Consider the following 144,179-nt stretch of genomic DNA (forward strand, 5'->3'; position numbering starts at 1 on the left):
ACACACACACACACACACACACACACACACACACACACACACACACACACACACACACACACACACACACACACACACACACACACACACACACACACACACACACACACACACACACACACACACACACACACACACACACACACACAAAAAGGTGCCGGGAGGAATGCGCGTGCCGGCGCTGCAGGTGGTCGGACGGTAGACGTCGAAATATGAAACGGTTTCACGCGCGGATATAAAAAGAACAGTGGGGCGATGGCTAATACTCGGGCATATTCTTCTCTCACTTTACGCATGCTTTCCGCTGTGCGAAACTGCGCGCTGTGGATGGGAGCATCGTCGTTGTGCTGCTGAAATGGTGGTTGTCGAGTCTCACACTTTCGTAAATGTCTGCGTGTCCTGGTCGACATATCAAAGTTCATGAGCACCATCGGAAAGTCCACACATCAAGCACCACGTAAATGTTGCTCTTGCAGACATCGACTCCAGGATCCCATCGTTTTTGACAGCAGCGCCGCCGCTCGTTTGCCGCGCATTGGGCCAGCATTGACTTGTCAGACTGGCTTATTTTCATTCGTTCTGCTTCGAGGTGTTCGCCGTCTGCCACCGATACTGATTTTGGCGGGAAGAGTGACGCCGAAGCGCTGTGTTCGTCGCCCATGTCTAGTGATTTGGAAAGACCGAAAGAGTTATTCAAGCCAGCGGGCAGCATCGGCAGGAAGATCTGATAAATGCTTTGCTGGATGGCGATTTAGGGATGGTGCAGAAAACGTGCGCTTCGAGGTAAGTTGCCCGTTTTCATCTTCACTGCTTGGAATGCAAAGACCGGAGTATTGCAAAAGTAATTATTTATTGCCATTGTTTACAGATTGTGGCCGAGTGTTTCCTGATCCTGACAAGAAGTAAATGCCGTTGAAATAATGCCACCTCTGTTGAAGCGAAATTGAACAGAGTAAGCTGTAGTGCCATTTGCTACAAACATTAAGCTCAACGAAAACGACATGTTTTGAGAGGACAGTAGCACATGTTCTGTTGTCGCCTTTCTTTGTCCTGTGAACATGCTGTTTTTGTTGAGCATAAACTCCGCTGAAAGTAAAACGAACCTAACACAGTAAAAACTATGCCTCGTGCGAAGGAAGCAATGTGTCCTTTTTTTTATTTTTTGGAATAAGGTTTGCACAAGTCTAACTAAATCATGTTTTTTCGCACGTGATTACATCGCAGTTCTATCGTGTTTTTGTAGTAATTTGTAGGTTTGTAGTAAACCCAAACCTTGTGGACATTTTTGTTATTTTTTGGCACCCGCAGTCCTAGAATTTTTTGTAGCAAACTGTAGGTTTGTAGTAAATTCAAACTTTTGCTGACATTTTTGTTATTTGTCGGGAACATATAACTTGGTCACAAACTTACTTCAAGACCGTATAAACTGACTTTTTCTGCTTTGTTTTGCATACAATTATTGGATCCTAGTGCATCTGCTCGAACTACGCGGGTCTTTAGAAATATGTTTCTGTAATCTGTACGCAGTCCAAAAAATTCCTACAGCCTTGTCACAAACTGGAAATGATTTAGTCAAGTGAAACCAATTGCTGGGCTAGTTGGTGCATTTCACAGAAAAGGAAAGATTCACAGCGCTAGCAAGTACGCACTCATAGACACACATAGAATAGACGCCGACTCCAACTTTCTTTTTTTTTTTTTTTCAAAACTACAGCAAAATGAAACGTATGTATTTTTGTTTTGTTTTTTTTAAGAAGTTTGGAGTCAGCGCCTGTCCTGTGTGTGTCTATTTGTGAGTATGTATTTTTTAGCGCTGTGAACCTTCCCTTTTCTGGAAATGATTGCATAAAATATCCATCCCAAAATTTATATCTGTGTGTTTATATCTATCTTTTTGGGAGAAGCTTCGTTTTGGCGAAAGGCACTTACTAGCTTAGCATCTGGTGTTACTTGACTAAATAATTTCCAGTTTGCGACAAGGTTGTAGGAAGTTTTTGAACTGCATACAGATCTTTTCTTTTTTTTAAGAAGTTTCATTTTGGTGTCCTTTCGAAACAGAAGATGGAGTCAGCGCCTTTCTTGTGTGTGTGTATTTGTGAGTGTCTATTTGTTAGCGCTGTGAATCTCTCCTTCTCTGGAAATTATTCTATAAAATATCCATCCCAAAATGTATATCTGCGAATCTATATTTATTTTCTAAAATTTCATTTTGTGAAATGAACCAACTAGCCTAGCAATTGTTTTTACATGACTAAATCATTTCCAGTTCACGACAAGGTGTAGCAATTTTTTGAACAACATATAGAATGCTTTTTTTTTTTTAAGAAATTTCATTGTGGTGTTTCGAAAAAAAAAAAAGATATTCAGTGCCTGTCCTATGTGTGTGTATTTGTCAGCGCTGAAAATCTGTTCTTTTCTGGAAATGATTGTATAAAATACCCATCCCAAAAATTTTTATCTGTGTGTGGTATCATAATTCTATGAATGTTGTTTTGTGTTTAGCAAAAACAAAACAGCCTGTAAATCTGAAAGAACAGGAATATATGAAATAAAGGTAATAATTTTCAGTGGAATTTAGGCGTGTTCAATAAACTGCGGACTTCATTATTTGAAAGAAAAAAAAATCAATTTCATAAGTTCTAAGTCTTTATTGCTCCCTTTTATTGTCATTGAAGAAGTGATTTTAATATATGTGAATTCTGTAATACTTGCAGATCACTTTGCTACTGAATGGTGGAAGTTTTGCCTCTGCATGGTTGTGAAAGAATTGAAAGCCACATTTCCGGTGAGGCCAGTAAGTATAAATTTGTTATAAATTCATTTATGAAGTTCTAATTTCATTACTTTCAATGTTCCATTTTAGGACATCTACCCAGCATTGGAGCGCGTACGGATGAACCCTGATGACGCTGACGCAATATATGCTGGGTTTGAAGATATCAAGGTCGAATGCTGGACGTCATCGTGGGACTCAGGCATGCCATTGAGAGCTACCGGATATTTAATGTTAGGCATTCAACGCGCTACGAAAACGTTTGCGCAGTGCTAGAGCATTTATGCAGCCTAAGAAGCTCATCGCCACTATGCCCATTAGCTCTCAGGGCGATTTCTGCCATTAAAAAGGGCATAGCCACACTGTCTTTAAATACGAATAAAGTGAGTATTTGTCCGGAAATTTTGTCGTCATCATTGCTTGAAGATTGGTGCGAACAAGGTAAAATTAGTTAGCATCTTGTTTGTAGATCAGCTCAATGTTGCACCGAACTTGAAGCCGATCACAATTTAACCACATATTACGAATAATACAATTATTTTTATTTCCCAAATCTTTATAAGGTATTCAATATGTCCAGAAATAATTTACCTATCGATGCATATATTGGCTCCATACAGGTATCAACTGATACCAGGTTTCTGCCGCAGTAAGCACTAGTACCTATGTAGTGAGAACCTCTAGGCCAGGTAGTATTTTATACTAAAGAAAAGGTTGCACATTATACTACCTTTTCAATGGTAACCCATAATAAGAACTAGGTATATGTTGTAATAAGCACTACGTCCTATGTAGTACGAATCTCTAGGTGCGGTAGTAGTGCGTACTACCTAGAAGGTAGTATATTCCACTACCCATCAATGGCAAACTATAATGCACGAAGGTGTTGGTCTTCACTAACCTACTACTAACTGGCGCTAGTACTGTTCACTAACTTCCCGGGGTAGTAAATTTCAGTAGCTGTATTTTTACTACCTCGAGTTACTAAGAAGGTAGTGATCTATGGGACAAGTAAAAGGTTAGTAGTAACTTAGTGAATTCACCAACCTTTTTTTTAAGAGTGCAGACTGACCTTTTTACAAATGTCAGTTTGCATTTCGACCTCCCGCTCCATTTGTCCTAAGACAAGAATGAGGCAAGCTGTCTGGCTAGTTGGTGCTAATCCATTGTAGTCGATAGCCTTTATGCAAACCGACGGAGCACAGAAACATAAAACGCTACAGAGGCACTCAATTTCAAATTTATCACACAAACCGCCAAACCACTGCTTAAATAGCCAAGGCAGTCGCTAGCAGAATAAATTTTGAACGCTTGTGGCGAAAGTAGAGTGACATGACAAATCCACTTAGCCGAGAGATTATTATCGACGCCGATGACACAGTGTTTTTTTTTTTTTGGGGGGGGGGGGGGGTCAGGGGGGTGGCTCTTTCACTCCGGGTTTATAAATGTTTGCACAAATTATTATGTTCGCTGAATACAAACATACAATCTAGCTACATCTATATGTTAGTAAAACAAACTACGCGATTTTTAAACCTAGAAATAAACCTGATTATACATTAATTAATCTTAAATTTAATGACGCTATATTAGATATGTTGTTCATTTAATTTATAGGACTTACACATCGAGGAGTATTTGAGCTGCATGTCTCATATGAACAAGATACAAGCGGACACATCTAGATCCGCTGGCGTGCTGCACATAATATAGGCGCGCAATCCTTGTATGGTAAACACGAGAGTTGTACGTCACCCTTATCAAGTCTCACCTTAACTACTGCTGACTAGTGTGTTACTCCAACACTTAGACCAACGCTGACAGACCTTGTCGTTCTCCAGAAATGAGCTATTGAGTGCATTGGAAACCTTGGGTGCCTGAAACACACGGCTACAGACAGTGTTTCAATGGCACAAAGCGCTTAAGGTTCGCCAGTTGTACCAACTTAAACTTGCCAAACATGTTAAATATCAAACTCTACCAAATCCAGGTAGCATATCCGTATTTCGCGAGCCAACTAAATCCTTCAATATGACAGACAGCTTCTACAACTACCCGCTGTGAGAACAAATTGTGGTACCCGAACTCTGATGTACCCAATTCCTAAGTTCCTGAACACCCATCCTTCCTTCCTAAATATTATGTAGCAATTTAGATCGCCTAGCTGCTTTAATGAAGTCGTCACAACTTACACGTCATCCTATTGAATGTCATGCGTATTTTCTTTCTTATTTCGTATCAAAAGTGTATACATGTGTGCTTTCAAAGCTGCTTATTTAGCTTAGCATGCGTATTTGTATAAAGTTTCAATCCATCAGTTGCATCTACCAAAATATGTATGGGTGACAGGGTGCTCGTTGGCAGATAGTATATGCCTTTAGCTCCTTATCCGAGACCAACTGTGTCTGAATGAATTTTCAAAAAAACAAAAATAACGGGTAAAATAACAAAATATGCTATAGCGAGAGCGTGAAAACTAGAACAAAATGAAAAAGAAACAAACAAGGAAACGTGTACTTAAAACAACCAACACATCCACAATGATAAGTATTGACCAAAGCGTTTCTCAAAAACCGGTACGATAAGATGAAAGAGCAGCAAAAAAGCAGCAAGAAAAAAGAAAACGCTATGGCAAGAACAAGACGCAATGACAAGAAAAGGTGCAGAGGTTGTAACCGAAAAGAAAGACAACACGCAAGAGCAAGAACAATGAATCCAAAAGATTGGCAGGAGTTAATGCAGAACATGAACTGCAGTAAAAACTAGGGCGAAAAAGGCAGAAAAGACAAGTGACCAACAAAGGTGATGCTGACAGTTAACATGGCTGAAAGCAGATCAGGTGGAGCTCTCTGTTAATGCTAGGATTATACCGTTTGCTTGCCATGTACATACCTAAATAATACACCCTATGGAACACTTATTCAGTGACATACTGGTTCATGAGAGTGACAGGAGACCACCGAAGAAATCTGCAAGATCTCGTAACCTTACATCTCATCAATAACAATGGGGAATAACGCGTTCTGCCCACAGGTTTATAGGCTGCCGACTTCAGTTTGTCACATGAAGATAGAAATCTATATAGGGAAAAATTTAATGTACTTTTCCGGATAATCTAACCGCAAACGGGAATAGAAAGGAAGTCATATGCCGAACTCCTTCTAGCGTGGATCCATTGTTGGAAATTGGTTTGACTGCCTCCTCTTGCGGCGCATGAGGAAGACAGGAATACTAAGTGTCAAAGTAACCGAAAGCTCATTCGGCATCATGAAAGGTTTGTCATTCCTTAGAATGTTCGGTTGCTTAATCAGAGGCTGTCACGCCTGTATGAATTTCCAGCGGCAGACGTTCGCTTTGGTGGTTGAATTTTCAGCCCCTAGTGTGCCGCAAAGTTCGGCACTTTGCATTATTCTACTCTCTTTCCGGCCATCGTCAATGCCCACCTTCCTCCTTTCCGCTGGTTGATAAAAGAACGGTTTGAGCTTCCGAGCTCTTTGGAGTTTACAGCTTCGCTCACCAGGATTTCTCTATGCGGTGTACTGAAACGTGTTCCCATGCGTAAGTAGTGTGACGAGCGTCCATTGTCATTTATCATCGCCCCAGCTTCCTATGCTTACGAGAATGCACATATTTCATGAGTGAAGCCGCTGTCGCGACGAAGCAGTATTCTCATTTCAAGAAGGTGGGCGTCCGTGTTAAACTTCGAATACGTAAACATGGCTTTAACTCATGCATGGTGGCTGCTTCGCGCAAATGTCGTTTTTCTCCAGACCATAAGACATTTGTATCGGCATAGAAATATAGCGCGACACTACGTAGGCGCGCAGCCTAGTTACTTCTATGGGAGAGGCTTGGTGCACGCCCCAGTTATAAGCGCATATAATAGGCTGTAATAAAGCTATGTATGTAACCTATTAAAAAAAATCTTTAAACTGAACACTTTTAGTTATAAATAGAAGACGCACGAAGCTATTGATCGTACACTAGCCTTGCTTTGTGGTTGCAGACAAGGAGTTTGTGATATTTCTTGCCTTTCAGAGTGTCGCTTACTTTCTTCCTGCTTTTTTCTTGCAGCACTGATTGCAGATATTCAAATAATTGGTGCTATTTCAGCGTTTCTTAATACTACTTCAAAAATTACTTTGTTGCATCACTTATAAGGATCAGCGGAAATTGGCGCACGCAAAAATCGATTTGGGGCCACAGTGCGCTGCTGCCTGTGTCTTCAAGAAAGTTCCGTTGACAGTGTGCGCAGGTACCGCATGGAAGCTGAAAAACCTCAAGGTCTGCTTTGTGGACGTCTCGTCTATCGCTTGGTGATGTGCAAGCGGACTAACGTAGCAAACAGAGGAATGCATTCACGTGAGACAAAATAATAGCACCCGGTGCGTTAATTTCTTTGCTTGCCAGTGCAATTCACACCAGCACGATTTTCTTTCAGACTCAAATAAATTGCGTATTCAAAAGCAGAGTGATTTCTAATTCTAGGTTCTGCTTATAAAACGCTTTACTTTCAGTGCTTTACAAATTACGAAGGGCATAAGCAAGAAACAAAAAATATTGTTCCGGCTTGAGGTGCATATCGCAGGGCATGGCTGTAAGAAAATATTTGTCCACAATTTTTTCTTTATGACTCCAATTTTTTGTCTATAAAACTTTAAATACAGAATAAACGCCATAAATCATTACACTTCCTTGGTGTATGTGAAACGCGATTGTACACCGCAGCTACGCGCGCGTATGTCGAAACTGGCGTGCTCGTGCGCACGGCATAGGGCTCAGGTGAATGCGAGGACAGCGCCAAAATATGTAACACTCTTGCCAAAATTGTCCAGGAAACGAAGTTTTCTTATCAACTGTAGATTTGAGATTTTAAGGAACTCCTAATGGGTAAAATGTCTTAAAGGGACACTGCAGCACATTTAGCAAAAATTTAGCTTTCAGAGGATACCCACAGTTTTTCATGCTACGAACTCGAATATCAGAATAAATTATGCAGCAAAAGAAGAAATAGCCCTTTTTTCAGAAGAAATGCGCAGTCCGTGCGACGGGACTCCCCGTGGGTCGCGCTGCCGCCTCTAATTGGCCAAAACATCGCGTGACGACATTTTGATGACCGGGGAAGCAGCCTATGCGGCTATTTTGCTGCGCTGGCAGACCCTATTCCGGGACGCCATTAGCCGCCGCCGCTGCCCGAGTTCTCTGCACCAGAACACGCTGGGACTCCAAATCCGAGGTAGACAGGTCCGCCTCCCAGCCCTCCCTAGTTGCCTGTTTTATAGCTTTTATTGTGCAAAATCACAAGGCCATATATGAACTTCAATGATTGCTTGCTTGGACGCATCCATGGAAACCTCGCTCTGTGCGCTTCATGCCTGAATGCGCCCATAGTCATCTGAGCGGTACATGCCTTATCTTCTAATAACTCTCCCCTAAGGGTTCCACGAATATATCAAGCACGCGCCGTGCTGGAAAGGTTCTATCAAAGCCGTGACAACCGAGCTGCGATACAATTGTGGGCTCTGCTTAATCCCCTGCTCGTTCACAAACATCATCAGCGCGTGCTGCTGATGTGTTGTCCGACGTTTAACACTGACGCCGGTGCGCGGAGCTTAGCGAAAAAAAAAAAAGGAGACATGCGAATACAACCATGCATGTGTGCCGATGCTTCCTGCCCGTCCCACTGAGGGATTTCTCAGAGTGAACAGATCGAAATCAACGCTAAACGCAACTGTTCACATACAAATGAAACCTTGAATAGTCGGAAAGTAATGGAAATACGAAGTACAAGCCTTACCTCTCTTTTGTTCATTTATAAACGCGGTTCTGAAAAATGGTGGTGGTTTGTGGGGTTTAACGTCCCAAAGCGACTGATGCTATGAGAGACGCCGTAGTGGAGTAAAAAAAAATGGTGCTAGGCACGACTCTTTTGTGCGAAGAAATAGAATGAAGGGCGTCATGGTTCAGCCATACACTTTTGACAAAGCCCTATAGAAATGGCATTAGGAACAACATGTATGTAGTCATAATCATGAAAATACTTGGATTAGAAATACTAGGATAAGCTCCTGCCGCTTTTCTGAATCTTCTCGTTGAGGCTACACCCTTCCTCAGTCTTGCTTCGTGCAGCCTTCTTCAGACTATTGGATCTGACAATGTACTTCAGATCATTAGCCGCCTCTGCCTTTTCAGCATACGTATCTGCTAAAAGCCTGGAGGGCAGCTATTGCTGCCTCGAGTTTCTTTTTCTTTTTTTTTTTTTTCATCGCGTTAATCTCTTTGTCGATGCAGCGCCTCTTTGATTCCCTGACATCATCACAATGCTTCTTTTCACTGCCTCCTGGTTTGCAGCATACTGCTGCCGGGCAGATGATACAGCAGTCCTTAGATCTTTCGTAATAGGGACGTTAGGAACGCCTTCTGCATTGTCCGGAGCATCGCATACAATATGTTGCATAATACACGAGCGGTCCTTCGGGTTTCCTGGCAACCTGACGGTTCACACTAAACCTTCGCTCCACAGTGGCCGGCTGTGGCTGAGCATAAGCAAAAGCTTGACAACTTTTCAGTTTCGCATATGATGATATAAACTTCATCAGCTCACCCAAGAACTCGTCTAACCAGTTTACATTCTTCTCAAACATTCGCAGGTTATGCATTTCTTACTGCAGGTACTCAGTGTGCTCCCCATTACAGTATATCTTCAGTGCTCAGACATTCTACCTGCTGTAATTAGGGCATCCAACACAGCCAGGCACTCATCTGGTTTAGTACACATTTGTCATGGGTCCAGAGAGGATGAACTCCTAATGATTGAGAACCTCAGTGAGCTTCTCTCAAGCACTTTCTTTGTCCCACTGATCAAGAAGCGTTTGCATTCCATGCGGAACTGGAACAAATCCTTCTGGCTTGCTTTAGTTTTCCTGACAGTCTGTTCAGTGGCATGGCCTACATCCATCTTTTCAAGCGGAGTGTGGTTCTCGGTGCTTTCGATGTCCACCGATAGCAAACCAGCGACTCCTTTGGCTGAAGACAAGACCAAGTCCTTCAGAAACTTAGACAGTAGCTTGCTGACTACTAACAACACCATGGGCTGATCCGTTTGGTACTCAGTGAGGAATGGCTTGAGGGTCAAGACCACTGGCAAACATCACTGGCAAACTCGCACAAGTTGTAAAATGATCCACTTTTTCGGAGGCTTACTTCCTTCTTTGTAGCTGCAATAAACTTCTTAATATCACACCACAATAGTAAGGCTCTCATTATTGTAGGGACATTCTCCAACCACCGGTGAGCAACGAACTTCAGAGGAAATACCTCCTGACCAGTAACTGCTGAGAAGTCTCCCCTTTTTGCAGGAGAAGAATGGAAATGCGCGCTCAGACTAGAGAGCAGACTGTCAACTCCCAACTTGCTGTAACAGCTGCCCTGTAGGCATTGTGCATGGTGTGGAGGGCACAGGTCGCAATGTCCAGACATTGAACTTGGTATGCGTGTTGCAGGTGGTCTTGAAAATTTTTGAGTATCTTAAGGTTAACATTAGGGCCATCCATTGAAAACTGAAGAATTTTTTCTAGAGAGAAAGGCTCGAGCGCACTCAGCAGCTTTCCTTGGATGTCCTCGCATTTCTAGTGCCCCATAAACACCGAGGTACAGCATTTCATTGCCACCTTGTCAGACGAATTCCAAAACCGGAGGTGAGCATCCATTTGTTTACGCTGGATATAGTGATTCGTGGACTCGTCGAGTAGTATCACGTAGTAATCACAATCTTTTATCGCCCGCGGCAAAGCAGATACAAAGAAGGGCCTCAGACCTTGGCACGTCACGTAGTCACATTTTTTCCCTCCGCAAGAAAATTCTTTGGTCACGTCACTGTCCGGGAACATTCGTTGGAATAGCTGGTCTGCTTCCGATGATGACCGATAAAAGAAATGCGATGTAACAACCTTCAAAGTCTACAAAATCACTGCGTTCTTCTCCAACTCGTGTGTCTGGCAAGCATCGTCTAGCTTTCCCATTTTACGAAGGAGGCGGGATGGCTGGCAGTTGGCAGTGCTTGGAACTAAATACATTTGCACAGAGCTGTTGGCTGCAATTTTCATGACACCAGCATGCTTCATCATCATCATCATCATCATCAGCCTGACTATAACCACTGCAGGGCGAAGGCCTCTCCCATACTTCTCGAATTAAACCGGTACTGTGCTGGCTGCATTCACTTGACCGCTGCGAATTTCTTAACCTCATCCGCACACCTAACTTTCTGCCGCTCCCTGCTAAGCTTTTCTTTCCTTAAAATCCAGTTTGTTACCCTAAGCGACCGTCGGTTATTCTCTCTTTGCACTGCATGTCCTGCCCATGCCCATTTCTTCTTGATTTCCACTAGAATATCGGTAATCTAAGTTATTTCTCTGACCCCATCTGCACGCTTCTTATCTCTTAATGTTACCCCTACCATTTTTCGTGTCATAGCCCTCTGCGTTGTCCTCCACTTAGGTAGAACCCTCTTGGTTAGCCTCCACGTTTCAGCCCCACAGGTGAGTAAAGGTAAGATGCAACTGTTGTATACTTTCCTCTTGAGCGTTACCGGTAAGCTCCTAGTCATAATCTGAGAGTGCTTGCCAAATGCGCTCGATCCCAATCATATCCTTCTTGTTATTTCTTTTTCATGATCCAGATCTGCGGTTACTACCTGTCCTAAGTAGACATATTCGCCTACTACTGCCAGTGCTTCGCTACCTAACGTAAACTGCTGTTCCTTACCGAGACTGTTGAACATTACCTTAGTCTTTTGCATATTGATTTTCAAGCCTACCTTTCTACTTTGCCTGTCTAGGTCATCAATCACTATTTGCAGTTCATCCTCCGAGTTACTTAGCAAGGCAATGTCATCAGCAAATCGCAGATTACTGAGGTATTCTCCAGCATGCTTAGCACTCTTCATATGGCCCTTTAACGCCGACTCGCACATTGGGGTGATATCGAACGTCTTACTGCAAGGCCTGCATCTTGCGTGGTGCTCGCTCGTCGTATCTGGTGCAATCCAGTCAGTAAGCGTCGTTGTGAAGCCAGGCGCCTTGAAATTTCAATTTCCCAGGCATTTGCTTTGCAGTCGGATGTTTCAGACGAAACAGTCGGGTGCAGAACCGACGTAAAAATGCAATGCCGTTAGCTACCGTAACAAAGATAACAAAGCACGAAAATCATATTGTATTGAATCGGCTCAAGTTGGCTTCACAGCCGAGTGGCTTCAATGTGGCTAATCGTCGCACAACGTTGGCTATATTGGCACAAACTGATTTTTACGCCTGAAACGGAGATACTGAAACAAGATATTGAAAATGCAAATATTTTAATCGCGTTTTTTTCTGATTATTAACCATTTGGATGTAGTATGCTATGAATTCAAGTAATTTTAAGGAGCAGCAAAAATGCCAGGATTTTTAAGGGCCTCGAAAACGAAATTTTCAAATTCAAGTGTTTCCAAAGTTTTCTGATGGTTGCACAGGCATATGTACCTACAATTAGTCATGATGACGAGGACTACTTCTACGAAGATGTAGAAGTTTTAATGCGGAAAGGACAGAAGCAGTATACTGTACTAATGGGCGACTTCAGTGCCAAGGTATGGAAAACGTAGGCAGGAGACCAGGCAGTGGGTGACTACGGCATTTGTTCTAGAAATAGCAAGTGGATACTGGTTGAGTTTGCAGAGCGCAATAACGTGAGCATCATGAACACCTTCTTCACCAAATGAGAGGACAGGAAGTGGAGGTGGAAACTCGAAATGGGGAGACTAAAGAAGGAGTTACATTCATAATGTGTTCTAACCCCGCCACTATGTAGTGTTTAGAGGTAATCAGGAAAGTGCGATGTAATGACCACAAGATGGTAAGGTCTCAAATCAGTCTAAATCTGAAGAGGGAACGGAAAAGATTAGTTAGAAAAGAATCCATCAACGAATAAGTAGGGAGGGGAGGGCACAAGAGTTCAGGAACTCGCTGCAGAATTGATATTTAGCTCTAACCGAGAAGGACGACATTCTCCTAGAAGCAATGAAAAATAATTTCAGAGATCTCATTACTGACTGCGCTTTAGAAGTAGGCGGTAGGGTGGTAAGAGAGGATACCGGTAATGCCAACGTATGAGAGCTTCAAATCCAGCAGATCCGATAGAATCGGTTGAGATATCAAATCTAATCAATGAGCGCAAATTGGTCAATATAAAGAAGTATAACATAGAGAAATTTGAGCATGCTGTAAAGAACGTGTGAAGCCTAAAAGCGATGAATAAGAAATTGGCCATACGCAAAAGGGAGATGTATGCGCTAGAGCATAAGGCGGGCAATATCATCAGGAATATGAACAACATAGTCAAAGTAGCCGAGGAGGTTTATAGCCATCTCTACAGTAGCCGAAAAAGTCAGGATAATAATGAGATTGGCAGTAGAGAAGCAGTTACACCTTGCGCCAGTGACGAAGGACGGAGTTAAGAAAGCTTTAGAAGCTATATGAAAAGCGGAAAGCCACTCGGAGGTTCAGGTTACTGCAGAATTGTTGAATAACGGGGCGAGATCGGGCTGCAAAAACTGGCCACCCTGTATACGCAATGCCTGGTGTTATCTTTAATAACACAACTGAGGGTTTTTCAGACTCTTCGGTAAATATGCACCAGCGTCTAGAAAACACGAGGAAGAGAATCTGATAAACAGTCATCACCTTAAGAAATCACAGAGGAAAACTTAGGTCATCCAATTCCAGATAAAAACTGCAATTCGTTATCTATAAAGGCTATGGAGGGGTTACTGACACAACGCTCCTTATGATGCGCGATGCTTGCGGCTTCAATAATCTATATTGTGGTTTTTTCATCTCACCTGCGCAGCACGCTCGTGTTACTCAACTCAGGAATGCATTTACAATCTCGGCAGTGAATGCCCAGATTACGTTACGTTCTATTTGTGCTAAGTTTTTGACGGTACGGGAACCATCGAAGTACGCAAACATCAACTTAATTCACAAGAAAGGGAACGCTTAAGTACTTCAGAAATTACAGACCAATCAGCTTAATATATGTTACTTATATGCTGTTTACTATGGTAATCGCTAATGGAATCAGGACCACTTAAGACTTCAATCAAGCAAAAGATCAAGCAGGGTTTCGAAAACGGTACTCTGCTATCGATTATAACCATACCGTTATCCAGGTGACAGTAAAATGCTCGGAATATAACCAGCCCTTATACATAGCATTCATTTATTACGAAAAAGCACTTTACTAAGTAGAAACTTCGTCTTTCAAGCAGGCATTGCGAAATCAGGTTGTAGACGTGCCGTATGTGAAAGTAGTGGGAGATATACAAGTATTGGCTGCACAGCAGCCATTGTTCTGCACAAAGAAGGTAACAAAATCCCTATAAAGAAAGATTTTAGGCAAGGAGATATGATTGCCCCAGTACTATTTACAGCTTGGTTAGAGGAAGTATTAAGAGATTTTAATGGGAAATGGGAGAAGTTAGGCTTAAGGGTAGATGGAGAATACATCAGTAATCTGCGATTTGCTGACGACATTCTATATATATATATATATATATATATATATATATATATATATATATATATATATATATATATATGTATATATATATATATATATATATATATATATATATAGTTGGTTCACAGGCAGGGAAAGGCGCAGTATCTGTCACACTTTTTTCTGTCGACACCTGAACCGCGCCGTAGGGGAAGGGAGCAAGGTGGGAGTGAAAGTGGTAAGAGAGAAAGAGGAGCCGTAGTGGGGGGCTGCAGAGTAATTTCGACCACCTGGGGATCTTTAACGTGCGCTGACATCGCACAGCACACAGACGCCTCTTCGTTTCGTCTCCATCGAAACGCAGCCGCCGAGGTCGGGTTCGAACCCAGTAGTCGGGCGTCTTACCACTGTACCACCCCGGCAGGGCAAAATGATGACATTGCCTTGATAAGCAACTCATGGGTTGAACTGCAAAGAATGATTGATGACCTAGACAGGAAAAGCTGGAAGGTAGGATTTAAAATCAATATGCTGAAGACTAAGGTAGTGTTCAACAGCCTCGGGAACGAACAGCAGTTTAAATTAGTTAGCGAAGCACGCGAGATGCTAGGCGAATATGTCTGCATAGGACAGAGTATCCGCAGATACAGGCCATTAAAGAGAAATAACAAGGCGAGCAAGATCAGGATGGAGCGTATTTGGTAAGTACTCGCTAATTATGACTAGCAGCTTACTAGTATCGCTGAAGCGGAAAGTGTACAACAGTTGAATCTTACTTGTACTCACCTATGGGGCTGAAATGTGGAGGCTAACGAAAAGGGTTTTACTTAAGTAGGGGACAACGCAGATGGCTATTAAACGAAAAATGGTAAATGTATTTTTAAGAGATAGAAAGCGCACAGAGCTGGTAAGAGGAATAACTCTAGTTAATGACATTCTATTGGCTATCAAGAAGAAATGGGCGTGGGAAGGGCACCTAGTGAGCAGAGAGGATAACCCATGGATTCCAAGGGAAGGAAAGCGTAGCGGGGTAAGGGTAGAAAGTTATGTGGGTGGATGAGTTTACGAAGTGCGCCGGGGTCACTTGGATACAGCTAACACAGTACCTGGTTAATTGGAGGAATATGGTAGGGGCCTTCGCCCTGTAGTGGGTGTAGTCCAGCTGATGAGGGTGATGCTTCATACCGGAACACAGGACCCAGGTCTCACTTTATAAATGTACGTACGATGCCAGAAAGCCAAGTCAACGTGCTTTCGGCTGCCCACTTGTGACGTTCGATTTTTCTAGTCACATTGCCGATGAAGAAGATTCAGAAAGGGGCTCACCTTTGATGTTAATGGGGTCTCACTTCGCAAATATGTATTGGCCGCAAAGCAAAAAATGAAAGGAACAAAAAAAGATTACAATCAATGACAGTAAAATAAAAAGTGACGAGAAGTAAATCCTTCACTCAGCTCTGTAATCATTTTTTCTGCCTTGCTACACAACCCGCCAGCACACACCGCACTGGGCTGTCTCTCAATGTTTTTTAAATATATATTAAAAAAAAATATTTTGATATATATTTACCAATCATGTTCCTGATAGAGGTGTGCATTACTTCGCGTAGTTTTGTTTATCCTTCCTCTTCCTGCCATGACAATGATGGCACGGCACTTCGAAAATAAAATATTTGTGTTAATTTTGTTTGTGTGCCTAGATTCGAAGCGCTCTTTTTATGGACACAGGCAATCGGGCTCAGTGCGATGAGCGGCTGCACATGAACCGTGTTGAGCCATTTATCGTTGAAGACAATTCCTCCGAATTTTCCACTCGATTCTGCTGTTTTATTATCACCCTGCCTCTTCTTCTTTACTGTGCCTGTGCCGTTTTCTTTCACCTCTCTATCCCTTTCATTTCCTCTTACCGCAGCTGAGGTGCTACAGGTTACATTTGTAAATGCCGCGGCCCACAGCGCATCTTCATATCTTTTTTTAAAATTAACTTCTCAGAAGCAGAAGAAGCCTTTTGTTGTCTAAAAAAAAAAATTCAAGATAGAGTTTTGAGTCTGCTCAGAACTAGTACATAACGTCGACTCGATTTTCAACAATGGAAGCGTAGTGCCGGGACACGCTTACGTTGAAATGTGCGTTGTTTCTTCAGCCATCTTTCCCTGGATTGTTATTTCCTCGATGTTTTCGAAATATTGAGATCGGAAGCCGCAAATTGTTATTGTTTATGTTTTCCTGTGGTAGATATACAGCGAGAACATGGGGGCAAGAAATAAACCCCTAATTCTAATGTAACAAAGTTATGATTCCGACGGCCTGATCCTATTAAGAACTTTCTCTATATCTTCATTATTATGAATTTTCTAGGCAAGTAGGGTCATTGTAAATACGAGGCCCTCTGTCTTGGTAACATCGCTGAGCAAACAAGGCTTGCGGCCACACTTCAGGCGCTGGGCATTTTGCGCGTGAAGTCCATGTCTATAACGCCATGCGTGTATAATGCGATGGGGCTTTTTTTATCAATACAGGAGCGGAAGGGAAGGGATAATATTTCTTTCGAATCCTATTTCTTTTGGAGTGTGGAGGCACTTAAATTTTCTCGTGTCATTTTTGTCCGTGGAATCAGATTGCGTTCACCTGCTATGGACCAACTAACAGCAGGAATGCGCGTTTCTTTACCCGTTGATGAGAATGGTCTTAAAAAACGATGTGCCGTTTCTCTTCTTTTGAGAGCGCGCAGAATTAGAAACATATAATCATTTTGAATGCCGCCAGTGGTAACAAAGTGTCAAAATTTAGAAAATCAGACCAGACGGATTTTAGTCCCTTTGCAGTAGGGCTTTCAGCCTGACGATAAGCTGTTGCTGTTTTTCGCAAGCCAGATGAAGAACCGCGTCAAACTTCATCGATCCTGAGTTCTGAACCCTTGGCGGCGCGAGCAGATCAGTTATTCGGGACACTTCTCGAAAGGAGCACTATATACTTATATATATATATATATATATATATATATATATATATATATATATATATATATATATATATATATATATGCTATGAGCGCGTTTTTTAAGCATAACAAATATATATTTATTACAAGGAAAGAATGTCATATGCAAAAAGACTAGAGCAAACTATTAGGAAAACATTGTCAAATCAACACAATTCGCAACCGGAGACACCTGCGCAACTCTGTTGAAGAAGCAATGCAGGGCACATCAACGACCGTAACAGCCACTCGGGTTCGAACTCTCTCTGGCCTACACTCCACTCAAACTAACCATCATTGTACTAAGTGGTGCATTGCAAATAATATAAATTCACAGTGTCGGTCCATAATGAGCAGTTTCGGAACGCTGCGTAATCCAATCACAAAGCGCTCATCAATAAATAGCAGCGCAGTCAGATATCTTAGAAAATGAAGTGTCTAATTAAGGCTCTTTTTCAAAGTTCGTTGAATAATACCCAAGAACACTACTGCACCTTTGCCAAATGTGAAAAAATACTGAGTGATTTCTGAAGCATCATAAAGGCAGCAATTTTGTGTAGGTATAAAAATTCCCTTTTCTATAGCTACGTGTCAGCAGGAATTTCTTTGCGTGTAGCTTATAACAAAAAACCTTTTAACATGGCGAGAGCGCCATTTTGCGCCCTCTTAACTGCACGTCATGCCCCGGTAAACTGTAATATGCGGAGCACAGAAATTGTATATTTATACAACCGCTTCCTCGAAATTGAAAACAAGGACCTTGTAGAGAAAACAGCAAGAAGGAAACAAACAACCAAATATTAAACTTACACTTCTTACACTTCTTGAACACAGGGAGCCAGAAATCAAAGGCACAGTGAGGTTTGGCAAAACGTGCACTAAATTGAAAAAATGCGTGTACACTATTGGGTTTGAACTATCATGAATAAATGTGGAACTCTCTGTCGGACATAGACGTGAATTAAACCAAATCTGCAATACCCACAGACAGGGAAGAGATCAATTTTCACAGATTCAAATGACTAATCTCACACAAAAGGAACGTAAGGCCTGTGCAGGTGTTTTAGATAAAATAATGCGCAGTGCAGAATTTGGAGTAAATCATAATAATTAGTGACAGCAAACATATTACAGGCCATCGCACTTACAAAAATTTCTACGAGCCTAAATTGGCCTGATTGGACACATAAACCCCTGCCCAAAGGCATACTTTACAATGAGAATCGGTGTAGTATATTGGCCCGTACTCAGTACGTAACGGGGGGTGTTTATTTGTTGTCTAAGTGGTGCGAGTTCGCAAGGCACCCTCACACCGGCTTCTGCTTCGTCTCCCCAGCCTCTTCTTCTTCCTTCTCCTGACGATCCTAGGCGGGTGCCACTTCCCCCCTCGCAGACGAAGCCCCCTGGCCAAGCAGTCCAAGTAAAGTGCCGAGGATGAAACCTTTTTAACCGAGCGACATGCACTATCTGTGTCCTGCGTGAGCATCGGCCACTCAGTGCGGCGTGAAATCACATAGTTCATGGCACTCAGGCGCTCCACAACAACAAAAGGGCCGCTATAGTGAAACAGGAGCTTCTGGGCTAAGCCGCGCTTGAGCAGCGGCGTCCACAGCAACACTAAATCACCGGAGACGTACCAAACACGTGAGTGTCGGTTGTTATAACGCCCCTTCGAACATTCCTGTGAGTCCAGTATGCGTAGGCGGGCAATGCGACGTGATTCATCCGCTTGACATAGAGTGGCAGCGATAGAAGGTTCTTTCTGGAGGGAGAAAGGAAAATGTTTTCTAGACAGCTTCGGGGAAATCGAGCTAAAAGAAGGTAAAACGGCCTGTAGCCAGTCGTCTCATGCTGAGTAGTATTATACGCGTATGGTATGAAAGGCAGGATGTCATCCCAGTTCTTGTGATCAGAATCCATGTACATCGCCAACATACTAGTCAGAGTGCGGTTAATGCGTTCAACAAGCCCATTCTCTTGATGGTGATATGGCGTTGAAGACGGTAATCGCAAGCACACAGACGAAGGAGTTCTTCAAAAACTTCAGCCGTAAATTGGCGCCCATGATCACTGATCAGAACTGGAAGAGGGCCATATCGCAGGACGGCAATTCGCAGAAGAAATAGGGATACTTCGTAAGCGGTGGCTGAGGGTATGGCAGCTGCTTCTGAATATCGAGTGAGATGCTCAACACATACGATCTACTGGTTACCGTTCGAAGTCCGCGGAAAAGGACCCAAGAGGTCGATATCCACCTGCTCAAATGGTGTGGTTGGAGGCGCAATAGAGTGCAGCGGTCGTGGTGGACGTGAAGTAGGGAGCTTGTACTGCTGACACTTGACACAATTGGCTGCATATAACTGGCCAGTAAAATTGTTCTTGTGTGCGATGAAGGGCCCGAGCGACACCCAAGTCGTCCCACGTGGTATCGTCGTGCATTATTTCCAGAACCGGAACCCGGAGATTTTTCGGCACGACGAGAAGAAAGCGTGCACCTCCGGGGTTGAAATTCTTCTTGTAAAGCAGGCCCAACGCAGAAACGCGCGTCTCTTCAAGCATGAGCGGCAGAGAAGAGCGGTGCCAAAGTCTGATCGTTGCGTTGTCCTATCTGAAACAGTTGAGGTTCAGGAACCGTTGGCGAGATAGGCGCCAGATAGTCATTAATGTTGTCGCCATCACTACCAGTTGAGGAAAGCGGCAGGCGTGACAGACAGCGTCAGCATGTTGATGGTAGTTTTTGTATGCCACAATGAAGTTAAGCTCTTGCAACCGCAATACCCATCGGGCAAGCCGGCCGCAAAGGTCACGGAGACTTACGAGAAAACAGAGCGAAATGGTGGTCGGTGAGGATGGTAAACACAATGCCATATAGTTAAGGAACAAAATCATTGCACCGCGAAAACCACTGCGAGGTACTCTTGTTCAGTAACGGTGTTGTTACGCTCCGGCTTGTTCAATGAACGACTAGCATAAGCTATCACGTGCTGGTCGCTGTCACGTCACTGAACGAGCACAGCTCCAACACCCACGCCGTTAGCATCAGTGTGAACTTCGATAGGGGCAGAAGTGGCGTAGTATAGGTCCCAATATCAAAAGGAAATTGAGTGGCGAAAGGCACAATCGCAGTCCGCAGTTCAATTGAACGGTGCATCTTTGAGCAAAAGGCACATGAGCGGACATGCAATCTCGACAAATCTGGGCACGAAACGCAGAAAATAGGAACACAGTCCCAAAAAGCTCCGAAGCTCCTTCAGTGATTTCGGCAGTGTAGAGCTGGATGCAGCCTCAATCTTCGAAGGATCCGGTTGAACACCATCCTTTTCGACCAAGTGACCAAGGACAATTGTCTCGCGTTCGCCAAAGTGGCTTTTCTTAGACTTGAGGACGAGGCCTGCTCTCTCAATGCAGTTAATAACGATGGCGAAACGGCTATTGTGCTCTTGAAAGGTCTTGCCGAAGATCACAACGTCGTCCAAATAGCAGAAACACGTTTCGCACTTGAGTCCGCGCAGAAGGGGGGGGGGGTGTATATGAATCGTTCAAACGTGGCAGGTGCGTTGCACAATCCAAAGGTAATTACGTTGAACTTGTAGAGACTATCGGGTGTCGCAGATGCCGTCTTTTCTTTGTCGCTCGGGTTCATTTGTATCTGCCAGTAACCCGATCTCAATCTGCCAAGGAGAAGTATGACGCCGGGTGAATGCAGTCGAATGCATCGTGAATACAGGGAAACGGATACACATCTTTTTTGGTTACGGCATTAAGTCGACGATAGTCCACACAGAAACGCCATGTGTTGTCTTTCTTTGAACGACTATAACTGGAGCCGTCCGAGGACTTAAAGATTCCTGGATAACGCCACGCTGGAGCATGTCGTGAACTTGTTCGTCAATAAGCTGAAGTTCGCAGGGCGACACACGGTAGGGCTTCCGGGTAATCGGGCGAGAGGTTTCAGTATCAATCGAATGATTAATGCGAGAATTTGGAATCGGTGGCGCATGTTCTCTGGCGAAGTCGAAAACCAAAACATGCTTGGAAGACAGGCTAGTCAAAATACGGCGCTCCTGTGTTCCCAAAGATGTGTATATCATTGCCTGGATTCGACACTCTGCCAAGCTGGTGTTTTCTCTTCAAGAGCACCACCTCTTAGTGCCGCCACGGAATTCGACATAACTTCCTCGAAAAAAGCGAGTTTCTTGCCACGAGGTAACACGGCTGGCTGGTCTGAATAGTTCGCAGTCCACAACAAACTATACCCTCTGGTAACTGAAACTTTACAAAGAGGCACCAAGACACTCTTCTTTGCACAGGTAAGTGTTGTCGGTTCCACTACGGCTTCCAAATTCTGTCACACATTTGTAGACAAAATAACTTGGATAAATTCTCCGGACATCGCAGGTACAACTTCATCTTCAGATACAGAAAAAGCTCTCAAATCTGACGAAGAGCCTTCTACAAGACCTGACATCAACGTATTATTCAGTGTGATCTAGCTACTCCGGAAGTCTGACGTTGCACCACACTGTTTCAAAACGTTTATACCTATATTACCTCATGTGTAGAACGAGGCAACACTGAATTTGATTCGAAACGCTTGGCCGGCATTCACAATATTCGCGCAGCCCACACTCAGATGCACCAATGATTCACCACCAACACCACATAATACCACAGCTTGACTGACGCTAAACATAACTTTAAGTCCCAAACGATTCTTGAGCCCTAAACTCATGACAGAGACTGACCATATATATCACCCAGGAAGTGACCTTGCACGCTTTTGTTCTGCGCTTTCCCGGAGGAACTAATTTGTTGGTAGTTCAACGACCGCATTTAGTTAGCAATAACCACACTCGCTCACTTACCGCGTGTGCACGCTGACGTTAGCGGTGTGACAAAATTAAAAGCAGGGTTAATAATGCAGTTTAATCAAGTGCCCAGACGCGCCAAATTCAGCACCATGCTGCTGGCATTATTACATTTTCTCGTAGTATTGAACAGCGCCTAGTACAGTTTACCTGTAGAGCATACCTAAATCGAAAATTTTAAGACCTAATTTAAACACGAACAAATTTAGAAGTCAGGATTTTTGCGGGGCTTCGCACAAGCCGGCAACTGCGACAGACGAAACATCCTAGCTGAAAACAGCTTTCCCTTTTTTGATTTTGGTTCACTTTTGCTGAAACACCGTTATAACCTGAAGGCTCCGCCTTCTAGAATACGGGTCCCGTAGAAATACTCTCGCCAGATTAGTCACAAATGCCCAGTTTTTATAAAAAAAAATTGTTTTTACGGGTCAACAAAAACACTTTGGAACGATAAAGCATCGGAAGCCGCCTTAAAGCGAGGCATGTATTCGAATCTGGGGGCAGCGCTATGCTATGATTACACTAGAACAGGAATGCATTCTACACGGCGCGGTAAGGCAAAAAAAAACTAGGACGCGAATAGGGGGATGCGGCACGCCGACATGTCTCTTAGCTGTATGAAAGACATTGGTTCCCGTGTGGCAACAACTTGAGCAAAGATCCTAACCCTTCTCAGGAGGCAACGCTTCCGTCATTATTCTGGTAAGTCTCCGCTCCGCCTTCCGTGTTCACCCAGGATCCATCGTGGTCCTCTCCGACAGCGTGACCGCGTCGCAGCCCCACTCTCACGGAATACCCCGTTATTGGCATTTCATTGTCCTTATCGAAGCTCACTCTCATGCAGGGCATATTGTTGTGGGACGCTGTGCCCGCCTAGAGATAGACACAGAAGAACGGAGGACGCCAGGCAAACACCACCTGCCCCGGCGCTCTTCTTTTGTTCTCTAACCTTCGCGCGGGCGCCGCGTGCTCGTCTCGCGCTCGTCCCGCGCCTCTTCTTTTTCTGGCGCAGCGCGAGGAAGACAGTGTCGGTGAGTTGCTGCAGGCACTGCACTTATGGGGCGGCATTTCGTGGGGACGGCAAATGAGGCAGCAGGCGACGACAGTAGTGGTGATGACCCGGTATCTATGTCGGAGTCAATGCTGGCGCCCTTGACATATCGCTTCATGTTTGGCACATGCTCCGGGAAAATGTGGTGCACACCGCATAGTCGATGCGGTATGTCACGGGGCCGAGCCGTTCAACGACACGGTAAGGGCCGCGGTATCGGGGCATGAGCTTCGTGGCACGGCCAGTCGCGCAGATGGTGCGGAGAACGAGGACCAAGTCACCGGACCGGAAGGAGGGAAGTGGTGGTGCTGCCGCATTGGCCACTTGCACAAGCGCATGAGCCGTGAGAAGGTTGCGCTGAGCGTCGAGGCGGGCGTAACGAAGTCGTGGGGTGGAGTCAGTTGGTGACGCAGTCTGATGGGGAAGGCCCAACTGTGCGTCGAGAGGGATGGAGGGTGTTCTGCCATAGACGACTGAGAACGGCGTGACATACGTTGTTTCTTGCCTCGCAGTGTTGAGCGCAAAAGCTGCCGCAAAAACAAATCGATCCCAGTTTCTGTGGGACGGAGCCACGTAGGAGGCGAGTGTATTCGTGAGGGTGCGGTTAACACGCTCCACGAGGCCATTGCACTGGGGATGATTGACGGATGTAGTGGCATGCGCAATGCCGAAGGAGCGGAGGGCTCGCTCAAATTCATGGGACATAAAGCGGCTCCCACGGTCAATGATGAGGCGTCGGGGCACACCATGCCGAAGAACGAGATGCTGTTCCACTAACAAAACGGCATAAGCGGAAGAGGTGTCTGGAACGGGCAGTGCTTCGACCCACTTGGAAAAGTAGTCGATCGCAACCAGAATATACCTGTTTCCGGCGGGCGTCTTCGGGAATGGGCCCAAATGGTCCCGTCCGACAAGTTCTAAAGGTGAACTCGGCGGCGAAAAAGCCTGCGGGGGTGGCTCGGTTATTCGTGTGGACGATTTCCGGTATTGGCACGTCTGGCAGCACGCAACGTGTTCCTTGACGTCTCTGGACATTCAGAAGTGCAAGATATCGGGCTAGTTGGTACTGCATAATGAAATAAAACAGCGCAACGAACGGGACGAAACACGAAGAAAGGGAGCGCCTGTGTCCTTGTCTCCCTTTCTTCGTGTTTCGTCCCGTTCGTTGCGCTGTTTTATTTCGTCTCTGGAGATATTAGACCACCAAAAGCGCTCCGACACTCGTGCGTAGGTCTTGCCACGACCGAGGTGACGAGCTGTGGGAGCGTTGTGTAGGCCGCGCAAAACTTGCGGCCGCAGTGTTACTGACACCACTGGTAACCACATGGGTGGTCGACCACGGAGCCGCCTCACAGAACACAAGAGATTATTTTAATTCGATAGACCCGGCGCAGTTTGCGGAGACCTGCGCCAAGAGATTGGACTATGGCCGCAATGTCGGGATCTTGCGTTTATGCAGTCCTGAAATTCGTCAAAGCCGTCAAGGGACAAGGGTGGCGAGAAAGAAAATCAGCATCTTGTTGGGCAGAACCGCGCCGATGCACTATGGTGAAATTGTACTCTTGAAGTTGCAGTGACCGGCGTGCAATCTTGGCATTTAAATGTTTGGCAGACTGTAGCCAAGTGAGAGCGCTATTGTCCGTGACTATGGTAAAGTGACGGCCGTACAGGTAGGGACGGAACTTCTCGACGGCCCAGACAACGGCGAAGAACCCGAGTTCCGAAGAGTGGCTGCGGCGCTCTACGTCGGAAAGCTGGCGGCTGGCATAAGCTAGAACTTTGTGGTCACCACACTCGTCTTCCTGCAGAAGGACAGTGCCGAGCCCATCTTGGCTGGCATCTGTGTAGAGGACGACGGGGTCGATTCGTCGTAGTGGGCCAATGTGGAAGGCTTGAGGAGGGCGTGCTTGGTGTCAAAGAACGCGAGCTGTTGGACCGGCGTCCAACTCCACGCTGCATTCTTCTTCAGCAGGGCGGTCAACAGAGCGCTTCGCTTGGCAAAGTCCGGAATGAAACGACGGAAATACGAAGCAAATCCAAGGAAACCTTTGAGCTCCTTCGCGGTGGTGGGAGCTTTGTAAGACGTAAGCGCTTCTAGTTTTTCAGGGTCGGGACGGATGCCATGCCGGCTCACAACGTGACCCAAGTACGTCACCTCTGCGAAACCGAAGAAACATTTCTTTGGTTTTAAGCGAAGCCCAGCAGAGGTAAGGGCTTCGAGGACGAGTTTGAGTCGCGTGTGGGGTTCTTCAAACGTAGCCGCGTAGACAATTACGTTGTCCAGGTAGACCAACGCCATAGTCCATTTCATATTGCCTAAGACGCAGTCCATGAGGTGCTGAAAGGTGGCTGGAGCATTCGAGAGACCGAAGGGCATACGGTTGAACTGGTAAAGGCCGTCGGGAGTCACGAAAGCCGTCTTTTCCGCATCATCGGGGTGAACTGCCAGTAGCCCGAGAGCAGATCTAGGGTGGAAAAATAACGGGCCCCCTTCAGACGATCAAGTGCATCGTCGAGGCGGGGAAGAGGGTACAATCGAGGTAATAGCATTTAACTTGCGATACTCACCGCAGAAGAATGCTCCATCCTTCTTGCGCACAAAGACTAGAGGGGAGGACCAAGGGCTACAAGACGGGGCAATGATTCCCTGGTCAAGCATGTCGCATACGTGCTGCTGGATGACTCTCCGTTCGGCTGGGGTTACACCGAGAGGTTGGTGATGAATGGGCCCGGGGTTTTCGGTGTTGATCTGGTGTTAGGCCCAGGTAGTGCACCCGAGTTCACCGGCGCTTAGAGCAAAGCAACTGTGATGTTCGAGAAGCAAGGCCTTGAGAGAGGCAAGCTCCGCGTCGGTGAGGGTGGGGCCAAAGTTAGATGTTCCCCATGATAGGACCGCCGGCGCTGGAGGGTGCTGAGGCGGTGCTTCAGGTTGCAGAGACGCAACCAGTGATCCGGAGTTCAGGATTCAGGCTGTACCCAATTGAGTGACAGGAGTGAGCACGAGAGGTGCGCGGCTGATGTTAAGCATAGATACGTAGGCCTCTCCTTTGAGCACAGGCGGAAGGCTTCGAGGGGAGGTCATCTCACTGGCTGGAGCTGAACACCGGATGGGTTCGAAAAGCACGTCCGCTGTGATCGGACTGTCAAGCTTGGCATACACCCACATTGCCGCACCCGGTGGCAGAGTCACGGCGGACGCTACAGTCACGGTAGTGACGTCGATCGGCTTGACTCGACGTGGCCACTTTGTAGCGAGGTAACGCACAGATTCTGAGGCACGCTTGGTCGCCGACACAAGGGACTGCCACAAGGCGACACGGAGACTGGAAATCCGGCTAAGCCAACCCGGCCCACGCAGAGTTCGGCTCGCCCGTGGTTCTGTTGTGGTAAAATTAAGGACGGCTCAGGCTTGCTGGCACCGCCCGCACACGAGGAGCACTGGACAAATAGGGCTGTCTGCTACAACAAACTCGGTAGAGAGAGTCTTTCCGAGCGCTGTCAGATGGACGATGACACGTCCGACGTGCTCCGCTGGGGCGCCGTTAAATGCTACGAGCCGGGTTTTGGCGGCTGGAAGAAGCCGGTGGGGCTCGTTAACAATAAACGATTTGTCCAGCACATTGACAGCCGCACCGGTGTCGACCAAGGCCTCTACGTGACGCTCAAGCAGAGCGACGTCGAAGAGAACGTAGGGAGCTTCAGTTGTTAACGAAGCCGACGAAAGAAGGGGACAAGGAGAACGAAGGAGTGTGGGGACGGCGGAACGGTGCCCCCTGAGTCCCGCCAAATCGTTTTCCGATGTCGGAAGGCTAGGACAGTCCAGCGCGTAGTGTCCCCTCAGGCCACAGCGGAAGCAGGTCGTTCGGGTGTCGTTACGCCAGCGTCGGTTAGAGGCCACTGTAGGGACTGCCAGTCGAGGAGTCTGCACCGAGACGGTGCGCGAGGCAGACGATGGTGATCTCCGCGCGGCCAACAAAGTCAATTCCGCCTCGATGGCGAGCGCCATGGCGGCGCGGACGGACTCAGGACGCCCACAACGAACCAAGCGCTGCACCTCAGGGAGTCGGCTGGCGTCGACAAACGCCTCGGTGCCGACCAGGGCCACGACGGTCTGAGGTGCCCCCTACAGCGACTGTAGAACCAGGCGCTCAATGGCGGCGGCGGGGTCCTGGTATGTCTCCCCGGGCTCTTGACGGCGGGCTCGCAGGCGGTGGTACTGCGCAAGGGGTTGCACTGCAGCACTGTAGTGGTCGGACAGGAGGCCCACCAGGACGGTGTAAGAGCCCAGCTGGTCGGGCGGCACGTTCTGCAGCAGCTCAGTTGCGCGGCCTCTCAGTTTGGAGACGAGCATCCATACCTTCGTTTGCTCGTCACGGCCTCTCGCCGTCGCAATACCTTCCAGTTGGATGCAGTAAGCATACAACGAGATAGTGCCGTCAAACGTGGGTAATTTCACCATGTCCTGTGATGTACCCGCGCGAAGCACGTTATTGGCGGCTACGAAAGCAGGCCCAGCGACGGCAGTGCTGGAGGCAGCAGTGGCGGTGACCCCTAAAGACACATGACCTGTGTTCGGCTCGGCTGGCACAAGGCGACGGAAGTCGCGCCGGAGAGCTTCCATCTCCACAGCCAGGACAGTCAGACGGGCCTCCCATGCGTCCATCCGCTGAGTAACTATATCCAGGAGGCGCTCAATACCGCAATTCAGCTGCTGCGAAGGACCGATTCCCTCCGAGCGTCTAGGTCTAGCTGCGCCAACCGCTGCGTCGTCGGCGCCATCGCCTGGTGGCAGAGTCCTGTCGTCTGACACGTCGGGTCCTTGACTTTTGAGCGGGTGAGCGGCATTATCCCACTTGTGACACCAAAATGTTGTGGGACGCTGTGCCCACCTAGAGATAGACACAGAAGAACGGAGGACACCAGGCAAACACCACTTGCCCCGGCGCTCTTCTTTTGTTCTCTAACCCTCATGCTGGCGCCGCGCGCTCGTCCCGCGCCTCTTCTTTTTCTGCCGCCGCGCTCCTCGGCGCGCGCCGTAACAATATGTAACGCACCGCGATACAGTATTCACATGCGCAGTTGCGCTACCTCCACAGCACACCAATGCGGAGTGGAAGGAGCGCGCGTATTTCAAAAGACCGAGAGAGGCGCAGGAGTTCAACACTCCCCCTTCACAAGACCGGATACCTCCCGAAGCATAAAATAAAGGAATAATGCGGAAAAAAGACGGAAATGCTACTGCTGCTGGTGGGGTGCATGCTTGAAGAAATTCGCCGAGCTTGGGGAGCCGTAGTAACTGGTAGGTCGAGTGGTGCTCTGTGTTTTATGGACGCCGATAGAACGCCCGGAGATCGGCCTCGTTGACTGGTCCAGTTTCTAGACCACCCTGAACATGACGAATTAAGTGCGAAAGCCGAGGCACGCGCATTCTTATCACGTAATGGTCAGTCCATTGTAGAGCTAGAGAAGCAGCAAACCAATTCGCTGCATCACATAGTGGATGCGTGCAGCGAATGTCTTTGTCGCCGATTGTGAACGCCAAGGGTCGCACTCCCTTGTTGTACTGGTTGCAGTTTTCCAGGCGGACGAGGTCCAACTTCCCCCTAACCTGCTTCCGTGTTTCGGTCAAGCAACTTGTGCGGTTCCATGAATGCCACGGTCATAGTCTTGGTATTTCAATTCACTTGCTCTGCATTGTTATCTTGAGGGGGGGAAACGTCATCTTTTTGTGCTGCACCCCAAGAGTTTTGTAATTTTCACTAAATATCCTACCCATGAATTGCGTGGCATTGTCATAAATAAGTTGAGTGGGGAAACCAAACCGGGTGAATGTTTCTAGAAGCTTATCCTAGATTTTCTTAAAGTGTAGTTTACACATTGGTTACAATCCCACCCATTTCGAGAAATGATCAGTGGTTACTAACAAGTAGCGATTCCCTTTCACTGATCTGGGATAAGAACCCATTACGTCGCAAGCAATGATTTCCCATGCCTATCAGCTCTTTTCCGGCTGCATGAAGCCCGGTGGTTTCCCCCCCCCCTTCGGCTTCGCGGCAAGTATGAAAAGTACGGACGTGAGTCAGAACCTCATTCCTCATGCGGGGCCATATCTCGACGCGACACAATTTGTCATATTTCTTGCCATTGTTGTAGCCTGCAGGGCGTGTGTCGTGAAAGCACTCTAGAAAATGCTTGCATAGGCTCTTAGGAGCGACCACACGAAATACGGACTCACCACGGTCAGTGTCGGCAGCAGGTATGTAGAGCAGAAACATGCCATCTTCTGCTTCCACGTAACAGTCGTACTTTCTGTTAGGCGCCCGGCTCCCTGCAGGATAGCCGCTGTTCAGGCTTTGGCGTATCTGGTTGCACTGGTTGTCTGAGAGCTGAGTATTAAACTATCGATAAAATACGATAAAACATCGGAAGCCACTGTAAAGCGAAGCCTGTATTCGAGGCAGGCGGCAGCGCTATGCCGTTATTACACAAAAAAGGGGGCGGTATACTTCTACACGACTTCGGCAAGGCAAAACAGACTATGGCGTGAATAGGGGGTTGCAGCACAGAAAAATGGCTCCTAACGGTACGAGATACATTGATTTCCGCGTGGCAAGAACTTACGCAAACATCCTAACCCTTCTCAGGAGGCAACGCTTCCATCTTTATCCTGGTAAGCCTCCGCTCCGCCGTCCGTGTTCACCCATGACTCATCGTAGTCCTCGCCGACAGCATCACCGCGTCCCAGCCCCGCTCTCACGGAATACCCAGTTATTGGCATTTCATTGTCCTCATCAAGGTACACTCTCCAGCAGAGCGCATGTCACGCCCAGCGATAAGGTATGTACGCCTTTGTGAAAATTGTAGAGCACCGGGGGTCGGCTTCTCAGCTGTGCAGTGAAGCTGATTTAGCATTAATGGAGGTTCTTCCCATTGGAAAGGGTAGGACGAAAATTTTTCTCACCATCAAGAAATTCGGGACCCTGGAAATGCATCACAAGCCCCACGAAGTGGCTCAAAAGCAGACCCCCTGCGCTGTATACTTTTGGCAAAGACTGTACCTGCGCAGTTGCGCTACCTCCGCGCGCACCTAAACGGAGTGGAAGGAGCGCGCGTATTTCAAAAAGCCAAGAGGGGCGCGTGAGCCCCAAAAACCGTAAATATGTTGGTTATTTATCCCAACCGCTTTTATTCGCAATATAATTCTCTTTCTATAAGCTCCAAATTTCTGCCGACCGCGGCTGGGCCGGATATATAAAGCCATTGCTGCGGACACATACTCTTTTTTTTTCATTCAGGTTAGACCATTACTTTATAATAAATCATTACTGCGACGATTATCTTCGCCGTCGTCGGAAGCGTCCGGCGAGCCTACATCATCGGCGGGGTTCAGCGCCGGATCCTTAAAAGGCTTACACTAAATCGTCGAAGTCACTGCTCAAGCTCGGGGTTCATGATATTCCACTAATATACGCCGCAGCGACTGAAAGAGGTTTCAGCAAATTAATAGAAATTCAGAGTCGTGGTTGCAGAGCACTTTGTTTCGGGCGTTGCGGAGGAAAGCTTTCTCGTGCACCTCGTTTGACTCTTGGAGCCTTCATGCTTAGGCTCCTGTTCAGTTTGATGGCATTCGATGCTCCTGCGTGAGAGGTAACGATACTAAGAAAAAAAAAGTAAAATGTGGGAAGAGACGGCAACTGCGTAGTTGTGCGCAGTGGTGTAGATTTTCAGGCTGTGGTTTTGAATCAGTTCAGTTGCAAGCAAAGCGAATATATTAGCTGACAGCGGGAAAGCGGAGAACGTGCGTGGTGACAGGAAGTTAACAAACTGTTTGGCGCCCGATTATGCTCGAAGCATGAGTCCCACCCTGCAGCTTTTTGTTTCCTTTTTCATGTCGTGATGTGCTTGTACATAGCCCATCCTGGGTTATCGCTTAATGGAGCCACGTCCAGGGTCACCGACCGAGGAGGCCAGGAAAGACACACATCCTAACAGAGGTGAGCGGTTGATAAAAGAAGAAGGAAGCGGAAGAAAGGAGGAACACTGCCAGAGAAAGATGAAAAAAAGAAAAAAGTGTCATGGGACTTTACCCTTTATCACCGTCGGTCTCGGCGTTGCACGGAGGGGATCAGGGGTGATAAATTATCACTTGCGTGTACTCGCTTAATTTTTACAATGTTTGACTCTTAATCCCTGCATTGTCGAAACGATCCACTGCCGATTGGAAGTGTTGGGTGAGAGGACGCTTACCCAGCTAGATTTGTCCTGCGGGCAAGGGGGATAAGTCGAAAAACCAGCGTGTGTGGATGCAGTAGTGCAACGAGTGACACAGTTCGGCGTAGCGTTAGAGGTGGCTCGCAAATGCGCATTTATTTTTGTCCCTAGCTTTTTCAGGAATAGCAGGAGCAGAAGATGAGTCAGCTGGATGGACTTAAATTGAACCTCGCAGGAGATGGGTGCAAATTCGGCTCTCCCGGCTTTAGACCAACACCGCGTTTACAAACAAAGGGGGCGCTCGCGGCGCCGCAGCCGACTGGGGGTGAAAAGTAGGTTTAGCACCCATATGAATGCATGAAACAGAAAGATTTCAAACCAGTTTTCTCAGTTCACAGGGCACCTATGATGTCGTTATTCGGCACAGAGTAACCATGAACACACTAAAACGGATCGTTAAATTATGAAATCTCATTACCGAGGGAAAGTATTTTTAAAACACCGCGAAACTAATGGGGGTGCGAATTGGGATTTAATTTTTTTTTGTTCCAAGCTTATGTGTCAGCACGTGAAATGAAGTATTTTATGCTGTTGGACAAAACATTCAGGCACTGGAAGTCTTATTAGCATTTACAAGTCGCAGAGGCTGAACTGGTTTGCTCATTGTGTTATAAAAACACCTGAAAATTAAAAAAGGATCCTTGTTAAGGACCATCGCATTGAATGAAGGCAACAGTGTCTGCGTCGTGGCACTTTTCTAGTGTCCTGGCGCAACTTTCAGCTGCACAATTAGATCCTGTATTATGTTGGTAAGTTAATTACCAATCATCTGTGTCTCATATGGTTATTCCCTTTTAGATGAAAATGAGCCTGCAAGTGCCGGAATGACATGGTGCCCAGAGAGACTCATGATGATGAAAGCAATCATGACAACTCCCGGAATAGTAAGCGACAACACTTCTTATATTACTTTCTTCAATGTTCTTGTCGAACATGTTACAGCTATTTACAAAGCACTGCAATGTTCAGTCTTGATTCTCTTACTGCAGGGTACAAAGTGTAGCCAGAGTGCTAAAGTAAGCTCGTGCATGTTGTTATGCACCGGAAAACAGCCCAAAATCTCATTGCTGCAGAAATAATTATTTCTTTCATTTGTTTGCTTGCTTCCATGGCACAGCCACAAGTCTGCACAGTGTGGAGCCGCTGCCGTCAACACCAAGCCTGCAGTCAGTGCTCTTGAGGGGTGAGGACATATTTACGTTATTTTGAGCAGCACCAATTTGTAAAACATTTTATTTATCTCAATGCCTTAACAACTTACTATAGTTTAAAACTCAAGACTGCTTAGTACAACTGCACTAGAACCTAGTTGTTAGCTTTTGCATCCATGCCAAAACTATGCAAGGACCAGCAGCAGCAACAGTGCATTATACAAAATGCAATGGCCTATGAAAGCAGCGATAAATGAAATAAGTGAGTAGGAAAACAAATTATTCACAAAATTTCATGTTCATGGTGCACACTTTCGAAACCATCGCAATGTTTGTGTATTGTTATGCTTGTCTCAGACTGTTTTGAACCTACACTCCATTTGGTGGCATGACTGAGTCTTCGGTTTGAGAGAAGAATGACGTTTCGAAGATGAGAGAACAAAAACAATGAAATTTGATTGCACTTCTGCAGAGTTATGTACATACTTCAAAGGTCTTAACAGCAAAAGGTCAAAAGCAAGTTCATAGCAATGATAGACTATTGAGCCTCTTGCCCAGGGCCAGTATTGTTTTTTTTACTCCACAAGAAACCTTTAAACAATCAATCCAGCCCTCTCACAGAACTTTGGCCAATAAAACACGGCACATCTCTTCGGGTCAATCAGCCAGTCAATCAAACAGTATTGGTAAGCAATGTTCCTGCAGTCATACCTTGGGAACAGGCGAGGAGACATAGAAACTTTTTTCACTTCGATAGCATTGCAATAGTCGAACAAGGAGTCTGTCTGACAGAAAAACACAGGGCATGTCTGATGTCACATACAGCGGATCAAAACAGCATCTGTAGAACTCAACTCCTAATGGATCAGTGTAATGGTTTTATGGCCATGTCCCTTCTCCCAAACAGCCACCGTATCTTCCTGTGCGGTGTGGCCTCAGGCACCCCTCTCCAGAATGTATTCATCATCGGGCAAAGCGTGGGAAGTTCCCACATGCTTTTTCTTTTTGCGGCTTCACACTTTTGTGTGATGTTTGCCTGGACGCGTGATGCATTTCCAGCTCTTAGGTCATTGCAGCATGCTGCTGTGCATGTGCATAATCAATGCAAAAGCTCAGAAGCAATATTTTATAGAGACATTTCTACCGCAATTACCCATTTGGTGAATTTTATTTATCCTCAAGAAAAGGATGGCAAAATTATATTATTGTTTACTCCACCCTCCACTGTGGTCTTAATGCATTGGTTGATGTGAAAAAAAATGATTCAATTTGTTTTCAATGTGCATCAGAGGAGCGTTCACTGACATAAAATAACATCAAATACCATGGAAAATCTTTTTGCATATGCCAGCAACAGGCAAGTCCCAGTATAGATTGCTGTTGAACGTGACACTTAGTATTCTCTGCGAGCCTACAATTGTAATGTTCCGGCTCTCATTGCTGACAGCATGATTAATTTTTTTTTTCTGGGAAAATAATCAGCGTTGTCTTTGAACAATTTATATTAAGTTTGTTTGATTGAAACCACAACAATAATGTTAACAGGAAGGCTTTGCTTTGCTTTGTCAACGTGTCTGCATCTGTGCCCGTCATAATAGAACAGTCATCTGCATGTGGTGGTGGCAAAACTAATAAATATCCAACAGGTGCAAGATAGTTGTCAACTTATCCGCAAAGATGACGGCCTGGAGTCCTTGGACATGGGCGACGTCAGCTAGTCGGATTAGACCTAGCAGAGTTTCAGGGCGTGAGCTTGACAGTAGTTTCCCAAAATTATTTTTTGTCTCTCGATTTATATTTTAGATTTCTGGACACGCCCATATCATATGTACCAGATCCACCCTATATATATATATATACGACAAATTTAATGGATATGTCGATGTGGGCAATGTCTTTGATGAACACTTTCAACAACAGTGGCCAAAGCAGGCTTCCTTGTGAAACACTGTTAGTGACTGTTAGATTGTTCAAATGGTGATTACTCAGGCATGCTATTTGTGTTTATTCTCCTCTTCTTCGGGGCAAGTGCCAAGGGATATACCCTACAACCTGTGTGCAATTCTGTTCACAACTATATAATCACACCAGGTAGATTGCTACAATGAGAATTCACTGCCTTTTCTTTTCGTTTCTTTTTTTCATGAAATTCTAGTTTAAGATTCGTAATTATCAAAATACCCAATTGCTTGTCCATGAACCTTTTGTACTTGCTATATACCATGGCCTATTCCCCGCCGTGGGTATGTGCCATTACCACTAAAGACAGTCATCAATGGGTCTGATACATAAGTGAGGGGTGGAAGCAGGCTCAAGCATTTTGGAGCAGCTTTGAGAGCAGCGAGACAAGAGTTTTGGAGCAGCTTTGGAGCAATGAGACAAGAGTTTTGGAGCATTTGAATTATGTTTTGGAGCAGGTTCCTAAGGTCAAATGCCTCTGATAATTATAGTAATTGTTTTTCTCTTTCTGACAGAAAAAGATGAGCTCTTCCTTTTTATGCAAGTTCAATGCCTCTCCAACTTCGCACTCATTTCTGACAAGACAACGGCCAACAACTTGGAACAGACTAGCAGCAAAACAAAATGCTTGCTGGTGTGCTTTATAACTGAACACCTAGTGTGACCTTGTGACCTAACGCATTTGCCTATTCTGACTTGAGATTCAAATGTCAAGTTTACCACTTCAATGCACTCAAGCAATGCCACTAATTTGGAGCTCAGATTAATGGACATGACATTTCTGCTCTCTATCTTGTGCATATCCCTTTTTGATCCTATGCCTGTGCTGATAAATTCCTGAGCAGTGGTCAGTAGTGCCTGCAGGAAATGTAGATGGCACTGAAGGGCAGCCTTTTCATCCTTCAGCATTTTTACTTCACTACCTCCTTCCAATAGTTTTATCATTCTTTGCTTGAGCAATGCTGGGGCTCATTTTTTAAATCTTGGCAATAGGCCCTGTATGGCTTTCCAACACTCTTGAGACGCTTCCTAGTGAGTGACATCTTTGGAGTACCAACCCATAACGATTCAAGTATGATTTTGTCTGCCGTAGGCCCGACAAGCTTGTTACTGAAAAAGAGGCTCGATAGGTGCCTGCTTGTTATTAGACCACAACCATTAGAATAACTCATGTGGTTTTTCCAGTCGGACAAGTTTCCTTCCGAACGACTCACGGTAGTTTGCGCATATCTGCTTCGCTTGCTGCTCTTGCTTCTCCCTCCACCGGCGATTCAAAAGGCTGAGAGGAGGTGCAACGTCACGTGCACAGTGCATTTTTTTTGCAATTATCTCCACTCGCCAGTGACTCATATTAAATTTACTTGCAAATATTTATTATGCCACATGCTTCCTTCCCTTACAAAAATTTCATTTGTATTAAGCCCAGTGCTAGATGCGTTATATCTTTGCCACTGGTGCAAAGACATTGTTTGCGTGTTGCACTAAATTTGATGGTAGTACATTAAAACAGCCAATTTGGAGCAGTTTTGGAGCAATATTGCATTTTGGAGCAGGATAGAGCAGGAAAAGCAGTTTGGGAGCAGACTGGAGCAAATGGAGTGGCAATTCCACCCTCGATAGGTGCATTCACAAGAGGAGACTGCTGCACTTCTGTGCCATGATATAGGGGTATGCCATATGCCCAGACATTTCATCAATAATCATGTGCGTATTTATTCACTGCAATACCAGCTGGAGAGCAATATTAAACAACCTCCAGCTTTCTCATAACAGCTTTAATTTTACAGTAATTTCTGTGAACACTGCACCTTTTCATTCCAGGAAGGTAGAAGAATACAACACGGATGTTTTATGCAGCACATGGTGACGAACACTGCCCCGTGTGAAGATGGACATGTGATCAGCTGGTGAAATCTTGGCAATCAGTTGACAAGATGCTGATTGCGCTGATGAAAGAATGAAAGTTATTTATGTTGGCACTATATCACATTGCAGATAGCACCAGTTTATTTTCTCCAAAACTCTCTCGACCATGTTCACTTTGCCAAATAAATCCCAAATACATTTTTGCAACACAAATGCTGTCGGTGTGTTTCTGTTCTTGCATTTTATGGTGCATAAGTAGCTAAGGCTACAGTTTTGCAAATACAGGTCCAAAATTATCTGCAAAGGGCATTACACTAATTTTAAATTGCATATTTTAAGAAATACTTGCATTGTGAGAATTGTAAACATATGCAATGACTCGAAAAAAAATATGTGCACAACCTCTCTCAAGTGAGCCTCAGCTACAACGTTGAAAACACTGTTAGTGGCCTGTGGTCACCACTTCACCAAAAGAAATTCAAAATGTCCAGTCACATGGTGGTAATTGCTAAAAACATATCATAGGTCAGTGTTTCTCAAATAAGGGCTCACGAAGTGATTTTCAGGGTCCACGAAACCCACAGCTGCAAAAAAAAGAAAGATATGCGTGATAGCTTTGGCCTGACTAGACACAGTTTTGCAGAGTTAAAATCTAGGAGATTCAAAGGCGACTGTAGTTTATGAAAAGAAAGAGTGTGGAAACAGAGGGAGAGGGCATCTGCGGCATTCGTTGATGCCAACGTTGGTAAAACTCGAGCTCTGGCTGCACTACTGGATGGGGCTACAATGCAAAGCGTCTCGGGCATGATGACAACATGACAGCTCAATGAGAGTACAATTAATTCAGTAGTGTACAGAAAACTCTGAATAATGACTCTAGCAGTACATGCGATCAATAATTATATGAGCTGTGAATTAGCGGCATGAAGTGAAAAACCATAAAATGGCATCATCACTTTTTGCATCTGGTAGCACAGGTTCTCACTGAAGCCGTCAGACAGCCTGACAAAGACAAGCTGTGGTGGTTCGCCGCCTCGTTCGCCAAATCAGGTGGCACTTCACACATACAGACACTTTTATAACTCAGATGCCACCTTTCCTTAATCTAGACAATACACAAATGCACACACAACCGTTCGGGTGAAACACTAGAGACGGCCCACGCAGCACAACTCAAGTACAGCGTTCAGACTGGAGGTCTAGTGCATATGTGCGGTCACAAGCATCTCGTGCCGCTAACAGTTCGAAGTCAGTGTTGGGAACAAGTGAAGCCGTTGGTCCGGAGCACAGCTGTCAGGTGACCACCGGTAGACGGTCACGCAGTCAAAGGAGCATGGGAGACAATGCTGAACCAAAGTCATCGCGTCCTTTCAGTTCGCCAAGTAGCGAGATGGCAAACTGAAGCTGTCATATCGCTGCACACAACACTCGGGCAAAAACCCCTGCATTTGAACATGAACACTATCACACGCCATCCTAAATGCCACCACGCACACACCATGTCATGTTGAACACTGTGAGACGAGAACAACGAGAAAGTAGTCATGCACTGCTGCAATCAATCGAGATAAATATTGCTGCATCTCGCATAAAAAAAAATTTCATAAAGCTGCATCTCGGCATAACAGCGTCAACAAATGAACAGCATAAATCTTTGGGTAGCATTGTTGCGTGCACTGATGCTCATCTTGGAAATGGAATAACTGTTCTAGAAAACACAGACAACATAAACAGAAGTGGACATGGACGTACACAGGCTCACAACTGTATTTTACTAACCGAAAGAGGACATATATACAGCAAGCAAAAGTATAGCGTTGAGCATGCGGTTTTTTGCACTTTATATATGTCATCTTTACTTAGTAAAATCCAGTTGTGAGTCTGCAAGCCTCCTGTCCACTTGTTTGTTTGTTTGTTTGTGGGGTTTAACGTCCCAAAGCGACTCAGGCTATGAGAGACGCCGTAGTGGAGGACTCCGGAAATTTCGACCACCTGGGGTTCTTTAACGTGCGCTGACATCGCACAGCACACGGGCGCCTTGCTTTTCGCCTCCATGGAAAAGCGGCCGCCGAGGCCGGGATTCGATCCCGCGTCCTTGGGAACAGTAGTCGAGCGCCGTAACCACTGCGCCACCCCGGCGGGGTTGTCCAATTGTTTCTGATGTCCAAGTTTCCTAGTGCACTTACCCTATTTACAAGATATGCACCACAGCATGCTGCAATTATTGCTGTAAAGAATACAGAGATGAATTCTGCGACTGTTGACAAATGCCTCAACTATGAAGGTCACTGCTTGCCACGTTTGTCCATATTTTACTGAGAAAGGCAGCCTAAAAAAAAAAATGTTTCAAATTTTTTGACCGCAGGACGTAGGCCGACACTTATGTCTGAAAAGGCACAAGGTATTGACCAACTGAGGCAGACACAAGACAAAGTAGATAGACACATGACAGCTGTACAAAGATGTTCGGCAGTTCATTGCGCAACTTTATACATGCGCCCTACCTGTTACCATCTCAAAGTTTGCTTCTTGAAATAGTCAATAAAAGCAAAATCCCATGCTACGCAGCCAAACCCCCCTCTACAGCTTTCCTAACACTGCTAATTGCCTTGTTGAAGGCAACATGATGAGGTTGCAGTACGGCACCTCCAAACAGCTTGTAGAGTAGAGGCCATCGGGGGTAGGCTGCATCACTGTTTTTCATGAGGTGGGTCATTGAGTACCCTTTCCCAAAAACCAACTCAAAAAATATAAAAGTACTTGTGGAATTTTCGCAGCAGAGATGTTAGGCTTTAATTTGGAAATGCACTCCCCTGAATATGAAAAACATATTACAGCTAGTTACTGCAATGAAGACATGACTGAACAGGCTTACCTGCATCGTGACGTCTGCCTTTAAATGGCCCACTGGCAGACTATGGCATTGGTACACATTAGTGCCTGATATTTCTGCACAGGCTCCATTTGTGCCCAGAGAAGTCCTCTTTCTGGGCCACAGACGGTCGACAAGTTTTCCTTGCCGTGCCATGATGAAACCCCAGCAGTTGAGCACGGGGGCCTTCCTTTGCATGCACCGCCTGAGGAGGAAAAATTGGAGCGGCTGCAAGCAACGATCGCTTATAGAGTCCCTATAAAGTGGTCATGAGAAAATAATCTTTCAGTGTGCACCTTTTTTACTGTGCCGTAGCATAATACTTATTGCATTGCTTTTGGAAGAGTTCACTAGCGTTACCTCGTACAGGCCCATCAATTTTAAGGTGAAAATCTTTAATGGCTCATACTGTCGGCATTCGTCTGTTTGGTCACACTATAGCTGTCAATCAAATGACGTCATGATGATGCCATCAGAAAAAATTAAAATCCTGTTTCCGCTGGGAGCCGAACCTCTATAACTCGCATCCCCATCCGAGCGCTTTAGCCAACTGTGCAACGTTCGGGATCTTGAAACACACATCAAAATTCTCCTTGTCTACTGTAAGGATGATAGTAGCGATGACAATGAAGTTGGAATTAGCAGTGATGACATTAGCAATGATAATGACGGTGCATTTAATTCATAATGATGACAGCAAACGTGATGCACTGTGTGCACCAGCAACGCTTAGATTTTCACATTTCTGCAGTGTAGATTCCGCAGTGCTCCCGAATTTTTTCAACACTATCATCGACACTTGAATTTTTTTTTCAAAGCAAGCGAAATTCAGAAACCTACACTAGGTTATTATTTTTTTTTTTTGTAATTGAAAGATCATATATACATCTCACTTTTGCAAATGGTTTGAGACAGTAAGGATGTAGATAAAGACCAGGAATTTCACAGAAATCATGTGCCAAATCAAAAATGAGCCAGATTCTGCTGATGTGCAGATGGAAATGAGCCAAATCTATTTTATTCTTGACAGCTTTCTCAGCTTTAGCATGATAGGGTGGACTACTGCGAGTGTAAATTCAATTATTGCTTCTCCATAGCTACTTCCTTATCACTGTCTAGGATACAAAGAGATCACAGGAAAATCTGAAGCCAGAAGATAAAAACACTGGGAACATAGGTCTGCAGCAGACGAAGCAGTTTGTGCATAAAGCTAGCAAAATAACTTATAAAAGACTACATTCAGTTTAGCCTGTTGGCAGCGGCTTTCTGCATTTAGCAACATAAGCAAATAGCCGAAACTGGCAAGAAACAACAATATTTGTCGCTGTCTTGTCGCTTTGCATCCTATGTGCATCTACCATTCCCCGGCAATACAATGGTGCAATGAATTAAAATAGCTCTTCATTAAACACATTCCAACTAATTTCTACCAACAGAAAATAGCCTCACATCTTTGCTTGAAGCAGAAGCCCACTAAGCATTTATTTGCTCACTTTAGAGCAAATCAGTGCTGCTGATTGTGTGACAATGAATATTACAACACTTCATCAGCTGTATTCACAGTATGATCATTTACAGGTATTATTTTCACAAAGAGACTAGAAACGACTCTGAAAAACATTTCCTTCAGTCAAAGTAGGGTCAAATATAGATTTTCATATCGATAAGGGCCAAATCCAAAATTGCTTACACTGTTTAAATTATTGCATAAAATTTTATGAAAATTCTGTGTTGAGTATTTCTAATACATGAAGCAAATTAAAAAATAGCTTGTGCTGATAACAACCTTTTGCGTATTTCTCAGTTTGTGTTTTCGTGGACTTCCCTAATTTAATAAAAAAAATATTAACTTGTAAGTGTGCTAGTGTTTATGTTGATGACCTTATGCTGTGCTAGTAGGCAAGATCGAAAAGCAGCATAGCACTGGTTGCATTCGGGACGTTAAACAGTTTCACTAAATTCGATGTCGACAAGAGAGCACCTTCCCAAAGCTCTACAACCGAGTTGGAGAGCAGGGGTCACAAGTGTGCCTAAGTTAATTGACGTAAAAAAAAAAAAAAATCAATGATTACAGCAGACGTTCGGTGACTGGGCACGAGTCAACTGCAATCGTTAATGTATATTATGTTTTACAGTAGCCAAAACTGGTCGCCTGCTAGAAACGACACAACGTCGTTACGCGCCAGAGAGCATTGGCCCCATGCCATCATCCCTAGGAGCATGAGCGCTGGTGCCTTTCGACTACAAAATGGTAGGGTTTTGACGTAGTTATATCGTGTAGAAGGCTCGGTAGCGTTTATGCGCACATGGAAGCTGATGGGGATGATGTGCAATGAGTAGCGCGAGAGTGCGTAGCAGTGTGCACGCGGGATGATACGACATCCCGCCCCGCTTCTCACAAGGAATTTATCGCTTTAAATCCGCTCCGGCCTTTTTTTTTTTTTTTTTTAAATTTGAAAGCGCTATAAGCGGTCACACAAGTGTTAGACTGTTTTGATAAGCTCTGAACCTCAGGATTAGCGCTAATTCGCATTCAAAGATGACTACTGAAACGCCACAGCCAGTAAGCTTTGCTTTACATGTTTCGGCGGGCATATTTATTTGACACAAAAAGCACTGCTATCAATAATTTGGCTTGTAACCGTCAAGCCACCACAGCCACCACACCATGCGCTACTTACCTCGGAGAATTGCTGAAGAGCTTGCAGATCAAGCCACTTGTCATATCGTAGAGTAGATGAGCGAAGTAAAAATCGAGCTGTGCCAAGGGGCCTCGGAGCCGGAGACCCTGACCCGCTGCGCACTGATGACCTCATTTGGAATTACGAGGGCTAACTGCAGCTTTCCGAAATCCTCTTTCTAGAATCTAAAAATCCTGTTGAACACTATGTTGTTGTTGGCGCCGATGTTGAAGGGTACCACGCTCACGTAAGTTCCTTCGAGGCTTTGGAATATCGCGCTCCCGTTGAAATCAATGCATGTCTTCAAATTCATCCCATGATAGGGTGCTCAAAAAAGCTGCCTGTCGTGAAGGGTGAAGGATGCTGTCGGCATGATGTAACGTAACGTGGGCAGGTTGCACCGATAGCACGAGCAAATTCTAGCACACGACCGAACACCAGCAAACACGAGCAGTTGTTTCCTTCCTCCATGCGAGCACCAAAACAAACGGATTTAATGCAACTAGGCTTGGATTGTTCAGGCTTGCTGCAGGTGGCAAAGTGGTTAAAAGTGAGCTCAAATTAATAATTATTCGAAATACAGCTAACACGTCAACATGATGACTTCGGGGGATCTGCATGTGACATTTTTGTTACATTTTTTGAAGCATTTATTACAAATAGCTTCTATCTTCTTTTACTGGATAGCATCATCATCATCTGCATGTACGTCTAGGCGTCTAGCGATACGTCTTACGTATGGGCGATACGTACAGCTAAAACGTGTTTTGCCCGGTGTCAGCCGAATACGTCTACATCAATTTTCACGCATGCGCAGTAGGCGTCCGATACGTCTACGTCTGTACGTCTCCGGGAGACGTAATACGTCTCCGGTAAGCTAAATCTCTCTAGTATCGCACGTTCTACTGTGTTGCTGTTGACGCATGTGCTGACGGAAGCGTGACGGAAGCACCACGAATTGAAAACCTTTTGCCGAAATTCGTTTCAATTCGCACCCGGTTTGGCTTTCCGATTACACGTCAAGATCATCCCTGTCAAAAGATATAAACAATTTCTTGCTTGAAATCTGTGATGAACACAAGGCATTTGTGTACCGTGTTAAAGTAGAGCGGAATTGCAGGATCAGTGCATGGCATAGCTCTCTGGCAACAACCAGCGATAACATGGGTCAGTAATGTTGGCGGGGTGCAATGTGAGAACATTGTACAGAGAAGTTGTTGGCTTCTTAATTTGATGTAAATGTCCACAGATGAAAGAATATTTAATGTGGTTGAAATCTCTTAGTAACATTTTATTATTCATGTATGACCTATGAATAGACTGTGGGGTCGGGAGAGGTGTGAGGTTAATCTGCCCAGGTAGTACCAACCACTACCTAGTATTGGCACTATGTTGGTCGTGCATTGGGCCTGTGGTGGGCCAGCTCTGCCAACATAATACCAAGATTGGGCCAATTGTTTATTCTGCCTGAAGAAGAGGGAAGTGGCTTTTACTTACAGCTTTTATTATTATGCGGCAGTCTTGTGGTGTACGGAACTAGCAAACATATTAACAATTGTTTCTGCATCATTGCAGCCATGAAAGATTCGTCGTAAAAAGAGGCCACAGCATCTTTCTACAAAAAGAGAACACTTGTTGCATTTCAAATCTTTTAAAATCTTAGCATGTTTCATTACCCCTATCTAGGCACAGTAGGCTAAGTGAGCATAGGAAAGGTTGTTGCAAAACTTTGCTTAGACCATTCATTAGAATAATTGTCTTTAGAGAATATGAAATAAAGTGCTCTCCGCCGCAATAATTACTGCCCTGACTGCTTACCCTGTTTTCGAAAACTTTGCTACAAAATTTTTTTCTAGTAAAACAAATTGCTATTGAATATTTTTTTTTATTTTTAATACATTGTTAAGGTAATTTCCAACCTCTTATTCATTAATGCGGGAAGTCACTGCTTTCGATTTAATTTCGTTCAAAGAAAAGAACTTCGGCTCTATACAAACGCAAGTGTTTTTTCATATATTGTTTGCTTTTAACTTAGTCGATTTATGATCATTTACACAAAACGTTTGTCCTTCCTTGTGCTTGGTTATAAAAGTGAGTATTGTGCTCTCGTTTTAGTGACCCAAATAACAAATGCAATAATTTACAGCAGATTAAGAAAAATTATAGGGACACTTAAGCTCTGCCTTTAAGAGTATGCCGCAATAGAATATGTGCAGTAGTGTAGCGACATATAAAGCCCTGCTTTTACGAAACTGAATGAACCTGCCTGCGTGGTGAAGGTGTAGCGTGTACGGAACATACGGAATACCATATTTAAATCTGGAGAAAGCAGAAGGGGAAAACCTCAACGCTGTCGTCCTTAAAGCCATCGAAATCGCCATCGGTATATCCAAACGTGCATCTACGCAACGCCTCCTCCACCTCGGCCTTCATAACACGTGGGAGGAGTTTGCCGAGGCCCACAATGTAAACCAATCGGAGCGCTTAAAACTAACAGAAACTGGACATGCAACCCTCAAGAAAATGGGATACAGAGAAGGCTTAGAACAAAAAAAAAACATCAAGAGCGCATCCCGGGCGAAATCTGCAAATACATTACCGTAGCCCCCATCCCACGAAATATGCATCCTACATAGAACGAAGACCGGCGCCAGGCAGGAGTTAGGGCTCTGAGCAAAGCGCATCGAACAAATCCGTAAACGAGAGACAATGATGCAGCAAAATACCCGGGAAGACAAGCCCACTCCATTAGCGTAATGGATTCCACATTTACAGGAAAGACCTCTGCAACTATTCCAACAAATGACACTGACGCAGTCGAAGAGGCCGCAATTGCCTTGGCGGTCACGACGAACAAAGAACACGTCGTCATTCTTGATAAACGAAAATATTCATTGACAGAAGAAAATATTCCCCACCCCACAAGAAACTAACCAGACAAGAAGCAGTCACCATCCGAAAAATCTAAACCATCAGCCACGTCCACGGCATCTTAGTACACAGAATCTCGCCCACCGCCTACAGATATGAATGCGCATTTTGTAACGTACCAAACACCCTACAACATATGGTGTGGGGGCGCAAGGGACCAAATGGCACTATAACCAACATGGCTTTAACCGAAGACCAGTGGGAGACTCAGCTGTGAAGCCCAGCCTGGAGGATCAGCGTAGTCTGGTCAAATGGACTCGAGGAGATGGCTCGGGTCTATGGATTCCTGGACTGAGGAGGCTGCCCACCTAGGGCTGAATATTTCACGCCTGCTCCGAATAAATGTTTCTCTCTCTCTCTCTCTATGATAGTTTAAGCTCTTTCTTGCTGACATGTTCCGAAATAGGAGTTAGGACTCCCTCTCTATTTCTGCACACTTTTGTTCCCGGCAAGTTTGCCTTTTCATTAAAATTATCTCTTCTATGTATTATTATGTCGATTTTGTTTTTTGTTCATTACCTTGCCTTTAAGAAGGTTTTTACACTGCTCTGTATATTTATGGTTTTCGGTTTGCTTAAGCTCTTGGTATTAAATAATTTGTGCATCCTTTTCCTAACTATTTTATTCCCTTCTTAATGGTGAATGGCTTGGCGTTAAATTTGCTGCTTGCTGGGCGGTTTGTACCATTTGTAGCATTGCTGATGGAAGTTTCGTCCTGGATTGCTACTCAGCCTTCTGCATTGTCAAATGTTAATCCAGGAAATGAAAATTTTATTGTGGGATGGCACGCCGATGAAAACAAAATATTTATAGAGAATGGTAACATGGTTTAATAATGACCTCTGCAGAGCCAGACTCAGAAAAAGCCGGCCTATGTGCATCAGGAACAGCTGCAGATGACTGATGTAGACATACAGTGCCGAAGCTCCAAGGGCGGGATGAGGAGGGATGAAGCAAACACAGCACCTCCTTAAATATAATGGGTGGCAAAAGCCACGAAGAGAGAATATGAGCGATTGCGAGTAGATGGTTTAATAATGAGGGCTGGTCTACCGAAAGCACTATTTCCCACGTCAATGCGCACTTCCTCCTTGCCGCTTACAAGGCATATCATCTTGTTTGTTGGTTGTATCTAAGCAGGCTTACTGTACCTTGTTCGCTTGATGGTCGTTCCGAAGGTCCTTCGGATCAAGAACGTTTTTTTTTTTGTGTGTGCAAATGTTTACCTTTCGAAACAAAGGTTTCACTTTCAGGTAGTTTTGCATAAATATTTCATCTGCTCAGTTTGTGAATAAATTTGTGTATTTCCCCTAATGAGTGGTTATTTATTCGTTTGGTATAATATAAGAGCTATTTTTTCTGTAATGTTAGCTGGGCGTAAAAACTTTATTTTTTTTTTACCAGAGTAGTGAAGCCTACAGATTTTGACTTTTTATTCCATGAAAAGAAACCTTTAAAGTACTTCTTTTCTTCTGCCTATATTCACTCCGATTGTTTGCGAGATTTTTACTTTATCTTCCACATATATTAGGTGGAGTAAGAGTCAGAATTTCATGTCAAATATATCTTAAAATAGGTTTTTTGGAGGTGTTTGAGATATGTTACTTATTGTGATTTTTCGCGATGTTCGGGCATGATATTGCGTATTGCATACTTGTCACCTGTTGCGAATTTCCGCAAATGGTATAAAATTACACTCGTGTTATTATTTCGAAGTCGTGCCCTATATTTTACGAGTGTAGATATGAATTTCTTGCCAATGCAACAAGAATCATCCGTGGAAACTGTACTAGGAGCCGGAGATCTCTGGTGATTCGTATACACTATCCAGCACGTTAATACACAAATCCATAACCAAAAGTTTGTAGCCTGCTTAGAAAACATGTTTCATTGTTTGTATATATGCATTACTGTAACGATTTCTAGACTTTGCTTGCGGGTTGGGCTTCAGTATTGGCCTTGCTTCTTTTGTTTTATCACTAGCTACAGCGTCCGACATGATGCAAATCAGGTTTACAGCCATGTCTGCTTTGCAGTAGAATGGGGTTATTTATATTGAAATCGCACAAATTTTCATTCGTACCCTCAAAGAAAGTAGTGGAGTTTCACTTTTTCACTACGTTTATCTGTGGTGTAAATATTTAACAGTGTTGCAGGGATCCAAATCAAGACATGTTGTTTAAAAACCGCCAGGGACTTGAAACTTATAGGTTAAAACGAAAACTGCTTACCGGGAACACAAGGCGAGGATTTTCCTAATTTAAATGCCTTCAGGTTGGCAACTATACTGTTACATTTGACTTTTGAAAGGCTGTATTAGGGTAGTGTATTTTTGCTCCTAACTATAATAACTGGTCATGCCACGGTAATCCTATATACTGCAGTTTTTTAGTTTGGTAGACAATACTGAACCATATTATCCTAGTTTTGAAATTTGAGTGCCCTAGACGGATTCCTCCTTTCGAAATAAGAGGCTGAATTTGACGCCACGAAACTCCTCCCACCAACAGCGATCGCCATGTTGAAATGCTTGTCGACGACACAGAGCGACACCTGCTACCGCGTCGTCTGCTGCTGGGCCGGCGCCGAAATACTGCCGATACACTGCACTGTGTTCGCGCTTGCTAAAAGACCGGCATGACTCCCAATAAGTGTACGCATCACGTTTCTGAGAAAAGAAAACAGACTGTAGTGAAGAGCGATTTATTTGGCCAGGCATCCATCTTCTGTGCAACCGCCGCCATCATTCGATGGAAGCACTGCCCCCACTGGCGTAAATACCGCCACGCCGGGCTCGCCGGCCGTGCCTTCCGTAAAAACCGCTCCCACCGGCGATACGTGGGATCCCTTGAGCCATTGTGAGGAAAGCATGCTAAAATTTGTTCTTCTCGTAATAGGACCTCCAAATAGGACCTTCAAGAAAGAATTTCGAAAAATGAATGCTTCCTGTGAAATGCCGACCCATACGCTGGGAGTTTTTGTTGATAGCCGATGCGGTTCCCGTGTTCTCGCTAGCTCCGCTGCTAAGGCGTTGCCAAAAATAATCATTTCCATTATTACAAAACCGGGGGGTTCAGAGTAGAGAAGTTTGATGATCAATTGGCCATTTACTAAAATGTTTTGCTGACCTATTACGAAGTGCCGTACACTGTGGATTCAATGGTAACTAATTTAGGCCTAGCGATGATTAGGGAGACGTTGATGAGTGCCGTCGTCCTTCACGCTCGTTGGCGGACCCGTTGCTGTGTGCTTGCGGCAGTCGTTGATGTAAGCGTCATGATGTGGCTAGGGCCATACTTGGGCCTGAAAACGAGCAGCTTAAACGATGCTGCTGAGGTACGGGGCGATTGGGGCATGGGTGCCTCGATGTAGTTTGGCGCGCCCTATACACTACGCTGCTGCGCTGTCAGGCAGTACCCGAAGATTGTACAAAGGCGCCATTGGACGGCGCTATATATATTGCGCCATTTATGAGTAGCTTTTCAAATGTGTTTCAGTGTACAATGCGTACGCTGTTGGAGCGAGCCTGCTCATGCGCCAAATTTCGTACTCGGCCACCGACGTGCACCTGAATCCCGTCAACAGATGCCGCTATTCCCTACGCTAAAAACGCTAACAGAGATCGAAGAAAAGCTCAGTTTGCTGTAACCTAGCTCGGCAAGCGGCATGACTTCTGTTTGACCAGCAATATTCCAGCTTCGTGTAACCGCGGTTGATGTCAGCCTATATCGTCGCCGGTTGCGACGGTTCCCAGATCCGCAAGCTGTTGACGAAGAAACGAATATACTATATACTGGTTTTAAATATATGGTAGCTCCAATGCAGCTGAAGCTTTGAGGTTTAGTGGCTTGGTACTTTAGTAATAGGATGCAATAAGGAGTTTTAATCCAAAATTGGTGTCATAATCCCTTTAAGATTATGCTTATAAGGTATTCTATCTTCTTACACTTCTCTCTTCATAGTGCTACCATTAACAGTTTAATTCTTGCGAATGACTTGCTCTGACGTCAGGTTATCTTGAGTATATTTGATTCGGCTGCGAACTTCGGCCAAAGATCATGGTTTGTGCTTTTTCTCTGGGTTACCGGTCAACTGCTGTTTACAACTAATTTACGTATGTCTAATACATTGGAATATTTGTTATCCCTGTAGAGAACGTATCTTTCACGGTTCGTGTCTATTGTCGCAACTTGTAATGACAGATTTTCTTCTCGTAACATCAAATATCTCACTGCCTATCGCAAAACTATGGTGCCTTCCTTCCCTTCTAAATATTGTTCCCGCAGGGGTCGCTCATCGAAACGAAGTGGCGCAGCCGCAGTGGCATTCGGAGGCTGTGCGCCGCGTCGCCTGCTGGGACATTCAAGATTAGCATTTGCTGCCCCACGTCCCACTGCGCTACAGCACATCGATGCGCGGCCATGACGGCTGTACAGTTGCTCCACAGAGCTCGACCATGCTGCACTGCGTCAACTCCGAGTGGACAACTCTGTAAAATGGTCGTTTACGCTAAAGTAAAAAGAAGCAAGGCAGAAATCAAATGTCCTCCAAGCGTTTGAGACGCGTATTGTGATATAGTAGAAAACGCTCACCAGCAAAGAAGGCACATATCTATACTGCACCACTCTACTGGTTAGGGCGCTCTACTACTACGCCCAAAAATGCGGGATCAAATCTCGGCCTCGGCAACAGCGTTTCCATGGAGACGGAAAGCAAGGCGCCCGTGTGCTGTACAATGTCAGTGCACGTTAAAGAGCCAAAGTGTTAAAAATTTCCGGCGCCCTCCACTACGGCGTCCGCCATAGCCAAAGCCGCTATAGGAAGTTAAACCCCACAAACCAAATCAAACCAAGTGTTTGATCATAGCTGTATAGCTTTCCGTTGTAGCCGTAGGGCTGCGCTCAGGTGGATGGCAATGAGTAATTAGTCCCTTATTATTAGTCTTTGAGCATGTATTTGCCGAACCTTGAAAGAGGTTTTATAATCTAAACATTTATTTTCTGATAACAAACGTGAAATTATACGTAGTTATTCAACCGTTTCGCAACTGGTCATTATTGGCTTTTATTTTATTTCGCAGTGAAAGACAACCAACGGACACTATTTTAGAGCTCGCCATAGCCTTTGAGAAGGTTCCGCACAGGGATGTTAAAACGTTTTGTGATGTTAGCATCAGTGAAGTGACATTAAAACGTTCTGTGTCTAATACGTAGCTACCTAATTTATTAAAGTAAATACTCATGATTATATTTATCCTGCTTAGTGTGCAAATTTTAAGCACAGAAAAATGCTACAAGAACTTCAAGCGTGCACAATCTTTGTCAGAACGAACTGTCGAGATGTGTTGTGAACAGCACGAAAATACAAATTTTTGTTGATTATTTGAGAGCCTTTATTGTGTGCAACTGTGGTTTCGTTTCTGGGTCGTGTGTCTGCTCTTATACATGAAGTGTGTATATTCTGCTGATCCTTTTTTATTTGTAGTTTTGCTCCTACCCCCCTTTTTGAAGTCACATGATTCCTCTGTGTCAGTAAATAAATAAACAACATAGAATAAATTATTCCGTACATGATATCATTTCAAATTTCTCTGCACTTCTTCTTCCTTCTTTCTGAGCAAACTGGTTCCTGGTGTTATTTGCTGATACTTGCCGCCCTATGTATATATATATATATATATATATATATATATATATATATATATATATATATATATATATATATATATATATATATATATGTGTGTGTGTGTGTGTGTGTGTGTGTGTGTGTGTGTGTGTGTGTGTGTGTCACCTACTTCAAGTTTATGACCTACCGGACCCATTCGAGCTTCAACCCCCCTCCGTATATATATATATATATATATATATATATATTGAAAGGGGGTTTTTACTGTGTTTTAACAGAGATAATAGACCTCTCGAAATTGCACGGCAAACCACACAAGAACACAGCCAGTCTAGGTCTCCACAAGCGAGCTCGAGCAGCGCAGCGGCACTTCGTCGTCCTTCTCCTCGTCTTCGTGATATTCTCGCCTACTTCATCCTCGTCTTCGTATGTCCTCGTGTAGTTCACTACAATTTCCCCCGGAGCGAGGAGGAGCCATCCTGGCGACCTATGGTGCGAGCAAGAGGAGCGGATCGTAGTACGTTTTGAGGCGGCTCACGTGCACAGTTTCGCGGCCACGATGACGCATGTCCGAAAAGGTAGTGAGTGGCTCCACGATGTAATTCACAGGGGAGGTTTGACGGATAATGCAGTAGGGGCCGTGATACTCGGTTCGAAATTTTGATGACAATCCCGGTTGGGTGCCGGGAACCCAAAGCCAAACAAGGGATCCTGCAGGAAAAACGTGTGGCGTCTGATCTTTGTCGTGGTGATGCTTTTGGCAGCCTTGAGAGTCCGATGTAAAACACCACGCCAACTGGCGACATTCCTCCGCATGTTTGGCAACGTCTGAAAGTAGAGTACACTCGGAGAAGTCGGGACGATATGGTAAAATAGTGTCCATCGTGGACGACGCCTTACGCCCATAAAGGAGGAAGAAAGGGCTAAATCCAGTAGTTGACAGCGTGGCGGTGTTGTAAGCGTATGTCAGTTATTCTGATCGGCGGCAACGTACATCGTCAGCACATTTCCGAGAGTACGATTGAAGCGCTCAGTCAACCCGTTAGTTTGAGGGTGGTAGGCTGTTGTGGTCCGATGTATGATGCGACATTCGGCCAGGAGAGCTTCAACGACGTTAGAAAGGAAGACGCGTCCTCGGTCACTCAGCAGCTCTCGCGGCGCGCCGTGGCGAAGAACAAAATGATGTAGCAAGAACAAGGCAACTTCGCGGGCAGTAGCGGCGGGTAAAGCTGCGGTCTCGGCATACTGGGTCAGGTGGTCGATGCCGACGATAATCCACCGGTTCCCAGAAACCGTGCAGGGAAGTGGCCCGTAAAGGTCAACGCCAATGCGGTCAAAAGGGCGATCGGGCATGGAAGTGGTTGTAAGGGGCCAGAAGCACGAGGTGTGGATGACTTCCGGCGCTGACAGGCGATGCAGGAGCGGACGTATTTGCGAATATAACCATACATGCCGCGCCAATAGTAGCGTTGAGAGATTCTTTGAAACGTCTTGACTACACCAGGATAGGCACACTGAGGGTCGGTATGGAAAGAGGCGCAAATTTCATGTCGTAAATGGCGGGGAATGACGAGAAGCCACCGTAGACCATCAGTCATATAATTGCGGCGGTAGAGAAGTCCGTCTCGTAGGGCAAAGTGTGGTGCTTGACGGCATAAAGCCCGAGAAGGCGCAGCAGCGTTAGGAGAAGTGGACACGATGTCGATAAGAGATGCGAGCCACGGGTCTTTGCGCTGCTCCGCAGGCATGTCAGCGATGGTTAGAGAGGAGAGGACGGGATCAGCCGCCGTGGAGCAAGCAGGTTCGTTGCAGAGGGGAGAACGAGACAGTGCGTCGGCGTCCATGTGTTTACGGCCAGAGCGATATATAACGCGGATGTCAAATTCCTGTAGGTGGAGAGCCCATCGTGCGAGGCGGCCTGACGGGTCTTTAAGAGAGGACAGTCAACATAACGCGTGGTGGTCCGTGACGACGTCAAACTGGCGACCCTAAAGGTAGGGTCGGAATTTCTTGATGCCCACACAATTGCCAAACACTCCTTTTCCGTAACTGAGTAGTTGCATTCATCTTTAGAGAGGACACGACTCGCGCACGCGACGACGTATTCGTGAAAACCGTTTTTCCGTTGTGCCAAGACAGCTCCGAGGCCAACGCCACTCGCATTAGTATGGACCTCGGTGGGTGCTGTCGGGTCGTAGTGGCGAAGGATTGGTGGCGAAGTCAAAAGACTGCGCAATGCGTTGAACGCTTCGTCGCACTCGACCGACCACGCAGTTACGTCACTGTTTCCTCCGAGTAGTTTCGTCAGGGGTGCAATTATCGAAGCAAATTTCTGCATGAAGCGCCGAAAATAGGAGCATAGACCTATGAAGCTTCGAAGTTGCTTGAGCGAAACCCGCTTAGGAAACTCCGCCACTGCGCGCAGCTTGGCCGGATCAGGACGAACACCTTCCTTGGAGACGATGTGCCCCAAAATAGTCAACTCCCTGGCACCGAAGTGACACTTCTTGAGATTCAGTTGCAGGCCGGCGTCAGTAAGGCAAACCAAAACTTGCCGCAAGCGCTCTAGGATTGTAGCGAAGTCGGTGGAAAAGACAACAATGTCGTTCAAGTAGCAGACGCAGATGTGCCACTTGAACTTCCGCAAGATGTTATCCATCATCCTCTCGAATGTGGCGGGCGCATTGCACAGACCGAAGGGCATCACATTAAATTCATATAGGCCATCCGGCGTCACAAATGCGGTCTTCTCTCTGTGACAGGCGGCCATTGGTACTTGCCAGTAACCTGAACGTAAATCAAGAGATGAAAAGTACTCGACACCTTGGAGGCAATCAAGAGCGTCGTCTATACGCGGAACGGGGTAATTACCTCGTTACCTCATCGAAGGTATTTTGTACAGTGTCGAGTTCATCGTTTTGTCATCTTGTTCCCACGACGTGATCCTCGGATGGGACTTCTTGTCTAAAAATAACGCCGTGATTGATTGCGCCCGAGCTGAAGTAGAATGTTCTGCACTTTGCGACGCATTGCCCGGCGACAACCATTCAGTGTGTCCTCAAAAGCTCACCATCGCTGAAGATGTGGACGTAGCACCGGAGGCTTGTGCCCTTTGCCTCTTTCGTGTCCTGCCGCGTCAGACGTTAGTGTTTTATTTACGCCATCTGCATCCTTCATCCACCGCAAGCACCTGCCGCTGTCATCTGCTGTTCTCGATGTTCACGGTGGCTTCACGAAGCTACTCATCTACAATCCGTCTCCGCGCCCGATTACTCTGCTACGTGGTCCGGTTCTATTCAACCAGCCCACCTTCTCTCGGACCTGGACGCCTCCGAGACCTACCGCAGTAACTACATTGATGCTCTGCAGTCCGATCCGACGCCTGATTTGTTGCCAGACGACTTCTTTCGAACCGCCATCGATGACGCTCTTCCTTCCACCTACCGGACTCAGCTCGTGGCCCTTTTACAGACATTTCGCTTCGCCTTCGACGCCGCCCACACACCTCTCGGCCGCACTTCCACAGTCGCGCATTACATTCAGACCGGCTCTAACTCGCCTTTTCGACAGCGCCCCTATCGTGTGTCAGCAGCAGAGCGTCGCGTGATCAATGAGCAAGTTGAGGACATGCTACAACGTGGTGTAATCCGTCCATCACAAAGCCCCTGGTCTTCACCAGTGGTGCAAGTGAAAAAGAAAGATGGCTCGTTTCGCTTTTGTATCGATTACCAGCGCCTCAACAAAATTACCCACAAGGACGATTACCCCGCACCTCCATCAAGTGAAAGGGGGTTTTTACTGTGTTTGAACCAAGATAATAGCCCTCTTGAAGTTGCACGGCGAACCACACAAGAACACAGCCAGTCTAGGTCTCCACAAGTGAGCTCGAGCAGCGCAGCGGCACTTCGTCGTCCTTCTCCTCGTCTTCGTGATATTCTCGCCTACTTCATCCTCGTCTTCGTATATCCTCGTGTAGTTCACTACAATATATATATATACATGAAGGAAAGCAGCCAACAGTCGGTGAGGCCAAGGAAGGCATTGGTGATTGTACTTTGCCTTTTTTTAAATTTTTATTTCAATAATCACATAAACTGGTAATGCAATCTGCTTAGGGAAAAATAAACACAAAGTAGAAGGAAAAACAACGTGCCAATGGTGGGAACCGAACCCACGACCTCGGAATATTGCGTCCAGAAAAAAAAAGACAAAGTACAATCCCCAATGCTTTCCTTGGCCTCGCCGACTGTTGGCTTCTTTCCTTCATGTATTATAACGAGTACCCTCATTTGCCCAGCATTTATATATATATATATATATATATATATATATATATATATATATATATATATATATATATATATATATATATATAAGCAGATCAATTAAGGCGAAATGAGGGTGCTCGTTATAATACATGAAGGAAAGAAGCCAACAATCGGCGCGGCCAAGGAAACCGTTGGGGATGGTCCTCTTACGTCTTTTTTTTTTTTAATGTTTGCTTAGACAGAAATTAGTAACGAATCTGTTTCCCCTAAACAGATTCGTTGCTAATTTCTGTCTAAGCAAACATTAAAAAAAAAGACGTAAGAGGACCATCCCCAACGCTTTCCTTGGCCTCGCCGACTGCTGGCTTCTTTCCTTCATATATATATATATATATATATATATATATATGCATTTGCTTTGTTCTGCAATGCCTACATAACTCATGATTTCTCATTAAACGCGCACAATGTTTCGTGTAATATCAATGCTTTATTATGCTTACCAAGGAAATTCGGCGCGCTTTTAATGAATGCATAATTGCATTTCGGAAACTGACACCAAAGCCACAATAATAAATTACGACTGTAGAACGATATCAACTCTGCTTCCGACCTCAGTTACAGAATCAGCCTGGTCTAGAGTACAGAGTGAGCCATTGCGCAGCGTGGATTTTGCTATAATCTGGCTGATAGTTTGAGCGCGATCAGGATTTCGCGGCCTTTTCTGAACCCCGAACTTTACATTTATTTGGCTTAGGTGAGAGGTTGGTCTGGTCCCGGCAGCAAGTACATTTATAAATATTTTCTGGCATATCAACATTATAACTACCTCATCAATTTGTCAAAGCTCTGATATCACTTCTAAATTATTGATTTATTAGCAATATTCCCTGCTAATGATATGTACGCTCTTGACGATATATTACATTATGCAATAAGATCTGTTATAGGTAACTTATTATTTACTGCGGACAATATCAGATTTTAAGCTACCTCAGCTTTGCCTGATTTCTCTCTCTGCCCTTGAGGCAATGCTTTCAATTAGCGAAGCCTCTAATTTGTATTTTCCCCCCTGTACTTACAAAATTTAAGCCCTGATAATACGGTATCCACTTCATAATTCTCATCACCATCATCTGGCGGACTATACCCACTGCAGAGAGAAGCTTTCTCCCAAGTTTCTAAAATTATTCCTGTCCGGCATCCACCCACCTGAACTTTTGTCGCCCCTGCTACAATTTCCTTCCCTTGGTAGCCAATTTGATAGCCTTTCCGACCATCGGTTGCCCTCTATTCGCAGTTACATGCCTTGCCCACAGCCATGTCTTCTTGATTTCCTCTTTAGTATTATTAACTGAAGTTATTTCTGTTATGCACACTGCACGCTGCAAGCTTTCTATCCTTTAATACAAAACCTACCATTTTTCGGTACACAGCGCTCTGCATTGTTCTCAATTTAAGTGCAGCCCCATAGGAGAGTACAGGTAAGATGACCTCTAATATACTTTCCTCCTGAGCGATACCAGTAAGCCGCTAGTCATAAGCTGTGAGTACTTGCCAAATGAGCTTCATAACCATGTACGATTCCTCGGTTACATCCAATTACTAGCGATGTTGCTACCCTCGCTCCTTTTTATGTATGTACGGATTTTTTTTGTATGCCAGATTCTTCCTTCGCTCCAATAAACATTTTCCTCCATTCATTAGGGCCTGTAGAATTTAATCCATGAAATACTTATTTCTCTAACCTAGCCCCTTATTGAGGGATGCTGAGCCCGCCTAATCATACCATGTGGTAGAAAACACCCACAAAAGAGAAGTCGTTGATTAATGCTTCTGCTGTCATCGATTCCTCTGCTACTAAGCTTTTGACAATGCAGACAGAGTGGTATTTAAAAGGAAACAGCAGTCCACAGATCGCAAATGTGTCCGCGAAAGAGAAAACATGTGCCAACATTACGTGCTGTCTCTGGTATTAGTGAGTTGGTCTGGAAAGGTGCATCGCTGCTTATAAAATATTGAGGGTTTTCCCCTTGCTGCCTCTTGATTATTCCGTAGTCTTGCCCTGTCTTAACGTAAGTCAGCGCATTAGTTTCGCAGATCTTCTCCCCATAACCACACATCTGCCTTATTGTGAAGACACAAAAAAAATACTAACCAAGAACCAAACTCTTCTTTTCTTTACCGCGAGCGCTGAGCGCTGAAACGATAGAGGCTCGGGGGACCAACTATGCCCTTAGAGACAGAGGCTTCTTTTTCCGGAAATGGGCGCATGCTCGGGCCGCGTGGCAAATTGGCCATCAGGGACAGAGTGCTTGCCTCGGGGTTTGCGAAACGGCCGCACCGCTGCTTAAGATAGTCTATGAGCACGCGTTCGTGCGGTGCCTGCAGGAGGCTAAGATCAGGAAGTGGGCATTCGCTTCCAAGCGCAACTATAGTTTATTTATGACGGCTGCTATACAAAACGTCTAGATATGATATGCGAGTAGGTGAATGCGATATCCGGGCTAAAATCGTGGTTATCGATGTACATAAACGTTCAAATGGGAGTGTCTTTCATGCTAGAGACATCGATGCACCGCTGGCTTTAACGGTTCGCTTTCCGAGCAGATGCGTCCGATGGTCGACAGGTGAATTCTGTGACTGTGTATTCCAGAACTACCTTTTTACTCTCACAGATGCAGGGAACGAGTTGTTTACTTCAGCTAGTTTTCTCACTTTTTGTTTCTTATTTGTGCAGGCTTAATTCAAAGATTGAAGCGCTCTTCGCTTTCTATTTTTGAACACCTGTTACTTAATGTTGCAATGCTTTCTAAACGAAGACAAACTATTTATTTAATGCAGTCAATTCTTTTGAACGATTGTAAAAAAGGTGATTTAAAAAACGCTAAGCAATAGAAATATCACAGCGAACAAGAGTTCCAACCATATGTTAGTCCACTGCACAGATTCACAAGTAGACAATAAGGGAGGAAATTAATATAAGGAGCATATATGACAAGAATTTGGCTAGAAAACCAGCTGCATCACAAAATTCATCACAAAGGCAGGAGCGAATTTAAAGTTACAAAGTGGAGCAAATAGCTGCTGAGCAGCAAGTTATTTATTTTCAGGAAGCGCTATAAACGCATTTATTGAATAATACTAAACAGCACAGGGACAGGAGCGCAGAGGAAGAAAGAAAGATAGGGAGGTTAAGCGGGAAGAGGAACCTGTTTGCTGGCCTTCACTGGGGAAATTGAGTGAAGGAATATAAACGGGAAGGTTAAAAATAAAAAAAATTCAAAGTATTTGGCACGCGAAAAGCGCTGTGGAAATTCACAGACAGGTATGAATGCCCGAGTATCTCACGAAACACTGACCATGGCTATCATCTGCGGTGGCTCTTCGAGAATATCCGTCAGCAAGCAGGGGTGACAATTTTCCACTGCACGATGCCTAGATCATCTATCGGCGCTCTATCTAGGAAATTCACAAAGAAAGTGTTATCTTCCTACTTCACTGTCTCAGATTTCGTAAGAAGAGTTAATATCCATGCCGATAACAAACGTGTAGTGGCTTGAAAATGCAGCATTAAGCCGAAGACGATAGAGGAAAATTTCTTCATCTAGGCCTGGTGAAAATATAAAAATAACATCCGCGTCCAGGGATGATAGATGTTGCTTTGAAAATTTGTCAGCGTTGATCGAGGCAATCGTGATCTACCGCGCCAGTGTTTGAAGGCTACTCGCGGGGCCTGCTCTTAAAAAGCAGATGGAAAGAATCGCTTTTGTGGTGGGCTGTTCATGCGGCATGATCGTCGTGGTGATCATGCCTCTCTAGCCAGTGGTATCGCTTCAAATGTGTGATGTTGCGGCACACACAGGAAAAGAAACAAATTAAAAACACAAACAAAAAACGTGTTCTTCCGCGCTCATGGTCTCGCGGACATTTACTAAAATGACCGCCTCCGGTGTCGCATTCGTCCGTCGGTGTCGCCAGCAAACTGCGCACGTATTCCAACGTCAGTAATTTGTACTGATATCTCAAGGTAGAATTCGGTGAAAAGCGTTATTTGTATATTGTGTGGAGGTATTTGTATGTGAGGCGAGAATGATCACAGTAGCATTTTGTTACCACTCGACGTGCCATTTGGAGACGGCCGCTGTTGACTCTGATATTTGCGCGTTCATCGGTGATTCAAAACGTTGTGTACCATACAGCGGTGGTAATCGCCCACTGAGGATGCTTTTTTTTCTTGAGCTGAACTGCTAAGTATGAGCGTGCGTTTGATACATCCGATATCAGTGAAAACACGTTGCTGTCCATGTTCTTATCGCACCAGCGAGTTGGACAGCTGACGGCACCTACTGGTTCTTAGTTATCGATGAATACGCCCGTAAGTGTTTGATATGCGGTAGGTGCGTATCGCACGAATATAGAGGTAGAAAGAGTTATGAGATGAACGGAAAGAATTGTAAATGAAGCGTTAAGCACTGCATGCTCTTTTGGAGTCTATACGAGCTATTTGTTGAAAGCTGTGCCGTGCGTATTGTGATTAAGGCTTGATACCTTCTATTTGCTTTCCTTTTTATACCTCTGTCCCACAGGCAATCTGAATGACGTTGAGTGAAGGGCCATTGAAAGTTTTGGGGGTCATCGAGATGCGAGATGCACCACTGCCACACATCAAATTTTAATGACCATGAAGTAGTGAACGTGTGTTCCGACAGATGGATGAAACAGGATAATACGTATATTGCACTAAGTGCTGTGTATTAATGAAAATTCGCTCAGAGAAGAGTATTCAAATACCTTAGACCTCAGCGTAACCCACAGGCAGAAAAGGCAAGCAACGGCGGGCAACGATGTGAAATCGCTGTATTCATTTTGCGCCAGCCATGCTGCCGCAGCTCGGTGGTAGTCTTCGCTACGTTCGAAGCTGCTGTCGTTAGAAGCGCATATGGGGCTCTTCTTGGTCTTAGTTGTTGCAAAGCGTGCTAAAAGGTGAACATCGGCGAACCGCTGCACCATGTCGTACTGTCACAGAATGACACCTAGAACAGCGTCAGTTGTTTTACATCTGAACATCATACATTTCCTGGAGGGGTCATTTTAACTCTTAAAATACTAGTCAATTGACGAGCTGTTTAATATAGTTTAAATAATGTATTCCAGAAGATGGTTTGTTTGTTTTACGTTGATGCTTTTGTTTCACCTCAGGGGCAAAGCGGGGCTGCTCTCAATGTTCCTTGCCATTCCAATGGCCACTCGCGAACTTCATTGAGTCAATGCCGATCGAGTTCAAGCGTCATTGAAAACCGACGTGTGACAAGGGCCGATCCCCATTCAGTTCGATCTCCATCGACTCAATGGAGATTGAAACTGCCTGTGCGACATAGGTATAAAATCTGTACGCAATCAAGTAGCTCCAAAAAGCCAACCAAAATCTTTCTACTTTTTAACCGTGGATGCATACATGCCGTCCACTCAGTTTAGAGACTTGGTTTTTCCCTCTTATGCGACCAAGTTATGCGCTAAGATAACACTGTTTTATAATGTGTTAACCTAATTGGTAGGCTTGTTTCTTCGCTTCTGTTTACTCTGTGATAGGTGGCTGCTGAGTTTCACTTTTGAGAAGGAGTACTTTATGAACGAAATAATAGTAATGCACTGTGTATTTGTATAAGTATATAGTTGTGTTCAAATAAAAGATTTTCAGATGACTTTTAAACGCTGTAAATTCACTTCCATCATTTCAGTTGTGCATCAGAAGTGTGCTTCAGTGACACTATGCACTAGCATTTCACCAATTACTTTTCACTGGTACAGACAGCTGCAATAACGCATGTCAAGCAATAAAATGTAGCTTTGAAACTACAACACATGATCGTACACCTTATGCGCCCCACTAAATTTTCTGGCAGTGCCTAAAAAAAAGCTTTTGGCACTGCCTTTATAGGCACTACCTACACTGTGTTTCTGTCATAAGAAGAGCTCTTGAAATTCTAAATAAGAAGCTGTTGCTGGCATGGCCGTCTGCATGAACACAAGCTATGAAAGTAATTTTAACATTCTAGCAAAGAAGTGCACCCCTTAGCATTTCTCCCATGCTCACTGCTGGACAAGGTGTTGGTACGGTCACCTCATCAAATGCATGCTATGAAGGCATATACAGAATTCAGCGTCATGATCAGCACTGAGACGCCGCGTTGAACACCAAGCTGCCGTGTGAACAGTGCGCTGCAGCAGCTACAACTGACTCGACCAAAAGCAGACACATCTGACTTATTCAGCAAAAAAGCATTGCAGGAGTGAGCTTCTCATTGTAAAATGTAATAACATCTGCCAAATTGTAGCGATTTTTGCAACGGCATACAAACCTCTTAATTCAAAAACTTTATTCGGGATATTGTGGATAATGTCTTTATTTCTTCAAAGAATTAAAACTTTTTCGCTTGAAAAGCTTGACAGGTCAGTTGGGCACGACACTGATGCCTTTTCCAATCATAGGCGATCAAGTATTTGTATATGCACCCCTCTTAGTAATCTGTGCTGTAAAGCAATTCTGTGCACTGGTCTAGGCATGAAATGCAGATTATGTGCGGATGTGTAAAAACTTATGTTGCATTTTCTGCTACTCGGCTGAATGCTGCCCTAGAGTGCCCGACGCATATTACCACAGAGCACGTTGATAAATTGCCCTGAAGTTTTGTGCCATAATGCAAAATGTATCTAGGTTTATTTTTGACATGACCGGCATAATGGCTACATCTGTTCAGAACGAACCTGATTAGGTTGCCACAGGTGTACCACTGAACGCTAATGATACTGTGCACGAAGGCAAAGTGATGCCCAAATAATGTGTCAAACATGGAGTATATATTTATTTAACAGTTCTACACAAGGCACGTTCTATATTTCGCCCAATGGATCAGAAATTAAATTGAAACTTCTTTCCTCATCCTAACTACTGTATTAGAAGCCAGCTAGCCATGCAAATGGCAAATTGACTTCCACACCACGCACAGCATCAGGGAGGAAATCTAATCAGATAAGGAACACTGAAACAACTATTGTTGTCCTCTCTATTGATTCAGAAGACACATTCGGTTTGAAACGGTAAAGGATGCCTTTTTTTTAATCCTCAAAGTGTCGGAAGACAATTTTCGGACAGCCAGATAAACAGATGTGAACCGTTTAGTTATACTATAACAGCGGCAAATTTAGCATCACTATTAACTTTGGTGCCATTTGGACGGTGTCATACGATAAACCTTGGTGCCAATCTCTGCAGATTGCATTGAGCTATAAGTAAGTTTGGCGAACTCACTTCAGTCGCTTCACTATTCATGCAGTGTAGCAGAGGAGTCAGTCTCTCTCTGCGGAAAAAATGCCTTGCCTATAAAGTGACAGTGTAGTCTTATTTCCAGAAAAAATGTTTAGAACGACGCCAGTGCTGTCGAGCCACAAGTACATGCGTGCTTACTGTGCAGTCTGTATTCAGACATGTCATATAGCAGACTGCCAACATGGCACTAAATCTCCTTATTTCCAGACTAAACAGAGCAACAGAGCAGGTGTACAGAATGAGTCAATTTGGACAGGTCCGTGCGAGCACTATGTGCGCATCTTGCGGGTCCAGACGACGTTAAGACTATCCAATATGTTGGCTCAGAGCTCGTTATGTCATTGCCAAAAGAAATGTGTCACGGATGGACGGGTGCAGCAGCTTTTACACTGTTTCACGTCCATCATGCAAAGCCAATTAGCCCGACTAGTTCGGGCTTTCGTGTACAGTGTATTTCCTGAAAATTACTAATTCTGAATGACACTCTCCTTCCCTGTATAGTGCCACACACTCAATGTGGCGCTCCATGAAGAGAACTAAACTCCTTGGAAATGACATTAAATTCGCCCATTTTACCCCATAATGTTCACAGCAAATGAGATCATGAAACATTCAGGTAGCTTTTCTCGTGCTCGCTGCTACATAAGAACGCGATCTTGGCTGAGCAAGCTGTACGTTATGCACTGTTGAGTTAAAAACAACAAATTAGATCAGGAATGAATCACTCAAACAACTTTCCTGATAGCCAGTGCTGTATCTAAATGGCAGTAAAGCAAAGTCAGGCATACGGCCCACACACCGCTGAGTCAATCACAGCAAATGAGATGAAGAATGGAACACTGAAGCAGTTTATTTATGGCTGACCGCTATAACTGAATATGTCGGCACCGAGCCAGGCATGCGACTCACATACTATTGAGTTAATTGCAGCATATGTCATCTCTAAATCTCTATATCTGTCACCTTATACTTGGCATTCCCAGCTGCCACAACATGCTATATGAGCCCATATGAGCTAGATTAGACTGAACTCAAAGTGGTAGGGTGGAAGCCGTAGCGTAATGCACCCTACCCTTTCGGTTGCGCTGTGAATACGATACTTCATACATTGCGGCTTTACAGAGGCCACAAGGTTCAGGAGCTCCTTTTTCAGCATTTTCTGTTTCAAAATAACCCATTTAGATGTCAGCCATGCCTGCACAACTTCCTTTCGAGAAGCCGTCGCAGACACTGCTTCTTCCAACCGCGAGCGTTACGAGGCATTGTCCATTACAATAACACTACCTTGTTGCAGTTTTTCTAGAACAGCATGAACTCATCTCTCTGAGTGGGCGCCGTCCATCTCCTTGCTGTAGTCGCCGGTCTTTTTACCTCCAAAGAAGTATAAGCAACCGTCGATGAAGCCGTTCTCGTTGCCGATATGCGTCACAATCAGGCGCTGCCTCTTTCCTAACGGCTAATTCAGACCCGTCGTCCCACCACGCAAGAAGGCGTCACAGTGAGAAGCAACAATCACATCTATCCACACAGTCGAGAGAGTGTGTCCTGTATTCAACGATGTTTCTTCCAAGAAATATGTAACGTCAAGATGTAACTCAGGGATATTTGCTGCCAAGCGACGATGTCATCCCGTTCAATCAGCCGCGATATAATGGATCAGTCGGCACGCAGTCCCTGGCTTTAGGGGAGTAACATCGCTGCCAGCGTTGAAATCGGCGGTGATCGTCTTCAAAAATGGGATCTCATTAGGAAGGAAAAACCGATGTAAACTAGACCGCAATGCGCACATCGTGAAGTCGTCATACACCTCCGTGCATCGCCTCTTGTCTGCACCTCGTGGGCGCTTGCGGTAAGGCGTTGTAACTTTTCTATCGTTTTCCTTCACCTCTTTTATGACACCCATCACAAAGCCCACGACTCCACGAAGGCCACTCACTACCGTTCACGTTTCTCCCACGCTACCCTCCGGAAGCTGATACCTTAAGCGAACATGCGCATTTCAGATCATCTGTCAGCAGCTGCCGATGATATGGTCGCTCTTATTCTTCTTGTAATACTTGCGACGCGTGGACATTTTTTTTCTCGAAAATATTCACGCGAGAAGGATGAAACGCATTCTGATATCACTTCGTAGGGCTCCATGGAGGAAAAGAGATGCAGCGAAGCGTATGGCAATAAAGCGGTTTCAGGAAAACTCGACAGTGCAGAAAATCACCATCAGAATTTGTCATTTTATCTGTTGTACTCTGATGAGCAAATGACTATCGATCGAATTGAGTAAAGGTGTGTATTCTTGCTGGAACTCACGAAGTACTTAGGAACTATTTGCCATCACGGACTCACCCGAAGAAACCACGTTGCCAGCGCTACTCGTAGGTACCAGGCGGTAGGCTGTGACGGCATGGTATAGCTCAACAGCTATTAGTTGGAGGAGGGTTAATTGAGATCTGGATGCCGCTTTTTTCTTAGCCTGCATTAGACTATACCAACCTAACCCTGTATCACCTTAAGAAATCCCTCTTGAATCTGTCACGTGATAAAAATTTCTCAGCAATAATATCACTTCTAACCTCAGCTGCAAACCACATGTCGAATTCATTATCAACAAAGTTTACCGCATGCTCGAATTTTTAAAATGCAACTTTCAGTCGGCCCTTTCAGAGTCTAAGTTTCTATTTTAGAAAACATTTGTAGGTCCGCAACTGGAGCATGCATCATCAATTTGGGACTGATACAGTATTGAATTGGTTGAGACTGAAATAATCTAAAATAGCGTCGCTTGATCTATTTTCTCTGATTATGATCGCCAATCCAGCGCATCAAAACTATATATATGACCTAAACCTCTTCTATCGCTGGCATTTCGGCCTAAGCTCGCACGACTGATTACTTCATAGCATGTTTCACAACAGCTCTGCAGGATGAACTGCTCATTCCATCATTCCTCCTTCATGTATGTCTTCACGCTTAGATCCTGTGCGCAATGTTGTGCAGAATAGTACATAATACTAAAACATTCACGGATGCTTTCATCTCGATCATCGAGTGACTGTAATCGCCTTCCTACCCTTGCAGTGATTATTCAACTTAATTTATATCATTCGGCAGTGCGCTAAATATAGTACGCTAAAATTTTATTACTCTGTATAATAGATTACTCACTGTGCGTCTCATTCACAGTGCACTTTTCATTAAATTGTGTAATCATGAATTGCGTCCGGACAAATGTATATGTATACTTATTTACAATCATAATGTACCGTATATATTCACACTTATTTGTATTATGCATTGTTTTATCTTTTTATTATGAGCAATAACTGGTATTTGTATTATTTTTGTTGCTATGCTTACCAATATATTTCTATTGATAACGATCTCTTTTTTGTAATGTGTCTGTCTTGAGGGTATCAAAAAATAAATGATGAGCATAAGATGGTACATCATTCTAGGTCGTACAGGATATAGAAAGCTTAGAAGGATATTAGCAGTTCGGAGTGTTTGAAACATTCCGTCTGGGAGGCAGTTACCTCTGCTATTATACGAACATCTGAGCCAATTTCCCTGTGCGAGACATAGTAAGATTTTTAGTCATAGGTGCCGAAATAGTATTTGCGTTGTCTACAACGTCCCCCACGAGCGGTTTGCCAACACATAATTTTTTTAGGTGGTATCAATGTGAGACGTCTATTAATAAAAAAGAAAAAACATTGAATGATTGCTGTCACGGCCTTAATAATACCATCTAGGGTGAAATAATCATATATAGAATATATTGTATTCGAGGTTATCTGCATCAGGGTAGTTGTCTATAATGAAACGAAAGTGATCAAAATGGGTCGCCCTAGTTGTCAACAAAGAAGATTTATTAACAATATTTTTCATTGTCCCTTCCTCATATCACTTGGTCAATTGTGTTCATGTAAGCCACCCAGTTGTCTTAAAAAGCAGAATATGCGCAATGCTAGCAAGAAGGCCGCTTGTAAAATTTGAAAATATTACTTGGGATAGAAAATTTTATAGCGGTATACCGAGATTACATTATCTTCCGCGGTCGTTTCTACTGAACCTCAACAGAATATTCTGAATGCGGTCATTAAATTAATCACTATTCTAATATTACCATGCTCCGTTTCTATTTAGGTCAAGTTTTGTAATACTTTTGGCGTGCGTGGAAAAAAAAATGGAAAACAAAAATTTTCAAAAAGTGTTACTGCAAATCTGCAGACACATTCAGGAAATATGCGAATTAACGCGTTAAAAAGTTTATCATGCCTCGGCTCCTCTCATAGTGTTGGAATTTAATAACAGCCTTAAGGCACTGGTCTCGGTTTCGATTTTTATGTCACCTGCTGCTGAAGTGGCAGCTGAACACTCGGGTAATTACCTATATTGCTCCCATGCCTGCAGTTTATGTGACCTGCCAACTTCGACACGCCAGTTCTTGATTCCTCGCTGACAGCGTCCACCACCGACGTCTACTCTCCTCCGCTTGTGACCCGCCAAATGCTCCACCGCAATTCGTAATTCTCAAATAAGGCGGAACGCCCTCGTCTACCTACCCACCTACCTCTTCAGGCACCAGGAAAGTGCCATTCACAATGATTGCAAAATTTGGCAAAGACTGCAATATTCTGGGTGCACTTAAGCTTCGCCTTCAGGTGTAGCCCGCCATGGCTCTAAGGGCTCCATCAGGATCCGAATGTCAGTTGCCATTTCTCAGAATGTCTGACTCAGCTGTTTTCCGAAAAACAATGGTGGGTTGCGGGAGGCAAAATTCAAGCTTGGCCCGCATATTGGCCACTGCCAATTGGATACTGGGGTCCGCTGGGACATATAACTCTATATCCATTAAACTTACGTTGCTCAGGTCAGGAGCGGGCGCCTGAGCGGCGCTCTGAAATGACAGGCATGTCTCCAGCAGCTGGTAGGGGGCACTTGATAGGGCAGGGTGATTATCGGTCGATGGGGTGTTTGACATCATGAGGATGGCTTATCATATGTAAGGTTGAGACGAGAATCAATCATATTCAAACCTTCGCACTACCTGTTTGAAGCCACACAGCCTCAAACATGCCTCTGGCAGGTGGTACTTGTTAGATAAGATGGCTTAGCGCTCATGGCTCCGAGCTCTACTTGATAAAAAAAAGAATAAATTATTCAGAACCATATCATCAATGTTTCAGCGATTTTATTACATAGGCGGTAATATAACAATGTAGTGTGCTGTAGGCAAGTAACCTTCGCGTGCATATGTCGCATAGTCACATTGATTGTTTCTGACTTCACTCGCCCCAACATAAAGGCACGGTCCTCAAAAACCTCTGGTGTCGATGTTGCGGAATTTGTGAGCTGAAAATTACTGACTGCTCTGGCAGGCGATTGTTGGCAGTTGATATGGCCGTGGACTGACCGGTCTTCTGCTTGTGAGACGTCCCAGGGACAATATGACATGGAGAATTTGGCAAGGGCTGCCAACTTCAATTTCAATTCCATTTCAATTTATTTAATGTCCATGTAAACATGATGAGGGCTTCCCCATTGAGGTGGGAGGGTGCGATTGGAGTGCTGCCTTTCAGGATACTTGGAACCAGAGTTAGATTCGCTGTCCTTAAGTCACGCAGGCACATTCGTACTGCTTTGTGAGATCGAGGTTTTATATCTCTGTCTGTTGGTTTATTTATTTGAATACACTGCGGGCGAAATTTTTCGCTCGAGCAAGGGGAACATAGAGATGTGTGTGAAAATAAAAAAGAGCATATACAAAGGGGAAAGGAATACATGGGAAACATCACATTTCGTGTATGGCAGGCAGGCGACTTGCATAAGAGATAAATTATACTGCTGCGAATGTTTTTTTACCAAAAATAATTTTCTTGTGAAGCATTGTGTGATAAACATTTTCACTGTGTGACTGTGGGGAGATAACCTGTACCTAAATTTGTAACTTCGAGCAAAAATTATGGCTTAGGAATATTCGTGATTATGCCACGTTTTCATTTTACTAAGATGTTTAACAGATTCTGGTTGGTGGGTTGGTATCAGGGCTTAACTTCCAAAAGCGATGGCTGTAACAGACGCCGTAGTGGAGGGCTTCGGAAATTTCGACCACCTGGAGTTGTTCAACTGGCACTGACATCGCACAGCACACGGGCGCCTTGCTTTTCGCCTTCATCGAAAAGTGGCCGCCACTGCTGGGATATAACAGATTATGTTAGTTAATATAATGTTTCTGGAACGAATGTTACAAAGGAATGTAATATGGCTCTCTCCCTCCCTACCCCCCCGGGGGCCTCTAGTGTAGGTTAGTTGTTATGCTTCATGAAATGAAAAGGGGAATCTAAGCTTTTGCACCTTGCAAAAGAAACTGACTGTTTTCTAGGATCCTTTTCAAGCTTCATAAAAGCTTTTCTCGAATGGGAGTTTCATACAACAGAGGCCAATTCTAGTATCAACCTTATTTACGGATTACCTTTTTACTAATTGGTACATTGCAGGTTTCTTTTCTGGAGACAGAGTTTTGTATGTAAGGCCACAGAAGTATTCGATATATTTTCGGACAAATTGAGCTTGTTAGTGTAACGCCAAGTCGTTTAAACTTAAGAACTGCTAAAATAGGGCTACATTGAGTGCACATATGAAACCATAAACTGTATTTATTTTTCATTGTGACACTGAAAATTACCGCTTTTTCTGTATGCATCACCATCGCCTCGCGATAACTCCATTGTTGTATTGCAAGAATTCTGTTTTGTAACAAAATGTTTTCATTACCAGCGGCTATTTCTTTGAAAATATACATTCATCAGCAAACAACCGAGCTAATACGTGACCGGCGACCACATCTATGAATCATTAACGTAGGTAAAAAACAAAAACGCACCTAAAACAATAATTTATGATACACCCGAAGTAACAGGAAGTACGCGAGATGAACGTCTTATATGTACAAATAGGCTTTTATGGCAAATGTATGCACTGACTCGGTCAAGAATAAAAGTAACCAGTCAAAAGCGCTCTAATTTATACAGTAGGCTGCCATAAGACATTTTATCCAAGGGCTCCGAAAATCTAAAAACAGGACGTCTACCTAACCAGGCAGGCCAATCATACTCGATAACTGATGCGCACTTTACGCCAGCTGATTTACCATATACATAGCTTTTCTGATCATGCTGATGTAACGACAGTAAATTAAAATCATCCAAAAATCTCAAATGCAACGTCTAAAACCATGCTTCAAATATTCGCAACATGTAATTGCGATTGGAGCCGGCCTATATAGTATGGAAGAGCACTGATGAAAGGTTGAGAGGTAGCCTCAGTCCGTAAGCTTATCCAATGTTTCGACAAGGGGACTTGTCTTTGTCTGGACTCAAACGAAAACAATTTCTCTTTTCGAAGCGTTGTCTCGGCTTTCAAATTGAGGCGCCCCCTCAAATCGTCTTCAGTGCTCTTTCATAGAGAGAACCCATGTCCTTTCTCTCGTTCTAAATAGGTCTATAATTACTTACAAACAGCATGTCGCCCTTTTTATGAATCGGCGTACCACCTGCAATACGCCCATCAGCTGGTATGTCACTTGTAGTTATAGACAAATCGAATATATTGGTCAGAACGCCCAAACCCTGCTTGGCATAACGTCTGAAAAGGGCGCTCCGATTCCATCATGTCATGTGTACTCCTTAGTTATCAAATTAAGAGAAATGACAGTGACATCTTCGCGATTATTCAGAGGTTTTACTGGGACCGTAGGGATGCCTGATAATGAGATTCATATCTGCTAAAAATAATGTCTGACAAGACAGATTAAAGACTCCTGCTATTTCAATTGCTTCACTGATAATTCAGTTTTGAATTTATATCTTATGGATCTCATCATTACAGAGCCTTATATGACATGAATTTTACTGGGGCCCATTATGGATAAACTTGCTACCGTTTTGCTGAAGAAATTGTTTCTTGCGAGCACAATTTTGTTAGCAAATACTTCATTTCAGAGAAATTTGACGTGGAAGTTTTGCGCTGCTTTGTGAGGTGCCTACACATCATTTGTAAGTGAATATTGTTGCAATTATTTCTAGCGTCCTCATGAATCACCGATATTTTCTTATTAGGAATGAAATCATCAATGCAGTGTTCTGCGGTTGCCCCATATTGTTCTCAGGAACATTCTATATCATGACTTACACTATCAAGATCTTCAAGACCTTCAATTATGGTCCTGCAATCTGCTGTGTAGATTTAATAAGAATTTATAGGGCACAATTTGTATTCTTACCAGCTGTATTACTCAAAAAGAAATATATAAATTATGGTCATACATAGCTGGCTGCAAGTAAAGTATTCCTTACTGCACATTTCGGCACTTAGCAGCCGGTTTAGAATAGAACTACTGCGATTTTAATTCTGTCTATCTGCTGGAGGTTGTGTGTGCACTACTAGTAGTAGTATAGTATTTCTACTGGTGAGTCAGCAGCAAAGAAGTATCTATTTTATATACGACTCTACTTGATACAAGGCGGATAAAAATTCAGAGGTTTATAATTTTATTTATCTGCTCGAGGCTAAGCGAGCACTACTAGTATTAGTATAGTATTTCTACTAGTTTGTCAGCCGCAAAGAAATATCTGTTATGTATTTGATTCTACTTAATACATGGCGGATAAAAATCCACATGATTCATTTGCAGTTGACCAGATAATTTTACCAGATGACCATAAAGCTTACTTAAAAAAATCTTCAGCATCTGGCGGTCGATATACTGCGCAAAGAATCAATTTTACAATAAGACATCAATAGGAATATGCTCGCCTCGAAACAATGGCCATGACCCACTAAGGCAACCTCTGTCTCTTCGGTACAGTCGACAACATCGCAAAACAATTTCGTCATCGCGAATCAACCCACGCAATCATGTCTCTGTGATATTTCAGAAATTAGGGTAATTCATTAAAAGCAGTCCATCCAAATCTTCCACTTTGTTTAACAATGCTTCTACAATTATGAATCGGAAGACGAAGTTGGGGCGAATTTAACTACTAGCTTTTTGAAAGTGAGGTATTTTACAATTGGGTGCTAATGTATATGTGTGGTATATTATAATAAATCATTACTGAATAAGCGAGAAGCGAAGTAAATAGACAGGAACGAGAATACTGAATGGAAGCCGACAAACGGGAACAAATAACACTGTCCTGACATATAATCGAAGTTGCAGCTTAAATTTTCCCCTTATTTTTTTATTAAAGACATACAGCGCAGAGAACATGAACTGTATACAAAAGACAAGGGGGCGGTGAAAGTTTTATGAGAAAATAATTTTTTGACCAGGTAGCGACTGCTAATCCGGGCCGCAATGGTGAAATACACCAATTGAATAAGAAATGTGTTAGGTGCATTTGGCAGGCACTCTGAGCTAATTAATAGCTGTTGAAGAATATTGTTACGCATGGAAACCAACGTATTTTTACAGTGCTATGAAATGGTGGGAAACCGTGATCTGAGTACAACTCGGCAAGCAAACGAAGAAAACGAGAGGTGTAACTAACAGTCTGGAAGAAAGAAGGGCGCAGAGGGAAGTGCGATTAAACAATATCCCATTGGAAATCAGAAAAATAAAAGGAGGCGTGGACAGGATATGCAACTCGAAGGCATGGCAACCGATAGTATTGAAGGTAAATCTCGCCTGCGTAAAGGGCGACCATAGCAAACAGAGGTGGTGATACAAGTTGAGCTATGTAACCTTACCTTCACAACTATATGTGGGCTAATAGGTATGCCATAGATGACCGCTTCGAAGCAATTTCTGTCACCTGTACCTCTTTAGCACGCAATGATATCGCAACCCACTAAGCCGTCTTGCATTTCGCATTCGTCGAAATACTGTGGCGGCGGCCGGCGTCGAACGCACATCTTCGTGCTCAGCATTTCGGCTTCGTAACCGCTGACCCATCGCTACGGGTACAAGCGGCGTGAGAATTAAGGTCGGCGAAACAGATAGAGAGTTTGCGGGGGGGTATGGAATGCCGCAGCTGGCATAGGATAGCATCAACTTATGGGATATGTTAGAGGCCTGGGCCCTACAATGGGTTTTCTTAGGTTATTTACTCTGATGAAACACTTGCCGCTATATAATTCAGAGGAGGTAGGGAATATACCATCAATTCGGAAAGATTGGCTAGACAATAGGGTTTGAAATTTGCCGAAAATGTGTTTATTGCAGTCTATATTTCTTTTTCAGCTTTACATTACAAGTATGACTAAAACACATAAAAACTTTGCCTTCTCTCAATATACCTACCCCTGCAGTACTGGCTAGATTCCACTTTGCGTGTACTGTAAGCTGAAAAATGCACTACGGCGCTTCATTGATATCGGCATTTGCACCTGTTTATTATCGAGGTAAAGTCGTAGTACACAGTCGTGAGGGTGGCTTGAATGCCAAGGCAGCAATGAAGAATGCTGCGTTGGAAAATGGGCGACTGTGGCAAAGGCTCAAAGCACTGCATGGGGAGTTATTAGTAAAGGTCCCAGAGAAAAATTACCGCTTAACAACATTGTTTTTCCTTAAAAGGGAGAACAAGGCAAAGATGCTCTTCATTAGCCAGACGCTGCTTAACCACAAACAATATATGGACTGCAGAACCATTGACCGAACTGATATATGTATTTAGCTACCACCGCTGACGACCAAGATAAACTGTTCAGCGACAGGAACACGTGCGCTCAAATTTCGATTTACCGAGTATATACATATTGTTAGAAACATGTTTTTCCTCCGTTTTAAAATCGTTCCAAAATAGGTGGACATAAGACCAAGCCGTCAAAGTAACGTGGGGCCGCTCCTAATGCAGGATCTGCTACCATCTTTACATATTGGAGTGCTTGCAGTGAGTGGATCTGGACTAAATATGTTTTTATGCCTGTGTAGGCTTCCGCGATAGGGATGCAATTTTCAGCATGAATCTAACGCTGCTCGTCATATCATTAGACGCTAAGCCGAACCATGATGGTCCATTAATTGCGAAGCCGGATAGACTAGTTTCTTTAAAATTGGGCAGCGGATAAGTTTACAATATGACGCTAACGAGATATCATGCCTTAATTTATGCCTTAAGATAGTTCAGAAACTTCAACGAAGACGTTCTACAAGAAATATAATGCAACCAAAGCTTTTAACTGCTTTAGCATGAAAGCATTTCGTTTAGCGAAACTAGCATTTCGCCTGAGACTACGCCGGACGAGACGGGTACAATTATTCGCGACAGAGTGCCTTCACCGCCTACTCGCCCTTTCAATGCAATAGCTTCAAGGGCTCCATGCCGTAGAAAAGCCAGTGTCCGTGATGTTTTTTTTTACGCAAAATAAAAAAAAATAAAGTGAAAATAAAAATTATGCGGACACCCGCGGAGTCGAACGCTGTTCCTTCGCAGTGCGAGGCTAGCACGTACCCACGGAACCGCATTGTGTCTCTCCGTATAAGGGTGGATGTGATGCATGTATTGCATTATGCATGTCAAGTAATATTGCGTCATTGGAAAGAAACTAATTACCGAAGTAAGAGCTTAGTCAATAGCAAAGAACATTTCCGCTCTGCTTGCCTGCGATGCGGCGCTCACTGGAAACTTCCTTCGATCGTACGGCGCTGCCGCAACAGAAGGCTTAAGCCGCCGCCACCCGATTTAAAGCCCTGTGCGTTCATCCATCGTCTTCGAAGCATTCGGCTTTAAAGGCGGTCGCGTTGAACTCTTACTGGCGAAGCGTAAGCGTCCTCCAATTGTTGTTGTTTTTTTTTGTAGCAGCAGCCCTCTCCAGACTGCAGCTGCTGCTGCCAGACTGCCGGGTTAATTTCTTGGCGTCGACAGGTCTTCATTCGTCTCAAAAGAGACCGCTAGAACATAAAAAAACGAACGTCTTGCTATTCCGTGGTCGTGCACCTTTCTTCCCTATATAAACTCGATGGTTGCAAAACATGTATCTTGTATGCGCCAATCCTTAGTTTATTGATCGTGAGCGCCGGCAACACAGAAAGGTATTTGTTTCGAGCCGCGGTCGCAATTTGGCTCGAGCGCGCCACGGTCGATATTACACGAGCATTTGCGTTACATAAAAGCGTCGAGCATCAGATGCTTCAGCCTTTCAAGTCCTTGTTGCATCAACTTGCGAAAAACGCGACCTGATTAGTGGCCCCGGGCAGTTGGTTGATATATGCACGCTTTTACCAATCCAGTGTATATCGAGGCCGAATAAATATACTGCCTCGTAGCCGCTCGTTTGCATCATAAAAAGAAAAAAAAAAAGAGTAGGGGTTTTATTAGACGTTCGGAAACTCAGTTTCTGGTTAGTAAGCAAAATAATGGGAGACGCGTCTTTTTTTAAGAACTCACTGTTGATTGTCTGTCACGGACTCCTTTGTTTCTTGAAAATATGCACTGTTTCTGGTTGGCAAAAATAGGTTTCAAAAATAATTAGGAAGCTACGGGAGCACTTGCGCAAAGGCCACAGGCCCTCTGCATTCACTGGACGGGGCAGTTAGTAGTGGACGACGGGGGGAACGCTACCTTATGATTTGTGTGACTGGCTGGTGGGCGCCTTCGTCTGATGAGATCATCCTGCTGACGGGACGCGAAATTAAATAGATAATGGGTAAATATTCATTATAACGATGCCAACGTGAAACTTTAATAGATAAAAAACTCCATAGAAATCATTTCGAAGCGCCATCGCAATGGCATTGAAAAACTGCATGTTGACTAGCTCCTTGAAATCCCATCGCCTTTCGCAATTATGTTTCTAATAGACTGATGAAATGAAAGTCAAAATGGAGACAGCTTGTTGAGTGCGTGAGATGTTTTCGGTTTGATACGTTAACGTGTGATGAACTGTGTCGGTTTTCATACCTACGCTGTAATACGCTCATAAAAAGCAGCTGAAGATTGAAGATTCAGATTTTAAAGCTTCTACGTTGTTGATGTCTCGTGTGTGCACGACGTCCTGTGAGCCGGTTGGCTTGAATAGACCAGAGCTTCGGCGTCTGTCCAGGCTGCAAGCCCGCCTTTTTCTTGTCTTCTATCCATGTGTAGCAGGCGCTGTTGAAATACAGCATTTGCAATCTAATCAGGATACCGAAAAATTCTTCGTGAATAAATTCAAGTCTCGTTTATCAATGTATATTGGTGGTAATGATTGCGATGGATTTGTCCATTAGAACTGCTGCGTGGATGAGGTGATCAGTGCGCACAAGCTCTGAGTGTTGCAATGGATTGAACCCCAATATTCGCGCTTGGTATGCTCACCACTTTTAACCCACGCAGCACTGCAGTGACACATTAAAGGGACACTAAAGACACCCAAAGATGCTATGAAATTCTAATAAACTGCATTTGGTGACACTGTCGCCGCATATCCGGCAGCAAAAAATCGAATAATAGCTGAGATATTGCGATAAGAAGTTGGGGTTTTTTCTTGTTCCCGCCGGTCGAATTCAAACTGCTGCTTCCAACTACGTAGTCGGGGTTCCACCTATGACGTAGGTGGAGACTCCGTGATTGCTGGCGCGCAGGCAGCGGTGCAGAAATGTATTTCTGGTGCTTCGTTATTTTTAGTTTTTACTTTTTACCCTAGGCCCTTTTTTCGCCGGGCGACGAGCGCAATATATCGACGCTCTCCTTGGCATGGGCGGCATGTATGCCCCTTTTGTTTACGACGCCTGCAAATAGCACGTTGAAGGTCTTGTTGACGCAGTATATGTTGGTCAGATGTGCCATGATTTAGTGAAGAATTGAATGATAATGCGTTTTTCTTTGGGTGCTTAGCATATGTATGCTTTTCGTGGCGTACGTAGCTGCAGTCAAGCGGTCAGGTCGCAGTCGAAGCGGCAACGGCGGCGATATGTTGGCGCAGAAGTGTGAACGAAGGAGTGTGTCGGCGGTAGCGGATTTCGCTCGCTCGTGCCTCCGAATGCTCAAATGGGAACCATCAAGGCGCATCTGCTGCTCCAAGCTCGTAATTCAGGCGCTGCAGGTTCAAACAAACTATCCGAGTGCGCACGGAATGCCTGAGCCAAAACATAACCAAAACCGAAGTGGGCGCCTGTGGCGCCTCCAAGTATATTTTTGTATTGGCCTTGCAACGTTTACGTTGTCTTTTCGCCGTCGTTTACGTATGATAAAAGCGTGTTATCATGTTTGAGAAAAAACGTACTACCGCATTCAAACATTCAACGTAATTCGAATTTGTCAGCCTCCGGGATCCCTAGCGCGTCACGTGATTTGTAGTTGTGAGCCTCGGCCGTTTGGCTGTTGTGGCGATACCTGTATTTCTGTTATTCTTCTTTGCTACCTTATAACAGCTCTGTTTTCAGTAAGAGTGGTCTTTTTGTAATCAGGAACTGGCATTCTATCGATGCAAACCCACTTCCTTTCTCTCTTTAGTGTCCCTTTAAACCTCCTGCATTTGAACAAAATGTTGTCATCATACTCAAGCATCAATATGACACGACTGATAATTGGTTCCTTTTCCGTCTAAGTCGCCGTTGCAGACCGTCATTAATTCTCTTCCTTTGCGGAGCCGGAAAAACTGTTGCGAAGCTTCTCAGCTGTATTTTTTCGACCATAGTTTTCATATTACGGGTCACCGCCGACAGAAGCAACCGCTCTCAGTTGATTCTTCTTCTAACTTCACCAAGAGAGCACAAACGTAGTGAATCACCCGTTCTTAATGAATGCGTTCGAAATCTCGATCCCGTCAAACAGAATTACAATTTGTGCTGAAAAAAAAAAGAACTTAATCAATCTCAGAAATATGTGCGGAAAACCGGGCACTTAGATCCTAGCGCTCAACGTATGTCCGAATCCACAAAGAAGGTGTAAATCCTGCATAAGAAAAGACTTCGTAAGCATCAGACATTGGGCAACGCTATCCTAAGCAAATCAAAAATAAACTTCATTCGCTATCCCCGTTTCCAATATCGTTTTGCCAATGTCATGCTTGGGTCGACCTCGAAAGGACCCTGGGTCGGCCCTGTAATTGAATTAAAGCAGCAGAGAATTGGGTGTCCAATAAGGCGTGGGGTGTGCACCGACTAGTACGCATGAACACGCTGCATTAAGCGTGCACGCTTCAAACCGTCCATCATGTTCATACAGAAATATAGCCCGCGCTGAAAAAAATAAACAATAACCGGAGCCAGAAAGTATGTTTGCCGATTACGTTTCCTTGCTGCGTTTTCACAATGCCGCAATCTCACAAGAGGTGCCTTTGTTTACGTCCTATTGTAAGCACGTTTAGTACAACAGAGGTGTTTTCTCCTTATTCATCTCCAAATTTCCCTATGCTGCTAATCATAAACACTAACAATTTTATAGTGCGAAAGCATGTCGCTACCAAGTGCCTTGATAAGATGTAATAGCGTTAATGACAGCAGTCTGGGGAACGTTTGGGCTGTAGCAGTAGTTTTTCCAACTTTCTTTTACTTTTTGCTGTAAACGTGCTCTTATCTTGTGCTGCATTGTGGCAAATAAAAGTGGAGCCGGGTTTTAGCTAAATTGATACAGGTTCCTAACCGGACACTCATCCCAGTTGTGCGGCACAGAGTTGTGGGGAACGCGTAAAGCTCCTTTACGACCTGGTTGTTTTCTGGGCTCACGTTAAAGTCGCTTCTTTATGAGTGAAACCCCGCCGGGGTGGTACAGTGGTTACGGCGCTCGACTACTGTGCCCAAGGACGCGGGATCGAATTCGAATCTCGGCCTCGGCGGCCGCTTTTCGATAGAGGCGAAAAGCAAGGTGCCCGGGTGCTGTATGATGTCAGTGCATATAAAAGAACCTCAGGTGGTCGAAATTTCCGGAGTCCTCCATTACGGCGTCTCCCATAGCCGGAGTCGCTTTGGAGAGTTAAACCCCGCAAACCAAACCAATTTTTATGAGTGACTGTGTTTATCTGAGATTGTGGTGGAAACTGTTCGCTGAACAAGCGAACTGTGCCAGCCTTTCCTTTAGTTCCTTTAGTCGAGCATCACTTCTGCGACTCCATCCTTCCGGTGCACACACCAGAAATATTTATCTCCTCATTCCAGAAAAAATCTGCTCTTAGATTTAGGGGACTCTTATTTTGCATCATGTGTTCTTCGACGGTTTCAAGGAGCCTGATTTCACGTCCACGATTCACAACCTGATAAAAAACAGTACGCCATTCCCAGCATCGGTCACGTTACGGGGGGTTTATTTCAAGGTGCTATTTTTCGAATGTTCGCGAGAATATGCTGAGGACCACTCCGGTTTCTTGAATATTGTACAGGTTCAGCAGAAAAAGGGCGTAGGTAAAAGACGACATAACGTTCAGGTCCGCATAATGTATTATGGAGCCGCATACCTGTAAGGAGCGTGCAAACTGGCCCGCTGGAATTACGATTCGAAAGAAGCTGCTCTCATTTCTATGAATAAACCCCCCCTCCCAACAATTAAAAGTCATTTTTCACCTGCCAAGTCCTAAACCTCCTAAAAAAGTGAAGTTAAGTCCCTTATCGACAATTTGCGTATAGCCATTTCGCTTTTCATGTCACAATGAATAAATGGTCCTTTATGGTGCTAAACTTTGCCACTGTGGCCCGCCGCGGTGGTGCAGTGGGATCGAGTCTCAGCCGCGAAAAGCACGGCGCCCATGGGCTGTACACTGTCAGTGCACGTTAAAAAAAACACGGCAGCCGAAATTTCCGCAGCCCTCTAATACGGCGTCTCTCACGTCCTGCATTTATCTGCGAAGTAAGCCTCATAAATATAAGCTTAAATATAAGCCTCATAAGCTTAACTGTCCACTGTATTCTGTCCCATTTTAGTCATGTTATTCTTGTTTTACACTGCATCCCTAATCTTACCAGGCTTGCTCAAAAAAAAAAAAACAGCTACATAGTTACTGATGCCTCTCCTATTGGAGTTGTCAAGAGTTGTGTAGACCTCACGGGAAGATCCAGATCAAAGACATTTTCTTCATCGAGACATTGTGCGCTTTTGTGCAGCTGTTTGTGCGTCTCTCTTTGCCATCATGAGGCACTGGCATGCCGGCAGCAAGCCAACTATCTCGTCATACTGGCTATGTGATCTGGACAATGGGTCACGCGTTAAGGTTTTTGATAACTAAACATAAGGGCTTTCATCTAGATATTACGAAACTTGTAAATAACCTGCTTAAGGAACGATAATTTTGTACATGTTTCAGTAAAGAAGAAATGGAGAATTACATTTGATATAGTAGTTCACTACAAGGTTCGCTTTTAGCCCAATAATATTTAATATATCCTTCATAGCGTTGTCACTAAAAATTTGCGAAAACAGAACTAGTACAACTCACGACGTACACAGGCAATGTATTTATATGACGCACTCATAAACACACGGAAGCTACGTTTACAAGAAGCCTTGAACGCACTTAAAACGTCCACGAAACAGGACTAGAAATATCATAAAATACCAGATACTTTGTTGGCACAAACAAAAATGGAAGAAAACAGTTTGCAATCAACAGAGGCATACTTACGATTCACAAATCACATACTACAAGAAGTCAACAAAATTATACGGTCCTAGAGGTAGAAGTGAATGCCGAGAAAATCAATGTAATGCCTCAAAAGCACATAGCAATTAAACTACAACTGTTACACATGTCATCAAAAGCATGTAATCTAAGGTAGGATGCCCTTTGTCGCTACTTTATCCCTACTTCTACTAGTGATTTTGACGAAACAGATCGCACGCTGATGGGGCACTGGGAATAGGCCTAAGCAGGATGGGCACCGCGCAAAACCATTTGTTATTCGTAGCGTATTCAAACATTAAATAATTAATTTTTGAAGGCGCATTTAGCCATTGTTTTCATAATTTTGCTCTGAAAATATTGGCGATTCTCAGGCCAATGTGATTACTCTTCCAACATGCCTGTTGTGTGGCATTGTCAACGCGACAGAATTAACCTCTTCCAGTGTCGGAGCTGGAGCTTCTTAGAACTAGTTCTTTGATAGAACTTTCTCAAGACGCTTTGTAAGAATGTCGGTTTCGCTGCAATTCTTGCGGTTTCCGTGGCATATTAGTGCCAGATTACGTCCGCGCACATTGACCAAAATTTTAGTGGACGTTGGCTGCTTCAAATTAGGAACAGTTGTGTTTCTACATGATAGCTCACTGTATATGAGGTAAGAGCTTTATATCAGAGTGTCAGGTAGTTCAATTACGGAGGATTTGTGAGCACAGGTAAGCAGGAATGCATATGCATTTCAGGATAAAAGTTGTTTAGTTTCTAAACAGAAGTTCGAATGGCAAAGTGCACAATCATTTTGCTTTGGCCGAGTGCGAAACCTGTTTCGATAGCACGTTTCCCAGATTTATGGAAACTTGCTTGAGGGAGAGAGCGGTATATTGCTTGAGGGAGAGAGAGGTATATTATGATGAGTATTTAGCCCACTGTCCTGGCTTTTGATAGAAGTCAATGAGACGCCATGAATGGCGGGGCCCGGTGATAGCACGTTGGCCGTGCCTGAGTACCCTAGAACGTTCTACTGGGCGCTTGCACCTCGTTTCCTCTCCAAACGCCAGCGCATATGTGGTAGTGCTACAGACTTTACCAGACAGTGTGCCGGAAGAAGCAACGATAGTAAAACAGAACGGCAAACATAAGGAAACATGAAGAAACAGAGAAGTACACACATGCAGGTGAAGTCCATGTTTAGGGCGCAGCCTGGTGGGCATGCATGCAAGGTATTCTCAAAGGCCTGTTAGGGTAGTCGCGGTTTAGTGGAGGATATTCGAGTCAATTACAGTGGGAATGCGTTTACTTAAAGCAATACTGCAGCAGCACATACGTCAAAGCAGGTTGCTGTCGCCTAGGTCAATATCAGCCAGTGCTTTCGAAGAGATGACGAAGAACTTACCTGTTAGCGCCCATAAAATTTGCATACAATACACCACATTAGAACACATGCCTCGCATAGGTACTATCATTTGTCTGGTCGTGTCCTGTCGGACATGGTGATGCCATATTGTCGCCTGAACACGGCGATGTAAAACGCAGAAAGAAAAATGCGCCAAATATAGAAATAGAAAAGCTAAGTAAAAAAATTTCCAGTTTCTCCATCAGGATTTTGTTATCATCTTGCGTTTGCAATCATTTCTGTCATGTCGGCTGTCACCTTTTCTTTTTATCCAGCCACTCACACCTTGTTTTTCTTCTGACTTCAAGATTGATGTTAGCGCGGTAATTTGAATGATTTGGTTTGGTTTTACGTCCCAAAGCAACTCAGCCTATAAGAGACGCCGTAGTGGAGGACTCCGCAAATGTCAACCATCAGGGGTTCTTTAACGTGCACTGATCAAAGCCACATGCTATGTGAGGAAGGACGAGTGAACTGCAGCCGATGTTCCTGAATCCCGGGCGTGAATTGACGGCTCAGAGATTTTTAACTCACATTTGAAGCATATCCCAAATTTAATGTTAAAGCGCTTTGCTATACTTGTTTCTTCTTTCCTAAATGCGTTTTTTCTTCATGAATAATGCCCACAGAGATCCTACAAAACAAATAAATGTCAATACAAGTACGCCTGCAGAAAAAGCCTTCCTTCACGTAGGCGAAATATTTTGCCCAAACTCTGCAGTTTATAAGTTCCAATCGAAGCGACTTCCTTTAAACTGTAGTAAAAACTACGGCATGCTTTCATAACTGACGGCCTTGCCTTCTAGTAAACGGTTGCGCCTGATCCCGCCTGACAAGTGACAAATCCAGTCTCTCTTAAAAACACTGGTTTGTTCCGGATAAACAGAAAAGGATTGAATAAAAACAAACAACATCTGGCGCCACTGGTCTGGAAACATGCTGTAGAGGTGCGCGACAATGAACCACCAAGAAGAAAATAAAACGGGGGTCAGGGCTTTACCCCGGCACTAGAAAACACCCCGGCGCGAATAGGGTGAACGATAGGGCCAAAGCGCTAACGGCGGTAGAAGAAACCTTACTCCTCGCGTGACAACAACTCACGCAAATAGGCCTAAGCCATTCCTGCATTGGCTGCTTCCGTCACCGTCTGGCAAGTTTTCGGTCTCTCCTCCGTACACTTCCAGCTTCCAGCTGACCCCTGACGCTCGTTGGCCGCCCCTCGCTGGTTCTCGCCGGGCAAAAGCCGCTTATCTACCCGCGTTTTCGCGCCAATAACATTCCCCCGACAAGCAGCTCATGCGCACTCGCGCTGCCCGGGCAAACACCAATGCGAGTAAGAAAAAGCGCGCGTGGTTTGAAACACTAAAAGGAGCCTGCGGGGCTCCACACAACATATGACTTTTCAACACATTCTGATGTATTTATTTTCAGCAATTCTAGTCTTAACGCAAGTTCACAAGTTCGCAGCACCCAGGCTGCAATTAATATAGTGAGAACGGAAACCGAGTTAATGAGAATTCAGGAAACCCACCCAAGTGTCGTTAATAAATTAACGCCTTCTGGTTGGGAATCGGCACGCTCCTATTTCGTTGAACTTTTAAGTTGGAAATTCGCGCCTTCTTTCCGAAATATTAGCAATTAGCTGACAGCTGCTCGAATCCACTGCAAATGTGGTACCAGAATTCTTAGGAATAAAGACACAGCGTCTGCGTGAAGGAAAAAAAAGCATTCGCAGTTCTTAACTTCTAGCCCCGTCAAGAACCCCAATACCATGCTCGCGAAGAATAACAGTCTCCACACTGTTATCGCTGCTGCTCAATGTAGCAATTTCCAAGGAGGCCAGAAGGGATGGTTGTTACGGGTGGGAAATATAAAACGACCATTGTGTTACTTGCATATAAGGCGCGGATTATTCTGTCGCAATATTGTAGGTTGGGAAAGCTTGGTGATGTTTTGGAAACATGGGACCCGTGCTCCAATGCATTTCCACGCAGATTGCAGCCGTCACTTCTTTGCGGCCACTTAGACAAGCGTCAAAAGCGGGGACTGCAATTCAGAGAAACCGAACGAATGTTATCGGCCTTGAAGCAGCAACTATGATACGTTCTCGCCGTCTTTCCCAAATATACGGTGGCTTTCCGTGGCAGCTCAAACACTTAGTAGTTTTTGCGGGTATTGCAGTCCCCTTAAGAGTTCCCCCACCCATAATCAGATGTTACGGCTTCTTTATAAGAACACTGGGGGGAGAAAGCAATTTAGACATGTTCGTCTTAAGGAGTATGAATATCCGCAAGAATACGTTCTCCTGACAAAACACTCGGCCGACGAAATGAACTTTTGGCGATGCGAATGTTTGTTGTCTTAAACCTTAGCCCAATCTCTGTCACTATTTGTCAATGAACGGTAAAAATGCCCTCAGGAGCGACTGTGCGGAGCTCCCTCGCTGACACATTCCTTTTAGGTTTGGAAATGCCGTATACTAATTCAAGCATAGCCGACATAACTTTGATGGTAAAACAATTACATTACCACAGTCGCCCTCCATCTGTTCCAATGGGCCCAAATATAATAATGTGCACTATCGAAGATACTCACGAAGGACAATTTAATAATTTGTCATTCAAGCTTAGTTATACTCGAAATGGTAATAAGAATTGCCTGAATTAATTTGAAAGACTTTGAAGCATTCCCCCTGAAGAATGCCTAATGACCACTGCCTCGCAGAAAACTGGTCGTCTACATACATCCATCGTCGAAATGCAAAGTGTCACTTTGGATCTCTAACGCTTGCCTGACGCTACTCCAGTTCCGTTTCGTTTTCTTCGACCAATGCAGCTTTCGCAAGGGTTTTCAGTGTTCCTTAAAGGCACCCATAAAGGAACAGAGTTGACGTTATCAGCTGGTTCTTTACATGTGACAGCTTTAAGAGGAAACTGGACGAAAACTGGGCGTTATAGCTATGAAGACTAAACATTTTTTAGGTTCAAACTGCATTTAATTGAGCACCAATCCTTCAAAAATACCACCTACCTGGTCACTCTCCCAGCGCGCCATACTAGCAGAACCATACCAACCATCTCACTGACAACTTCAATTCAGTTCACTGACACCTTCTCACCGCACCAATTCGTTCACATCCAGTGTGGCCAGACCGCAGCAGCAATGGCACAATAAGCGAAAAATGTCATTGAAAGGAACTCATGAGCGCACGCTCTTAATGCTACCCTGTCAGCGTTTACTTCCAGCTCGATCAGCTGGCAGAAGCAATAGCACTTACAGCAGGCAAAAATGCGTTAAATGAAGCTCGCTCGCGCCACTGCATGCTATTTCTGTAACAAAGTTCACCGCAGCCATAGAAAGTTCGCAAATAGATGGCTGAACGTTTTCATGTCCTTTATTGAAATCTTGACATTGAACTAAATCACTATTTACGCAAAGACACGACACTCGTGAAAATGCAATATACTCAAAAACTGCGTTTTCTTGGACAATTAAAAATGCAATGATATACTAGATATGCAGAGTTTTAAGAGATGCTTAAAACATGGCTGATTTGCTGTCTATGCAGTGAATTCACAAAAATGAGCACTGAGAAGTTTCTTGCAAATTATGGTGCCTTACTTCAAATAACTGTAACTGTGCTTCAGTGGATGTAAAATTTAAAAGCATTGGTAAACTGCACATATTCAATAACCCATTTCGCACATTTCAGAGAACAAAATATTTCAGTACTGCATTACCAAATGTATGTGCCTTCAATCACCTGCTTTTAGTTATTTCACTCCAGCAAATAGAACTGCTTGATCATATACATCATGGTCAGCATTTTAGTAAACTAATCTTGCAGGGGAACGATCATGCAGTTGTATATGTCTCTATATTTCTCTTTACTAGAGTCACGGTCAAATATTGAAGCACTCCTTGCTCTCAATCACCCAGTGCAGGCTAGCAGGTCACAAAACATTTGCGCAGGCTGAATTTTCATGTTTTTGCACTTTGGGTTTCTTTATAGCACATTCCTACTGAAAAACACTGTGCGTAAGCTGTACAAGAAAGTGTGAGAGGGAATGAGAATGTATAGGAATATGTCAATTCTTGTGAGATTACACATGGAATTATGATCGCTCGAAGAACCACTGTGCAGGAATGCATGTGATTGTATGAGCTCTTGTGAGTTTAAATATCCTCATGAGCGAGCCCACCAAAGCACGCAGAGTCACTGTGCAAGATTGCATGAGAATGAGTGAGCCTTTGTGATGCTGGTCATGCGTTTGTGCAAGCTTGTAGAAGCACATGGAGCCAGTGCATGCACAGGCTGCACAGTCTCTGCAAGAACATGCAAACTACGTGGCCATTGACATGCTTGCGTGCTAAAAAAATTAGTCGCTGAGACTGTGTAGGTGCTTCCAGTATGAAAGAGATCAAAGTTAGAGCATTCATCTAATGAATACTTTATGATTATTTGCGACAGGCGCACTTTTTCATATTTCGCAATTTTGGTTTTCGCATGCAGCATATTTTCAACATTAGTAGAAAAGTACTTGCTTCCTTTCATTATGCAGAACCACTCGATATATGGAGCTCACTGTAAAACAATGTCAAAAGCGAGATACTGCAACTAGATCTAATAGCATCATTTGGTTCTCTTTCAACCATTCATTTCTGAAAGTTGTACGCGTGCCATAGATGCATGACGAAGGCTGTGTGCACAACGTTGATGTGTTGCCTGCTAAGTAGATGACAGTAAACTGGTGATCAAAATCACCATTACATTCTGTTTTGCATTGAATGGAGGCAATGTCATATAACTGCCCACTATTACTACCATCAGACATCACAAGTTGGTATAAAGAACTGGCTTGGGGTTTTATCTGTAGAAGGGGAAGTAAATGTGATAGCAGAAATGTGAAAGCCAACTCTAGTAATGAAATTCACAAGCTTATATTCACTGGTAAAGAGCACAGAAAGACAATATCAAACGACTGAACAGCACTAACTGATGGGATGAGAGAGAAGATGAAAACAATTCTGCTTCTTTCTCTCCCTTACTAACTTAGAGCACTGTTCACTCAATTGACTCATTATAACCAGCCGGCCTGACTCTCTTTTTCAGCACAAGGATAGGCTGAGCAAAACAGCTGCTACAGCCTTTTGAGTTTTGACGTGCACATCTACATCTATATACACCATTTTTAAGTTTCCTGAGACCTTTGCTGAACTGCACTACTCTGCATTGAAGCTTTCTGCTACGTAATGACACTTGCAAATGTCCGTCTCATTGTCAAATAAAAAAAGCATTGAATCGGTGATTTGTCTCAAATTGGGACTCCTTGAAGACATTTCTAGAGGGTTATTTTTCTGGTCTTCCTGTCTTCTACTAGTCCTGTTGAGGGCTGCTTTCTTATAAGTCAGCTCCGACATATTTTCTCTCTAAAAGGCCCCCCGCACCTTTTTGGCAGCTAAACTGAGTCCGAATACAATTTGTACGGAACTTGAAAACAGAAAAGAGAGTTGTTTTATTGATAATACTATGCCATGTGTAATCATAGACCACGAATGTGTCAGGGAATGAGCAGTCATATCAAGCGGGTTTAAGGTGCAGTTTTCACTGTTATTTGTTTTAATTAGGTTAGGAAAATCTGAAGCCTACCATTTAATGGACGTGACAAGATAGAGAGATTCAATATCTGTTTTCTTTTCTACAGTATAGTAAAATCATCTGTAGTATTAAGTTTTGGTATGTAGGTGTGGTAAGCTGCACTGTCATTATAAACGGGGATTCTTCTTTTTGTTATGTTAATATGGGGCTGAGAGTGGCAGGAGCTTGACTTCTAAAAGAAGTCTGCATACTCTGCTTTATCATGTGATTTTTTTTATCTAGAAGCCACACACAAGCCTTTCTGCTGATTATGGTGACGAGGTTAGCGTAAACACTTGTTTATGTGTTTTTATTTTATGGCAGAGGAAATTTGCTGCTGAAGCATACCAAATTTTAAAGGCTACTAAAATATAGTAGTATTTATTAAAATGCCATGCATGCCACTCAATTGTAGTGTTGCAATCAAGGCTGTTCTGACCGAGGCATGTGTTGATAGCTGCACGAAAGACAAGCTACTGTGTGTATTCTACTTATGTCATTTTGTGATTTTTCCTACCTAAATATGTCTAATTGGGTGAGTTGATAAGGAGTAGTGGGCACATATTTTGGTTAGAGGCATGCAACAGAAGTGCCTACTGAGTGTATTTTGTCGAATACGAATATGTATACCCTTGGTTAAAGAAAGTGAGCAAGCAGTCGGAACCAAAAGAAAAAAAAAGACAGGATCTTACATAGAATGTTTCCATTCGCTGCGACTCTAAGAATATTGATGCTTGGTTAGCAAACCTACTCTCAAGGTATGCATGTGTCTCAAATTTCTTGCGTCATCACTCAGGATGGTAGAAAATGATCGTAGGGTTAGAAAAGCTCATAGCACAGAGGCATGCGATACGATAACCTGTAAGATGTGAGAATAGCACGCTCTGAAGTGAAGGTTCACGCACCTTCAGTCTAGTTTGCTGCAGTTGTTGGGCTAGTTATATTCGTGTGACTGCAAGTTAAATTAGCGAAACACAGCAGTGACAGTGCAGTCGATATAGGTTTCAGTGTGCTTGACACTGCACTGCTGTCGCATAAGTACTACCATCTTTCAATTTGATGAGTGGCAGTATTCTAAGGGGTAGCAGGCCGGCTGCATATGATCAGAGTTCTTGAGTGCTTATTGATCGCAACATTTTGCCTTACCACCATGGCTGGGATGCCACGCACCAGGATTTCAGCAGCACTGCGCCAACTGAGAAGGAAGTGGTTGAACGGTTAATTGGGTGGGAAAATTTACTCTTATCTGCACTTTTAAGCGTTAAGCTGATGTAATTTGTGCGTGTGCGACCATATCGAGCAGTCTTTACTTGTCGGCATGCCGTATTGATTCTGGAGGAACTACAAACTACCGAGGGAAGCGTTGTTGGATTCTGTCCTCATTGAAATGCAGCTGCTGCGGATAGCAAATGTGGCAAGGAACATGGGGCCTTGGTTCCGTCTTGAAACATGTGCGTGGTTGTGAAGAACATTCATTGCTTTGAATCTTAAAGGCAACTGATAGCATACCGCTTCCATGGAGAGTAGACCAAAGCACATCCTCAGGATTTGAGAGTGCGAAGGGAGGATTCAAGCTTTAGCAAATGCGAATAGCAGTGTGAGGTTGTTCTGGCAGAATACGTCTGCAATGTTTCTCTGCTCTGCGAAGACCCCTTCACTGTGGCGGCCAAACCTGTTTTGGGAGCAGAGATAGAGTCCTTCCACGAGAATTCTCTTGTGACAATGATAACATTCATTACCTGCTCCACTCATAACAAAATTCATAACCATTTATAACCCCCATCGCCCTCCTGGTTTTAAATAGTGAAGGCATGCTCCTCGTCAGATTCGTGCATAACCCGAGGCTTGATACAGAAATATTCAGCACTGCACCCAACTTCTGCCACAATATTTTTACAGATCCTCAATGCACAATCATGTGATACATCAGTGACATAGCCTATATGTCACGTACACTTATCTTGTGGAGTTTGTATTCTTTTTTTCCTTGAGAGAGCAGCGCTGTTCCGTCAAAAGATACGATACAGGGGAATGTAGAGTGAGCGCAGATTCTGTGTGTTCGCAATCTTTTGCTAAGCTTTCGTTCTTTTTCGCCGGTGGTTTGGCGGGGTTGCTGGTATTCGAGCAATGCAAGGACTTGGAGTCAAGAGTCTGCTTCTTCACAGTGCGCTGCAAGGATTGTGCGTTTGCTTTCCACATTCTAATAAAAACATTCAAGAGCAATGAACCTATGCGGGGCTGCGAATTTATTTATTTCTGGTGCAAGAGTACTTGCACACACGCAGTTTGCATGTAATAACTGTCAAGACTAAAAGCATCTTCTAAGGGCAGATAAATGTTGATGCTTGAAATAAGGCTGTGCATTTATAAGAGATGTGTCTTAGCTCATGAAGCAACAATTTTCCGGTACTGTGGTTGTTTCACATAACGGTTTAACTTGAGGTACAAAGGCAGCCGATTGAGCCTTGTGCTCTAACGCACTGCGCATAGAAGCAATAAAATCTTTCGCTCCCTATGCTGCTGCTCAGGCCAAAGCAACCCATACCTCGTTGACACAAGAGTGAAGCGTCTTTGTCACTCCTGCATGTCCTGCATGTTTTTTTTTATTCTACTGGGTGGGAGTGACAAAAGGGCTGCACGGTGTCTCTCAAGTCTGCGCAGGAAGGACGCAAAGGTGTGCTGGGGCGTTGGCCGTCGAAGCGCTTCAAAATGAGTGGTGACTTCAAGCTGCCCTGGGCACTCAATAAACTACGTTTGAGTGGGAAGGAGGAGTGGAGGTAATGGGAGGGGGTCTAGCTGTCCTGCGAGCTAAGCCCACAGCAGCATGCATGCCTTCCTCTTTCTTTCTTTCCTTGTTTCTTTTTTTACTTAGCAGTGCGGAAAGGATGAAAGAATCGGGGGGGGGGGGGGGGGGGGCAGGCTGGCCAACGCAGGCGGCACGGTTTCAAATGAGTAATGGCTTGGAGCTGCCTCGGCAATGCACAAAGCAGCATGCACGCTTGCTTTTTTTGTAGCAGTCAGGTATGTGCTGCGATGGCCTGAGTGTCGCTTTAGAGCGTAAGCACCATACAGGAAACATTATGTGAAACATCTTGTATAATTCCATTGCTTAATCCAAACGTCAATGCTTACGTGCCCTTTAAAAGATTCTCTGTCTTCTCAGAACTACTTTTTTTGCGCCACTACAGAAGTGCATGTGTATGGGCGTGTGAGTACGCAAATAACACACACTCTGGTACGTAATATTTATGCAGCCCCGCACACGGCATGCACTATTGCATAATTTTGTTAGACTGCAGGAAGCAAAAGCACCATCCCTGCGGCATGCTGCGAAAAAGCAGACTCACGACTCCAGAATCCCCGCGTCACATTGCATACCAGCCGCCTCACCAAACTATCGGAAGATACAGAACGAAAGCAAAAAAATTGCAAACGCGAAGAATCGGTGCACACTACATTCCCACGCATCGCGTCTTTTGCCTGAGCAGCGCGCCTCTGTAAAAACAAATTTAGGAGATATATGCATGTGACATATAGCCTACGTCACACATGTGTCACGTGACTGTGCACCCAGGTCCTGCAAAAATATTCTCCCGCAAGGATTTCGCTGTATAGGGCAGGTGACGCACTGAGTTTTGCAAAGGGTCCAAGTATGTCATTATGTTCCTACTTTCACGCTGTCCAATTCAAGTTGCGAGAGGCACTTAGGAGCACAATTACCTACTATAATCTGTATGATCCCGAATGCGCCAGGGCTCCTGCGCCTTTCGCAGTGCTGCAGATAGCTTATGAGAATAATTATAGTGACAGGAAATCTTCACTTCACAAGAATACATTCCCTTCAACTCCACGCAGCTCTCAATGCCGGTTTTTCATTTTTTGGCAGTTATGTCAATTTGAGGGCTCATCGACTGCCACTCAACTTGTGAACACTTAAGATCGTATCATTGCTCGATATGTGGGCTTTGTTCTGAGGGTTTACAAGCTCTTTACCAAGGTCGATACAGTGAGTATGCACAGATCTGTATTTCTGAAGCATTGGCTGAGCGACAGTCCAGGTAAGCCCTGGTAAACTCAGAACTTCTGGCACATTATTTTTTCGTGGGGTTGGCTTTGGCTACCCTCCTAACATCCCAGCTTCTGGCATCAAGTATGCATAACCATGGTCTATCACTAACTCCAGTGCTGTAATTTGTCATCACATACTTCTGTGGTGTTCCACATTTCACGTTGTCACTGTATATGAGCAATGTTTCAGAACCTACTTAGTGCCGAGCTATGGCACAAATTGAGGACTAATAGCAAGTTTGCTCTGCGTGGTGGCTTCCACAGACAAGGACACATTTGTGGGGAGGGCATGTTGCGTACATACCTGCAGCCAACCCTTCCGATTTTCCAGAGGAGTTAACAATTTTGACCAAACTTTCTGATTGCATGATTACTGCCCTAAATCCTCCGTTAAGAAGCTTGTGCCTGCAAAGAACGGCTTTTGTGGACCCGGCACCGAGGAATCAGCAGCCGCATCATGATATCCAGCATCTTCATCACAGGCCACACTAGCACCATTGGCATCATTGGCTAAGCAGGAAATCAATCAAAGCAGACTTTATTCGAGCAAGAGTAGGTTTGGCTGGCCACAAAAACATTTGGTGCACTGCGTTTCTTGTATGCAGCGGTGCACAGCTAATGCAGCCACAGTAGATATAGATGCTGGGCTGGCTACCCTTTTGATCTCGGCTAAGGTCAGCCACTCGGTGTACTTGAGGTTAAGGGCTTTGGCCAAATGTCATGCCATGTGCTACACCTGTCTTCAGCTCAGCCGCATATCTCATGTTACTAAGCTGCTCTATGCTCAACAATGGCGTGATTGCTCTACTTTCAGAACCATCGCAGACAACAACGTTCGCGGAAGGATTTGCGTGTAAAAGGGCTAGTTATGGTTTTGCACAAAACTTCTAAACAGCGCTCCGATGGTGCTGAGAGAAAACAGTGGTGGTGGGCATGGAGATCAGTATTGCGTTGACTATAGAGACATAGCGAGAATACCTGGTGGCGGCCTGCAGATATCTCGACGCACACCTTTAAACATGCATTGCATGCTTGCTGCTGCATGTGTGTATACTTAGGATGATAAATTAGGACTCATCAGACACAGCCTGAAAGTAGCAGCCCCTTTCCCTTCTTGACACAAACACAGCCTCTCCCCTCAAATTATGCAGTCTTGCCATTTTTAATTTAAGCAAATACGTATACTAAAAGCTGGTGGCCACTAGGAGTGCGACTGAGCCTTGTGAACAATGTCAACATCTGTGCTACAGGCATCAATAGCTTGCTTGTCACATCAAGGTACTACGTACGTCTTCGGACGCACGGTGCTGTCATAGCGGTTGGCTCACTTGTTCTGTGGAGAGATGTTCATGGTAGGCAGAAGGCATGGACTTTCAAGTGCAGTGACCATTGTTGCTCCAAGCTTTGTTTGCAAACTGAAATAAACGAGTTGAATTTGTTGGTTTCGGTGTATACGTAGCGAAGCAGCACGCATGTTTTCTTCCCTCGCCCCTGGGCCCTGGAAGGTCAAAGAGCAAGTGTAGCAGCAACTTCAAACCAAACTTTCAAAAATAAATTTGCTCCCTAAAAGTTCACAGCATTTTTCACTTCGTATGTCATGTTCTACATGATCTGTGTCAGAGCGGCAGCGGCATTGCCTGACATTAAGCGTTTTCAGCAGTTTGTCACAGCGTTGATCACATGTGAGATGCAAAGAAGCATGTTGTAGCGCATGCATCGTAGCCAACAAATTTGGCTTTCCAGAAGCAAGTGCCGCTTCTGTTTCCAAGCAAGCTAGGAGCTATAATTGTATGCGTACTTGAAAAGTCATGCCTTTCATCAACTGCGGATATCCCTCCGCAGCTAAAAAGGCAAAATTGACTCCCCCCACGGTACTGTGCATCTAGACATATAAAGCTATTGATGTGTGCAGCACAGGTGTTCCGTGGCACAACAGCACCTCCGGTGCCGCGCTGTCTTCCTAGTTTACAGTATGCCATTCCCCACAATGACACCACTGTCCACAGTGGTTGACAGAAACCATTGCACATACTTCATCTGCTGTTAGCTATCAAATGCTTTCTGCAACTTGGCACTTGGCATGCCCTGAAATGTTGCTGAGGTATCTGGTGACTTGAAATGTCCCTACACAACAGCAGCGTGATGCGATCATCAACAACAGCATTAAAATCTGCAACTGACGATACTTATCTATGCTTAATGTCAGCCGAAGGAACTTCAGGAGGCTTGTCTTGGTCGTATCTGAAACGATGTTTCAGTATCAGATTAAGGTTCTCACAGAGCCAATGCTTCAGAGAGTGATCTGTGAATCCTTATTGTATCCACTTTCATGAAATGCTTGGTATGCAGTAGAACGCAGTCCGCACAGCGGGCTGCGATGTCCCATGTTTGGAAGTGGAGGTCGGGGTGTCGCCGTAGTAGTGTCTTTGACGCTTTGAGATTCTCGGTTTTCTCGTGCACTCGAGGAGCAAATCCATGTGAAGCTTCATTTCTAAAAAAAGGCCTCGAGGACCACTTGGAGTAAAAGTTTCAATCAATGCATGTTTTTGAATATCAGTTAACCTTATCCCCATGCATTGTTTCCACTGCCTTGAGTGGTGGTTAGGGTATTTCTCAAGACCTTATTGGAATGAATGCTGAGGGGCTGTCATGAATTCTAACCAAGCCTTGAGTTAAAGAACTGTTCTTTCCTCGACTCCGGAGCGGAGACAGCGTTCAGTTGAGGTGCATTTTCATGTGATTGTGAACTAATAAAGGTTTGCTTCGGTGACTTATGCATACACCATTAGTGCTTTCCTTGTCTTGCAATCGCCTAATGGAAGACACAAATTTCACTCGAAGTCTAAATGCTAGAGCACATTCTGACGTCAGAAAAGACAATTGCAAGATGTTTAGATGTAGAAAATTACTGAAATAATGGCAGCCAAAGAGTGATTCAAAGTACATTTGTGCATAGTGGCACATCTAGCGCTCATAGATGACAGTATTATGAACCTTTGTGAAGAGGTTCATGACCAGAAGAAACATTGAGGGCTCATATACGGATGTAGATTATGTAGTGCGCCTGCATCTGTCAAATTTCACTAACTTCTGTTATCACTGTAATGACAACAAGTATGTTTGAAGATAACAGTTACGGTCGGAGATTGACCATCAGGATTCTAAGTTGAATTCAAATGTGAGGGGAGTTGGGCCACTTCTACATGGCATTCTCAATCATTATTGAAAGATTCCATCATCTCACTGTAAGCTCTTGTACCCCTAATGTTTCAATCGATAATTCACTGCTAAGCTCAAGTAATACTTGTGTACTTTTGGAGATGTGTTACCAGCTGTTTTTGTACAAGCTGCAATGACGATATACTTTCTGCACCGTTTTATGTGCAAATTTCTTCTTCTATGATGAGGTATTTAGGATAGCATAATCTATTATTTAAAGTTTAGTTTTATTCTTTAGCCTTGTGTGCTGAGCCATATCCTGGAGTGCAGACTCTATTTCTCAAAGGCCATTTAAATCTTCAGTTTTGCACTGCTCTGTTGACTATAGTTGTGGCTTTCCATGAAGCATGCTCAAATGTCCTTGATTGATATGATATGGTTCAAAGGCCCTTGGAATCACTGTTCGACTACAGTATTAGGTTTTGTGGTGGACTGATGCTGAACAGCCTGTATGTGTGTCAGTTCCTCAGATTAATTCCGTAATTCAGCATTGAAACTTTTTGATTTATGAAATAATAGTAGAGCACATACTTATCCTTTCCTCAAAATGTGTTGAAAAGATATGAGCTAAATTTTTGGATTTCGGAATATTGTCCTGCTTATCTTCTTTTTCACTTTGCAGATGTCGCACAGAGAAAACCTGTATCCAAGCTCGAATCCAACAGGCCAAGAGCACCTGAAGAAGGAAACCTGTATCCAAGCTCGAACCTGATGCACCGAAAGCAGATGTTTTGTGACCACAGTGTATCAACCAATAAAGCCAATCCAGGTGACCACATGTATGTTTTTGGAAGCTTGCATGATTTACACTTGAGCCGGATCTCATGGAGAGCATCATTTCTGCAAACATTTTGTGTCACAACTGTAGCAGACACTTACTAAGGCCTTGCACAAAGCCTAAAACTGGCATATAAGTATTATGCGCCACACAAACAAGAGGAGTATATGAAGGAGCCTTGCAACCATAAAGAGTATCACCATAGCATGGTAGCATTTATATGTCGAATGTCTCTCGTCTGAGAACAGACTGCGGTCTTGCACCTTCAGAGTGCATTCATTCCTTGCAATGAGTGCACACATCCATGCACTCTGAATGTTGATAGCTACCCAAGTAGCACAAAGTGGGCTATGGAGGGTGGACCCCGGTGGGTCCGATGTAGGCAATGCAGGACAGCCCCGGTGGGCTTAATGTGGGTGTTGCAAGAGGGGCCGACGTAGGCCTGAAAGGGGCTGTCGATAAAGCCCCGATGGGCCCCACTAGGGACCGATGCAGGCAGGCCTTGCGGGGCTGCCCACCTTTTTCCCGCATTTCCAAAAGGGCACATCCCGCCAGCTCCCCCCGATGGTCCTACTTTGGACAGATTCGGGCAGCCGCTCTGGATGAAGATTTTTTTTGTTCCGGTAAGCCCCTCAGATAATGACATAGGACCAATGCGTGTTCTATAGCGCAAGCCGCACTTGGGCTTGCCCACATTATTCGCATAGGGGTCCGACGCAGGAAATTTATGGGAAGCCCTAGTCCAAGTTTTCCCAATCAGTATTTATGCACATAATTAAGTAATTATTTTATACATGTCTGCACTTTCTGAACAGCCACAATATTAAATTTTGCAATAATTCATAACTTTATTCTATCCTAGATGACTTCATGTACATCTTTCTCAGGCTATGGAGATGTGTGTTCTGAGCAGCAATATTTTGCAGAGTTGCAGGCTGTCCACAGCAACCACATAAGGAGCAACAGTTAGCAATTAGTATGTTTTAGTATCTTTAGCGCAATTTGCATGAGCGCGAAAACTAAAGCCATGTAATATTTATAACCGACTAAATATGGCAACGACTGTTATACAAATTATCTATAATAGTAACTTAGGGCAGCATCTAATACAAATAAAGGTTAGAAAGAATGATTACACAATTGCACGCACGCCTTCTAGCCCCATTACGGCCGATGTGGGACCTACAGCGCTTTCGTGTGGGCAGCCCCAATTGGGCTGAGTGTTGTTTTTGAACCAAGAACCCACCTGCTGTTGCACCTGCCTTCAAAGTCCCCACAAGGGACCGATTTTGGTACCATGCGGGCACGCTCGCCTTCCAGCCGCATTACAGCCTATGTGGGCCCTAAAGCGGTTTAGCTAAGGCTGCCTCATTTGGGCTTCACGAGGGCGTGCCCAAATTGGGTTCTTATTCATATTTCACTTGCCCTCAAGTAACCGACAAGGGGCCGATCGGGGCAGCATATGGGTATGTCCGTTTTTTTTGCCCCACTAAGGTCGACGTTGGTCCCACAAAGGTTTAATGGGGGCGGCCTCAATTCGGATCTATGAGGGCTTTCCCATAAAGAGCCCACATTTAGGTTGGATTGCCCTCAAATATCCGACAAGGGACCCTTGTGGTCTGGATGCAGGAATGTGCTCTGCATTAGCCCGAGCAACGCCGCTATGGGACCTATGCAGAAGGAACAGGGGAAAGCCCAAATGGGGCTTGCCCACGTTTGCCCCATCGGGGACCGATGCAGGTTTTATGATGGCTGCCCCAGCCCCATTTGCCTACATCGGACCTACTGAGGCCCCACATTCTGTGCTACCTGGGTATGCACAGATTTTGCCGCACGCACAGTACACGGGTACAAAAGTCCCCCCAGTGTGCACTCCATCACGCCGTGCACGCGTCGTACGTCCTCTCGTTGTGCGCACGTCGCACGTCTTCGCGCTGTGCGGGTCGATAACCACGCACAGATAACCACCTAGTCTCGCAAAATATTTTCAGTAGGGATACTATCGGCGCCAAATGAAATACGAACAGTAGACCACGTGGTTTCAGCTTGAGCTTTACACTACGTTCAGCTTAATAACAATACAGAAGCAGATTCATCGGAAGCTTTGATCTACATAAAAAAGCGCTAAAACATTCTCAGTAGCAATGCATTTTTGACATTAGCGTACGATTTTTTTTCAAACAGAATCGCAAAACCGAGAAACTATGGAAAGCAAATTACATATGAAACAGGATGTAAGTATATGTTTTGCCAAGAGAAAATATGTGCATTATCCCAAACTGTGGCACAACCAGTACAGCTAATGCACTTGAAGTACACAGCACAAAATAGAAATGTGGTAGCGCATGTTGCAAGACCACAATTAACGACTGTGGGCTCTTGTCTTAACAGCAAAAATGCACAAAAATTGTACAAACAGCAGGTGCCGCAATTAAAGCCCAGCTTTCACTACAACTTGCCTTGTAGGTCATATGCCGCCGTGTCAAATAAAACTCGTTGCCTGCACAAAAAAATCAGTTGCTGTCAACAACGAGACATAAGGTACATAAAAAAGATTTAAAAACGCGCCTTAAAGCTACATATATCAGAAAGTTCAGCAAACACCTCAGCGGCCAAACATTTACAGTTTCGAAGATCTTCAATAGCTTTCAGTACGAACAATAAAGGTGAACGGTTTCAGTGCATAGTAAAAGGCAAAAATGTAGCACGCGTTGCAAGACGGCAAAAATCAACGAACTCCTCTCTCAATACAGGAGAAATGCCCAGCAGCCTGCAGCAGACAACGAAAAGGCCATGAATGTTATGATGAAAGGTTTCATGAAACAATAAATTCATCTGTTACATCTGAGACTTCAGACAAAAACTGCAACACAAAATTTTCGGCGGAGGCTGCATTACAGTCATCTTGCTTAGCTCAATGTTGCACGCTGAAGTGGTCCAAGAAATGAAGAACAGTGGTGAACGTAGGTATTGGATAGTTGATACCTATGAACTTATTGCATATATTACACGGTGGAGTGTCAGAACCCCTTCTGCAGCCCAGTACACTTACAAGGTCTGACAAAGTCAGGTAATGAATAATCTGGCATCACTTGTAGCGCTTTCTCACACTCCAAATGTCCTGTGTACAATATATATTGTTCATATTTGGAATTTTCTATGAAGGCGAAAAGCAAGGCGTCTGCGTACTGTGCCATATCTGTGCACGGTAAGGAACCCCAGGTGGTTCAAAGCTCCGGCGCTCTGCATACTATGGTGTCCATGATAATTCATTTTTACATACTCAATGCTTTATCTAAAATGCATTCCAGCAGGATGCCAGGAGACCCAGAAGGACCAAAAAATTTTGTCACCATTTTCTGCACCTTCCGCCTAGCACCAGACTTAATTTTGAGCTACTTTTGCAGCACATCATTTATCTGCCATATGTGCAGCAACCGCCTACAACAGCAGAACTGTTGTTCTAGAGCACTATGGCAGGCTTTTGTGCAGTATAATTGTACATGGGCTTACTGCCAACAACTTCAATGAGTCTCTTCTCACACCGCGCTAAGACACCTATGCAGTCAATTGAACTTTCCTGCATATCCTTCACGGCTTGAACAAAGCACTCGGAAGGCTCTGACAGGTCTCCAAAAAGCTTCCCTTGCTCATTGTGAGCCTGAAGCATAGCAAGAATCTGCTGGGAGCCTGAGAGCGCCTTGTCCTCGTTCCTCACAAACCGGCCACAAATGGAGTCTGAAGGTCATTTCTTGAAGTCTTGCTGCACAAGCTAGCATGAAAAGCAGTAGAGTGCATTCGGCTGTGCATTGTCCAGGAGGTCACTACCCGACAGCTCGCAGGAACTGGAAACTTCTGATTTCACATCAAGACCGAGAGTTTTGTTAGGAGCAGCACATGGCAGGCGTGCCAGCGTATAAGTGTACTGGACCTTCCGGTTCCCACGAGACACCAGAATAATCAGCTTTCCAAGAGAAACGTGTTTCAGAGCCGCAATAAACTGAAACACACTAGGATGTTCATTACAACCACGCTTTCTTCTCACACAGGCATAGAGGTCCTCAAGAGCCTCCTGCTGCAATCGACGAGTGAGGAGACAAAGTCAGTCTTGGGAGAGGTCTTCCCACAACATGATAACAGCCTGGATAGTAACAATTCAGCCACCTATTCTGTGAGGCTGTCTGCGGCTATCAAATATCCAGCTTTTATTCCATTTGATTGCTTCCTGCAAAGACCCCACATGACCAGAGCCAGCTCTGATGGCAAACTCTATCTTGCCAGGCCTGGCAGAGGCGCTCTTGCTATTGAATCAGTCAAATAGCTTGTCAATTATAAATTCAACTCTGCTGTAGGCTTGGCAGTCCCAGGCAGTTTTCCCAAAGCAATCATGGTTAGGAGTACCGCCGATATAGACTTGCTAAGAACTTCTGTGGCGACCTTCACCTACATGATGTTGAAAGGCGTCTTGTAAATATGGTCATCATTCAGTTTTCTTATCAAATGTATTCCACTCGGGGCAGAACACTGATACAACTCTAGGATGTGTTTTTATTTTACAATACCATTGCCAATTAGAAGGGCGTGAGGGGTAGGAAGAAATTTTCTTGTGCGCTTGATCAAATGTGCCGCGTCAATAAATAAACTCTGTACTCAACCATCTGAAAGAATAGCCTTTCAGGAGTGACACTTAGCAGCTCTGAAACAGTGACATTACTTTTCCCCTCATCGCACAGTACTGCCTCGATGTACAGCTGAACCTCATGCAACTTTACAATCAAAGCAAGCCGTAGCTTCTTGATCTCGTCAGCATGCAGCTTTCTCTTAGCCAATGCAAAAAACAAGGGTTGCAAGCAGGGCTTTGAAATTCGAGAAAGAATGGCGACAAATGCCGTTTGCCGCACTCGTCCGCTTAGTGTCATTGACTGAAAAGCCAATGACAACATCATTTTTCTGGTCGTACTGTAAATTTGGCCGATAGCACATTTCATCAAACATAATAATTTATTTTTTTTAATCCCAATCGCATATATTTAACTGCATCGCGCAATCACAAGTCCTCTTACATCCAGCTTGTATACCAACGAGCCTCGTCGCTTGTAAGTAGCATGCTTATCTGGCAACTGGAGGGCCCTACTCAGAAAAACCGAAATTTAGTTTTCAACTTACTTAATTTCGCTTAGCTTAAAGGAAGCTTCCTGGAAGATTAGCCGTCATGCCGTATATATTGAGCTTTGATATCATGTTGGCCAAGAGGCGCCATTTTCAATTTGGCGGCAGCTGCTCGTTTGTTCCAATGAGATTACGTCACACTCCTGATTGGCCAATTTGATGTTTACGCCGCCATGCTTCCAGCATCGCAGCAGGGTTTCGCTGGTAATAGAGCATATATTGCCTTCGCCTCAATGCCTCAATAAATAATATTGGCTAACATTTGGCCTTATCCCCGAAGAAGTTTCACTCGCGAAACCTAGAGAAAATTTTCTGCTAAATGGTAATTTTAGGGTTAGCTTTGATTTTATTTTAGGGTGAAAGTTCGTGAGTGAAAAAATAAAATCAGCACAGAAGTAAGCACCTCTCTGCTGAAGATTATTTTTTATCAGTCAGCTGACCAGACAATTATTGCGGAATGCCTTAAACGTCATTACGGCATCACACATTTTATTCCATTCTGTTTTTATGCACACTTTGCACCCAGATCATTTTTATATCCACCACGTCCTACAAATACACATGTTTGTTTTTCTTTTCTTTATAAACTGATTACTGTATCATGATGGTTCTACATATATATGCACTCCTGCGATGTTTCTCTTTGTGGAAGAACAGTTTACGAAAATATATAATACATGATATTATATAATGATTTATATTTCAATGATAATAATCTATTATTACACTTGGTGCTGGTCGGAAGGCAAGTCCAGGGCAGGTATTACCATGCAAGGTCAAGTAGTAAAATGAAAAAAGAAAGTATTAGAAAGCTGTCATTTTGCTAATAGGGGTGCATAGTGAGCACGGCAAACGGAATAGAAGTAACTTGCGCAAAACAAAGCACCAAATGAAGTGAGCGGGACGCAGGTGATTCCTTGTGGTCCACAGACAGGTGCCAGAGGTGTTGAGGGGTAGCTGAGACAGGTAGGAAGCTCAACTTTGGTGTGTACGCTGCCGATATGATACAGATACAACAAATCCCACCCAATGACGACGTAGGTGCGAGAAGGCAGCACAAGAAATTCAACCGTGCACAGAACGTCCTGGATGCAAGAACGAGCTGTGCACACTGATAACGGTTTGGCTGTGTGCACTGTCGTAGTGCGGAAGCGCACACCAGGTAGGGAATTGCCTACTTTACTGAGCGAATGGCAAAAGCAAGCAGCGGTGACTTAAACAGCTTTGCCATTATCAAAAAGGGCTCGTTGAGAAACTGTTTCACTGCCGGGACTGCAACTTCTCCACAACTGAATCAAGGCTATGGATATCGAAAGTCCCCTGCATTTAGTTTTTTTTAAAGTATATTTCATGTCATTTATTTGGCATGCTAGGCTGCTTACCGCAAATGTTCACATCGGTATCACGCGCAGTGTGTTCAGCAGTTGCAACATTTAATCCCTGCTTCTTGGGGTTCCGAATCATAAAGCCAACGACTAACAACTGTTTCTTCCAAAATTCAGAATAGCCTTCTAGGTGGCGCTGTAACATGAACAACGAAACTATGGGCAAGCACATGCCGTCGCCATGTAGTTTGCGAGTTTCCGAGAGCACTTATCCGTGAGTGTCGATGTTCACGCAATATGTTTAATAACTTGGAAGGCTAGGAGGCTACGTTTATTAACTTGGAAGATTAAGCGCAGTCATCACTGCAACACGTAATCAGCGGACGTTGTATTTCCACCGACTTTCCAGGGCATTTAGTGCCCTCAGTTTCAGGAACGTGTTGAAATCCGCGCCAGAATTTCTTGAACAGCAAGGCTTCAAAGTTGAGATTTTCTTTATTTGAAAAACTCAAATTCATTGCCTTGTCCTTGGATTTGCATTCCCCAGTCGCACTTTCCACTCAATTGGTTTGATTTAAAAAAAGGTTAAACTCATTTTTCAATAAAGAGGAATTTTACAAGTTACGCCCGAAGGGCGAAGAGTATAGGCAACCAAAAGCAGTTTTCTCATATTCCGAACACTCGTATTTTAAATAAAAAGACCGTTCACCTAAATAACTTGTATATACTCCCTTCACTTAGTGCGTAATTTCCTCCAGCTATTCGTTGAACCACCACGTTGTCAGGGATCTGAAACATTTCTATCCATTAAATAAATTAGTTTTGCTTACTTGAACTGGACTTCAAAACTTCTTTTTCTCATTATCCTAGTTAAAAGTGCCTATTTTTTATTATACCCATGGAGCACGTTAAACAGGGAACTACGCATGCTAAAAATATTAGATAAGTACGGTAAACGAGATTGAGCTGTACGGTTCCTTTGAAAACTGATGTTTTAGTTTTTATATGCAGTCGGCCTACAATTTAGGGAAACTAACTTCTTTTTAGCTCCTTAGGCAAGAACCATGTGTTGGATCCCCAGAGTAGCAATCCACAATGCTGACTATGCCTTTTTATCTCTTGGAACATTCCCACTACTCAAACTCTTTTGCGTCCAGGAACAGTAGAAAGTCTTACAAGGCGGAATTCCTAGAGGGTAATAGAAGATAATGTAGGATAAATATTTATTTCCAATGGACATCGCAGAGACGAGGTAAAAAGCGGCTTTTCGCAGCTTGACTGGACCTGGTCCCCTAATGAAGGGCCTAAATTTGTGATAAAAATATTTGAAAAAATTTTTCATTGATTCTAAAAACAACGCATGAAGTACGAGATACAGACACAAAAAGAAAAAAAGAATAATATTGTACTCATCTATAAATAACATGACAGCTGTCAAATTCGCGGTACCGAAAACAGGTTCATGATGCTAAAAACATGATAGAAAAGAAAAATTTAGCAAGCACTATAAATTGCAAAAAAAAAATAAAAATATTTTAACAAACAATTGGTCGCATTGCAGTCAGGCATGTCTAACATTTATTTGGAAACGCTAAACTCAAATCTAATTCGCACAGTTAAGCCACTGTAAAACTGGCTCAAGGGGCGGAATATATTTGTCACTGTGAATGGAAAATTAATCCACGTTAATCTTGACTCTATAGAACACACTTGTGTGAAACGCATCTGGGGCGAAAACTCTTGTTTTTGTTTTGTTTTTTATGCTTTCTAGGTATCGTTTAAATCTTATGTTGAAGGAATCCCAAAAGCTTGTGGCCATGATCTTTATGGTCGACTAGGCTCTGTTAGCTGTTTGTGGAGCGCGCATTCTGGGCTCTGCCTATTGCTTTAACTCCTCTCAAGTGTCTGTTAATAAATTTTGTATCCATACGTCCTCTACGATAACAGTTTGCCATAAGATGTGTGTACATTATGAGCGAGATTCAGCAATCAATACTTATAAAAGTCCCTTTCCATGCTCATTCGGTCTATTCCCGAATATCGTAGCGCCCTTCTTACATCAAATCATTTGGAAATTTATAATAGATTTAATACGCTTTTAACAATAAGACCTACTTCTAATTTTTATTATTCTGGCTGGAATTTAATTCAGGTCCATTTCAAACGGCTGTCAAGCGGAATGATGGTCGCTGTTACTGAAACGATGCCTGACGTCGTACGAAAGCGGCTCCCTACCGGCCTCCTTAGAGAAAAGAAAAAATTGCGCCATTTTTTTTGTACTGCACTTGTCCGGCAAATCTATAGCGGACACGAACAAGAACGCACATACTGCCAGCCACGTGCCGTGCTTTGTTGTCACTTGTTTACGTCTGCGCCTTTGCCATGTGGTCCTGTCTTGTCAAACAGGGGCCGCCAGTGCCAATTATGGAAAGCGGGATGTGGCAGGCTCCCATTCGTTGGTTGGCGGTTGGCGTTAATACTGTTACGGACGACAAGGAAGAAGAAGTGTGCAGTGGCGCGGGCAGGAGCGCTCGCGCTAGGCCCGCAAAATTTATTAAACGTCATCTACCATCGCCATCGGTCATGTTCTGTCTCCTGTCTTCATCGGCTTACCGCTTCGTAACATTTGGTTGGAGGTGCGGGGTACGACATCCCCATCCTCGCCTTGGAGCATCGAGGCCACCTTCAATGCGGGACCATCACCGTGGGCCCAGGGACATCGCCGAGCAGCTCCGCCCCCGCCCTTCAAGCCCAGACCTGAACAACTACCACCGCCCAGCCCCCAGCCCGGACCTGAAGACAAGGAGAACAGATATACCAATCAGAACCGAGATGAAGGACCCGAAAGACCCGAATGACCCGAAGGAACCGATGGACACGAACACGCAACCCCCGCCTAAGCTGCCCGACGTGACCTCGAGCCATCGGTCCCATGGACTCTGGTGACGGATGGTTGACAGCTCCAGGGGAGGCGGATCACCCATGCATCAGACATCGTACCGGCAAACCGTTCTATTCTTCCTTCTTCCTCTTCCTCAAGCATCCAGACACGCCCATCATCATGCCATCATATCATTAACATGGCTAAACTTCCTCGTCCACGATCGGGACGATCGCTCGGTGGCCCCGGGTCATGTTACGGACGACAAGGAAGAAGAAGTGTGCAGTGGCGCGGGCAGGAGCACTCGCGCTAGGCCCGCAAAATTCATTAAACGTCATCTACCATCGCCATCGGTCATGTTCTGTCTCCTGTCTTCATCGGCTTACCGCTTCGTAACAATACGTTTGTTGTGTGTCCACATTGTGTACTAACGAGACCCTGGAAGCTTATGTTATACGTAAGTTGCAGATTGCGCCATGTTTGCGTGCCGAGTGTCACGACCGCAAGTTCCCTTCCCGATCACGGCGGGAGCGAGATACCGCCTTTAGATTTCGGAGATACGCATGCCGGCATCGAAGATGCTTGTCCGTCTGCCGTCACACGATTAGAACCTGTTATAAAAATGAGCTCCAAAGCCGTCTTCTAAACAAAAAGCGTCGCCTTACACGTGCGTTTTCTTGTTGCAGTAAGGTTGAGGTAACCGTAAGCCCTAATCCTGGCTGTAAGCGGATAATGGAGATGTATGGATGACGCATTTCTCCGAACATTTACCTGGACCAACACTATATTTTATGGACCAGAGGCTGTATTTGTCATGCACACATGCAACAACACGCGTGCATAACAACGGCGCATATTGCGCTAATGCGCCGATACGCGCAGGGCCTGTCTAGTGATTAACGCTCCTGTCTCTGCGTGTGCGCACTTAGAGGATATTTATCTGCCCGGAGGGAGAATGGTAAAGTGGTGTAATGTCAGTTTTTTCTTTGTCGAGAAAAGCGCCTGTCAAGAACAACTGTCCATTGCGGAAGAACGCGGCTAAATGCCACCTGTTAGCTATTATCATATTCGTTTTATCAGGTAAGCGCTGCTTCATAAATCGTCACACGCAAGCGGTTCTGATGGCACGCTTTTCTTCCTGGCATTTAATGTTGCTGGAAGGCGCATAAATGGAGAAAATGTTTTTCTAGTACAACTCTATAGAAAGAAGGCAAACACGGATGCTAGCTTTTTAAGCCAAAGCTTTACTACGCCACTTATCGGCGGAGGTGAAGATGTCCTGCCGCTTGACCTTCAAAAAGATGATATGAACTCCACCATTCTGTGGCGCTCACGGCAAAGTATACCGCATCTTGCTCTTCCTAAAACCGAACTCAAAGAAAAAATACGAAATCAATTTGCCGACGATTGCGTTACTTCCTAATGGGAAATTTGAGCGCAGAACGTCAACGGTTTCACGTTTTTCGATAGATTGAGGCAAATATTTTGAGCAAGACATGTATGTACTATTACAGACAACTATTTTAATTTTCACGCATATTCCTTTAGAAACGCTCCACTAACAGGTCTTGACTGTCATGAAGGAAGATTTGTGGTCGGAGAAATGAAAAGAGCGATTAAGTTATCGGAAGGTGGCGGGAGGCAGCGCGTGGACCCATAGAAACGTTACGCGGCGAAGCAGCTAATGCCACAAGCTGCAGACGAGAAGAAAGAACGTTTGCAAATATCATAACCTCCCTTGAAAACGCTGTAGCCAAATTTAGCAAGTGTCTCATCGAATTTCTAGCAATAAATGTTTTAAAGGAAAATGAGGGTGGGCTAGATCCGCGCCAGGCCTTCATCGAAATCCAACGGATAATCGGCTAGAGATCCGGACTATCAAACTTGCTGTATATACGCAAACTACATCAAAATATGATGCTTTTCTGTGGGTGTGTGAATTCTCGGTTGCTGCACATGTTACCCTGCAGTTCGCTGTGGGCGCTCGCTTTATTCTCGAATTATTATCTTAGCAGTGGATACCATTTGATGGTACCGTCTTACACTTGAGCTCTGAAGCGTGCCTTTCATAATTGGTTCACAGAAATAGAAAGGCGCAGTATCGGTCACATTTGCTTCTTTGGGAACCTGCATCGCACCGTAAAGAAAGGAAGGAAGGTGGGAGTGAAAGTGTAGCTGGTTATAAGGGACAACGCCGACGCCTCGAAACACAGCAACGGACGCCAAAGAGCTGCGCTCAGAAAAATCGCTAATTTAAAGACGGTTTTACAGGTGCTCTCGTGGCTACTTTCAAGGTGAAGCTCGAGCGTCCCCCTAATTCAAACCATCAAACCGTGCATAACAGTGCTTAGCACAGCTTTAGCTGGTATCACTAGGTTCAAGCAATTCTTAAATCCCCAGCACTTTTTTGTTCATCAGCTTTTATGAAGTGAATTTATATTTCAATAATGCTATGTAATCATGCTGCGCGCAAATAGTTTCGGTTGCGTGCAAGTGGTAGTGCATGAAAAGGGAAGTCAGAAGCGTAAGCACAGACAAATAAAATTCTTGCAAAGCGGAAAACTGAATGGCCGCATACGCCTACGTGTATATGCTGGACGTTTTCTTATACCCCCTTTCACAAGCTGTTCTCAGCACCACGAAAAGTAAGGGTGACCTAAGTCAATGAGGGTGGTGCGCACTCCATGGCTGCGTTCGTAATCTTCTGCGCCGTCGTCAGCGATAGCTCCCACTTATCTCCCGCACACCGCCGCCTCATCCACGCTGCTGCTGCTGGCTGAATCCTTTCCACAGTGCACTGCCCCGCGCCACCCGTGTTTACCACTACGAGCAACGACATGGAAACTGAAAGATCAACCAGCCGCCATTCTGCAGGCCTGGCGCCGGATGAAAGGGGAGCTTCTGGCTTGTCCGCTCTGAGCACAATACCAGAGTCAACTCCTGAATGCTTCTTCGGGCGCTCTTTTGTCGCATCTGCAGACAGGATAAACTTCCTTTCGCACTGCTCAAAGTCGCAGTGTAAAAAAAAAGGCCGAAGGGTCATTTGGGGGCTCACTACCGGCCAGTACGAAGGGTGCCATACATGCGAGCACCCGGCAGCACGTTCCGCTACGCATGTTCCCATGAATGACCTTCGGGCTAAAACGGTCCCGCAAATCCGGCGCCGACGGTCCGGTCGGCTCTCCCCGCACGCGGCACGCTTGTAGAATGGGGACCGCTTCTACAATACCAAAAGCAGACAGGCGGGTGGCGGCGTCGTGCAGAGACGCGCACCTGCAAGTGATTATCCTCGGGCGCGGCCCTACAGTGCTCTTTCTTATCATTTGAGTGTTACTTTGCAGCCGCCATCGCCTCCAAGATACCCCCAGATATAAGCATAATCTAAAGTTAGTTACCTTTTTTTTCCTAATGTTGGGACTTCTAAAAAACAAAAGAACACATGGTCACTTCTACAATCGTACCACCCATCACCTTATTTAAGAACAGTAAAGCGAACGGAGTTCAAACTAGTCACTGCTTGAGGAAAAAACGTTAGGCAGGGAGAACTTTATTAAGGACGAAAACAGAAGCTGAACATCACCACAGCCGCTACGGTGGGTCAGTATTTAAGACTTTCAGTTACTGAACCAGGGTCCCCTGGTGTGAACTTGGCCGCGGCAACCATGTTTCGGTATGGGCAAAACACAAAGGCGTCCGTGTGCTGTGTGATGTTAAGGTGCGTTGAAAATCATCAGCTGTTCGAAATTACTCCGTAGCCCTCCACTACGGCATCAGTTTCTTTTTCTTCTTTCACTCTCACTTCCTCTCTTCCCTTGCGGCTTTGTTCAAGAGTCCACTCAAAATTCTGAGAGATACTCTGCTTTTATTTTCTGCGCCGCAAACCAAATATTCACGATGTTTTTGCGTGTTTCTCTCGGTAGGCAACTTTGCAAGACTCAAGATTTTATTTTTGAAACATTTTTTTTTTGTCTTGTGGGAGACGTCAACAGATGACTGCGCATTTTTACTAAAAGCAGCCCCTTTCTAGCATTCTAGAGCATGTGTACTTGTACTTAGGTTTCCAAAAAAATATTTCCTTTATGTTAAAACTTGTTTCGGTTCTGGACTATAATTTTAATGTGTGTATACAACACGTCAGACAGATATCGTTAGATCACAATAAATATTTAGGACATTGCTTTTTTTTACAAGCAAGCGTCCTAATTTCCTCCTTTTGAAGCACAATTTTCGTAACTCCTCTGAACAGGCGTCCTGGATGTGGGTTGACCATATGCATTTGTTGGAGACTGTAACTGAAGGGCATTCATACCTGTCATCTTGAAAGGTAGCTCCACTTTCAACAGTCTGGATATAAATTTTCAAAACTCATTTTTCTTGCCAAGCGTAAAAATTTAGATTTTTTTTCAAGATCGTATCCCGTTGCCTCATAGGATCACAAATTGAAAATGCCTACATGCACTGTGGTAATTATTCATTCCCGTCGTCAGACATCAATTTTTGGGTGAAAATAATCAACATGCTGCCGCTCTCCAATCTCATCTGAAATAGTATCAAATAGGTTAATAAACAAGTTTTAAAATTTGAAATAAGGCCAGCAGTTACTGCAGCCTTGTGAAAGTACTTCTATATGAGATACAGATAAATGGGATAGAGTAGTATCCTGTATAGGATGCAGATAAATTTAGTACCCTTACAAACATAACTCTATTTTCACAGATACCCATATTCATTGCTGTTATTAGAGAAAATTCCGCACTATACATTATTTTACTCCACATCCTTTATAGTAAATTAAAGTCAGTGCATCGGTCCGCTCCTATTAGCTAAATTACATTTCTCATTCAGTTTCTATCGACAAGCTTTCCTGAAGCAGTTAGACCGTTTGTAGGTCACAATGTATTTAGAGACCATAGAAATCGCAGAAAAATGCGGCCTAGCAGTGAGGGAACCAGTGCGCGTAAACAGTAAAGCAGCCGTTCAGAGCTCAAAGAAGTAACCTTGCTTTTTGAACGTTATCAAAATGCTAGTATGTGTGCGGTCGTTATTTCATTTCTTGTAGCCCGCCTCAGTGGTTGAGAGCTTTATGGGGCTTGAATGGTGATCCTTGCTCAATCCCGGCCGCGACGGCCCTGTTTCCATGCAGGTGAATCGCAAGCCTCCTCTTGTATCCGAGTGCGATGTCAGTGGACGAAGTTAGTCAAAATTCCCGGCACCAGCCACAACTACGTCGCTCATAGGCTATGCCACTTTGGGGAAATAAAACCTGTAAGAAATGCAAAGTATTTTGCTGGAGGTATTTATTCAACTTTTCAGTTACTTGCGTTTAGAAGATAGTGTTTCAGATATCGCCAGAACCCGAATTTCTTCGGTCTTAGGTTTTGAAGCATCGGAAAGAAACGTTTATGAGAGACTATCAGGAGGACTTATCGATAAGGACATAAAACTTTGTGGTTGTAATAAATACAATTTATATAAAGCAGAGCAGCCTGGGGTTTCGTTAAATACGGTAATGGCATCCGCTAATACTGCGTATCCGAATACAAAGAAAGCGTACCTTTCTGAGGCCTTTAAAAGATGGCCACACAGTTTTGTTTCAGTACCTGCTGCTCAAGTATGCGCATAAATTGGGTTTTCCCCTTCACCTGCACTCGAAACGCTTTTGTGACAATTGTACTACTGGTGTGAGCCACACATTGACTTGTACAAAGATGCAACGATATTTTCGAGCTGCTGAATGAAACAGTGTTAAGCAATGCAAAGCAAATCCCTCGGCAATGTTTGCCATAAAAGTTGGAAAGACTTTTGAACGGCTTCAGAAGTTATTGTCCTGGTAATGAGTGTGACATCGTAACAGGAGCTGCTGATATTATTACCATTAGCAATTTGAGACTTCAATTTGAAGTCTAGACAATCAGTCCGATATTTAAAAATATATAAAGATGCCTGTTATGAGGAATCGCGCACTAGGAATTGTAAGGGAGTAAACGTATACCCGCCAGTTAGTGACCCCATATAGAAAGCCGAAAAAATGACAATGAGGTAAATAAACGCCACGAATGCACAGAAGTCTCCAGTAAATAATGAAGTTTAAATACTAATATTTTCATATGCATGTACAGTTTCCTCTTGCCGATACTCATGTGTGAGACTTGAAGGAAAAAAACAGTAGATGGCCCTCCTGCAAAAACAACTGCCCGATCATGTCACGTCTAACAGGAGCAAAGTGGTTATCACCAAAAAATAAACAACATAGCCAGAGACAAGCAAAACAACAGCCTAGCTTGCTCTATGCTGCTCTGCGTCCGTGCTTCTTCGTACGTAAAATTTTTTAAGCTCCTGTAAACGCTGGCTATTGCAGCGTCCTGTGTCTCCCGCATCAATCCATCCGCATTAAAAAGGATTTCATTAAGGACATACCGCTTTCTGGGGAAAATACATGGCCCGGTGCTTGCTTCCAGAGCCAACGTTCTTTCGAGTGTCTCTATTAGCTGGTACAAACGCGAAAGTTTGCAAGACATGGAAACGAGAACGTCTGCACTGAATTTCCTCCTAGCTTCCTGAGACAATGCGAGATCTTGTGTACATTAGAAAGAACTTCAGTCAGAGAACTGAGACCGACTCAAATTTGAAGTTCTTCCCTCGACTGCCTGAGGAAAGCGGAGGGGATGATGACCGATTGGCTACTAGAATTGATAGACTTTCAGCCCACGGAAACAGACACCTCTGCACTGAATTTACCTCCCACCTTCGTGAGATCAGGCGAGACCTTGCATACATAACATGGAAGTTTAGTCAGATAGTCGAGACAGGCAGAAGTTTCAACTTCTTCCTCCAACAGACAGTGAGAAGAGGAGTGGATGGTGACTGATTGTCTGATCAACTTGAATGACGCATAATGACACCCTAAGAAAAGCTCACGCTTGTGGAGGGCAGCAGAAAGAGCACCACAAGTAAATCCAAGTGATCGCTGTGAAATGTCCAGCTGTGGAGGTGGGCGCTCCCGTCATGCCCACCTACGTCTCCCTAAAGCACATGCGGATGATATATTTTGTGCAGTTTGAGATCTTACGAGAAACCAAAAATTGACTTATTACACCTTGCTCGCAACCTGTCCAAACCTTCTTCACAGGGGCCATTGGCAGTGGGAAGTCGTTCGAGTTGAGCGCCATCATGAATATGTATAAAGGTAAAACTGCAGCGTTAACCAGGTATGCTGCATAAATTTCTTTGTCGCCTCGGCTAGAACCTGTTAGTTAGCGTCTACAATTCGTGGTGTCGCAAACTACGCTGCTTTTAAACTTATGCTATCTGGCATGACTCTGAACCGGTGACTAAGCTCACGCGATCCCAATTTGTTCGGAGTCATATACTGAAATATTGAATTATGATGTCGGCAAACACACCCCCGGCTATCGACCTCTGACTAGGCACCCTTACCGAAAAATACGCCGAAGCTTTCAGGCAATTTCACGTCAGCATGTGTGGCTACCTGAAACAGCTACTTGTAGTCCGGGCAGTCGAGGTGTATAGGTGATCTCGACTGCAATGGAGCGTCGTCGACACAGAGGATATGCCATGGCACAACCTCGCTAATACCACCTCACGGAAGTGGTGAGGCAGACCGGTACGGTTTTCACCACTATAAGTGCTAAGATGGAAGACGGAAGAGGTCTGAGTTCCGATTTAATGCACTCGTCGATGGCCACATTTTGATGTTCGAAGAAGCCGCCAGGAAGTAGCTAGCCACAGTGCGGTTCTCCTATTCCAGCAGACACATACAACATTGTGGCTGCCATAGCCTGTAGCTAACAGGCCATTTAATTGCCCGTCGGAGGGCGTCATCGGTAGTCATAGGATGACAGAAGAATGTATCGAAGCCAACTCGAAAGTTCCACTCCGTCTGAGGTCAACAATAACGAACTATTGATGGATAGCCCTACATGGCCGACTGAAACAGTAAAGTTGCAGTCAGGCTAGTTAGCGGGTCTATACAGAGACACTCATGTATGAACAGCAAGAAGGTGACATCTAGCCCATCTGGCTAGAATTCACAGCTGGAATGGAATATGTTACCTTGATGAAATGGGGACTCTTCATGTCAATGCACGTGTTGCAACTCGATTCCAATCAAGGTGCATGCTATGAGTTTCCATAACGTATATAACATGACATACAACAGTTGTCACTAGACAGACCACTGGCGATGCCACTTGCACTAAGACAAGAGATACCACTCGTCAACTCCGCCGACGGCGTTGCCTTGAGGAAGACGAATAATTAGCACATAGACGAGAAAACACCTACACAAGAAAATAAGGCATTTCCTAAAAGAACTTCAGTTCACCACGGCGAACTGTAGGGGAAACTGCCGATACTGGAAATTGACGGCAGTGACGAGCACACAGTAGAACTCATGTCTGAACTCTTGAAAGCAGATTATGCGCGCTGAGTGAAGAGTGAAGCTGAGAAAGATGATCATTTTGTGCTTGTGTGACCTCCCATGGAAAGGTGAAAGTACTCTACTGATACGTATGACTAATAAGCCTTGTGTGATAACAAATATGGTCCTTTGATGAAAAGCGCATCAATGCTTGCTGAAAGAAGCACCATCTGGAAAGAAACAGATTATTATGCCTCCTAAATTACTATCGTACCATCACAAGGAGGTCAGTGTGTGAGACAAACTGACGTAATCATAAGGAAATTCATGTTTGCTTAAAATCAGCAGACAACTCTAAACATATGTACCCATTAAAACGGTTACGTCAGGCTGATAAAGACGCAGCTTCAGTGTCTCCCATAAGTTATGCTACGTAATCTTTGTAGCGGAGAATCTATAGATAATTGCCGATTTTTTTTTTAGAAAAATAAATAGAAAGCACGATTGCTTGGGTGGGAGCTGTTGTCTGGCGGTCACGGTCTTACGCGGGGCTTCCAAGTTTGTCAATGCGGAGAGGTGTGTAACCGGTGCTTCTGCCATTTTAGACGAGGAAATTATATATGGAAGGCTTGGTACTAAATTTTGCACCAATTATTTCGGCACCAACCTTCGCAGACTTTGCATCAGCCCTACCCAAAACTGTCCTTGCCTATATTTCGTACGTTAATCGGTTCCATCACGATTCCAAAATTTTGTATGTGTGAAACTGTGCGTATGTTGGGTACAAAATGTAAATCTAGACGGGAGCTTCAAAGATTAAAGCCGAAACTCTGCGTTATTACTCAGAATAGTCGTGCAAAAGCACTGAAGGAAGGACAACTAAAGGATATCCAAGACAGCGTTGACGTCTTGGATATCCTTTGATATCTTCACATGATATCTTCAAAATTTTCGACTAAAGAAAATAGTCCACATGGCGTCACCGAACAACGTGAAAAGCCGCCGCAAATTAGGGGTAAGCAATGACAGGCTTGATCTTTAACCTAGTATTTTGTAACATCCGACGCGGTCGCTCAGTGATTACGGGGCTGGCTATTGAGCTAGGTCATTCACGTGTAATTCCGACCATGTTTGACACGTTTCGGCGGGGGAAAAATAGAAATCGAAAGTGCGCTGAGCGGTGTGCGTGCGCAGCAAGGAACTCCACATTATCGGAATTAATCTTTCAGCCTCCCGCCTATGCGTTCTCTTACACAGCTCCTGAGCCGCATCGAAAAGTAAAAGAATCACAAAACTTTATTTGAAATATCCGCATTTCGCAACACTTCATAAAAACCTGAAAGGGAAAAACTTTTGTACCAGCAGGCCTAAATTAAGCACTGAAAAAAGATAGTTAAATTTTGGGAAGAACTGAAGTGCCGAGTTTACGGTACATGACGCGAAAGCGTCTGCAGTTCCCGTGCGGGTCCTCGCTCACGTAGCTGCACTTTGCTGCTCACTTAATCTCTACTGCCTCGAATCATGCCTCCATTATTCAACATATACTGATTAGAATAATTATGGACACTTTCACATTGTTCAAAAAACAGCATAACAGATATATAAAGGCTTACTTTGACAAGCCCTGCGAACGACGACTAGCGTACGTGACACATCCTTTCGGAAACTTTGCCTCCTCCGTCATGAATTGAAGCCCGCCCCCGCCAAAACTAAACTTTTAGCATATACATCATTAATAAGGCCGAAGCTTGAATACGCATGCTTAGTATGGGACCCTTATACTAAGACTAACACTGACGTTCTCGAAAGAATCCAGCGTAAGGCAGTCAGGTTTATTTTTTCTAGGTACCATACAACTGATTTCCCGACAGCATTAATGAAACAACACTGGAACTAAGAAGAAAAGTTCAGCGCTTAAAATTCATGTCCCTTCTAAAAAATAAATTGCTTGCTCTAACTCCTGACCCGTACATAACACCACTTACGGCACGCCGAACACGACATCGACACGACGACTCTAACGCCATACAGCACCAGAACTAATGTTTTTAAATATTTCTTTTTTCCTCGCACAATAACAGATTGGAACAACTTACCTCGGCCTCTTCTAACCAACATTGATTCAATTGAAACCTTGAATTTCTGATCTCAAATGTTTTTCTTGTCTGCTTTTTTGGTTGCCCAAACTGATTGCTTTTTTTTCCCTTGCTGCATGTTTGACAGTTTATTTTTAGATATTTCATTAATTGGCTTACATCTGTATGTTTATGTTCATGACGTTTCCTAATGAAGAGCTCGGTTTGCATTTTGTTTAGTCCTTGTTTTGTTCATATTCTATTGCCCAAAGAACAAGTGTTTTGAAATTATTTGCTATCTTCATTACGTATCCTGATGTTATTTGTATGCCCCTCCTGCTTGGGCCGTAAAGGCCTGCAGTATTGAATAAATAAACAAATAAATAAATAAATAAGACTAGGAGCCTGGCTCGGAATCAAGGGGTCCTTAGTTGAATTCTCGTCTCACCCAACGATTTCAGAATATGCACTCGAGGTGGCAGCTTCGGCTGTGTCACGCGGTTTCGGGACGTCACGCCACCCGCAGCTGCCAGAGCCTTGATCCTGAATTTTCACTAGCGACATTGTAAACGCAAATTTTTGCAGAACGATGGTTTGAGCCTTATCTCGTATATACCGATGCCTAAAATGCACCACCGTATGGATTTTAAAACTAGGGTAAAAAGAACAACGATGCAACGAGAATGGCGCTTACAAAAGAACATGCTTGAGTGGGTGATGAAAGATCTAACTCTCACGAGAAAAAAGCGTAGAATGTTGAAGGTTTCTTGATTTCCAGGCACGTTATGCGTGGTGAAATAAAGCATAGCATGGCGGCAGCAGCCATGGTTGGACAGGGCTTACTTATGGCCTAGGACGGCTTCTAGCTTTGTGCTCAAAAGCCGCTTCTTTCAACACATGCGATCGATCCTCTTGCGCTACGTGGTCTTGGTAACGGCATGCGCGGGTTCGCGTGGCGTGTGAAAAAATCTATAAAACTCCGAGGTCTTGCGCTCCAGGCAGAGAATGGCAATATAATAAAGCGAGTGCTTTTTATGTGACTTCCACAGAACGGACAAAGCTCTAGCGCCGCGCGAGTAAGGTTGAGGAGCGAATCTCTTTGAGCGCAGCCGGGCAGTCTTATCGGTTCCCTGGGACTCAGTATTAACAGATTGATTCAAAGGGAGAAGCTCTTCAGAAACACTGAGATAACAAGTAGAAGAGAGATACAACATAACGCAGCAACATATCACACTAGCGAAGTCATCTGCAGACATCCGTGAACTAACGCGAACCGGTTATGTGAACCCACCACTGTTGGTTAGAGGTAGCAGCTCTTTAGAATGAAATAGAGGAATCGAAAAGCAAAGGCTGATCGAATGAATTGTTGCTGTGGGAGTGCGAGAGAATTTTCCTTAAACTTGCCAATCTATTCCGATCATGAATGTATAGTCCATGACTTAACTTTATCAGCTTCGATCCTTTAGCATCATCTGTCTTATAATAATTTTTACTAAATTTCTAACCTTTCTTAAAGCATATTTTGGAAGTTTGGCTGAGTCATTTTTAATGCGGCCTGTCTTCTCATTTAAGAAAGGAGATGGGTATTGTCCACTCTCCCTTTGCCGCTCTCGGCAAGAGGCGGCTGTACACATGGGTGCCCGTCTTCATTGGGCCTTTAAAGCAATCCCAGTAATGACGGAAAACAAGCCTCCAGCGGTACTCCTGGCAAGCTTAGTTTTTGCAATGCGATCGCATTAGAAGATAGTGAGGCCTTTGTATTGAGATTTGTGCAATACGTTTATTTTTGTCTTTGCGGACCTTTAAAGTTTTTTGCATACAACCAGATATCCCTTCGTTGTTTCTTGCTTCCTCGAAGGTCTCTGCAGGGGGCCACAGGTGGAGATGACAAAAACAGGTACATTGAAGCGTACGGTTGTTTCTTCTGGGAAGGTGACGCCAGTTCTGATGCTGAAAATTATTCGACCGCATCTTTCCTCCTCATGATTAAATTGGTATCACTTAAAAAAAAAGCGTGCACTGGTTGGCTTGCTCTTTTAAAATGCACAGCCGCTAGAGCACGCAGAAAAACGATAAAGAGGAACACAACCGCGGATGATAACACCGTACAGTGTTATGTTTTGTTTAGAATAGTAGCTTTTATGAGGCAACCGTGACAACCATTCAGCGACGATCAATTGGATATCGGAGAAAACAGTTTTTAGAACCCAAGCTATTAACGACATTGTGAACAGGCTGACATGAACAGGCTTGTGCCTGTCTCCTTCCTTGATCGTGTCTTTGTTGCGCTGTTTTATCACGCTAAATGACCTACAAGCCCGTTCATCCGTCTTAGCTTTACACTGAAATCCTAGCTTATAACCATTCGTACTCCATCGTATTTCACTCACTAAGCTAATCCAATTGTTATTCCGTTTAAATCGTAATCATTTGTTCGATTAAGCTAGGTACCTCTATCCTCTCCCACATAATAATAGAGGAGGATTTGCCTCTCTTCACACATGAATACCACTTGTTACCAGCTACATTTAGTAGCTCGAGGCCTCGCAAGGACCCCGTCTATGCCACACAATTTCCTCATTCAGGGAATTCTGGTAATGAACTATGCCTAGTAAATCGTTGTTTATCTGCTTGTGGAACGTCTGCTTAGCAGCAGCTGCATTTGAACGCTACGTCCCTTCCCTCCTTGCACCGCAACGAAGAAGACGACGACGTAGGTGGGAGGTGGCCAATTCCACGATGGAGCTCGAGGTGCACATTTTAGCCAGTCTCATTTTAGCCAGCTACACAAAGCTAGCATACTGCGCAACGCCACTAACGCGCGCTGCAATTTTTGGACGATAATCGGGGCATTTTTTTATAACCCCTCAATAAAACAGAGCAAGCTAAATAGCAAAACTAGTATCCAGCAAAGGGGTAACTAACTTCCACAGAATTAGCGCTGCCGCTTCCTGCAAACTTAGATTTATCGGTCACAAATTAATTCTTGATATGTAGCACATAAATGCATTACCTCACAATACACCTGTAAAAGGTCCAGCCTTGATAATGCATGTGTATCAAGTGACCAATAAAATAAATGAAGCGCATTCTTACAAAGTGATACTAAGCAAGCAAATTTATTGCATTTTAACAAGTTATAAAAAACGTTTTCGCCATCGAAACTCTTGGACACTAAAAATATTCCCATCTTTAAAAAAAAAGTGCTTGACACAATAAAAGTGCTTGCCACTTTAACACCAACAGTAAAATACGAGTTACTGCAATTGCCTGCAGCCGCACTTAAACAGACAGAATAGGCACCGTCTTATGCAGAATATGATAAAATTCTTTGCCCGAACGAATCAATTTCAAATTTTTTTGCTCATTCCCACTGGAGTTCAATGAAACGACGCGCCAGCTCACATGTTTTACACGCGTGACATTTCATATTTCGAGGATCACGCGCTTTCTCTCGTCTGACTTATTTTCTTGCTCCTATTTTTCGTTGCTGACATGGCGTCAATTTCCACATCCTTCTTACTTCCGCTCCCTCCTCACCAATTGCTTTTCCTTGTCAGTGATTTGCTTGTTCTCATACTGCACTGTTTCATGAAAGTTCTTTTATCGGCACTCGGCTCTCTGGACATTGCGTTACTGTCCTTGATAAACGCGGTTATCAAGCTATTCTTCGTAGACTGAGATCATTGCTCTGCGGTCATTTGGATGTCGCACACTACGAGATCGGTGTTCACTCGTTTATGAGTCGATTGCCCTAGTATTTATTTTTATCATTCCTGATTTTGTTATATTGCCCACTCTGCTTTGGAACTCGGCTTCCAGTTGGTGTAAATATGTAAATACACCTTTTACAAGAGTGTATCGGTATCAGAAATGCGGTGAAGAGGGCTTGAAAGCAAAATTTATTTACGCGGACATCACAGGAAGTCGTGCTGATACACTCAACTGATAATATAAAGTGTAATGATTTACTTGTGATTATATCTCATCATCTGCGAAGGACAGTTATGTTCCTGCAGTGGGCCACAATTGAAACCAGCTTCGGTGTAGCCTCCCTGGTTCCCTTCCTATCTCCGGCCCGTTCTTGTGCGCAAGACCCCTCCTTGCGGGGGTAGTCGTGGCTCCCTTTCTCTTTTGTGTGCCGAACTCCAGATGTGCCCGCGGCTACGCTAGAGAGGCAGCAGAGGATCATCGTCGAAGTTGTTTTTTCAGTGTGACAAGGAGTTCGCCAAGGGTTCCTACAGAACTTTCCGTTCCGTGTAGCCGGGTGACAAAGACGTACTTCCGGACAGTTCGTGTTGAGGCAATGTGACAGGGTAGCTGACATTACGCTAACACGAATGCATGCCAACCAATCTAAAACGTGATAAACCTGTCCCATGTTTGTCTTTTCACATACGCTATAGTTCCACTACCAGCCGTTACCTATCGACAATTGTTAACATATTGGTTTATTTGGCGTCATTTATTATAGTACTACGAGATAACACTGTCACGTGCCTCCTTACATGTGTATACCGGCCATATACTCACTTCTGTTCTTGGTGAATGAATTCCTGTATACCCCAGTAAACTTATTCAATGTGCCCTTAAGCTGCTCTTGGTATGGGAGTTTTCTCAACCGTTCGCCTACGGCGAAAGTGGTCGTAGCCAAAAAATATTTTAGGTGAAAAAAGTTCCCGAAGTAGGAGATAGCGGCCTTTCATCCATACCTCTTAATGCTGACATAATGCTGCATTAACTCTCTCCATAAAGCGGCGTTGGTAACCCAGCTGCAATTTGAGCAGCGCAGCCTCGTAGGCCTGCGGTGAAGGGGATAGGCTTTCTGGAAACTCTGGCGGCTGGCGTAAAGTTATTCTCTAGGGCCGCAAGGGTGCGGTAATTTGACACGTGGGCATCTGTGGGGCTCAAGTTGGCGCCAGGTTGTGGCCTTTTTCACGGTCAGGCGCTTGTGTGGAGTGATAAAACAAAACCGTCTTCTTCGATGATGGGAGAAGATTTCGTAGTATTGATTGGGGTTGGACTGCAGTCTGAGGGCCGTTTGGTCGGCTACATCTGGCACCCGCAAAGGTGGCGCATGCTCATAGAGAAGCGGAATCATAAGCTTCCAAAACATTGTTACATTGTTACTGCCATTTCGAAGATTCCAGGCAGCGAAAGCATATTCCATTGCGATGAAAGCGCCCTCTTGAGAGAATAAAACCTTAAATGCACAAACTTGAGCAGGCTTTTTATAGCACGTAGGGGTGTCCTGCAGTAGATGAAATGTACAATTTCACACATATGTTGTCATGATGGCCTGGAAATATTGCCTGCGTCGTCGGAGCACCTAAGGGTCATCATCTTAGCTGTGTATATGTTGGTGGCAGCATTACTGTCTTTAAACTTTATTTCCCTTCTCTCCGAGAAGCACAGCTCGTGACCATTCGAGAAGCATTTCCAAGTATGCTCTAGACCGAGAGAAAGGAAACCAGTTTGTCGGATGTCGCTATTTTAAGCTGATGAATCGTGGGCCTCGTATCTGACGGCGTGATATTTATCTCTTGGGCACTTCAGCACCTTTGCTTTTGCTTGAAGTCGCATTGATGAGCTGGAATCAAATATTCGGCGTGTATTTCAACAAGAACATGTACTTTTATTCGCCTGCTTGTTGCGCTAATAATGCCTATGTTCTGTCTTTGTTACACTCAACCTGATTCAAGGAAAAAAGATTTAAAAATTGCAGGCTTCCACCAGAGGCGTTTTCTCAAAGGTCTTTCTGAACAAGAGACTAAATGTGCAGACATGCCTTCCTTCGACCTATATCCTCATGATCAACCTGAATTTCGGTCGGAATACAGTGTTGCAGAAGCTTATGGGCGCTCTTATAATATGCACCTTATGATTTTGTTTTCAAAGTGTGTGACAGCATATCACTATTATCCCTAAGGGATATCTTCACCGGATTCAGATCGCAGATCGTTTAAATTAAGCCTTGCTTCTCACCTGTGGTTGGGTTTCTTCATTTCATTTATATCATTGCACGAATGCAGATAATGATTCGAGAGAAAAAATGCTGTGTGGGCAGCTTACACAAAAATATTTTTGTAATCACATTATAAAAATACTTAGATTTAGATATGCAAAACTAACATTTCTTCATAAACCAAAGTACCGATTGACAAATGAAAAATTGCAAGCCTTTTTTAGTGATGTGCGACAGATTCCAACATAGTAAACAACACTTGCATATGCATATAAAGAAAGTGAGGTGAGAATGTGCAAGCAGTAAAGTTTTATAATACTGCTACGGTGAAATACCAAAGGTGTGTTTATTTACAGTGCTGTGGAGCTCGACAAGGTAGGCCTACTAGCTCTAAAATACCACCGCCTCTTCCTTCTCTTGTGCCACCCAATACTTCACCGCCGTCAGTAATGCTACATTTTCCACTACTCAACCGAAGCCTTCTGGGCGTGTTCGTGGGTCGTGCGAGGTGACACTGCTTCAAACAACAACGTGACATAGTTCGGGTTTGGCAGACCAACGACCCGACGTGGTCAGGCGGGCTATTTCTTAAGTTAAATAACTGATTCGTTTTACCATCTCATATGGGCCGTCACATTGGGCCAACAGTTTTTGATGTAGGCCGCGGCGCTGAATTAGACGCCACAGCCAGACTAAATCGCCTATAGAGTACGTGATCCGCCGGGGAACGGCATCATGTCGTACTTTGGAGCAATCCCGTGAAGCGCCAGACCACAAATGGGCAATTTGCCGAGCTCCTTCGGCTAGGCTGAGGGTCTCACCTAGGCAGGGATCTTCACGGCTTGTGAAGGGCAGTATAGTATGCAGGGAGTAGTGTGGTGGTCTGGCATCCAGCCGAAAAATGGATTGTATCCAGTCGTCTCATACGTCGTGGCATTATTCGCATTGTGAAGAGGAAGAAGTGCACAAGGAACATGCCAGGCAGTGGCATCGTGATCGCTACGCGTGCTGGATCTGACTGTGTTCGCTCCCGCTGTGTTCGCCGCTGATCTGCTCAGTCCTGCTGATCAAGTCCTGTTGATCTGCTGAATAAACCCCCATTCTTACAGCATATGTAATTAAGGGTAGTACGGTATCCCAGTTCTTATTCCCTGTATCCACGTACTAGATGGCTAGCATGTTGGTAAGCGTTCTCTTGACGCGCTCAGTAAGGTCATTTTTAGGGGAACGGTATGGCGTCGAGTACGGGGAAGGCGTACAAACACGTGAGCTTTTCAACATCAGCGGTAAATTGACAGCCCCGATCAGTGATGACAATTCGTGGCGGCCCGTGTCGTAAGATTACTGAGTCCAGCAGGAAAAGTGGCACTTGATGCGCCGTAGCAGACGGAATTGCGACCACTTCATAGTAACGTCTGAGATAGTCCGCGCTGACTACAATCCAGCGAGTCTTATCCTAGGACTTCGGAAACGGACCTACGAGGTCAATGCCTACTTGATCGAACGGAGCTGTCGGGGTATTCACAGGGTGTAGCAAGTAGACAGAGTTGTGGTGGATCGTTTATGGCACTGACATTGCTTGCAACTGGCAACGTATTGTTCAATCGTCGAACACATTCTGGGCCAGTGAGGTCATTTTTGAGCACAGTGGAGTGTTCGAACCAATCGCAGATGCCCAGAAGTTAGATCGTAATGAATCAAAGGCAATACGACGGTACAAAGCGTCTTGGAAACACGAGTACGTAGTGCTGGCCGACAGGCGAGTAACTATTTTTCCATAGGAGGCCACCACGGACACAAAAACGGCTTGTAGCTCCACTGGCTTGGGCGGCGGCAAAGAGGGGCTGCAGAACCTTGTCTTTTTGCTGTTCTGTTTTGAAAACTTTCGGGTCGGGGAACGCCGGCTCGAGGGACAACATATAATTGTCAAAATCGTTATGTCAGATACGGTCGTAGCCACTGGCGTCCTACAAAGACCATCTGCGTCTTCATGACGCCTCCTGCTTTTCTAAATCAAGGCGAAGTAATATTCCTGTAACCGGGGGCCATGCGTAAGAGGCGACTACATGGATCTCGAAGGTTGTGGAGCCAACAGAGGAAATGATGGTCACTTACGATAGGGAACGACCATCTGTAGAAATTCGAGCGGAAACGCTGCGCAGCGAAAATGACCGCTATGCATTCCTCTTTGGTGATTGTGTAATTTCGCTCTGGCTTTCTCAGGGTTCGACTTGCGCACGCAATGGCATGCTTTCGTTCGTCGTGCCGCTTGAAAAGGACTGCACAGGGGACAATTCCACTAGCGTCCGTGCGAACTTTTGTTAATGCAGCAAGATTGAAGGGATGTAGAATGGGTTTCTATGCTAAAAGAAACTTCAGCAGACGGAATTATGAGTCACACTTTGGTATCCAGTCAAAAGTGGCATTTTTATTGAGAAGGCACGTCAAACGCTAGGCAACGTAGGAAGCGGTGTATAAGGCGTCTAAAATACGAACATAACCTGTAAAACTGCTTCACTGTCTACAGGTTTTTAAAGGACTCCGCAGCGGCAGTTTACTGGGGATCTGGCAAGCCACCATCACCATTGACAAGATGTCCGAGAGCAGGTGTTTGGCATTCTCCAAAGCGGCACTTTTTTGAGTTCAGATTTAAGACAGCGTTGTGCAAGCAGTTCGAGACGCGAACAAGACAGTCATTGGGCTCTTGGAAGGATTTCCCTAATATCACGACGTCGTTAGATATCAAAGGCAAAGTTCCCCTTTTTAAGCCACCCAGAACTGTGTCTATAAATCGTTAAAATATGTCAGACACAGCCGGAATGGCATAAAAGTAAACTCAAAACGATCATCTGGCAAGACAAGAGCCGTTTTTTTTCTTATATGCAGAGTCCACTCGAATTTACCAGTAGCCAGATCTGATGTCGAAACAAGCAAAATGGGACACACCAGAAAGGCAGTCGAGGGCGGCATCAATGCGAAGAACACAGACGTCCTTTTTCGCACCAGAATTCGGACTTCGGTAATCGACACAAAACTGCCACAAACCGTCTTGCGCACGAGAATGACAGGAGCTGCCAAAGGACTGGATGACTCCTGGGTTACCGTCTTCTGTAGCATATCCTCCACTTGCTCATGAATTATTTTGCGCTGTGATGTTGACACGCGATATGGTTTTTGACGGATGGGACGAGCCGAAGCAGTGTCGATGATACGATGTGTCAGACACAAGGCGAGAGGTTGGTCCATTTTTTAGAAAAGGTAAACATAGACGAGAAGGGTAAAATAATGTTCAGAAGAGGACATCGTTTAGGTTACCTCAGATCGGCGCTGATCATGTGGAAGAGCAAAGATTCATCAGCGGCTGGAGGTGCAGGGTCACTCGCAGTATATGTGACCAAAGGAACGACGCGGTGCGCATTGGGTCTACATGAGGTAATCTTCAGTCCAGTCGGTAAAAGTCCATTCTCGGACGATGGGTTGATTGTCCATAACGAGGCACTACCGTAGGGCATGGAGATCATACAATGAGGGATGATAACATTTTTCTTGAGGCATGCTGAGTGACCTGGGTACTTCATTGCCTGAAATGTGATCTGGTCAGTAAATGGAGCAGACAGTGGGACGAGCAAGGCAGACAAGGGTGAAACTACTGCGTCTTCAGTAATACTAAAAACAATTTCTTCGTTATGGTAGCTTTCAAAAAGACTCGGCACATGGGAGCTGTCACATTGAACCTCTTCACTTCGGCAGTCCATGGTATCGCCAGCAAAATTTCAGAAATTACATTCCTAAAATGATCTCCTTCACAGAGTGGGGTAGGACGACGAATTCGGCTTGAAAACTGCACCACCGACAGATACTTGCGCACTACACACTTCCAGAGGCCGCAACTCCTCTCCACTCACACGACAGAACGTTGAGGCACGATCGCATTCAAACATCACTTTACGTCTATACAAGCGCCTAAACGGATTGCTCATCACAGACACATTCGTACCCGTATCCACCAAAGCTAATGTACACACACCATCAATTAATACCCGGGTATTGTTTGTGAGCATTACAGTTGAAGGAGGGATATGTGCGCACAGCACATTTCCAGCGGCCTCACCTCCACTGGTAGCGCTGGTTAGTTTTCCTGACGAACTGATACGGAGCGCCGCCGTGGTAATGGGGAACGGCCCGCACGGAAAGCTGGTTGAGGAGTACCTTCGATCAGATGCTGGGGAATGGTCGCGTAGATTCTCACGCGTAGCATTTGATGGCTGTAAAACTGGCCGTGATGCCAATTGTTGGGTACTATTGGAAGCGCCGGGTGATTATAGCTTTGCGGCAGTCTACAGCGGCAGCAACTGGCGATGTGACCTTCGACGCCACAGCGATAGCAGATCGATGCAGGATGTAGAATGTTTCTGTTGATAAAAGCTAGGAACAGCAGAGCGCGTGGTAGTTGTGGCTGAATGCTAGTACTGCTCAGGAATCATCGTAGGTCAGAATGAAGATCTATAATTACTCTTGGCAGAGGCGTACCTTTGGGCGTCGAGTATCGACGAAGTCGGGTTGGCGAAATGCAAAGGCGGATAGTCTTTCGAAGCTGCAACTTGAAGAGCTTGGGAGAATGGGAGCGCTGCAATCGCTTCGAGTGGTGAAGAACTCAGCCCTCTAGGAACCCTATTGCCAGACACCTCAGCAGATTCATGCTGGAGACGTGGGTTGAGCCGTAGAAGTTCTCTTATGAAATACCGGATAGTCGAGGGAGGATCCAGTAGGACATGGTCATCAAGGATGGCCGCAGTAGGCACATTGGCCAGCCACTCAAATTTCGGCGCAATTTGACATGTTTTGAGGGTTTTAAGAGCCCGGATGTTTCTAATGACATCGAAGACAGTGTCAAGGTTGTCATTGGCGATTAAGAAATTGTACACATGATCCGTGATGCGCTTCAAAACGTGGCCGACTGTCTTCCTCGGGCATGTTTGATTTTACGTATTTGCATTATCTTAGGATATATTCAGTATAGGTGGTGCGTGTTCGAGCTCTTTGGGCGAGGGTCTGCTCAGCCCGCATTTTGTTCGGAACAGAGCCCCAAAACACTATTTTACCTCTGTTGCAAACCGTTCTCAAGTCGTCAAGTTGTTTTCGTTTTTCTCAAACCATGTCATTTCCGTATGCGTTAAAAAGAATACGACGTTGGTTAGCATGGTGACAGGGTGCCAGCGGTTGCATCAATTAACTCTGATAATGAGTTAAACACTTCCCAAAGTCCTCACTCTCTTCTCCTGAAAATGACTGTGGTTTCCGGTAAGGCTGAGACAGAATTGTGCTGTCAGGGGCAAGCCTGTCGTCAGCCTGGCTCACCGTTTAGCGGCGTGCACGATTGGATTCGGTTGCGTGGTACATGTGAACGGGAGCGGTGACAGTAAAGCAAGGCGGTGACTATGGCAAAGCTCCAGCTGCTCTTGCAGCACCGTTGGTAGTGAAAACGGGTCGAATCGAGCAATGTCCATCAATTTGGTACAGTGAAATAAAAAAGGTGTGTTTATTTACAGTGCTGTGAAAACGGGACAAGTTGAGCCCTACTAGATCCAAAACACCACCACCTCATCCTTCTCTTCTACCACCCAATACTTCTTCGTCGTCAGTAGCGTTACGATACATTGATTCGGTCTGCCTTTTCTTTAAGGATGTTTAACAGTCTTGAATTATATTAAATTGTATTCGTCATCCGTATTTCATAATTAGTTTTTGACAAAGGGACACCTCTGGAGGGGGGGGGGGTCCCGAGGCGTCTATTTTATAGGCTAGCTTTTAATATTTATGTTAGTTTACTTCTGTGGCCAGTAATTAACTTTGAATCTTGTACTGGGCCTTAACACAAACCACCATGTTTGTGCTAACCTTTTTAAGCAGCGTTTAAAGTGAACGCTGTGGGACTGAGTTTGTGGCAGTGACTGCACTGTTCTTTCGAAAACGGCAGTTTTTCACAGTTACTTAATGCCCTCTTTCCCGCGCTAGGAAACCAGAGTAAATAGAAAGAACTGTGTTCTACAGCAAGAGTGTAAAGTTGAATACAAGGACTGTCGCGAAAAAATAAATACGAAAAAGGCAGGCGCCTACGCGGTCTACGGTTCAACTTTGCTTTATCGCCCATGCTCGTTTGGTGGCAGTAATGCAAACCTGTCCTGCGAGCTACCTTGGCTGCTGCGAAATGAAGCACGAAGGCTTCAAAATATGTACAAAGATATGATTTTAATGTTTTAAAGTTGTTCACATCATCCACGGAGCTTCCTTTCAGCGATAGATAAAGGGATTATTCCAAAAGCTGACCTATGATCGATGATGAGTGAGAAGTAGCTTAACTCGGTATTTTCAACAAATAAATGCCGTCGTTGTCTGCCTAAACTATATCGCTTGTGGATTGGTCAATTTTAGGCTCTTATTTTTAAAAATTTCTGAGTGATGAGTGAAAAAACAAAATTCAGCCTTGTGCTGCATAAAACGAAGTTGCTTCAGTCAGTGAAGCCAATTTCTTTTGAGGCACGTGCCGTTTATGATTGTGAAAGTAAGACTTCGTATAGGCACATGTATATTCACGCTCAATATGTGCTATATGATGATAGCGCTTCCCCAAGTGCTGACATTATGTAGCTCATAGTGAGTCCTATAGCACTACATAATTTTGATTCAATGTATTCAATGCAGCGTTTAGAAGAAGGAATAAAACTATCCAATTGTCGCTTATGACGCCATTTCTTCATATCTATGCACCAACGATTTTTGTAACAAATCAATAAGGGTTAGTAGTGCCAACATTCCGACGCGTGAGAGGCCATAAGGACATCCCTCCCATTAAATGCCAAGTGTAACAGCATACGAACTGTTTATTTCTATGCTCGCTTCGGTCACTTAAATGCAATAAACTGTTTTAGAGCATAAGAGGTGCTAAATGGAGTGCAACATTCTAAATCGCCTTGCAGGGTTTGAATGGCTTAAGCTGTGTCGGAATAACTGCGCGCTCCCTGCCTAATAAACGAACTTAAACAAAATATAAGAAAATATATGCATAATGACTTGGTGTAACATTGACCTTGATTACTAAATTTTTCGCGGAAAATGGAGGCTTCCTTCCCCCCAAAACCATCTGTTTCGATGGAGGCGAAACGAAGTGGCATCCGTGTGCTGTGCGATGTCAGTGCACATTAAAGATCCCCAGGTGGTTGAAATTTCCCCGGAGCCCTCCATTGCGGCACCCACTTCTCTCTTTCCTCTTTTACTCCCATCTTCCTCCCTTCCCTTACGGCGCGGTCCAGGTGTCCATACAACACGTGTGACAGATACAGCGGCTTTCCTTTCCTCTGAACCAATTATTATTATTATTATTATTATTATTATTATTATTATTATTATTATTATTATTATTATTATTATTATTATTATTATTATTATTATTATTATTATTATTATTATTATTATTATTATTATTATTATTATTATAAAGATGTGAAATGAAATGGCGGTGTAAAGTTTCAGTCGCGTTTTCTTTAAGGGGAAGTTTGAGCTTTCCTCTAATCAAAATCGCCGAACCGTGTAAACCTTCCTTAACTCTCTCAAACATCATTTGTAAACTTAAATTTGTTATGGGAAAGGAAACGCCGAGTATGTGCCAGACTTCTACCTAGGAGCCTGACCCGCACCGTAAGAGAAAGGGGGAGGTATCAACGAAAGAAAGAGAAAAATAGTTGCCGTAGTGTCAGAGCTGCGATATAATTTCGACCTCCTATGGAACTATGACGTAACTCGCACATAACGCGGACGAATTTCATTTTCTCGTCGCCCAGACGCGGCCGCCGCAATCGGGTTCGTTCCCGGGAGCTCCGGTTCGGTAACTGAGCATCTTAACTACTGAGCCGCCGCAGCGGGTTGAAAAACCATTCTTAATAGAGCGTTGGCTCGTATAAGTAGGATCCAGGCATGCTTAAACTTCCGCCACTTTTATATGCATTTTTGTATGTAAATACGTATTTTTCTGCAGTGTTTTTGTTACTAAAGACAGCATCAATTGCTAATTTTAACTAAGAAGTAGCCGTGATTGCCTTATTAAAAATGGCACTTTCCTACATTTCTGAATTTCGGGACGAAATTAATGTAAATTTTACATTTTCATAAAGTTATTGCGACATACTATATGCATAACTTCAGTCGTGGTGCAAAAATGTCATTTCCCCCGAAACGGTTGGTGGTTAGGGCGATCCACTGCTTGTACCATGAAGGCGGGTTAGGTTTCGGGCGCGGTAGCAGCGTTTAGATTGAGGCAAAACGCTACACGCCTTAGTATTGTGCACTATGAGGGGACATTATAGAACCGTAGCTTGCGGATTTTTCTACTCCGCTTCGTCGCCCCTCAAAGCCGATATCTCTCTAGTATTTTAAACCCTTTTTTATCAACAGAATGAACAAAAAGTTAACAATCGAAGTATCCGCGTTGTCATCCAATAGCTTTGATTGTGACGGCATTCCCCACTGACATGCTAGTTGCCGATATTAAGATAGCTACCGGAAATAATCTAGCGCCGCCCTCTAAATGAAGTCGGCCTACGGGAAATATGTGGGCCTATGGCTCGCCTAACTTCTTAGTTAGATCAGGTACGTGTACTGAATACACTTCTCTCTCGAGCGGAAGTCCTTGCTGCTACCTTGTATTTTCGTTATAAAAAGGGGACTGGTAACGTATTTATGCTTTTTGTTTTCGTGCCTACGTTCTAAAGTTTCTTGTGATTCAGGTGGAGATATTTCCAAAAGCCGAACTATAACGCAATGTTCAATACGGAAGTACAAAACAGTTTCATTAGAAGCGCCACACTCTCATTTCCAGCAAAAAGGCAGCTTGGAATGCAGCAGGCGCGCTTCGTGGACGACAGGCAGACGTTTTACGCTATCCATATAAATGAGAAGCAGTTTTCCGTTATACCGTGCTTCGTTGAAGGGGGCTGGGGGGGAGGGAGGGCAGTATAGAGGCTAGTGTATTGGCAGATTACAAACAATTCCGCGTTATGGCTATCTTCTTGTAGCTTGTCGCTTCGCATATTCACTCGAGCTTTCCAGCAGATCAAACAACGTCTCATATTTACTTCTAATCTGCACTGGAGAAGTGCGTAAGCCTGAGCGTTGCTGCTGCACACGTTATACCGTGGGTTACTTATAGAAAAGCACACTGCGCATATTATGATAGCCGCTGCGTCGTTGACCACATTGTGTAGCAAGCTGCGCATGTTCCTTTATTTTTTAAAGGCGAAAACCTTTTAGACTCATGGTGAAAATCTCGCGTCGTCGAGATTTTCCCGCCACATATCTCAGCGAGACTCCTCGAGTGACAGAACTGCGCCTTTACTTTCCTGTAAACGAATTACAGAACGCCAGTGAAACTTGATGCGTTCAACGGAACGCTGGTTTTGTTCGACAAGGAGCGCGCAATTTATCGTGTGCAGCATCAACGATCTGGCTTTTGCATTTCTCCACTGCAGCTCCTACAGCGCTCTTGCAACGTTTTTTTTTTTTTGTTTAAAAGACACAATACACTCTTTCTGCTAAATTCACTCGTTCATTTGGCTCATTCATGTTGAAACACGTCCACTTTAGGTTTTGTGATGTCACACACTAACGCCGCACAATGACGTCAAGTTCCGACGTCGACATAGCTACGTCGCTAATCTGACGTCCTCATAGGTCACTTAACCGGAATTGAGGTATGAAGTGATCACTTTTGACGTCGCCACAACTCCGATCGGCTATTTTGACTTCCGATTGACTTAACTGACTCTAATTAGCTATTGGCTCCACATGCACCACAATTTTTCCCTGGCGACATTTTTTCACCCTCTATCGACTAGAAGCCCTCGCTTCTTCTTGCATCCCCTCACTTCGACACAATCCTGCCGACAAAGTTCTGTTGACAAACACCTCTGACAGCCACTTAACGTTTACGCATTATTACAACTGTACAAGAGAGTACGAAGGCTGTCGCGCCTGAACCGACCCCAGTTCAAACACCACACACATTTCTGAAGTTCTTGCATCAGAAGTGCTTAAAAGATGCTGTGTTCATATCGGTCAGGTTCGCTTACATAATTGTGGTGTATATATATATATAATTATATATATATATATGTATATATATATATATATATATATATATATATATATATATATATATATATATATATATATATATATATATATATATATATATATATATATACAATGGAAAAGATAATTGCACCTGCAGTTACCTTCTCCGAGAATAACGGGAGCGCGGGAGAAGTGAACTGTGTAACCTGTTGTGGAAGGCTGCACTTCCCTGGTGAATTGGTTATTTGGTCTTAGCGCATGCGCTTCATATTTAATGATGTACTATGAGAATACTGCTGTTGGCATCTGGTTGCCGTCTACATTTAAATAGTGTTTTCTTAATGCAGAATTGTAGGTTTTGAATATAAAAAAGAATATTGTTTTGGCCATGCATACAAGTCCACTGCCATATTTTGTACCAGTTGAATGAAAACAGGCACACTTCGTTCTAGAGAGATATTCGATCTGAATTAGGTATTTTTCAGCTGTCGATTGAAAATAAAATTATGTTTCAATCGTCGCAAATCTGCGGTTAGGCAACAATTCTCTTTTCGGCCCAGTTTGCATTCTAACTAGGCTATAGATGTGAATCGCGCAGATGGAAAACCCATCAAGGGAACCTGTCAGCGCAATGAGGAATCGCACACATTTTGAGCTGTCATAAAATACTGAACGTGCCACCAAAAATGAGAAGCTCTTCTCTTCACCATGTGCATTTAGGGATCGTTTAACGCGTGCGTACGACACAAAAAGCCGCTAGAAACTATGCAAAACCTTTGAAGGCATATCTATTCGGATATGTGCCCTGCAACCGCTATAGGCTGTAGGATAGGTAAACTGCTCAAGATCTGAACGCCACCCGGACAACCGTGCAGTCGGTGTTTACAGAGGAGACAAGTTATACACGCTCAACAAACATATTGCCACCTAGCGTTGCCAGGTGGCGCATGACTGAGCGAAGGACGACGAAGTGTCGCTTGTGGGTTTTGCGTCTGTGCTGCTCACCGCTGTTGTATCGGAGCTATTCTTGATATTCTTGATATCCTCAATCGCCTTGTACGTGACAATATAATACATGAAGTATGTACCGTCTTTGCCAAAAGTAACTAGGCTGCATGTTTTGCTTCTCGCTTGTATTCTAAAGCCAGCATAGATTCCCAGAGGATCACAGCTTGTTAATAAGTGAGGACTGGAGCTCGCCTTTATTTTGCATAAATTTACAGCTTTATACGTGGTACAATGATCTACTAATCAACTCAGCAGCGGAACACGCAGACTGGTTACTTTTGACAAAGACGGTACCAATATGCGTGAGATGTGCGAAACTGAAGTCGGGAATAAACTGATAGCAGTAGTACCATGCCGTTAAATCAGGTGGCCGACTTCAATATTTAAGCAAACTCGGCTGAATTCATCATTTATATTGAAAACACTTTCGCTGCCACAACTCATAACGTCATACTAGGATCTGTATCAATATGAGCTGGTATCGATTTCATCTTATTGACCGGACTTAATACCCGACTTCCGGAACATAGTCGGTGATTTAAGTGATTACTAAGCCCTCATTACTGCCTAAAGTAAAAAAAAGCCAACGAAATACAACCTGTCTTTAAAAGATTTGCTGTACCACCACAGTTTAACCTCCAATTTTCCCGTTAAACTCGTGAATTTATTTCGTTTCCCTCAGGAAGAATTTCGAAGTAATGTTTGTGGTCACCAAATGGATTTAGAGTAAAATAACATTGTACTGAATGCGTGAGGAAAGCCGAACACACATTTGAAAAGACGAACTTGTATTGCGGCGAGCGTACATGAACCAGTGTAATAGTGTACTTAATCGCAGTAATTATAGCGAGATCGTCATATTATGCGCAGCGTTATGTCTGTTTGCGACGGTCGCACCAGAAAATCGCTAGGGCTAGTAATTACTGTGCGCCGTTTTATTTTTCGGTCTTGGTTGTACGGGATATCAGGCATTTCACTTGGGTTTGATTATATATTCTTGACTTTGGGGGGGGGGGGGGGGGGGGAAGGGGTTTCAAGGGGTTTCAGCTGAGCAATTAGCATGACAGTTTGTCACATCCACGTCGTACCCAGTGTGCCCGATTTGAGGCTGTGTTAGCGACATAGTTGCTTGAAGGCATTTTTATCCTTGCTCGAGCTTTTTAGCGTGATTACATGTTATAATCAATAAGTTATGCATTTTGAGACACCGGTTGCAAGGATAAGAATCCTGCTGGTTATCTTCAAAGAGTTTTGTTAAGCATATAAACTAATAGATTCATTTCATCCTTGAGAAGCACGTGTAAATAAAAGGGGACATCTGTGCACTTTTCATAGGTAGACATTACAGGAAAGTGGACGTCATTTAGAGCCACCCAAATCTCTAAATGGTGTGCATGATGGCTGCATTTTCTGCTATTCTAAGCGCTACATATGAATTAACCTGCTAACAGCTCAAGTATGAGCAAAGGCTCACAAAGTTCTTGCCTAATGTTTACCTTCCGGTAAGTTTAATACGCCCTCAGGCGAAGGAGTACAGGAAATGCGGCCGCCACGCCCGAAAGAAGATTTGGGCCACTGTACGAAATAGAGCTTAATGATTTGTCAAAAAATACCTAGAATCATCTATTTACACTTTTTTTCTTTTATTATGGGAAGATATATTGTTTGCGAAACGGAACGCGGCTGACATTAAAGGTGAGAACCTGGTTTATTTTCCTTTTGTATTGGCAGTGTTCGCGGTTGCGCCATTACAGGAGCGGATATCACCAGAGTCATGTATAGTTATTCAACATTAACAGACAACAATAATATACGACATTAACAGAAAGGACATCTGTATTTGAGGCGGGCAAAATGTGATGAAGGCCATTTCATTAACAGGCAGTGACGGAAAGACAGCTCACCAAGCGGAAGTGCGTTTTTTTTTTAATTTAGATAATTTAACCGAAACATCAAATAATAGGATTTCAAACGGGTCCACCTTTGCTCTTGGATACGTCCCATTTCTCAAAATTCTAGGGGCCGCTTTGGACCACTAAAGTGCGATGAGGCGAAATCCTCTATTGCGCGGTGGTCAGAAGCCCTCCGCTACTGCACATCTTCCCTCTTTTTTCTGTTCCACCTTCCTCCCTTCTCTTAAGACGTGGTTTAGGTGTGCGCGGAAAACTGTGACAGATACTGCGCCTTCTCATTCCTATAAACCAATTTGAAATGCCGTTGTTTCCTGGTATACTGCATCTTCTGTATGCTGTTTAGTGCGGTATTTGAGGAAGCACCAAACGGAAGACTCAGCACGGATGTCTGGATAGGCGGGGCCAGATTCGTATATACGTGAATCACGTCATAATGTCACGATTTTACCAAGTGATGATGTCATAGTCGCAGTCACCTCTGCCATTATTATCATCATCAGCAGCAGCAGCAGCAACCTGACTATACCCACTGCAGGGCGAGGGCCTCTCCCATATTTCTCCAATTAAGCCGGTTCTGTGCTAGCTGCATCCACTTGACCCCTGAGAACTTCTTTACCTCATCCGCCCATCTAACTTTCTGCTGCCCCCTGCTACGCTTTCCTTCCCTTGGAATCCAGTTTGTTACCCTAAGCCACCATCGGTTATCCTCTCTTCGCACTACACGTCCAGCCCATGATCATTTCTTCTTCTTCATTTCCGCTAGAATGTCGGTAACTTGAGTTATTTCTCTGACCCACTCTGCACGCTTCCTATCTCTTAATGTTACCCTTACCATTTTTCGTATATCATCATCACTCTCACTATAACTACCAGTAACTATCATTATCTGTCACTATATACCAGTAACTAGCGGCGATGGGCTCCATGGAAACCGCTCTGGCATGACGATAGGTAAGGAGATAGAAGATACTTTTCTGACGTCTCGGCGTCACTGTAAGGATGATTGACAGTTATAGTCGGTCAGGACGCCGGACGCCATTAAAGGCTTTAGCCTTAATATAATGTTGCCTCTTATACTAAGAAAGTAAAGAACTTGATTATTATTTTATATAATAACTCCTGTAATCATCAATCACTATCACGCACAGATACGAACATTGTTTCCAATATCACCTGCTCAGATTGCATAGCCTTATCTCAGGTGAGTTCAATTTTCATCCTGTATGTAGGCATGGAAATGGGGCGGCTATCGCTTGCACCGCGACAACCGCTTACACATTCATCAATTTCTCGCACGTCATCTATTAGAGCCAGGATTAAAACTCTTTCGCAAAACAGCGTAGCGGTTGCAGCTATACGTAGCCATCATGCTGTTGCCCAGCTTTCACAATACGTACTTTTTGCAGAGCGGGTCGAAATTCCAGGAAAGAGCTGCAGTGTCGGCACAAGGACGAAGATAGCGCAGCTCTTGTCTTGCATGTAATTATGACCTAACTAACCCGACAAGTTTTACTGATTTAAATTCCGCTCCGCTGGGAACTCTGCAGTGGAGCGCCCGTCAAGCGAATCGTTACAGATCTAGCGAAACGACTACAACACCCTATTGAGCGCAGCAGATCGGAGCCGGGCAGCGCGGCGCAACATGTCATATTCTTAGCATTTAGGAGGAAGGAAACAGCTTAGGAGAGGCCCTTGCCATTCCCAATGCATTGTAGAAAGTGTGGCGGAAATGACGTCACAATTTAGGGTTAGCCAAGTCGGGCCATTAGCAACGGCGACGCTGTTGTTATGAAAACTCGGGCCACTAGCAGCAGCGTTGCTAAGGGCGCTAGGTACGCGTGAGCGTCGCGGAGAAAACGAATGCTGAGGGTAAAGGAGGAGGCAAAACGTTGCAGCGACCGGACGCTGCAACCTGTGTATGGTATATATATATATATATATATATATATATATATATATATATATATATATATATATATATATATATATATATAGAGAGAGAGAGAGAGATAGATAGATAGATAGATAGATAGATAGATAGATAGATAGATAGATAGATAGATGGATAGATAGATAGATAGATAGATAGATAGATAGATAGATAGATAGATAGATAGATAGATAGATAGATAGATAGATAGATAGATAGATAGATAGATAGATAGATAGATAGATAGATAGATAGATAGATAGATAGATGGATAGATGGATAGATGGATAGATGGATAGATGGATAGATAGATAGATAGATAGATAGATAGATAGATAGATAGATAGATAGATAGATAGATAGATAGATAGATAGATAGATAGATAGATAGATAGATAGATAGATAGATAGATAGATTAGATAGATAGGTAGATAGATAGATAGATAGATAGACAGACAGACAGACAGACAGACTTAGTTTGCTTGTAGACCGTCCTTCTTCAGTGTAGAATTGAGAATTTTCCATTCTACCAAGCAGGACGGTCCACCGTCCGAAACTGTTCTTAGACTAAAATAGATAATCGGGAAAGTTGTGCTACCTCCTGTTTATAAATATGTATGTGCGCATGTGTGAGTGCATGCGCCTGTGTATATGACCGTTTATTTTACACGGCTTGGTGCAAAACGAAGAAAATGAAAGTTTTATTTACTGTGTCATACTTGATTTTGTCTAGAAACGCTTGAGTGAAAAATAACACTAATGTTATTGAGTCTTACACATTAATTTGCAGGCTCACTTTGAAACCAGCAGCTTGTACCAGCAGACTGTTGCAGGATTGCCTCGAGAAATGCTATCGGTTCTTCGGCTGAGGAAGCCTCTGCCCAGTGCGTATGAGACGAAATGTGCACTGGGGCTTGCCAGCGTCAGCCAAGTTTTTGTTTACCTCACGGACAACGAGCTATAATCATGACGACCGCGAATACCTGGTAGGCCGTCTCTTCCATGGAAGGAAAGACACAGAAAAAATGAAGCTGATGAGAGAAATTAACCAGAATTTCTGTTCATTGAAGGACTGTCCACAACGATGTGCGATATCCACACTACATGGGAGGTTTCATTTTTAAAGAATCTTGCTGTCTATCACCTGCCAGCGATGCCAACATGCGCTACTCGGATACGCTACTGATGAATATGCCTGTGACTGTTCTGAAGGAATATATGTGAGAAGGTAACAACCTAATTTGTCCCAGTAATGACGTGATGCATATGCTCAAATTACACACCTTGTTTTGCATTGGCATCACATATGGCAGACAAGGACATTGTTTGAAAAAATGTCTTCAAAATACCCTGAAATACTTTTGAATCGTAAATAAGCACATTTCATGCATACAAGCACTCTTATTCCTTGGGTAAGGGTACGTTCAAGCTCAGGTTGGTGTTTCGGTCGACCGCTTAACTAGCGCGTCAGTCTCTTGCGTCTTCATGCTCGGTGACTGTCGACGGTGACAAAGACGACGAGCGTATGTCGAAAGGCGCGTGATACAAAGAAGACGGCAGACAAAGAAGAAGACGCAAGAGACTGACGCGCTAGTTAAACGGTCGACCGAAACACCGACCTAAGCTTGAACGTACCCTTATATTTGGTGGAGGCTGCTCTTCGTTCCCTGCTCTCACGCTGGAGCTTCGCAGCCGCACAGTCGCTCCGCCATCCGCTATGCCTGAGGCAACAAGCCAGACCACCCCTCCATGCTCGACTGATCCCACTGCTTCCCCTACCATACTGTGCTCGGGTGGGCTTCGCCAGCGTGACGCCAGCTTCTTCAGTGCCGCCGACGAACAGGATGTAGATGACTGGCTATCCTCCTACGAACGCGTAAACGCCTAGAACAAGTGGGACGATACCACGAAGTTAGCCAGCGTTTTCTTTTACCTGACCGACGTAGCAAATTTATGGTTCCGCCACCACGAACCCGATCTGCCCACCTGGTCGGCCTTCAAAACGAGCTTTTCCGAGGTGTTCGGCCACGCCGCTGTGCGCAAACTCGAAGCCCGCGCCTCGAAGCCCGTGCTAAGAACCCTGTTGAAACGTTCGCCAGCTACATAGAGGACATTGTGGATCTTTGTAAACGTGTTGATCATTCTATGTCCGAAGCTGACAAGATCAGCAAAAACATGAAGGGAATCTCCAACGATGCCTTTCACATGTTCACGGCCAGAAACCCGCAAACCGTCGTCGAAGTGGTTCAGATCTGTCAGAGTTACGACGTCCTCAAACGGCAACGAGCTTCTACTCGGCGTTCTTTCGTGAACGATCGGTTATTCGTGCCTCCGACAGCATGCGGTCTCACTTCTAAACCACCTTCCCTTCTTCCTGAGATTGAGGCCTTTATACGGGAGGAAGTGGCTCGCCAACTGTCGCTCCTCCCAGCTTCTGCCGCGACCACCCCATCGCTAGATTCTGCACTTCGACGAACCATCCAGGAGCAAGTTGCAGAAGTTTTACCGCCAACCTCTCAAATTACGCTTGTCACAGCACCGCTAATGTACGCCGCTGTCGCCGCCAAACCACCACCTTGCCCTGTTGTGTATGCTGCGCCGTTACCCAGCACCTCCACCAAATGTAAGGGTACGTTCAAGCTCAGGTCGGTGTTTCGGTCGACCGTTTAACTGGCGCGTCAGTCTCTTGCGTCTTCTTCTTTGTCTGCCGTCTTCTTTGTAGCACGCGCCTTTCGACATACGCTCGTCGTCTTTGTCACCGTCGACAGACACCGAGCGTTGGTGTGACACTACACTTGCTCGATTTCAACTAACCTCTGAGCACAGCAGTTAATCCTCACTTTCGCTCAGAAACGCCTTCTTCAATGTGAGCTGAAATATTTTATGCTCGTTAGTTTGACATGAATTCCGCCAATATTACGATTTCATTCGAGCATAAACGGATGTATTTTGACCCCGGTCCTCTTCGTTTAACCAGTATTCTGCAGTCCCACAAGGTGTGAATCGGCCGACTACACACGTAAAAATTTAGGGGGACAACGAAACTGCGCCACTAAGGGCATTGCTTAAGAGCATTTAACACACACGGGCAATGCAATTTCACTTTGATTTTTCTTTTTTATATTTTATACACCGTTACTCAGCATCAGCAATGTCTTTCCATTCTAAGTAGATTAAAAAATTTGAGCGCATGTTTCATTTTTTTAAATTACTTGTTTGATAAATTACACTAAAGTTTCCTTATTCGCATCATGAAGTATTGGGTTTTTGTTCTGAGCTTTTTGCACCTTTGAAGTTCCGTTTTTCGAATTTTTTTATTGCTTTAATTCATCAGTTTTTCAGTGATTGCATAAACTCGACATCGCCGATCACACACCAGTCAATCATGAATCACTAGCGCCACAAGATACCCGGACATGGTTTTTTGCGCAGCCCCAACTGTTTCCGGCACGCGGCGCAGTCTAGTAGCGCTACACCGACGGCGTTTCGACCGAACTAGCTCTGTATGGCATCGATAAATGCTTGGATATATTTTGTTTTCTGTGCACAATGAATGCATGCAGGGTACAGGTACTGCTGTATTGGGTTAATTTATATGGGGCGAATGTGCAAGTTTTTATTTCTTATTACAAAATAGGTAAAGAAAATAATATTTCTTGCTCTCTAAAAGCAGGTCATTCTATTATTCAGGTTGATAATAAATGTGAATAATGAAAACCCAGTGCTGTTAATTACACTGGCGAATAACTGAATGCAGTGTATCTGCTTGTGATATTGTTATTAATAATTTATTTTTATCCGCAGCTAACGTCCTAATGAGCCGCTCTATGAACGTTTCTAGTCTAGCACCCCTTTCTCCGTGTGCGAGAAGAAACGACCACGCAAATCTTAAAAACATTGGACAGCAGACTGTTATAAGCCTAGTATGTTCATTCGCAAAAGCGCGAAATGCACTTGTGTTTGTTTTGTTCGCGAAAACGAGCGCGCTTTTGCAGCAGCAAGTGCGCAAAGCATATTGGCGCACGCCCTGCGCCCTTGAAGCGTGTCTGGCAATGGCGGCGGCCGTAGCAGACGACGCAGTTGTCTTCACCCTCAGCGGAATGCGCGCGCATCGAGACACCCCAGAATGGATGGATGGATGAATCGATGGATGGATGGAATATAGGAGCGTCCCCTTTGAAACGGGGTGGTAGCAGTAGCTATCATGCTAATTTTTTTCCCTATATCTTAATTATTGATTTAGAATGGTTAACTAAACCATCATTCTATTTATTAAATTTTTGTTCCTACATTACTAACATTATGCCACTTCTCTGCTTTTAAGCCACCAATCTTCCAGTCGTGTTTTGCTAGTTTCCACCGCCGGTTTATTCACCCGGCCACTGTTATCTCTAAACCCCAGAGCTTCAGGAACAGTGATTGCGCCTGCATCAACTTCCGGATGGATACCATTACATTCGAGTATAATATGATCAATTGTTTCACTGGAGTTACCACATACAGCACATGCGTCATCTCCATTGTTAAATTTCTTTTTGTAGCTGCGTGTTCTAAAGCACCCTGATCTATCTGCAAAAAGTAGTGCACTGCCTCTTGAGTTATCAAAGAAATCTTCCTTCCTGATCTGCATTTTCCACTTTCGGTATAATTCCACACTCTGTTTCTTTTCCATCGAATTTATACAATTTTTACCTTCTGTGTTCTTCACCTGTTGCTTAATGCTCTTTATTTCTCCGTCCTTGTGATTAGCATACTTACTAGTTAGTTTCCTAGTTCTTTTCCTCCATTGTGAGTCAACGCTTTTTAAGTACAGGTATTTAAATACTTTAGCTGCCCATCTGTTACTGTCCAATTTCCTCAGGCGTTCCACATATAATATTTTACTCTGAGCTTCCCGTACTTCGAAAGATGCCCAGCCCATATCTCCCTGTACCGCCTAATTTGTAGTTTTGCCGTGGGCACCTAGTGCTAATCGTCCAACGGATCTCTGATTTATTTCTAATGTAGACTGTGCCTCTGATTTTAGGCACAAAACCGCATTTCCGAAAGTAAGTCCGGGCACCATAATTCCTTTCCAAATACCCCTCAAAACCTCATACCTGTTGTATCCCCACAATTCCCTATGCTTCAGTATCCCGGCATTCCTTCGCCCTTTGGCCTGAAGTGATTGCTCATGCTTTCCAATGTATGCCAATCCTTCGTTTACCCATACCCCCAGATATTTATATTCTGCTACTCTAGGTATTTCATGGCCTTGTATTTTAAGACCCTGATCAGTTGAGCCGTTGAAAATCATCAGACCCGACTTAACTGCGCTGAAACCGAAGCCTAGAGCGTCCCCTTCGTCTCTGCATTACTTAACTAGAGTTTACAATTCTTCCAGACTCTCAGCTAGCAGCACAATATCGTCTGGATACATCAAACCGGGGAGGCGCTGCTCTACCGCCTTTCCGCCTAATCTATATGACAGGTTAAAACCTACGTTACTTTCTTGTATCTTCCTTTCCAGGTTTATCATATAAAGCATGAACAGCACCGGTGATAGAGGTCAGCCTTGTCTTAATCCTTTGCATACTTTGACATCCTCCGTACTTCTTATCCCTTCCCACGTAATCTCTACTTTGTTATCCCGGAATATTTCCTGTAGGAACTCTATTATCTCATAACCGATACCTTCTTCTTTTAATATGTTCCACAGGAGTTCCCTGCTTACGTTGTCGTACGCCCCGTTTATATCCAGGAAGGCCCAATACAAAAGTCTATTTTCCACTCTAGATATTTCGATGCATTGGGTAAGCACGAACAGGCTATCATCTAAGCGCCTACCATTTATAAAGCCGTTCTGAAGTTCTCCGAGTATTTTGTTACTTTCAACCCATGCTTGCACCTTTAATTTCACCGCCTGCATGGCTAACCTGTACATAACAGATGTTATGGTAATCGGCCTGTAGGATTTTATGTGTATCCTGTCTCCTTTTCCTTTATAAATCAAATTCATTTTACTCTGCCGCCAGCTGTCCGGAATTTGCTTATTCGTTATGACTGTTTCCAGAGCTTTTAACAACGTTTCCTTACTTTTTAGACCGAGTTCATTAATCAGCTTGATGGGAATTCTATCTATTCCTGTAGATGAGTTTTTAGGAATATTTTTTTCTGCCTTTTTCCAGTTTAGATTGGTCAGTTCTAAGCTGCTTTGTATTCTACTACCTTGTGTTGCTTCCTGATTTGCGGAGATTACCCTATCATCGCTCTTAAATGACTCGGCTATAACTGATGTAATGTAGTTCACTGCGTTATCTCCCTTTAAACAATTTCCCGCGTTATCTTGAATCCGATCCTGCTTTCTTTGATTCTTCTTCCCTAGCCAGCTTATATGGTTGCAGAATTTTCTTGCTCCGCCTCTAGAGGCATCGTGTATGTCAGCCATCCAGCGATCGGTGTACTGCCTTATTTTTAACTTTGGACGAGGGCCTGCACCTCAAATTTCTTATGTCTATATGATTCCCATTTTTGGTCGATTTCTTCCTTAGATGCCTGTGCTTTCTTTGCCATTCGGTGTTCCCTTGAAGCAGCCCGTCACACAGGGCTGTGCTGCGCCACCTATTGGTCAATAGGGAAATTACGCTGAAAGGAATATGAATCACCTGCGAGAGACCTCACAAGTCTTGGTACGAATTCATTGGTCGCCTGGACATCACGCACAAGTAACTGGGAACAGAATGGCCCGCGAGGCCGCTGGTGCGCAGCTAGAGGAAGACCGCCGGCATAGGCTTGATGTGGGCCCGTCCAACTTGGACCACCCTTACTGTTCTCCCGTCTCGTTCATCATGCCGGACTCTGTCATCAAGCGGCTTAAACATGAACGGAGAGGTTTGTTGCGGGACCTTGTCCCCGATATTACTCCTCCGATCCCTTCCGGCCTCTCTCGTCCTGCCCAAGTTCTAACTCACAAGGCGCGAGCCGGTGCAGCGTACACACCGGACATCCTGATTCAATGGCGCCGAACCAATATCAGCTGCCCCAACTGCCCTGCTGACTCCGTTGACCTGCAGCACTTGATCTGGACCTGTCCTGACACGGCTGGCCTCCGCGCACGCTACATATCTGCTCACCACATGCAGGGTTACGAAGACTGGACAGCCCCCAATACCAACGCCAAGCTCAAGCTTAGTGCCCTGCTAGACTTCATGTCGGAGTCTGGTGCCCTCAACCTCACCTAACCCACCCCCTTTCCCTCTAGGCCTCAGGTCATCCTCATAAATAAAGGTTTTTGCATGAATTATTCATGCTTTCTTTAATTATACTGAATCTGCTAAAGTAGATTATTTGGATTTGGAGTGTATTGTTTGACATTACTGGTTCTTTTGTTCTATTTGGAAGTGTAATGTAGTAGAAAAAGAACATATTCGGCATTTTCGGTTCGCACTGGAAGTCGCATGCTACGTCTGGACGACACTTGTACGCTGGGCGCGCTCTTCTGATATAACCGGACGAGAGGCGAGCGCGGAGTGCCATAAACCCGGTGGCGGCCTGAGCTTTCCGCGCATGCGCATCGACGTCCGAGCTTGTCCACACGTTCCGCTGGTTATAAAGGTTATAGTCTGCTAAATGTCCCTAACGGCACCTACCCGAAAAAACCGCGACCCAACAAGGCTCCTCGCTCGCGCCGGCCACGAAGAGATTTACTTAATACTGCCTCGAGGTAACTGTGATGCCCCTTTCTATGCGAATTCAAAAACAAAAAAAGAAAAACTTCATTCCCACCGGTAATACTGGAAAAAAAAGCTTCGAGTAATCAGCTTGAACATTTTCATTTGCAAATATTGCAGAAAAACTGCTTTACAATGTCCAACGTCTTAAAAATAATACTTGCAATAAATTCGAACAGAAAAGTATTTAAGTACAATAGCATTTGGACAAAATAAGAGATTGCCACCTCTCCTGTTGGCCAAGTACAGTAAACCATCACAAAATAATTATTTTTGTTTAACAGGCTTATGCCTCAGAACTAACAGTTATTCAAAAATTGTTATCGCTGAATGTGCTCTTGAAACCGTACTTGTTGGCACCGGGAAAAAAGTTGCGTTCTTGTCTACGGCGCTTTTGCACTGAACATTAGTGCATGTTTATGAGTCCAAGCAAGTTTATCCATGACCTTCTTGATGTCGGTGCAGACAGGCAGGAACTAAAGGCGTTTTTGGAAACAAGGAGCTTGAAGAAGTCTGATTGGCGAGCATCAAATAGGTCCTCTTTCCGTGATGCGTAGATCATCTATAGTGGATGAAGGGGGGGGGGGCGGCGTCGCCAATATTTCTTTAGGGAAATGTGAAAAAAAACTTTAAGCCCTAGGAGCGACAAACACTCCGCGCTGTCGTATGATATTTTCGACCTTCATAGGAATGCTCGTGGCAGGATGGCGAACCAGTCGTGTGACGTTATCTGACCTGCGACAGCGCATTCACATCCGTCCTCTGAATGGAGATTAAGCTTTGGGGGCCCATCAAAATAATTAGAAAAGCAGCCGTGCTCTAACGTAAATATTTCAACACTAAATCTGAGTGCAAAACTGCTGGAGCACTCTTTATAAAACAGCCTGCTGCCTTATCGATTGCCGC

The sequence above is a fragment of the Amblyomma maculatum genome, chromosome 7 (genome assembly GCF_055883805.1).
Source record: "Amblyomma maculatum isolate TAMU_Amacu chromosome 7, ASM5588380v1, whole genome shotgun sequence".
Lineage (NCBI taxonomy): Eukaryota > Metazoa > Arthropoda > Arachnida > Ixodida > Ixodidae > Amblyomma > Amblyomma maculatum.